Genomic DNA, 144179 nt, shown 5'->3' on the forward strand with positions numbered 1-144179 from the left:
ACACAGGCTGTGAGTTTACTCTGCAACCATATCAAGCTGCTCAGCTGTGGCTGAGGTGTGTATTTTTGGATTAAAACAGTTTAGCAAATCCTGCTGTGCAGTGAAACATGAAAATAGCTATGAGCCACGAAGCAAAGTACATAATGTTAATCCAGGAGAACTGGCAGTGCTGCATTAGTATGAATTTTTTAATTGTTTTTAAGAGTGAAGAATAACCTTCTTGGTCTGACTGCAAATATGTTGAAAATACTGTGCTAAGTGTGCACTTGATGGGACTATCTAGAACACATAATGTTGTATAATGCTTTTTCTTCCCCTGTTCTAATACATGGCAACAAACCTGGCTTTTTTCTGAATACAAAAACCGGTGGAAATATACAATGTTGACTGTTAGCAGAATATTATTTTTAATTGACTCTTGTTCAAAGAAATGTAAATATGCTCTGGACTTCTTGGGCCACCAACGTAGCCAGTAATCACTGTGTCTTTGCTATGGCAAGTAGATATGATGGTTGCTGACACGTACTGTGTACAGAAGGGGGCTGGTCATCCAACCTAGCCTTTTTGCAGAACATGGTGCATCAACTCATGATATTCTTAGTTTCATTTTCTTCAAATAAATTTGGACTTGCATCTTAATAACAAATCCTTTCAAGACATGTATTATGGCTGTCAAAAAGAGGGATACTTAACAATAGTGATTAAATTGTCAGACTGTTTTCACAAGCCTAAGAATTCATATTTTGACAAGAGATTAATGGAAAGTCAAGGAAAAAATAAGGAAGGGAGAAGGGATGAAAAACCTAAAAACCTAATTCTCTCTTCTTGTCCACAACAAAATGAAGTGTTTAGAGTTTGAACCAAGTATTTCCAAAATGAATTATATGTATTGTGTCCTGGAAGCTGAGGGGGATAATGGAGTCACTTTCAATTCAAAGATGAGCTGTTAAAGGTTAGAAGATTTCAGTATAAACTTTGTTTTAAAGCAATAACCAGACCCAGGATATTCTGAAGTGAGGGGATAAATTTGTCTTTACTTAAATGAAAACCTCATTGAGTCTTGTCTTTGAACTATTGGTTGTTTGTTGGAGACCTCTTTAAGAGTCCTAAATGCCTGTTAGGTAACACCTTTACTGAAAAGGTCCCTTCTGTCTTTACTGAAGACTCATTCTTTCTAAAGTTAAGTATTTGGCTTTTGTAGCTGGAACAGTTTTGCACAGTTTGGATTAAGTACATATTTAACAGTGATATTATAAATTTACAAGTAACTTGAGTATCAAGGAAGGGAGGTAGGCTGGATCTTTCTTTTTCTTCCTGACATTTAGGAAAAATGAAGTGAGAAGAGAAAGCTGTAGAGTGGATTTATAAAATTCCATTTGATCGAGATTTGTTCTAATAGGAGGATCACTCTCATGAATAAGATGTGAAGTGGCACTTCTACCTGGTAGATAAGGTGTTGGTTTGGAGTTTTTTAAACATCTGTTAAATTGAGAGCTGGTTTTGACCTGAGTTTTTGGTGAGAGAAATTGGTTGTTACGGTGACTTCATTGTGATATGATGAAATCCCGCCAAATGTTTTTCCCCTTCATTGCTTTTAGTAGACCAAGGTTTGATGAGACCAGGTTCATCGGTAAATACAATTAATCATGGCTTTTTTAAAAAAAAAAAAAAAAAAAAAAAAAGCTCAGCTTGGCTTCCTCATGGCTTCCCTATACAAACAGCAAATTAATAGCATAATTCCTTTGATTTAACTTCATGACTTATTGGTATTCCAGAACTATCAAGACATTTTACCACCAGAAGGGATTTTAAATTTGAAGAAAATCACCTGAATTTAAAGAGAAATGGTGTTACAGTAGTTCTTGGATCAAGATAAACAGTGATTGTTCTTGAACTGATCAAATATAACTCTTGCTTTGATAGAGAAATGTCTGACAGGTCTCTTTGTCAAATGCAAAGTACTGTATGTTCATTAAAATACTTGCTCTAATGCTGTTAAAAGAACTGGTTTTTAAATCAACAAGATTAATTTTTTAATCTGTTTACACTTTGCTTTGATATTTGGTTTTCTGTCTGTGAAATGACAAATACTATCTGATTATTTCACTGTAGTGTACAGCAGTTCTCATGTCTTGACTAATGTTATGTTTTCTAGATTTCATCATCCAATCCTCAGTCCTCTTGAAAGCAGTTTCCAGCTGGAAGTAGATGTGCTTGCACATCTCTTAAAGGCTCAGGCTCAGATCTCAGAGTGGAAGTTCCTTCCATCCCTGGTCAACTTGCACAGTGCTCACACAAAACTACAGACATGGGGCCAAATTTTTGAGAAACAGCGAGAGACCAAGAAGCATCTGTTCGGAGGGCAGTCTCAGAAGGCTGTACAACCTCCACACCTCTTCCTCTGGTTGATGAAGCTCAAAAACATTCTTCTTGCTAAATTTAGCTTTTACTTTCATGAGGCCCTTAGTCGACAAACAACAGCATCTGAAATGAAAACTTTGACTGCTAAAACAAATCCTGATTACTTCGGGAAAATTTCCAGCTTCATCCGGAAGTATGATGCTATCAACGTTTCCTTAATTTTTGACAATCGTGGATCAGAGAGTTTTCAGGGACATGGTTATCATCATCCCCATTCTTACAGGGAAGCCCCCAAGGGAGTGGATCAATACCCTGCAGTGGTGTCTCTGCCCAGCGACAGGCCTGTTATGCACTGGCCCAATGTAATCATGATTATGACTGACAGAACCTCTGACCTCAACAGTTTGGAGAAGGTTGTTCACTTCTACGATGACAAAGTCCAAAGCACGTACTTTCTGACTCGCCCTGAACCTCACTTTACCATTGTAGTTATTTTTGAGTCCAAGAAGTCAGAAAGGGACTATCATTTTATTTCTTTTCTTAATGAAATCTCGCATTCCCTTAAGAACTCCAAAGCTTTTGCGAGCTTGAAGCCTGGATCCAAAGGGTAAAATAGAAACTACTTTGAAGCTCTCAAGGCAGTATGCCAGCCTTGGGGGAGCTGTGGCTTTCAAGGATTACATAAATTAATGATTCTCAGAGTCTAATTAAAAAGAAAACATTATTTTTAATATTTTAAGTTTCTTTTTTTTAACCTGACAGACACTTGACATTTTTGGGCAGTACTCAGTGGGATAACTTAATTGTGGGGTGCTAAATGGCCACAGTAGGATTTTTTTTTTTTTTAATTGGTTTTCAATTTTCAGTATGATTTATTTTTCCAGTCCACAATTTTGTTGCCTGTAGCAGAAAGGAATATATGCACTTTATCTTAGTCTGATCATTGACTGTCTTCTACAGAGTTTATTGAAAATGTGGTGAGGATGGAGGATACTATCTTTTCAGAAAACTGCATTGCCTAATAGGAATGATTTCTGGGAACTAAACACCGATATAAGGGAACATTTAAAAAAGCAAACCTGCAAGGATGCATTTTAAATAAAAATACAAGAATCACAAAAGGCACTCTTGTTAATTATAACATAGTTTTCAAATGGTTTGATCATTGAGGTCTCTTGATGCTCTCTGTTAAGCACCAGTCTCTATTCTGAACACCCTGTGTCATAAAGCTTTGTCGTTGCTCCAGATTGTGGGCTGGGGCAAGAAGAGCTGCATCATGGGCTAGAAGGCCAGTATTCACTGGAGTGTTGTGACATTGTGTGTCCAGTACCAGTCATGGCTCAGATTAACTGCAGGAGACAAGCTGAGGTTCAGCAGGTATTCTGGAAGCAACAGCTCCACGGAAAAAGCAGCAAAGCTCTCTTCAAATTGTGCTTTTGTCTGGCTAACTTAAAAAAAAAAGGAAGGAAAAAAAAGACAGTAGGAAATGCCCTTTGTAAATGAGTTATTTTCTAATTTGCTGTTAGGGTCAACCTGAATTTGTTTTCAGATTTTTATGTAGTTTTTTTCTTTCTGTTCAGTTTTAAATAATTTCACAATTAAGCCAAATCACTTTTGGAATTTGGATTTAAATATATAGCCTATGCAGTTTGTTTACCTCATTCTGAAATGTCTCTGTTACCACTTCTAGGCTGCAGGTTTGGAAACAGTACATTTTCTAGTTACCCTGAAAGTGCTTTATTTTGGAAATCAATTATTTCCAAATACAATAAAAGGGTCAGTTTGGCTGTACCTGTAGCCTTATATTGCATGATTGTTAGCTATGCAGCTGTGCAAGCACTTTCATGGGAATTCAGAAGGATTGATAGAAGTCTGCTATATGATGTATATAAGTGTGGTAAAGTTAGATCCTTAGTTGACACTGCGTAAGGTATAACATCATCAGGTTTGTTTTAAAAGAAAGTTTAAGTCAAAACGTTGATTTCTGTTAAGACTGAAATATAAATGATACCATTGTAGACATGGCTTTTACTCATTCCCTTTTGGTCCCACAAAAGGTTATAGTAACTTGTCTTGCATTTTGCTGTAAGTACTGGTTTTCTTACAGTCATATAAGCATGTTCAGTTCTTCACATGTAAGCTCTGACTTTCCACTTTGTGCCAGAGCCTTCCATGCTTTGCTATAATTATATGTTAGTCTCTTAGGAATATCTATGCTACTGCCTTTCATCTAAAGTCTTAGTATGACTGCAGCATCACTCTCAAAAGTTTGCATCTGCTTTTTGCCATTGGAAAATAACAAAAATTGCAAATACACCAGCAACTGGAGGGCACCTGGTTGTAAGTGTTACACTTTGCAGCTTGAATTGCCCTTTTGACAGAACAAAGTTGCAAATGATAGTATTGAGAGAAGTGTGTGCTTCCCTCTGTGGGTCAGTGACCTTGTAATAACATTGTACTATTGACTGCCTCATTATGAGTAACAGAAAATTGTTGCCAGAACTGATTCCCAGTCTTCAGCAGTGTAATAAAGTGTTGTTACAAACTCTGTCTGCCTCCACAGTATTTCCATGTCATACTGGTTACATGTGGGAAACGGGAGAGGAGGCTGGGGGACAAGACTGCCTGTGATACAGACACCTTCTTGCTCATTTCTGAGTTACAGGGGACATGTTGGAAGAGATGTAAGAGAAATCTGTCACCCTTTGGAGCAGGCCAGCAGCTTGCTGAAACCAGTTTGCTGAAACTTGCTGAAACCAGTTGCTGAAATGGCTGGAGGCTGTTCCCAGTGTTTTTTATGGGGAGAGGAAAAGGAGGTGACTGTTCAGCAGACCTGGTGGTTTACCTCATGGTCCTTGTTTTTGGTGAGTGGTGTCTCTGGGAACGGGGAAGGGGTGCTAGGTGATGTCTGTGCAGGAGGAGGTGAGACTTGCTTTGTCCTTTACTAGGGCTGGGGTGGTTTGCTGCAGTTTCCTTCAGAGCATCTTGGAGAAGCAGCCAGAAGAGCTATCTGGCTCAGGGAGGAGAATTTCTTTTTTAAGGTTGATGAAGAAACAAAGGGAGCTGTAACCATTACTCTCACAGTGAGAAGGGAGGGAATGGGAGATGTGCAGACAAACGGGGGGGAGAGAGTGCTAGAGAGAGAAGCTCTTGTGGAGCTATCTCTGGGTTTCAGAGTCCTGACCCTGAGGCTCCCCTTGTAAGATCTTGGCCTTAATACAAGGTGGAGAGCAGAAAATCCAGAATGTGGGAAGTAGCTTGGATGAAAATTACAGGGGTGAAGCTGAAGAGAGGTTACACCAAAACCAATAGAAAATAGTTCTGCAGAATTGAGGTGTGCTAGGGCCAAAAGTTGTGTGTGGGGTGTGAGTACGTGGGATGAATTAATGTTTATAGATTTGTTAGCCCCATTAAGACTTATGGCACAGTTTCATATTTGATTCTTTGAAGAGTTTGTTATAAATGACAAATGAGGTAATGGGGAGACTGAGTTATCTATGATGTAAATTTAGATAGGCCATTGATGAAAACTGGCTGCATAATTAAGGGAAGAGGGGGAAAACATCTATGTGGAGTAAGTAAAGGTGACCTGAAACTCAGTAACTGGAAAAAAACATACTCATTACTAACTTCAGTACAGGAAAGATTGATCAGTCTCTTTACTATAAGAAAAGAACAACAAATGTACTTTTGCCGAGCTGGGTGATACCCCGTCTGTCAGCTTTTCCTCTCCACCAGTTTAGCTAAGCAAGATTGAGTGTACTAATGTACTTTAAAAGTCTTGTAGAAATGACTGCTTTAAATGCAAGATGTAAAGATGTTTATGATAACATAATGAAGGCCAATGCTTCCAGACATAATATATAAAGGTTTTTAAAACAGGTACTGAGATTTTATGTTCTTGGTGCCACTCAGATTGCTTAGAGTAGTAATGTGGAAGCTTATCTTGTAGCAAATTTTGTACATCTCATCACTTACTTGAGTCCATGAGGATTTTGGCAGAACATTTAATTTAGTTTCCTTTGTCTGGAATGTGAATTTGACAGCAAATGTATTCTCAAGATCTCTTATATATTTTATATTTGTAAGTTGTTTTCTTTTACACGTGGTGGTCAGGTTTTTTTCTTGAAAAAAACATCTTTCCTTTTCTCCCCCCTTTGCATGAAGACAATGCATGGAATGGGAACTGTTAATGTATTTTGTATTGTGCTGCAAAGGATACAATATATGCATAATGCACATAATATTTTTGTTTTAATGATCTAAAAGTACCATAAATTCCTGGTATCTATTTGAAGACTAACACTCATTGTTTATCTAATTAGCTTTTAAAAAAGTCTGCTATAAGTAGAAATAAATTTATGGCACTCTCCCAGTTATTTATTGCTCTGGTCCACTCTTCTTCATATATGAGCCTTTTGAGATGCTTGTGATGTTTCTAGTGGTTGTTCTTTCTTTGATATCCATTATTTGAGGCTTCCTTGTCTGTGTGTCTATGATGCTTGCTGCTGCAGGTCAGCCTGCTGCCTTTTACTGCACTGGGTCCCAATCATCTCACAACCAAACTTTGCTTAAGAAAATCAGCAATGATGTGCTATACTTCATTCCTCAAGTCCTATTTTTTTATCCTGATTTCTACAACCCCTCATCTTGAAGTAAGAAGAGTGTCACACAGCATAGCTGGTCCTGGGTTCGTGGTTAGCTCTGTGATTGTTTCCAGAAGTGTTAGCACCAAGCTAACTAGCTTGGTGAAACTTTGCTGTTTCTGCCCTGTTTTCTCCAGAAGTCCTGTTTTCAGACTCCCAGAGATGCAAAGCAGCCCTGCCAGGGTGGATGCAGCCAAGGCCAAGCACTGCTTATTTGCTTGGGCTCTGCCTGAGCCTCAAGAGCAGTAAGGCAGTGTCCTGCCCATTGGGGACAATTGTGCTGCTCAGCAGGGATGGCCCTCAGACTGCAATTGTGCAAAGGCAGGGGCTGTTTATGGGAAAAGCAGGAGAGGCTCTAGAAAGAGTGCTGACAAAGGACAGGAATAGCATAATGCTTTGCAGAGCAGGCACACAAAATAAGTCAAATGCAAGATGGAATTAGACTTTGATTTCCTTTTCCTGTTAGTGAAAAACTGATTTAAAGATAAAGTCTCCTTTGGAGGATAAAGGTAACGGATAAAAGTAATGGATTCTCTTGCCCTGAAATTAAGTACTCTATCATTTTTCTCCAGGAAACGCCTCTTTTCCTTTCTTATGCATGCATGCTTTTAACATATGGACTGATTTTAGTAATTGCTATGGAGCTTTTCTGGGAGAGTTTGCCTGTTTGAGTTCAGTTCTCTCTTAACTTTCAACCTGATGTTGCAGCTACTGGATTTGTGGTAGAATAACAGACCTCTCCACCTTGCAGCTGGGACCTGACCATGCCCTAGCTGTACATGGCAGTGGTAAGAACAGCGAAGTACAGAAGAGGAGATATGTCAGTACAAGATTGGCTGGGGTGCATGACAGCTCTGGGAAAGACAGGCAGGGAGAAAAGAGGCGTAAAAGGACTGCAATGCAGATAGACTGTGAGCAGAAGGTTTTTCGTTGGCCCCTCTGCATTGCTGGCCTAATTTTGTGGGAATCTATATAAATTTTGTATCCTGCAAAAGCTGTGCTAGACCCCGCCTGTAGTGGCAGCTGCTGGGTTTATGTGACTATTGTAAAATAACTACACTATTTCCAGGAGAACAGTGTTTAGGTACCAACAGTGTTGGTGAAGCAGCTGCTTTTGGACAGATGATTAAGACAGGCTTCACTGTATTCCATTATTAACTGGGATATGCTGCCATGTTGTTATGAGCTAATATCTGAAGCTTCAAAGCAGTGCAACGTTGTGCTTTATTTATGCAGCTCACTGATGATCAGATAAAATATTTAGTGGCACTAAATTTTGGCTCTGGTGTATGCATCATTTACAAAAGAACTGAGAAATTTTTTACTGTGTGCAAGTCAGATTCCTCAGATTAGAGCCATAAAGAGCCAGTGTTGCCATGCTGAGTTGTTAGGATCCCAGACAAGGATCTACCACCTTGAACCAAGACCTTTAAGCTTCCTGTGGGGAGGATGATGTGGTGCTTATTTGTATTGGTCAGAGGCAAAGTGAGGAGGGCCAGTGGGAGATGCTAAGGGAAATTAGGGGCACCTGCATCAAACTGAATTCACAGTCTTTGCTTTTGCCTTGAAGTTAGTCCTCTCTGACAACACAGGCAGAGGAAACGTCTCCCAACATATGGCATAGCCTGATGGTCTCTTAAGCATCTTTATTGATGATCTGGACGAGGGGATCGAGTGCACCCTCAGTCAGTTTGCAGAGGACACCCAGTTGGGTGGGAGTGTTGATCTGCTCGAGGGTAGGGAGGCTCTGCAGAGAGACCTGGACAGGCTGGAGCCATGGGCTGAGCCCAACTGGGGGAGTTTCCATAAGGGCAAATGCCGGGGGCTGCCCTTGGGCCACAACAACCCCCAGCAGCGCTACAGGCTAGGGGAGGAGTGGCTGGAGAGCTGCCAGTCAGAGAGGGACCTGGGGGTGTTGATTGACAGCCAGCTGAACAGGAGCCAGCAGTGTGCCCAGGGGGCCAAGAAGGCCAATGGCATCCTGGCTTGTGTCAGCAATAGCGTGGCCAGCAGGGACAGGGAAGGGATCTGACCCCTGTACTCGGCACTGGTGAGGCCGCCCCTCGATTCCTGTGTTCAGTTTTGGGCCCCTCACTACAAAAAGGACATTGAATGACTCGAGCGTGTCCAGAGAAGGGCAACGGAGCTGGTGCAGGGTCTGGAGCACAGGTCGTACGGGGAGCGGCTGAGGGAACTGGGGGTGTTTAGTCTGGAGAAGAGGAGGCTGAGGGGAGACCTCATCGCCCTCTACAGCTCCCTGAAAGGAGGGTGCAGAGAGCTGGGGATGAGTCTCTTTAACCAAGTAACAAGTGATAGGACAAGAGGGAATGGCCTCAAGTTGCACAGGGAAGGTTTAGACTGGATATTCTGAAGCATTTCTTTCCAGAAGGGGTTGTTAGGTGTTGGAATGGGCTGCCCAGAGCAGTGGTGGAGTCCCCATCCCTGGAGGTGTTTAAGAGTCGGGTCGACATAGCGCTAAGTCATATGGTGTAGTTGGGAACTGTCAGTGTTAGGTTAATAATTGGACTAGATGATTCTGTGAAGCATTTGCTTAGTCAAATGTCAGACCCATGAGAGAACTTTGTAGAGTAGGGCTGGTGGTTGGACTCAATGATTCGATCCAAAGAGTCTTTTCCAACCTGAATGATTCTGTGGTCAGTGGAATCCAAGTTGACGTCTCCTTTCCCTCTTCTCTGCATGTTCAGCAGAGCCTCCAGGTATTTCCCTGCTCTCAGGTGAGAGCTAGGTTTCCTCTCCCTGGGCCTGGGACTTCAAAGTTTTGCTGGAGGGTGCCACAGCCTCAGCTGCATGGCAGGGGTTTACATTAAACACCAGGACATGTATAGGGCCATTCTCTTGGCAAATGGAAGATGAGAGACTAAACAAGCCTGAAGAGAAGAAACTCACCTATTTTCTGTGTGGGTGCAGCTGTCACTGAGCTGCTGTCACTGAGCTACTGTCACCGTGTGAACAGTGGACTGTAGTAAAAGGACCATGGCCTTCAGCAGGATCAGTGGTGGCTGCTGCAGCCTGAGGTTACATGTCCTGCTAGTGCACTTGCTGGGTCTGGTTCTGTGGGGATTGGGAGTGATGCTTCTCTGAGGACTGCCTGGGTCTGCGTGAGACTCTATATCACTTGGAGGTAAAAGTCTAGGAACAGACAAGACTTAGAGTGAAAACCTGGGTTATGAGATGATGCTTTTCATCTGAGGGCTCTACGTTAGATTTGTAGTGGGAGAGCTGAGCTGCTTTTGCTCCCAGCAGTACAGCCAGTCCATGTCCCTACCCTGAAGAGATGCCAGCACTTGTCATAGAGATGGGATGAGGGGTTGGGAGCACTGGCATGTTTAGTCTTCTCTTTTTTATTTAATGCTGCAAATCTGTCTGAACTATTTTTAAAATTGGCTAAGTCCCATTCTAGGTGTGGAAGCCTTTTTGTAGAGCTCCTCTGCAGCTGAAGTGCCTGGAGCTCTGCTGAAAGCAAGATGTGTAAGCCGGCTAAAAGCTGTCCTTCCCTTATCTTTGTGCATCCCTGTCCGGAGAGCAAGACCAAACTACTTTCAACTGTCGCTGTTTTTTGGGAAAAGCTTGTTCCTTATTTGTTGTTACAGAAGTGAAGAATTAGTGTGAAGAATCATGTCCCCACCCTACCCTCCTAAGCAATTTATCTACACCATTTTACCTGCAAATTCAATACACTTAGATGTAGTTGATCATCCATTTCCATGCTGAAGTTATACTCTGCACGCAGGCTGGCTTTGCTTGGAGAACTCCAAAATTTCATATGCTGAGTTTTCCCAACACAGCAGTTGCTTCAAGCTGGTTGACCTGCTGACTACCTGGCAGTGAGAATAGTGGGAGACAAATTTATGAAGTTGCTCTCTATTTGGTATAAAAATAGGTGAGTCTAAATCTTGGACTAGCCTAGTGGGATTTGTGGCACTATCTGATTTTTCTCATTATCCCTGTAAACTGTAACGATACCCCAGATCCACTCATACCTGAACACAAAAACTCTCAATATCTAAATATGCCGTGGGTGCCTCAGGCCCATCTCTACTTGGGAATGATTTATTAAAGCGATGACTTCTAGATCAGAAACGGCTCATTCTAGATGTTTCTAATTGAAATTGTAAGAAAACAGTAAAAAAAATCCCACCACCACCTTACTGATGAGTTTGTAGCTTGTCCAAGAAGGAGGTGCAAGTCCGGAGACCGAACAGCATTTTGCCATATCTATCTTTAAAGCTGTTCACAGAAACGTCTTCAGGGGGCTGATAATAATATATTAAAAGCATAAGGCTCATGCTTCAAAGTGTAATTTGCTCACCAATCACTAGGAACTTATCCATCTGGAAGGTTATTCTGCAACTATGCATTATAGGGACTTTTTTTTTTTTTATGCTTTTCATGGTAGTATTTTCTTAGACACTTATTTTTATATGTTTATATTTTTATATGTTGAAATGAGCCAGATACAACTTTTTCCAAAGCTGCAGAGACTCAGCGACTGCGAAATGTGGGCGTTAAATTCAGCTCGGGTAAGCAAATTGCTGTTTGCAATTTTTATATCATTTCTTAATGCACAAAATCAATATGTTAAACTACGTTTTTGGTTCAGTAAAGCAGAAAAACTGCCGCTAGAGGGTAGTGTTAATACAAAAAGAAAAGAGTGATTTTAGAATCAGTTTCTTTCCAGGATAAAATAGTTTATGCTATTGTACACATTTTATAAACACGGGATATATTTTACTGCTCTGGACAGATTTGTTTGAGTCTTGTTGGCTTTTTCCCCCCATTGAATGATTTATGTAGTTCTGTTTCAGCTGTAAACAGCAATAGTAGATACCTGGTTTCATACCTTAATGCATATATGAATACTGAAAGGATATTGCTTCATCTTCTTTGTGAGGGGCTTTTTTATTGAATTTCAAAATAACCTGTAAAAAAGCCTTTTTTCTGTTGAAAACTAACCGTTCACTTAAAATTGCATTCCATTTTAAAAGAAATTATGGTTTTTGGTTTTTTCTTTCTCTTTCCTCTTTTTTCCTTCTTAAGCAGTGGGAGAACTAAATTATTTTTTACCAAGGCAATGCAGCACGATCAAACGACTGTTAAAGTCCATTTAGGGAGTGTCAGGCTAGGGTTTAAGATGAACGCAAAGTAAAAGGGCTTTGATAGTCTGATGTAGGCAGAGCTACTGTGGTATGTAACTGTATATACATATGGCATAAACATAAGTATATGGTGTATGATGTATGTATATGGTATAACCATATGTTATATTGGGTTTTGTATGTATGTTTTATATATGTACCATACCAGTCAAAGTAAACCATACCAACCCTGAGCAGCGGAGGCTGAGGTGCAGGGACTGGGTGGCTCAGGCACTGGGGCCAATGTTGCTGTGCTGCTTTGGGCCATCTTGAGCCCCACGAGATGCTGCTGGGTGTGCTTGGGTGTGAGGGCTGCAGGTGGGCACCTGTGCAGCCCCATGGCTGCTCTTCCATGTCAAGATTGGGGAGTTTTGCCAGTGTTGCAGTCTGCATCAACCCCAAGGAGAAGCTGCAGGAGGCAGAGAAGGAGTGTGAGAAATGGAGGGAAAATGGGGGAGGCACAAGGGCCAAAGCAGTGGCAGGAACCTTGCCCTCTCCCACCCATCCTCCAAGAGGAGAATAAGCTAATTTCATGGCACTTTCAGCATGATTAATACATGCAGGGTGACCTGCAGCACTTAGCAGGAGCACAGGCTTGCTGTACCCAGGAACTGGGTGGGGACAGGCCCTTGGGCCAAGGGGCTGCCCCTGGAGCCCCCTCACAAACTGCTCCAAATCTGCTGCGTCCTTTTGTGCTGACTGCCAAGCTCATGTGTCACCGATGCTTCACCCTCTGCCCCCAGGCTGGGTTGAAACCCAGTAATGATTGTATTCATTTTTCCTTCTTCTGTGTTGGAAGATAGCTGGATGAAAGGCATTATCTAGCCATGAGTTTTGGGCTTTGATATGATCTGAAAAGTGTTAATGCCTGTTTCTCCTGCTGCTGTTTTACATCACTGTACACAATGACAACTCTGCCAGGGAGGCAGCAACCCGGCCTGAGCTGGTGTATTAAAATGACGATCGCATGGGTTTTGGTGGTGCACAGTAAACACATTCTTTTGCAATGACGATGTTGAAATTGTGGCTCTTCAGGGGACAGGATAGTGCCTTTGAACTGATATTGCGACTGCATGCGTGGGATGCAAATGCAGCATGTAAAGCCACCCCATGGTGCACTGGCTTAATAGAACAGATTTGCAGTGACTCATTCGGAAGATGAAAATTTTCTACTTGCATTTAATCTCACCCTGATAAATCACTCGGGGAAGAAAAAAAAAAAGGCAACAGTAAAATGCATGAAGTTAGTGCTCTGGTGATGAGATGGACTTGGGTTTGGAGAGCCAGCAGTAGCAGGGAGCTTGTCCAGTGATGTGGGCCTGGGAAATGTGGAAGGAGGTTGGATCAAACCACAAATGTGGTTTGGGGTGGGACCAGCTATGGGGCAGAGTTCATTGCCATGGTGGTGGCTTCTCCTCATTGGCATGTTGGCCACTGTGTGTGTGGTTAAAAACTAATGATCTTCACATGGTTACTATGGCAATGATTTAGCATGAGTTGTCATGGCGATGGAGCAGGGGTTTTTTATCACGTTCCTGCAAGAGGGATCTGATAGATGCCATTTTGGGGTGCTCCAACCTTACGCCTTTTTTCTTTTTCCTTGGTAGAAATGCTCACGCTCACTGCAGTTGTGAGCATACCTATCCTTTCAGTACCATCATCTGTTTTTCCATGTCCTGATGCAAAATTTTTCTTTCACATTTAGAAGTTAACAACAGCTCTGGTATGCTGTAAGTTGCTAAGCGTAACCTAATTACGTGCACTTATTATACAAGGTGTGTTAATAAAACATACCTCTGCTAGTGAGGCTGTTTCCAGATCCATCCTTAATTTTGTGCATGCTTTCTCTTCTCTGACTTTAAGAGCGATACACATTCTTTTCCCTTACTCATAAGCTATGCATAAGTTCCTACTTGTCAGAAAGGTTTTCATATAGATCATCAACAGGACAAATACACTATGTAAATTATATTGCTTTCAATAGTTCTTTCCTTAAGACAGCTGGTGTAACTCCTATTGTACCCCTACAGAAACCAAGAGTATACCTATCAGCTATGTTTTTTTCAGTTGTGCAAGGAAGTAAACTCATTAGATTATAGAGCGTATTCAACAATTTGGTTTTGTAAGGATAAAAATCTCATATTAAGCTTGACTCAAGATGATGGCTGTTTTTAAAAAACAAAATATTCTGCTCATAATCTACTTTTTAAAAATCCCTAAACCCTTGATTACATGTAAGTTTCTGTGCTAAACCATACACTTCAAAATGAAGCCTGAAATATAACGTTAGTGGTGTTTTGCAACAAGGCATACATGCTGCTTTCATAAACTGTCACTTGCAGGCACTAAGGAGTCTGGGAAATGGAAAATCTGAATTTGGGGTGTACAGTTTAATAGCACTGATGTTTCATAAGTGTCTTCAATATTTTATTTTGTTCTGTGCTTTTTAGAAGCTAGGTCTTGGGTGTGCCAACAGAAGTGTATTTGTTGCCAGGGAGCATAGGGCCAATACTGGCTCAGAAATGTCTTGGGATTCGGACCTGTATAGTGCTGGGTTGGAATCTGGGATATGCTTGAGGCTCCATAGCTTTGGATTTAGGAAAGTAATTGCAGTGATACTTTTTAAGTCCTTTATGCTTTAAGAGCCTCTGATTGCAGTGTGTTCAGCATATGACTAATGTGAGGAGCTCCCATTGGCCACTTCCTCAGCATTGCTGAGATGTCTACAAATCATAGTTTCAGTTGTTTTTTTCCTTGTTCACAGCTTTATAATTACTCCCATAAATGATGTTAAACTCATTGGCTTAAGAAGCAAAGGTTTCAGAAACTCAGTGGGCTGTGTGATTCCCGTATATTAATTAAAGTACAACAACACAGCCTCTGGGTGAGGTAAACTCTCATCTGCATGTCGATGGGAAGCAGTGAGATACCACCATGTGCTGGTCCTGTTTTTCCAGACTTCCCTGGATACATCTAGGGATCCATGTTGGAGATGAGGTATGGAACTACGTGGATCTGTAGTCAAACCCAGTGCAGCCTTTCTTGGTTGGCTTCTTAACATAGGCTTCTCAGAGCCATTAGTTGGTCCATCGTATTAAAGATCTTGCAGATGTGACTCCTCAGCTGTATCATCTTGTCTTCCTACCATGTGTTACTTTTAATATAAAATATTCTGTTCTTGTAGTTCGTTGAATCTTTAAGTGATGGACTCAAATCCAGAGCCTCCTTAGGTTGTCCCATTGATGTAAAAAAAAAAATAATATCACATGGTGTGAAGCCTGTGTGGTTCCCATCTTGTTCTTCAGATGTTCTATCAGCCCTGGAAGCCATTCAAAACCTCCCCAGATAGTCCCTGTTCTCTAGAATCTGCTCAGTCTACTTTTGTTTGGGTTAATGCAAGCCTGCAGTCATGGGCCGTTTACAAATAAATGAAGTATGACAGACTTCATAGGATCTATATTTGGATATTTATTCAGGCATAAACTGTGATGTGAATCCAGCTGGGTCCCAGATCAGGTGATGCCAGTGAATGAAGATTTGTAAACTGCATTATTGTTCTGCAGGTATATTATTGTGAGTGATTTTTAGCAAGTGACCTCAAGAAGTCTCATAGCACAGTGATTTTTTTTTTTTCTACCTTATCAGTCTTTCTGATAAAAGTAAACTGGCTTTTGAAATCACAAATAACTCTGGTGTTACATTGGTATAGATTAGAAGATTTATGTCCAGACTTCCCTCTCCCTCCCAAATGAAAGACACAATATCTGTCACTGTATCTTGAGAGGTGGATTTAACAGTTTTCAGCTGCTGAGAAACTTTAAAGCTCACTGAAATGAAGGATATTGTTTGAAGTCAAGCTAGTAACTTCTTACAGTGAAGGCTGCTCACAGGATTAGAGGATGTGCAAGCCCACTAATGAGTAAATTTGGCATTTATGAGCACTGAGGGAACTTTTCAATTATGTTTAACTGTACTAGATGCAGTCAAATCCCTCATCTTTTGGGAAAGTATTTACAGGGACAGCATTGGTTCAGAAACTTGTTCTTTTGCTAGAAGGAAGGTTTTTGAAATCGCTGCAAATACTTTAACAGGAAGCTCTGAGGATTGAATGTTTGTCCTAGCTTTTTCTAAGGTGTTCCACAAACTATTATAGTTAGTAGATGAGTGGAGGCAATTTTAAACAGCAGTAAAACTCCTCTGATATGTACATTACTGCTGCTTTACATGGCAAGGAGTGTTAAGGAGATGTTGCAGCACACTACAATGAACTACCAAAAGAAATTGGCATTGTGGCACAATCCTTTTCCTTCTGTGAGCAAAGACAAGCAACAGATAACATGCTCTTGATGCTCTGCCATGAATGCTAAAATGTAAAGGAAGTCAGGGAGTGAGGAGAAGTCAGCATCCAGATGAAAGTGGCTGGGCTGCTCATGAACTAATAATTTCAATGGTGGGAAACACATGTGTTGCATCAAAGAGAATTTCAACTTGTGATGTCATCACCTTCAGCCTTCCTAAATATGTAAATACATGTATAGCCATAAAACACCCGAGGAATGTTATCTCTATTTCATGGGTCTCTTGGCTCAGAAAAGATGTTAGAGAACTTTGCTAAAGCCTTGGGAGTAGGAAAACTCCTGTTCTCCAGGTTTGGGGTAGGGGTGTGAAACCAATTTGTGTGTGTGGGTTCGTGTGCATGTGTAATGGAGACTTGAAAGAGAAACTAAGAGCTATTGATCATATCCTTGCAGGGATCCAAAAGTAATTGGTTGCACAATAAATGGGAGAAGTGAAAAATGGTGTTGTAGCAGTTTAATCAAGCAGCTGCTAAAAAAATAAATATGAGGATTACTTCTCTATAAACCACTCTAAGAGCTCACCAAAGGAAACTTGATATTAACAGATACATTTAAAAGAAAGTATTGTCAAAAAGGTATTTTTTCTGAAAAGTCAGTGGCTGCTGGACATTTACAAACCATGAATGATTAACAGTGGGAGTTTCAAAGATTGTGAGTTTCCATCCCTTCTCATGGTGTTTGCAACCTGAATGAAATGGGTAGGAAGGAGATTTAGGTAGGTAAGAGCTGAGAGTCTCAAGTTTAAGCTAAGACTTGCCACTAATAAAAGTATTACGGAAACTTCAATTTATATGACCTATATTTCACTGGGTATGAGAAACCAGGCCTGCGAGAAACTAAGAAAAACAGCCTAAGAAAGCAAAAGTTGAGGCTGATCGAAGAAATGCTTCAAACACTCACAAGACAAAACTATGAGTCATAGGTGGATAGTGTGGAGGTTGAAGCTGATGAGGCTGCCCCAATACCACAAGATGCAGCTGGAGGAGGGAGCCCTATGGAGACAGGACAGCCCTACTCTGGGGCACCTGGGGGGCAAATTTCAAGGGCCATCTGTCTGGTGAATGAACTTTGCTTCATTACCCACAAAATGCTTATTAAAGTTAACACCCCTCAATATGCTAATGAAAGCTAACGTGATCAGGCTAATTACATCATCCCATGAAACACCTTACCCCTCCCCATACATGGGATATGTAGGTGTGTGGGTCGACCTAGGGGATGGACCCAAGGAAAGTGGGTATAAATCAAGGTGGGGTGGAAGAAAGGGGGGTCCCTGGAGAGAGCAGTGAAGCGAAGATGATGGATGCAAGCAAGAAAGACAGCTGCCTCCTGGAACCCTCGCCAGCAGGATCAGTGCAGGAACCCAGACCAGTTATCTGTATTTCCCCATTCCCTCTATCTCACTCTTTTCTTTTTTCCATTAGGAAATGCAAGGAATATTGTATTGCTCGCCACAACTTGCTATATACTTAGCCAATTATTGTGTGCTCAGTTAGTACATTGTGGGTAGTTGATAAATGCTTGGACTTGGAGACTTGTGGTCCACTCCAACTGGGGATTCATGAATCTGAGTCACTTGTCCCCTCATCTGAGTGGGACATGACATTAAAATTGGCATAGTCAGCAGGATCCCCTTTGGTGTTGGAAGGTCTTATGAGATACTGGTTCTGTATCCCACAAACTTGGACAGGAAGAACTGGGAATTTGCCCCTCAGCTATATGCTAGGAGAGGGTCAGAAGGATACTGATTCTCTATCCGATAAGGACAGCGAGAATCGGGAAGCAACCTCTCAGCTCTAAGCCGGGAGAGGTTCGAGCAGTTGCAAGCCGTGACTGGCCAGGAAATGTTAGTGCTTGACTGCCCCCCTATTTTTGAGAAGCTGAAGGAGTATAAGGCTTGTCCTCCTCCTTTAGTAGAGGTTTGGGCCCACAATAATTTGCATAAAAGCAGTGGCAAGCTATATCAGTGCACTTGCGGGGGTGAAAGGGTCTCAACCAGGCAAAGGAAAAGCTGTAGTGTGTGCTGTATTAGGGGCAGCGCTGACTGCAGCCCCAAAAGATAAACATGTTAAGAAAGAACTAGCAGACGAAATGATCAAATCCTCAAAAGATTTGGTAAAAGCTCTCCAGGATCAGTTGATCAAGGAACATAAAGTTACTGAACAAAAAGCCAAACTCTGGCAAGAGGAAAATGAAGTTCTGAAAAGCCAATTAGCTGATGAGCGTAACACCGCTCGGTGACTGTTACATCATCTGTTAGATGCCTTGGACCGAAGCCGTGTTTCAGTGTCCTCAGATCACTGAGCTGAACTCCCTAAACAAAACACGTGGCTGCTGAAGTTTTCATCTGTCTTTCTCAAATAAAAGTTCTTAGTCTGACAACTTTTCCTTTGCATTCTTAATATTAGGATTTTAATAGCAATATTTGCTCTACTGCACCCTGGCTTGGAATTTGGTGTTTCCCCGTGTGACCCAGGGGTTTCTGTGCATGAGGGGACAGAGACATCCTAAAGGTGTTTGCCAGAACTGACGAGTAATTTTCCTGTAAGTTGTTGTCCCATCAGGAAATGCTGCTTTGTGAAAAACAAAACATTTCTTTGTAACAATATTTCATTCTAGAAAGAGCAGGAAAAAGAATTTTGCTTATGTTAAAGCAGAATTGTTTTGTATAAGATGTTACAATGAAATGTATTTATCCTATAAGGATGAAAAAATTGTGGCAAAGCATTTTAATTTTAAAAAGTCTTTTAGGGACAAGTTACAGAGATTTTGTCCATTTCTATTATACAAAATTCCCACTCAGTGCTTGTCAAGCCACACCTGGAATACTGTGTTCAGTTCTGGTCCCTGCTATACAAAAAAAGATGCGGACAGGCTGGAGAGGGTCCAGAGAAGGGCTACAAAGATGATCAAGGGTCTGGGAAGCCTGTCACATGAGGAAAGGCTGAAAGAATGGGGTTTGTTCAGTCTTGAAAAGAAAAGGCTTAGGGGAGACCTTATCACCATGTCCCAGTATTTCAAGGGTGGCTACAGAGAAGATGGAGACTCCTTTTTTACAAGGAGTTGCGTGGAAAAGATGAGGGGTAATGGGCACCAAGTTACACCTGAGAAGATTCTGACCGGACTCAAGAGGAAAATTTTTCACAATGAGAGCAATCAGTCATTGGAATAATCTCCCCAAGGAAGTGATGGATTCCCCAACACTGGACACTTTTAAGATTTGGCTGGACAGGGTGCTGGGTCATCTTGTCTAGACTGCGCTTTTGCCAAGAAAGGTTGGACCAGATGATTTTTTGAGATCCCTTCCAACCTGGTATTCTATGAAAATATATTTAAATTTGTAGAATTTGCTGTGAAAGGGAAAATTTTGTTACAAGCAGCTTTGTTTTTTGTCTCTGTGCTGCTTTGTTTTATGTCTTGTATTCACAAGGTGTTCAGCTGTGCAATAAATAATGTTTTCTCAGTTTGTGGTTGACTTTTTGATTGCTTGAAATTATTTGCTGTGATATCTTTACAGTCCATCCTTCTGTAAAGTATAACTTAGGTGTACAATACTTCTTAAAGATGTAATGTAAAGTTCATCTTTCATTCTATATATTAGATATTCAGTTGACTCTATACTTGAATACTTGAATCTGCTAAAAGACCATGGGACTCACTGACTTGGTATTTAAGTCTGAAAGAGAGGGTGTCACTTGTGAAATAATGAGTTTAATTTAAACAGAAGCTACTCAGGGGTTGTTGAAGAGTTTGATTTAGGCCTTTTGGATGGTTTTTGCTTTATAAAAATCCAAAGGGTGTATTTTGGAGGACAAGCCAATAGAGTGAGGCCTATGGTTTTATATAGGTTAACTTGGTGGTGGCTGGGCTCTTGCTCGAGGGTGTGTCGAGCACCAGTGCTCCTGCCATGAAATGTGCATTCAGCTCTCCTTAAAAGATAAACTCTACAGAAAACCCATACAAATTGTGAGTAACTGTTATGAATTGAACCATGATATTCAGGTTCCTTGAGGTACAAACTAGAGATTAATATAAATTGCTTTATATTTCATACTCTGAGTAGTTCAGGAATGATACATGAAGAGAGCTGAAGTTTCCAATGGACTCTCTACTTCGGGTTAAACAGGGCAGTTTTACAAATAGTCATCTCAGAGACAGGTTTGTACCAGATCTGGGCATGGGGAAATAATCTGGCGGTGCCTTTCCTTGCCTGTCCATGTCTGGTGTCCCACCTCCTGCTTGGTCACTTCTTGCATGGCCTTGGTGGCCTGCTACAGCATGATCTGTCGCTCCTGTCTTCAACAACAAGGTAACACACACACAAAAAAATTATGATAGAGAGGAAGCTTCTTAGGAATTGAAGCATCCCTTTGCACCTGAATTACCGTGATTTTTCCTCCCTGTTCATTTAAGTGTTGAAACATCAGAGAAACCAGGGCTTGAAGTGTTCTGCAACTTCCCCCAGTCTGTGCTGCTTCCTTTCCGCTGTCCTGGCAGGGAAGAGACCCAGCTGCAAAATACCTCCTGGTATGCTGAGTACACAAGAGTAAGCTGGATTCCGTTCATCACCTCTTTGGCTGAATCTTTTGCTAAAAAATATGTAAAACTCTAAATGAGTGGGTTGCCACAGCTTTTATCAAAGATTTTGTTTCACCTTTCGGAGAAACTAGAATAATCTCCTTGGAAGGAAATGCTGAGACATCAGCAGTAGACCAGAAACCTGGTCAGGAAACTTTGTTTTTGTTGTAACGGTTCCTACAGCATCAGATGCCACAGCAGAAACAGGGAGTGGGAGTCTGGGGCTCATGTGAGAGCTGTCTGATGGAAATGCTTGCTGCCACAGAAAGCTGAACCAGGTATTGCCCAGTGTTGCAGCTTTTGGGCAGTTTTGCCTTTTATTTTACCCCCCCCAGGTGATGGGCAGTGTGGGACATGGAGCAGGTTGAGGGTGGGAGTGGGTAGGAGGGAGGACAGGGATGGGCATCCAGCTGGGAGCCTGCCCAGGTGCCATTCAGTGTGCAGTGGCTTTCTCATATTGTTGTCTCAAACGTCTGTGTCTCATGGAAAGTGAACGATTTTGGCAGCAAGATTACTGTTTGGGGCTACCATGTTAGAAAGCAGATTCTCTCCCACCCTTTCCCAGCCCCTCTTTTTTCCTTGAGAGGAGATGTTGGAGATTAAAGAGGTAAAATCTGAAACCTTGGTGGAATAAACTGGTATATACAAAGAGATGGCTTTCATAGTCTTTGGCTTTACCAGCTGAAAGAAATGTGTTTTGGTTTCAGTGCACCTTGTATGCAGATCCATTTTGGTTCTTTTTATTTTTGAATTGATATTCATACTCATTGAAGTGCTGTATTTTTGTTTATGCAGATATGTGTACATTATCCTGTGAGGTACAGCTTATAACAATCTCTCCCTCTCTCTCTCTAACATTTTATCTGGGGAGAAGCAGAGCTGCTGTAAATAATAGTAGGGCAGGCACTGCAGACAGGTAGCCATTTTGCTGAATGCTGGAGGAGCCATGTGGGGAAGAGTCTTGTCTGGCTAATGCATAACGCATCAGCTTCCCCTTTTGACTGTCCTGTATTTTTGCCACTCTAATGCAGAATCCTCTTCTGACCAGTTGAGCCTCTTGTACCTGGGTTCTTCCCTTGGCTGGCCTCTGCCTCCATTGGAGCGGGACACTGAAGTGCTGAGGCTGAGACAACCAGCCCAAGCCAGAGTTGACCTACAGATGAATCCTGTATATTTTATAACTGAAACCATTGTGCTAGTAGGTATTGTACTGAGTTATAACAACGCACTTATGCTGATGTAAAGAGTGCTAAAGCTTTGAAGTACTGAAGCCTGAACAACAGGTCCCAAGACGAAGCTGCTGACTTAGTCTGTAATCATTAACAAAGTGTGTAAACTCTCCAGTGAAAGATGCAGCCTAGAATATAATCAGTAGTGAGGATGAAATGCTGAGAGAATGTATCCAACTTCCCTAGTTTAGCCTTGTTCAAGCTGAGAACCCACGTAACTGGCCTTGTTAGAAACTCCCTTGGTCTCCCCGCTCCGAGCCCTGGCCAGGCTTTGGGTGGAATCCAACAGGAGAATGAAACCAGAAATCTTCCACTCAAAACAAAGGTGCCAGCTATTCTGGCTGGCCGATCTCTGGTATATAAGGCCGGACCCGCTCACAGCGACTTTGGCAGCCTCACCTATGGGTGGACGCACCGCGTAGGATTTCCCCCTTGCCGGGACAGGCTCCCCAAACCCTCGCTGTAACCGGGGCTGCCCAGCCACTGCGGGGCTGGGTGATGGGAACACATGCAAGTGGTGATGGATCTTTCTTAATCACGGTTCTCTCTCTCATGTAGTAATGATTTGATGCATTACCCTGTATTTTCCTGTTTGTTGCTTTAGGTGCACTATTCTGTCTTTTCTTACTGCATGTTTTCTGTATTACTGTTACTTTATTTGGTTATCACCAGTAAAATACACCTACTCTTTTCACTCTGGTGTCCAAGTTTAATTGGTACCCTTAATAAGCAAAACAGACACCCGCCCCCAAGAACAGAGTGGCTGGAAAGGGCTGCCCAGCATCTCCTCACCAGGGCTTGTGGCTATGCAGACAGCAGATGTAACGAATAACATTTCTGAGAGATCAGGACTGGATTATAAATGCCTAGGGAGAGAAGAGCCCTGATCTCACTTCAGTGCTATCTTGACAGAAGTTATGAACAAACCAGATTATTCCTGACTGCTACTCAGGGTCCTGCAAGCAACACTGAAAAATATTCCTGCATGTAAGCATAACAGCAAAGTGATTTATATTTCCTTTCACGGAATTGCAGCACCTTGTTCTGGGAGGATTTCTGCCACATGCAAATGTGTTTTTCCTGCCTGATGTGATTTTATTTGATAATGGGATCCTTCCTTTAATCAGCTGAGACATGTCTGTTCCCAGCACTTTGAGGAAGTGGGTGCCCTGGATGTAGGGGGGACCTGAGCTGCTGAAGGCACTAGAGATGCTCGTTGGTTTTAGCAAAGAGGGCAAAGAGCCTCAGGGGTGATGTCTGACACTCAGTAGCTTTGTAGGGATGGCACAGGTTACATATTTACCTCCAGTCCTCCTCCAAGAGAGCAAGGTGTGAATTGGTTCCTGCAGCATTTGAATGCTGCTTTATGTGGACCACACCATATGGGATTTGGACTGTATTAAGGGAAATGTATAGATGTGATGTCACTCATGCATATTCTCTTTCAGGTTAACAGAGCGGGAGAATGTCCTGCCGATGTTTCTATGACCAGAGGTTGTAGCGCAGGGACCAGGGTAGTGCTGCCACCCAGCACAGGCACCCTCAAACAGGACTCCTTGCTCAGCTGACATCTGGGATGGCTGGCAGCTGCTGGGAAATTTGTAAGGAGCAGAACTCTATTTTTGTGAGCAGAACACTTTTTTTTTTTTTTTTTTTTTTTTATTGGGAAAAAGTTAAATATCTGCAGAGTTGCCTTCTCATCAATTTTATTTATGAATGAAAGCTACATTAAGCATAACTGAATTATTCTATGACTAGCATTGCTAATAGATGTCTGGGAAAACTGAGTTTACTTTAAAGTAATAATAAATGTACTTGCTATTGGAGATGAAACTGTAGTGCTCACAAAAATTGCATTTAAATACTTGAGCCTGCTGGTACACCTCTGAAGTAAGAAAAAGTGAAGTCAGTGAAAGAGCAAACACCAAAACTGATGACTTGTAAACAGAAAATCAAGGTATTTCTATAGAGGTCAAACCACAGAACCAATATTTCAATGCAGGTACAGAAGAAACTTAGGTTTCTATTGAAAAGCTTGTAAATCAGCCGCTGTTTCACCAAACATATAAATTTTCATGTGCACACCTCATGGATGTACACAGATATGAATGGTATTTAGGCCTACACTACATAAGAAACTATATTATGCCTAAAATTCTAGTATTTGACAAAGTAAGTTCTTTTTTAATACTGGGAGCATTTCGAGGGACTGAGGTGTAATGACAACATCAGGGTAAACATTGCTCTGGGTCTGGCAGGAGAAAGCTGGGCAGGACCCACATTGCTGCCAGCCTGGGGGTGCAGGAGAGAAGTGGTCCTGTGGGTATGTGAAATAGAGGTCCCTCCAATGGGGGTGGGTTGTGTCCCCCATGCCCCTGTCTGCCACTGTGCTCCCCTCTCACCTGCTGTCGGGGCTGTGTGGGGAGGGAGGGCTTACCTCCCCCCAACGGACTGTATTACTGTATTTTCTTAACCAGAAATAAAACACATATCAGGAATTTTGCAACATGCCTGGCTCTATGCTTTCAAGAAATTACATGTGCATATTTATTTACTTATTTATTTATTTTAAATTTGTAATTTTGGAAAGGGAATGGAGGAGAGTTCAGAATTAACTATGTGATTTGGAAGCCCCAGCCTAGCCATATTTTAATCCCCAACTGTAACCTTGTACGATTTTGTTCGGACTAACTTTAATTTAGCCATAAAATAAGACTTGTGATGTGTGTGACAAATTAAAAAAAGGTCTTGACACTAGGTCTGAAATTAAGTTTTGACACATTCTTGGAGTTCAGGAAAAAATATTTAAAGAGCTGAGAAAACTGTTCAAGTGAAATTCAGCTTAAACCTAAAGGTATTGGTGGATAACCCTGTTGTGTTCACCTTGGTGCTGGTTGCCAAGGGTGCTGATGTACTACTGTAATGGCTGTCTCTGAAAACATTGTAGACAGGAAAAAACAAAATGTGTTGCACTGAGTTGTTTTATAGTACTTAGCAGTCCTTGGTCAAAGTTATGAAGAATTTTAGGTATTTTCCACCTTTAGCACATTTAAGTTCACTCTTCATGGCTCTGGTAACAATCTCCACATTAATGCTATTTCATTGCAATCAGGAAGTCACTGTCAGAAAAACAACCATTTCAATGACTGTCTTATTTCCCTTCAGAGCAGTGCTGGTCCCCATGATTTGTCCCTCCCAGAGGCTAATTAATTCAAATTAATGTAAACCACCATTTTATGTTGTTTGGGCAGTGTTTATAGATGTCAGTGTACACTACTGAAAATGCATGTGGCAGATATTAAGGGAGGAATCGATCTGCTCCACGGAAATAAGAACAGGCAGGGTTTGGTTTTGGTTTACCCGTGCTACTGTACTGAGTGCAGCTACTATTGATTTCAATCTTGCGTCTGACTTCCTTTGTACAGCATAACTTCATATTTTACAGCTGAATTTGTTTCACCTTGTACTTCACACTTACTCCATTGCTATGCTACTTGAAAAGAAAAATAAATCAATGCAGTTTGTTAATTAAAAAAAAGGAAAAAGGACCAACCTCTAACCCCAGACCAAAAAGCCTCCCTTGTGAGTCAGTGGTGGCCAGTGTGGCCTGACCCTGCTGGGAGATGACTGCAACATAATTGGGGATGCACTGTCCTTGTGCAGCCATGGGGCACAGGCTCAGCTGGCTGCAGTTAGGCATAAAAACTGTATTCCTGCATTTTTTTATTTGTATGTATGCATTGAGAAAGGTGAGAGAAAACCCGCTGACTTGTCTAAATCAGATGGACCTTGTTTATGTTCTTGAACACTATTTAATTCCTCAGTCAGCATCACATTCTGCACATCACCTTCCAGCCTGTGGGCCTGCAAGCTCTTGCTATATTTGTCATGGGAGTGAGAAGGTAAGGAAATACATCACACTCTTCTCCCTTAAGTCCAGCTTAGTGCCAACACACGTTTTTTTTTTCTCCTGTCTGCCTGGGATGGTGCATCAGATGGCTTGGCCCTTGACCTGCTGTTTTCTATTTTTCCTTTCCACCAGTTTTGGCCTTGTTGATCAGTAGGATAGCTGGATGAGAGGAACTGAAATACTGTGCTAGGGTTACAGTAGCACTGCTGGGGCCAGGGGGAGAGAGGGGTGGTCAGAGGGAGGTGGGGTATCCAGCAGGGCTGTATGCTGGGGGGCCTGGGGGTGGACAGTGTGAGCCAGGCTGAGGCCAAGGCCGCTGCAGTCCGGGCAGGCTGTGGCAGAGAGTAAGTGGCACATCCGAGTCAAAAGGATCCCAGCATTGCAGCCCCCTGGCAAGAAAACTTGCTCATGCTGGGTCTGCTGGAGCCATAGTGCTGGCAGGGACTGGTACTGTCAGCAGCATGATCTGCAAATACCCTTGAGTGAAACAGAAAGCAAGGGAGAAGCTGCAATTACGATGGTATGTCTAAACTAGTGGTAGGTTTGTTTTTTTTTAACCGTAATTAAACTGTTTTAGCTAACTGGATTTTAAGATGCTAAATTGTTGATCTATTTGGGCTTTCATATATATATATATATATATATATATATTTTTTTTTTTTTTTTTTTTTTTTTCCCCTTGAAGAGCCAAGTTAATGAAAAAAGCAATATTCCGGCCTACAAGAACGATACTTCCATCCTGTACCATCACTAGTTAATACTTTGGTTTCAGTTGTACCAGTACTATCCAGACTAACATCAAGGCTAGTCCTGCGGAGTAGCAGTGGCTGAGCAGAGTGACTGTGGATCATTCTGGGCAGGGTAAGTTCCCTCGAGACGCAGAGTAAGCAAAAAACCATGTGTCTTTACCAAAGGGAACTTAAAACCTGGGCTGAACCTTCATGGTTTCCTTATGCTGGCTGAGGAGGTGTTTGTGCAGTGCTGTGTCCTGGAGCTGCACAGGGCTTGAAACAGCAATTTTCAGCAGTGGCCTGAGAACCGAACGCCCTGCTGCCACTGCTGCTCATTGTCCACACAGTTAATACACTTGTCTAAGCAAAACAACTCATCATCCCTTTGCTTTTCTGAGTGCCAGTAAATTCAGCGGTTCCCTAGTCACCTGCCAAAACCTTTGGCTGTCTCTGCAACAGCTGAGGTTTTTTCCACTACAAAACCTAGAAGTCAGCGCAGTGCAACAGCAAAACGTCACATTACACAACAGGAGGAGATGCTTCTTCTTGTGTTTTCTTATTTATTTTGAAACAGATTAAAAGCCACCACTTCTCCTCAGCAGCGTAGGGAATGACTGTGGAAATTGGGTTATAAGTCGTCTGGGCTGTGCAGAACCTTGAATGAGGAATGACCTTTGCTGTTCCCTCCTGAATTTCTTAAGTCAGCTTTTGTGCAGTAGGGGACAAGAAGAAATACCCAAAGTAGGTCACTGGACACTGGTACAAAGGCTGCCACCACAGACTGATCAATGAGTCCACTAACGAACAGTTGTGTTACGGCAGCTTTCCCAGTGCCAAGAATGAAAGCCCTACTCTGAGTGGAGGTGGCTGGCGTGCCCATCCTCCCATACCACCCCACACTGCCTGACATATATCTTCTTCTTCCCCTCTGGCAGGTGGTGATCCTCAACCACAACCAGAGATGACTTTAAAACCAACCCCTTCAGCTGTGGTTCATGCCCCTAAATTTTTTTTTAAGCAATGATTGGAAATGCATTTCCAAGTAGCTCTTCTCACCTTCAGTGCATATAAGTTGGGCAGCACAGTGGGCACAGCCCAAGCCCAGGAATTGTTCTTGACAGCATCTGATCCGTGGCTGACGGTCCCTCCTGCAGCCATCAGCCTGACACTGACAGCCCCTGGTTCCTGGAGCCAGCTCCGGAGGCGCGTGTATGGCCACCCCCACTCATGCGTGGTCGCTAAAGATAACTTTCACCTGTGGCACTCTGCATCCCACCCTTGTTCTGCTGTAAGAAATGCCCCCAGGTAGGCTTTTTTTTTTTTTTTCCCTTTTCACTCTGGGACAGTGTTTTTAAAATTTGGAAGCTGGATTCTTTTTTTCACCATTTCTCCCGTGGGGAACATGAGGGTTGTGTCAGTGTTGGCTGAATGTGTGTCAGGGGCATCCTGCAGCTGGCCGGAGCGGGGTTGGCCACCCTTGATGGGTGCTAAGGCAGAACTGCGTGAGGGTGGTGGCTCTTTGTGGGGGGGTCTTCAGGTATGGAGGGACCTGGGTGAGCTTATGGGGATGGTGCTCTTTAAGTCAGGTAGCAGCCTGTTGGGTACAAACATGTCTTTAGGCCAAGATGGTGATGGGACCTGATGCAGGGTGAGGTGTGGGTGGCTGGGGGATGCTGATTGTTTTCCCTTTATGTGGAAGGTGAAGGTAGATTGTTAGATGATACAGCTGTTTACCCAGCAAAACTACACACACAGACAGAACAATCTTCTTTATTATAAAGATACACTATGAGGAACAAACCTGAATGTATACTGAAGCTTGTAATGGTACATGCCAAAAATGTACAGTACTATACATAAAAGTGCATTGTCACAACAGATTAACAGTACATTTCTCTTCCAGAACCGTGAAATTTCCATGTTTTTATTTGTTCTTTGAGAGTGGAAGGAATGCAATGGGAATGCAGCCATACACAAACAGGGAAGGATGCAATGGAAATGCAACAGTACAAGAGCAAGGCTAAAGCTCCTCTAAAATTTAAAGGCACTTTCACATGTACATACTACAGATGTACATTGACACAATTAGGTAACAGTCAACAAGCAGGAAGCTACCAGTACTGCAATTTATCAACCTTGACAGTAAGGGACAATACTGATTGGATTAGGTGTGTAGGAGTTACCCTTTAGTACGTCTGTAGTTGTAGCAGTCCTTCCTGTTACATATCCACTTACTATACTTTTAAGTATCTATAATAACCATCAAACTACACATTTAACTGTGTGAATGCACTAAGTGGATGCATTCACTAAAGCACTGTTTCTAATATTTTCTTTTGCTAAACAATTTCTAATATAAGCATTATGGAGTCCAGTACAGTTATTTAAACATACAAAATTCCCTATGCAATTTAAAGATACAGGTATCCATCTCAATTATGTCAGGTGGGTTAATTTAAGAATGCTAGACTAAAACTGCATGTAGATGAAAGCTGAAATTCCAGTTTGTTCCACTGATTCTAGTAAATTGGGGAACTACTTGAAAATGTCTTCTGGTCCCAACCAAGTGAACAGACCCTATAGACCAGCGCTGGGCTGCAGCTAGGGCTGGCCTGGCTTAGGCTCTTGCCCTGATATTAGGACTAGGCAGTAGAGTTGAGAGGGCTGGAGGTTCACTGACCAATGCTGCACAATCCGCTGTGGTGGATTAGGAATTTGCCTCTAACCTCGATGCCTGTGAAGTCTGTGGCAGGGTTGAAAAGGGTTTGCAAATACCAGGAGTAGTTTGGTTCTCAGAGGCAGTTCATGGGGTACTTCACACCTGGGGCTTTGCAGTATCTATCTACAGGGTGTAAACCAGAGCAGGAATAAATTGCTCCTAAGTAACAACAGGAAATTGCTCCTGTCACCTCAGTAATCATGCCTATCAAATTTTATCACTACTCTTCTCCTCCCAAACTCGATTGTTTATGTATAGCGAGTGCTAAACTTCAAGCTTTCCAACTGTGAGACCTTAAAGAATATGTGGAAAGACAGATCTTGCTTAAAGCCAGTTGTACTGTACCACAACAGATATTTTTTTCCCCCCATCTTCTTCACTGAAATTTATTTTATGGATTGGATGCCAGAAAATATATTCACAGAAATAATGTTATGGCTTACTCTTGCAATGTGCAAAACAGCTGTACATTTAGTTCACGCCTAAGAAAGTTTAACAACAGAGCGCTAAGCAAAGTTGACAGTTGTCACTCACACAGACATAAGAAAGGTACTGATTTCTGTCATTTAAAAGAACAAAGGGAAAAAGGGGCAAAGCAGTTATGGAAAACTTTTGTCAGCTTTGAATCTAGGTGGTAGAAATGCAGCCATCTGTCCCGTGAGTGACCCCTGCATCGCTGGCAGGAGGTAGTCCCTCTTCAGTGAGCCCCTGTCTTGCTGCCGTCAGCATAACCGAGGATGTGCGCAGTGTTTGCGCTGTGCAAGGCAGCCAGCGGAGCGAGGTCAGCTCCAAACTCCAACTATTATGACTCAAATCGTGTCTTTAATTGGACGCTGAGCAATAAAGTCAACAGGATACTTTGCTGAATTACTGTGTAGTTGATCCTTTTAATCGCCTATCAGCTTGCCTAATGGACCAACAGGTTCACGTACTCCCCAGAGCCTGGCTCGCTCAACTATGAACTCTAAATGAATTTAGCTTTTGTGAAAAATGTGGTATTGGGGAACGAAGGGCTAGCTTCATGGGAAAAGGTACACTATTACAGAGGGCAGCAAAAGGAGTTTCTAGATACTGTTCTGGAGATGTGCTTTGGCTGTGACCTGGAATGCTGCTTTTCATTGGTGAGAGCAGTGTGATCTCCAGATCCATCCAACACTTGTCTCTAGTGAGACTGCCAACAAGAAAGCTAAAACTCAGTGCCAATTATGAGTTGTGAGGGTTTGGTGAGGTTTTTTTTGGTGTGTCTTAAATAAGAAATGTGGATTGAGATGACTTAGACATTCCACACAGACACTTAATCCTCACATGCTAGATTTCTTTTCTTACTAACCTGCTTGAGATTTGGTTTGGTGACCCAGAAATGAGAGGTCCCTCCTCCCCTGACCCACCCCCCCTAGTTTTGTGCAGGGTCTGTTATTATATAGCTACAGTAAGACTGTGAAGTATGGTACAACGTGGCAAGCTGTGATCTGTGTTGTTTTTATTACAAATGGTGCAGCATCAAGTTTTCAAGTAAGTCTATATTTGTTTTTTAAAACGATGCACAACTGTCCAGTTTTTCTTTTAATTGAAACCATACAAAATACAAATGCCCATGTTAATGTAGCTACTTTCAGACAATACATTCAAAACCACTGAAAAACAAAGCCTCTCCAGTTACAAACATGAATAAACGATGTTACTGAGCCCTGACTTCTATCATTAATCCATCCCTTTCCCTAGCATATCCCAGCCTGGCACTGTGGGTGGCTGAGCTGTCTACATTGTGCAAGATTTGTCGGCTGGACCCTGGGAAGGAGGGGAAGGCCCTATGCTAGGATTTGTTTTTGGAAGAACAATAGGTTTTGGCCTAAGAGCAGGAGGTTTCAGCTGCACTCCCATTCTAGGGGCCACCATGGGCTTGAAAGTACTCATGGTGTCACTGGAAGAACTAGTGCTACGGCGGATCTGAGGCTCAGAGCTCCTTAAAACGACGCTGTGGAGAGGGCTGAGTGACTCTGTGGAGGTGGCAGGGGTGGGGGTGTTTTTCATTTGTTCCAAGGTGTCCAACACGACATCGGGGGCGTGCTTCGCTGAGCTCTGCCGCTCCAGCTCACGGAGCTCGTTCAGCGCCGTGTTCATTGTCTCCTCGATGTCCTGGGTCAGAGCACAGAGAAAGTGGCATGTCATTCGACTCACTACTGAATGCAAAGCACCAGAGTAGTAAGGAGAGGGGGTGAGAAATACATGAAGTGATTTGCCAACCATCCTCTCTTTAACAAATATTATATTGCTAAAACCAATTTCCACCAGATTTATTTGAAAGACAGTACGATTGACAACATGGCAGCTTTGGCTGGACATTACAAATATTTAACCTGTTTGTGTGAAAGAATTAAAAGAAAATCAATTAAACCAAAACTCGCAACCCATTTTATTAAGTGACTGTCAGGACAATGTATATTTGCATAGCATTGTTTTTAAACGTGAAGATTTCTGTCATCTCTTGGGTACTAACAGCTGTAAAGATTTTAGTCCATTTGCTAACTGTTAGCTAGCTTATCTAGTACCTCAGATGTTCAGGATCTGTATCCCCTCACATGGATTATAAAACCTGGTTTTGTAGTGAAATAAAGCTTGTGTGTCTATCAGCTCTTCTCTCCTCTTGTTTCTCTGAGTTAGATCTTAAGCAGAAAAAACTGTAAGATATTCAGCAATCTTACCTAAAAAATTATTTTTTTCATTAGGATTTCTGGCGCAAATGCTAAAAGAATGCACCAAGACATTAATTTACTACTTTTCAGTGATACTGAGATACAACTAAGGTTAGAATATCTGGTTATTCCCTGCTTGCACACAGTGACTTTCACATAGTTTAATCAAAATTTGGGTTCTTTTATTGTGGAATGAACACTAGTCTAGGCATTAAAGAAAAAAGTAGCTTAAGCCAATCAGCACTGTATGTGGTTCCAGGAAGGTAAACAAATAATAGAGTAAAATAAAACAGTAATGACATTTATACTTTCTAACTCTAATACATGGTTCAGCTTTCTGACCAAGCATGACAGTCCCTTCTATCCCTTGTTGGAAGCAAAGTTTGAAAGCAAGCATTACCAGTACATTAAATTTTAAAACATGAGTGTTAGTGTTACTGTAAAATAGTTTTGCAATCATACTATGCCCTCAGGGTGCCTCTAGTAATCATGTTATTCTACCTAGACAAAATCTGAGTTTTGAAGATGGTGGTATCTATTTGCTCAAGAGCTGTTACCAGCTCTGTACAACAGACCAATTTGATGATCGGGGTGCTCCCTATTCCATCCTCACCTCTTCACTGCCAGGAATGAGACAGGTGAGAGTTCACACAGGGATGAGATGGCCCATGATTTATGCAGGTGCAACATCTTGCACGTTATGTTCTTAGGCACAACTACAAGCATCAAATCAACATACGGTATGAACTATATATGAACTACATGAAAGCTATGTAAAATATACAAGACCCTGGAATGTAAATATGTGCTTTGAATGGCAATGGTCGCTACTAGCCAGTCAGAGCACTCTTCTGCATACTGTAATACTGAGAAATAATTGAACACTAATCACACGCAAGTTAGAATAGGCCAGCCTTCATCAGAGCACAGCGATTTATGTAGCTGTTGTAATTATACACTATCCTAGCGTTCTGTGTGGCAGAGGCAATTTCATTACAGTATAATGGGAAATGATTTCTTTTTATTGCTTCTGCAATGTCTATTTCCCCTTGTGCTTCTTCTATCCAGGATCCCTTAATGTATCTTCTTTCACACACACTCTGTTTAGAAAGCTGAGTAGGATATTCTCCTGCACACCCACTCCTACTAGTGCATGTGCTCTGCTACGCTGTTCACCAAGACTTGCTCCTCAGAAAATCAGAGAGCGACATAAAATTAAAAAGACACAAACCTGAGCTATTGACTCTGGGTCCAGTGGTTTATGGTCATTGAAACCTGTGTACTGACCAGATGATGTAGATCTTCTAATTGGAGGGCTATCAATCTTCTTTAGAGAATCGTGCCTACTGATGTTAGTGAGACTGCCATGTCCAGGTCTACGTCGCCTTTCAGGGCTGTCAGCATTGAAGTTGCGATTTTGAAGGAGGGCTCTGGGACTGCAGTGAGTTGCCAGGTTGGGGGAACCTAGCTCCATGGACGAGTTGGAGAGAGGGTGAGGTGGGTGTACAGGGCAGTGACCGTCACTGCTCCTGCCGGGGCGTCGTAAAGGAGGTGGAGGTTCTGATCTCTTTCTTTGCCTGCACCAATGAAGAAGTGGTTATGGGACAAATTGTAGTGACCCACCATAAGCACATGGAAAATTAATTGTTGTGTTACCTAAGCTGTGAGCAGTACTACTGAAAACATGTAATGCTAAGCTTACCTTCCTAAATACACGTCAGAGTGACGGTCAGTGGGAGAGTTCATGTCCTTTGATGATGACTTATCCTCAGTTATGGGTCCGCTGCTGGCCTCACTGTCTGCTTTTTGGCTCAGTGTATCTGAGAAAGTATCATCCCTGAACAGAACACACATGGTGAGATGAGAAGTCAGCCAGTTAAATGTGACAAAGAGCATCCTGGCACTCCTAGATTTTAATCCCAAGAAAATCAGGCATGTTATAATGCACTGCAGCTCCTCCATGTCTCCAAAAATTACTTATAATCCTTCTGTTTACTGAACTCTTTATATTTCGAGTGTAACCTTTCTGTAAAGAAGAATTTTGTCACCCTCGGCAAAGCACATGCTTAATACTGTAAAACAGAAGTTCAGAGCTGCATTTCTCCAGAATGAAGAATCCAGCTGAATTTAAACGTCAGCAATTGCTACAAAGAGATAGTAAAATTAAAATAGATGCAGCAGCATCTGTCTCTTGATATACTGGGAACATATCCATAAACAAAGTATCTTAGCCTAGTAGTGACTTTTGATTAAGAGCTGTCAATTCAGGGCAATAAAGACAGAGGCATCCTGCACAGAAGGCAAATGTTTAATCTATCTGAGCTTTCAAATTGCTGTCCCACTTGGAAATCACTTTGTTAATTGCTTCAGCATGCTTTACACCCCACCAAGAACCTAGTCACACCAGACACTGCTTACATATCCTGCACCACTATGTACTGGTGAGGGACAAGGCCATCGATTCCATTGTGCCTTCCTTCCCACCAGTCTTCAGATGCTCGGTGATAGAGCAGAAGGGAAGCTCCTTTCTTGAAAGAGAGTTCTCGTGTAGATCTTCCAGCGTAGTCAAACTTGGCTATAGCTTCTATGGGCTCGCACTCTGGGTAGGGAGGGAAGAAGAACAGATACCAGATTCCACACTGGCTTTCCTGCTCATTTTGGTTTCATAAAACCCATTTATTGCATTTTCTCAGTGCTCATTCTTCTTGAGCAGAGCTGACAGAGATCAGCTGAGCTAAGGCAGACTTCAGGCTGTGGTTATAATATATCTCTTACAAAGAAACATAATGAATCTGTGCCCCAGGTGTGAAACATCTGAGTTGCTTTGCAAGCTGCAGAAAACATAACAGCATATTCAAACATTAACAACAGCTGCTGCTGGGAGAAAGGCCTCTGCCTCCTGCTGCAAAGGGCTCCTTCATGGCTGGGGAGTGGGATGGAGGCCAGGCAATGAAGACCTCTGAAAACAAGATGAACAAACTCAGATGAATAATCAAGAGGCCCAAGGAAGTGTGATAAAGGAAAAGTAACTGTGAGTGCCTTTAATATCTGCAGTGGCAAAGGAAGGAAGACAGGATTTCCCTGTGCACGAGTAGGGCTACTCTGCCCAGGTGGGCTATGAGATTTCTTTCATGTGACGAGTATGCAGACCTAGTGAAAACCTAGGGTTTTACACAACACTGAAGCCTAGTGCTTTAATCTGCTTCCTTAACACTCTTTTTGAGTGAGGCAGACCGCTCCAGACTGCCTAAGGATGAGTCCTCCACAGGGAGGAGTCCCTGTGTGGCCTGAAGTTGCCTAAGGCAGCTCTGCCTGCTCCAGCATCCTGCATTCCTCTGGTTTCTGCAGGGGAGGTTGGTTGTTTTCTGAAATCAAACACTGGTTACAGCAGTCCTGGCTAATCTGTCAGTATGCTAGTAAATTCAGCCTTACACGGCTAATGCACTCTATCCTGTAACCTACGCCTGTGTTGGAAACCTACTGATGTCAGTGAAGGGCCCCTGCTCAATGTCTGCCTGCAGGTATCTTCAGAGCCGTGCCCAGACATCAGCGAAACAGCTGTGATTTTAGCAACCTCCAGTTTCTTCTGCACAAAACCAAAAGCACCTGAGCTCAAATAGATTAAAATTTGTCATCACAGACTCAAAACATAAAGAAAAACGTACAAAATACGGGTTTAAAAATCACACTTTGCAGATTCCAATAACTCAGAGTCCCTCAAATGACAAATTTCTCTACATAATTAGAGAAATATTTAGATGGAAATTAACATCTGGGCTAATGACTAGCATAGCAACTTTCCGTCTGGTGCAAATTAGAATTGCTGAGGTTGTAATTCCCCAAAGAACCAGGCTGGTAATGAAAGCCACTGTGCCTTTATGACAACATTTTGCACAGGAATGTCTTTTTAAAATTAACTTCATCCTGCAGCATGAAAACATAATGATAGCACCTTTATTGAGATTAGAGTTTGCAGTTCGTTTTTTTAATAACTTGCCCAGCCTGCAGAAGGGTGTCTTGTGGTTTGCTGCTTCTGCAGTCATGCTAAGAACTCTTGTCAGTAGTGAACTGCAGGGTGTTTAGGAGTTAAGAACTCGGAAACCTTCCAGAGATGGCACACAGTGGTATGGGGAATTCACTGTTACACATGCAGAAGTAATGTACACTGGGAGAAATGACCTTGGTTATATAAATGCAGTATATAGCAATAACAATATTAATTCCTTAAAATGTACCCAACTGAATGGCTTGCTGGCAGGCATTCCCTGATAGGTGGGTGGGAGGGGTGATAGGTTTCTTGGGTTTATGTTTTTAAGGAAAGAAAATGTAAAGATGACATAGAAACAATCAGTCCGGAAAACTGGGAAACCTTTAAACCTGCTGGTACGTATATTCTAATATACGATCTTGCTTTCATTTCTAGATGTTGTCCACAGTCTTTCTAACAGAAAGTACAGATGTGACAAAGAGACTATAGGCATGGAAAGGCACTATTGCCAAATTAAAAGAAATAAAACTAACCACATCTTTATCTTGCATCATGTTTAAGAGGGCAGTACTAAGCTGAAAGGCAATAACGCAACACTGACAAAAGAACGCTGTTTTTACACATATCATGTACGTTGCTTGTGGAATTTGTTATAAGAAGATATTACTGGGATCAGGTGGGACTGAGCAGACGGCTGTATGAACACACTGGTCTCAGACTGCAGGTAAGTTATGGGTTATGGAAGAGTGGGTCAAAAATTCAGAAGCAAAAGCTCCCCGGTTTCAGAGAGCCAGTCAGTCACTAACACGTAATACTTTAAAATGCAAAAAACCCCAACCAAACAAAAAAGCTTTACAGCAAGTAAGAAAATCCCAAATTTTCTCTACGGAATTTCCTTTGACATTCTCTGACTGTAATTGATAATGGTCATGGATACTGGATTGATTGATAAACCCCTACACTGAATAGCTATGGATATATAGCCTGTTTCTCTGCTAATTTTAACAGACCATATAGTGTCCCACATTTGAGTATACAGATCTTTTTATTTATAAATGAATGGATTAAACTAGAAATAGTTCTATCTCAGTGAAATTACACTAATCTAAGCGTGGTGCACAATGGGAGTCTGTTTTTTGTCTCCTTCCAACGCCTGCGACTCACATACTTTCTCAGAGGTCTGAAGGAAGTTGCCCCACTGGCCCAGCTGTGTGAATTGATAATGTAACCATAATGGATGTGACTTCTGAGACATGTTTGTTAGATTGCCTGGGTAACAAAACCCACCTCCTCAGAGAGGAGTGCCCACTAGACCTGACACAGTTTTTTTAATAGAACCAAAAGTAAATTCAGACAAGTTTCATTATTTTGAAGGAGTGTTTTATTTGCTTTAATGTTACTTTCATATGGAGAGAACTTTCCTGTAGCAAACAGTACTGAGACTGTACTTAAATAGTAATTCACCTTGTTACCGGTCAAGCCTTAATAGTTAAAACCAAAGCACCATGACAGTCACTCTTAGAAATAAATGCATTTTGAAAAGTTAAACCATCTAACATCAAGGTTACTGAATGACAGACAAGCATTTCCAAAAAAGCAAAGCTGATGAAAGCTGTATTTGGGATCTGTAACTCAAATTCTGTGTGGTACTGAATGTTTAACAGTAAAACTGACAGCTCAGAAGGAAATGGTAATTGCACTGCTCTGTCCATACCTGGGGGCATTTGCCTAAAATATCAAGAAGTATTTGATGACATATAGGATCTCACCAGCTATCATCTGTAGTGACTCAGGAGATGCTATGGAAGTGAAAAATTAGGACAAACTGAAGAACTGTGGGAAAAACTTCCACTTCTTGGAAGAGCAGAAAGGGCAGAAGAAACATAAGTGCTAATTTTAGTTTTGGGATTGGGATGCCAGATGTAGTATTAACCTCCCCACAGAGGTGATGGCACTGAAGTGCCACTGCGCTGCCCTCTACGCCAAGAGGGGAGACCATTCACTTTGCGGGGTGTGTGTGTGTGTGTGTGTGTATGTGTCTGTGTCTGTGTCTGCTTTTGCTCTGCTCTTCAGTTCTCCCTTATGTACCCTGGCTGTCCGGGATAGAGTATGTCCTTGAACTCTGTGGGAAGATGCTATCTCCCAATGTCTTTATCATCTTTTGCACCCCATCAGAGAACAGCAACTTTGCAATCTCAAAGTCCTGTCCTCTGGACAGTAGTTCTCTGACTAGGGAATAGCAAAAGCAAAGAAATGTTGCAAGGTGTTGACAGAATCTGGCAAAATGTAGATCACAGCATGCACTACTGAAAAGCAGGATAATTACTATGTGTTGGGGACAGAACAATAACTTACAGTCTTACATGTCCCTGTAATTTTTGTTTCCTGTCGAACTACCGTCTCAGTTTTTACCCTATGTTTATGAGATATCTATGAACAGTATGATGTTAATTGTATGTATGTTTTCCCAGGAGAAACCCATCTGTTTAACTTCCTCAGGAAATTCTCTCTTACTTCCTTGGAAAACAAACCTAGTCACCCTTTTCCACATGCCTCCAACAAGAATAAAAAAATCTTCAGCAAATTGAAGGTAAAGGAAAACACTAAAAAGTGCTTCAGCAAAACATGAACAATATCTTTTGAATCTTTACTGCAGAGGCATTTGCAGGTAAATGTTCTTCTGCAGCAAAATTACAGATAGATATTTTTTGTATCTTAGCTTGACTACAAATATTCTGAACTTCACAAATTAAATTTCATTTCCAGATTTAGGAGAAAGAAGCAATTTATATGTTTTACTTATTAGGGATACTTTCTGCACATCTAAAAAAGACTGAAAACACTACAGTAAAATGCATCTCCTTCTTCTCTCTTCCCTTTCCAGTATCAACAAGTCAATCTAAGCAGTTACAAAAGTATTTATATGTTGTCCTGGTTTTGGCTGGAATAGTACCACATCCCTTATCAATACAGCAGCAATGTTGTGCCTCCGTTTCTCTTTCTCCACATAGAGCTAGCAGCGATGCATCCAGCTTATAATGAATGAATCAATCACATTAAACACCCCAAATACTCCAGTCCCTTTAGTAAAGCTTTCTTTCTGTCCATCACAGGTCAGTCAGTGACTCTCATGAAGTTCAATATACAAACTGAAAAATTCTCACCTATTCTCACATTTGGTGTCAAGAACATTTTTTAAAAGGCATTGTCCAAAGGGCAAACACATGACTGTATGTGCAGAAATGGTGAATACATTTAATTTTAAGCCTGTAACCTACATTAGAAAAATGTGCTATTATAACAGAAAGCCGTATCCATTGAAAAAAATGGGTTTGGGCTTGCAGGCTGGGAACCAAAAACCAACAATGTTTTGTATGTGATCCAGGCTTGCTAACCTTTATCTCTGCATCAGAATTTCCCTAGATTACAAATATTTTTTGTGCTAACAATTATTTAGCGGTAAACACAAATGTCCACTTCCTTTCAGTACTGAATTAATTAAGAAGGCGCAATGGAGCAACTAGAATTAAGTTGCTGGCCAATCTGGTGAACAAAAAACCCATGTCTTGACCGGTTAAATCTTTTAAAAGAACTTGACTAGTTGACAGCTATTCTCTTCAGGGTTTGTCTTCACCAGTGACACAGTCGTAACACAGGTAGCACCACAACACAAATGTAAAACTGTTATAATAACAACACAGTGGTGGTGTAGTGCCCATGATTACCAAGGCACTATGAGATGCTCTGGTCCAGTTCCTCTGGATCCTGCTTATGTTTTAACCTCTCCTAGGCATGGTTTTAAAGTAACTGCTTTTGATTGCTGCTGAAAAGCTGCACTTCTTTTCCATGCCCACTTGGGCCTTTATCTCTCAGTTTGGTCATGGGACCCCAAAGTTGGCCCCAATATATCAAAGTCATGTGTCACCTGCATTTCACTATTTCTGCTCTAAATGAGAGATGGACAGACTTCTTCAGCTTCTACTCTTGCTTAGTGCATCCAATGGAAGAATGAGCTCTTATAAAGTATAGCTATACTGCCTTGGGAGTTCACACCTAATTAGTGAAGCTGTGTTGTAGAAAGACAGTGGGTTTAGCTATACAGAGCTGGTCAAGAGGAATCCATGCACACAGGCTGTCTTGTAAAGCTGTCAGTATTCCCTACTGCGGGTGCAAGCACAGGTACACACCACAGGCAGAAGATTAACATTGACTTCTCTCCTATCCTCAGTTTTTCCCCACTCTGTGATGCCTGCCCACCCAACTGTCCCTATTCTACAAACAGCTGCATGGATAGAGTCTGCCTGTCCTTCCTCACTTCGGCAAAAGGCAATAGACAGGCAATCTGTCACTGACAGCTTGTCTACGTGACAAAGCAGACGGGTACAGTTAGAGTGGAACTATTGTTTACATTGTTCTGTGTGCAATGGGACCAGTGTAGCCAGGTTTCCTACAGATACACCTTCCTGTTCCCCTTCCCTGTGGCAATTGTCCCAGCTCCTAACCAGTATCCCTTATGACATCCTTTATTTAAGAAAATTAATAAATCCTGTGCTGTAGTTCTTTTCCTCTCCTTTTCCCCTCTTTGACTCTTCCTCTTTCTCCTTCCATACATGCTCTGAGATGGACAATGGGCAGCTTTTGTTTCTGCTGGTGCCTAAGTGCATTGTTGTGGTTGCTCTGTCTGGGTTGCCTGATATGCAGTGAGCTTACACTGCAGGTCTTCTCTACAGGGAGTGTTATTCTGAGTCCTTCACCTCTAACTGGCTACTAACTGTCAGGAAAATTGTAGTTCTTTAACAATGTTGACACCTCCTTCCATCTGTTACACTTGCTTGAAACTGGGTAGAAGTTACTTGGAAGCACATCTGAAGGACAGTCCAACTGAAATACCTCACAGTCCAATACACCTTCAGGAAACCTGGCTAAAAAGAACTGATATAATAGAAATGTACCAAATTTTTCATGGATATCTACTGTACCCAGAACTGTCAGAGTATATGTGATTAATATTTATAGCAAAAGACTATTGTTCAGAAGTTTCACTGTGGGGGATACAAACATGTTTTTCAGTAGTTATAAATCCTTTAGGTGGAACAGCTTCTAAATTTGTATCAAAATAGAGCCCACTGAATGGCAAATATCCCTTAGCTGAAATATTTAAAGAGACACTTTTGATTAGTTTTTGCAGACAACAGATAAAGAGTCACTAAAAATGTAACATTATATCAGAAAATAATATGTGCTGACTGAAATAGTTTCTTTCTTGCCCTTCCTGTGACTGGGCAAATCAGGAGAAAACAAGGAAACAGCTGGTCAAACACAGATGAATCAGAGCAAAAAAGCACACAAACAGAGATTAAAGATGCCGGCTTTGCTGCAGAACACCAGGACTGAAATACCCTTCTTTCAAATATGACATAATTAGGAAAGAAAGAAGGTCTCCCGCATAAAACACCTGTAAAATTACTCCCATCAAAGGCACAGTAATGCAACAGACATACCGTCCTCACTGGTATGGGGCTCTGTACTAGCATCCTGGTCCACTTCCTCTAATGTACCATGTTCACTGTAGGGGCTGTCACTGAACGAAAACAAAAGGTTGAGCAGAGAGAGAAACCACACATCTCAAAAATATGTCAACTGCGTGAGATGATTTTAAATTATTTATAATGTTATAAAGTTATGTGCAACATAATTGTCATGATGTGCTATGAATACATAATTACTGAAGAAGCCCACACAACTCACCTTCAGTTATTAAGAAGTTTCCAGAACCTCTGACTTCTTTCATTTATAAAAAGTGTGTGTGTTGCTAAGAGAGGAAAGGAGCAGGGGGGAGGCACCATAAGCTGAAATTTGTTAAGGTGGTTCACAGCCAGAGAGCCAGTTTCCTACCTGTCTGTGTGCTCTGCACAGTACACCTGGAACACTGGCTGTATCTGGCTGAACACAATGGTAGCCTCCAACACAAAATGTTGTAGGGAACCTCACTGTAGTTGCCTTTGCTTCATGTTTTTTTTATAGCTAACATTTAACTATGTGAACCTAAACGCTCTTCTCATTTATCTTCATACTTCTATTGTGTGCAAAAGTAATTCTGTATCACAGGAGTTATCCAGACAAACAGACTAATGATTTTAAGGAGATAGAAGGGTAATATTCTGACTTACCAGTAGTCATCTCCAGCCATGCATTTTTCATACACCGGGCCATCAAGTTCTTTAGCATCTGGAAAAATAGCCTCATGATGGATGATGATAGTTTTGATTATCTCATTCACATGTGCCTGACAAGACACCTGGTCTTGTATGTCTGGAACAGGCATCAGGGTTGGCCCAAAACAAATGGCCAGGTTGTATGGATCCATCATGTTTTCATCACTGTACTGTGAAAGGCTGTTGTAAATAAAATGAAGAAAAATTTACTTTTCCACTGAGAGTAACCTTATTCTGAAAACTGAAGGAACTTTATTTTCCATTACAACTTAGAGATTTCCTGCCCTCCTTGACACTTAATCCCACATAAAGTAACAAAACAAAAAAAGGGGGTTTCTTCATTAGGCTATATACACATTATAAAGTGAGTTTATAGAACATATATGTATGTATATATAGTGATCCCAAACTATTGTGTTTAGTATACACTGATCTAATGGGCTAATGTAAAATGCACCAACTGCTGCTGCTTCTATCTCATCAGTGCTTATCCTTGGAGGCCCAAGTGGACTGGATGCAAAGTGGGTATACATGCCTATCATTCTCACCAGACCTTGATGCATCTCTCCCATCAACTGGCTATATAACTTAGGCAGACTGAATTGACTCCTGGAGGCGACTCAGTTCCTGGATCTTGCAAAGACTCTTGTGACTTCTGGTCTCTGTTTTTACCGTACAACCTAAAATCCCTGAGCAGCTTCCCTTCTGTCCACATACTCCCACAGGAGTTTCACTTTGGAAGCATCCAAACAAAAGGCATGAACATCTGTTGATGTTCAACATCTTCAACAGGGGGTATTGATCGACAGCCGGCTGAGCAGGAGCCAGCAGTGTTCCCAGGTGGCCAAGAAGGCCAATGGCATCCTGGCTTGTGTCAGCAATAGCGTGGCCAGCAGGGACAGGGAAGGGATCTGACCCCTGTACTCGGCACTGGTGAGGCCGCCCCTCGATTCCTGTGTTCAGTTTTGGGCCCCTCACTACAAAAAGGACATTGAATGACTCGAGCGTGTCCAGAGAAGGGCAACGAAGCTGATGCAGGGTCTGGAGCACAGGTCGTACGGGGAGCGGCTGAGGGAACTGGGGGTGTTTAGTCTGGAGAAGAGGAGGCTGAGGGGAGACCTCATCGCCCCCTACAGCTCCCTGAAAGGAGGGTGCAGAGAGCTGGGGATGAGTCACTTTAACCAAGTAACAAGCGACAGGACAAGAGGTAATGGCCTCAAGTTGTGCCAGGGAAGGTTTAGACTAGATGTCAGGAAGTATTTCTTTCCAGAAGGGGTTGTTAGGCATTGGAATGGGCTGCCCAGGGCAGTGGTGGAGTCCCCATCCCTGGGGGTGTTTAAGAGTAGGGTCGACACAGTGCTTAAGGATATGGTGTAGTTGGGAACTGTCAGTGCTAGGTGAATGGTTGGACTGGATGATCTTCAAGGTCCCTTCCAACCTAGTTGATTCTGTGAGTCTGTGATTCATGAAAGACCCAGACAACAGGATGAAGGGCACACTCAGCGAACTTGCAGATGATGTCTCACTATGTGAGGGTAGTAGATATGCTAAAGGTCAAAGTTACCATTTAAAAGGACCTTTACAAGATGGAGGAATGGATAAATGGGGATTTCATCAAGTTCAACAAGGATGAACGCACAGTCCTGTCTGTGAGATGGAATAATCCCATGTATTGTTACAGTCTGAAGCTGATTGTTGGAGAGCAGCTCCCAAGGAAAAGCACTTCTTGGACAGGAAGTTGGACATGATTCAGCAGTGGGTCCTCCTGCAAAGCAGGATAGTTGTATATGTGGCTCTATTAGGAAGAGCAGAGCCAGCAGGTCAAGGGTATTGATTATTCCTCTTCCACTTAGTGCTCATGAAGCTGCACATGAGGTATGGTGTCTAGTTTTGACAGACTGACAAACTGGAGCAAGTCCAGAAAAGGACTACTGAGCTGGCTGGGGAGCTGGAGCATACGGGTTTTAAAGTAAAGTGGAGAGAACTGGGTTTGTTCAGCCTTTAGAAGAGAAGGCTAGCAGAGAATCTAGCTGCACTCTTCTTCTATCAAAATTATCAAAATAGAGAGAATCAGACACAGGTACACAGCAACGGGATGAGAAGCAACAGTCACAATTCACAGCAAGGGATATTCCAAATGGAAGCAGGAAAAAAATTCTTCAGTGTAAGGTTCACCAAGCACTGGGTCTGACTGGAAAAAAACCTTTGAGGTTCTTGACTGGACAAAGCCTTGAGCAACTTGATCTAACTTTAGACACTTTAAGCAGGAGGCTAGACAGATGAGGTCTGCCATGACGTTTCATGACTTCACTTGGCCAAGCAGGCATAATTGCATATGCAAAAATCAAAACTGGATTTGCAGAAAGTCAAACTATGGCGATCTTTTCCCTGTGGATGTACCAGGAGCACTCTGGAGGCAATAAGGGATTTAGCCTGTTTTCTAAATTGCATTCCTGTGGAGAGCACAGTGTAGCTGACACGACCATGTAACAAGTACAAGTGCGTATAACTCCAGTCAATCTGTATGTCTGAGAAGAAGCTGTGATATAAGCCTTTGAGACATTCAGTGTCACTTTCGAGGGATGAATTAATGTTTCAAATGAATGATTATTTTCATTAAAGATTTCTGCCCTTCTTTTAAATATTACTTGAAAGTGGCTCAGAAACTACTAGAAGAAAGGAAATAGGAACAGCTGTGACTACAACCATGTACACATAACCTGGCTGCAAAGACCCTGTTTCTATAGGAACAGGATGGATGAAATGGGGAAGGTCACAAAGACGGAATGAATCAGCAGAGGGCAAATTTAGCAAAAAAAGAGGAAAAAAGCAATATGAAAACAGATATAACAGGAAACAGACAATATGGCAGCAGAAACAGAAAAGCTAGAATCAGGGTAAAGTGCACAAGAAGCAAAATTTGCAGGAAAAATACTGAGGTCAGCAAAACTGGAGAGGGCTGTGAAGGATTGGAAGGAGAAATACAGTGCAATTGCCTAAGCTGTCTTTTATTTTCTCTTTGAGAATGAAGAAGTTTTTCTGAGATGATGAAGACATGAACACCACTTTCCCTTTCTCATACAACACTCCTTCCAGCAGCTACCTGTCTTTCACAATGTGAGGACTAATGTACTTTATATGAAAGCATACACAGGGGATGTATGTTCTCTATACTGGTAGCCCTATTACCAGAAAATAGAAGCAGGAACACAAAGTCTCACCCTGGCAGTGCCTAGCATCTAATAGTGACTGTGCTGCTTGAATATACTACATATTTTTCCCATCAGGAGATTAAAATCAACTTGAGATAAGGAAAAAAATATCTTCACTTTTAAATTACATAAAAGATTTTAAATGTAATTACAGTTTGTTATTTTTCATCAGCTTATTTTGTTATTAGCTTTAATGCTGTAGCTTGCATTTCTCATTTCAGACAAAACTTTAATCTGTCTTATTACAACCTTGCTGAGTTTTGGACAAATGGAATTCTAATTTTAATGAAAAATGGTCTTTTCCTTCTGTTTTCATTGTCAATTAGATCATCTTTTGTGTTAAATGGAGCTTAAATATAAATTCTACATAGACTATGAGGAAACTCAAAGAACTTCAATACCAGCAAAGGAAGGCAGATAAAGATACAGTGCTCAGGGAATTATAAAGCACTTACTGGTTGAGGAAGGCAAAGAGGTATCTCATCACTATAAGGACCGATCTGGGCAAAGTAAGGAGTAGTTTGCGGATGTGAAGAGCCCTCTCATAGAGATTGTCTATTCCTGCAAACAGAAGAAAGTATTTTAAGTTGTCTTTCATATGATGGTCTAAAATAGCATTTGGTCAGTTTACTCAGTTTAGTTTGACTCTTTACCATCACATGTCCCTAGCCACTATTTTCTCATTTTGTCCTATTGCAAAAATAAAATCTAAAAGTCCTTCTTCCTCTCATTAAAACCATAAAATTTAAAAGTAACTTCTTTAAATACAAGAAGTTACAAATCTGTCTAAGTCAAAACTTGGCCACTTGCTAAGGTAGACAGCCCACAAACCCACAATATCAGTACATTAATATAACCTAAGGGAACCAAGGAGAGATGTTTGCCATCAGTTTCAAATATGGATTCACTCTCTTCATTTGAATGTTTACATCAAATGTAATATTTCAATCACCAAGCTTCTCTAATGAGCTTCCTTAATCCAATGTCCAGCTATAACTGTCTTAATGGCAAAGCAGGAGAAAGGCCTTATGTTTTATGGTGTGTAAGCAACAAACACAAAGATCATATGTATCTTCCCAAATGAATTTACAGCAGTCCACCCAAATTCTTCTGAAGCAGGCAAAACAAGGTCAGCTTAATAAAAGCATCAGTTCCTGATGTCTTATAAAAAGGATGCAATATGTTCTATGTTGGCCAAAAGGATTATGTGGCTGCAAGGGGGGTAATGATGGGAAAAAAGCACAAATTGTTTTTCAACACAAGTAATATCTCAGTTTTTTACTCAGCGTGTTTTCTGTGTAAATGATACTGCTAGAAACAACCTAAAATTTCAGTAATGCTTTTTATGTCAGCCAAGAAAGAATGCTGCAATTGACAACATCTAGGGGAAATCTTAGCAGATTACATGAGAAATACTGTCCAGTGGTAGTGAAATGGATATTTGAAAATTTGGAAATATGAAACAGGAGCTGATTCCAATAGCTGAAAAGCCATTTGTACCACAGAACATGATATTTAAGAGTACACATTTAAAATAATTACTTACATTAAAATGTGCTAACTGTAAACAGAGTTCCTAGTGTTTATTTGTGCTCTTTGGTATGGCTATTTGTACTAATCAGCATTTATTTGTAGATGCAAAATGTATTTTGACTTATGTTTCTTAGAAGAACAATCGGTGTCTAGTAATAAGTATTTTGGTACCAAGAACTAAGCATAAACAGAGCACGTTGGCAGCAAGATTTCTGTTTACCACACAGAAGTGCTATAGTTCATTAGGAAATGCCAGTGCGGTAAACTGAAGGGAACGCTTATTCCCTGTTCCCACATCTGTATTTACAGGAGATTGCACTGGCTCAGTACCACTAGTGTGATGTGGAACAAAAGATTCTGGGATGGGGTTAAACTCAGCATCTTGAGAACTTCTGCAGGAGAACAGCCCTCCACTGCTTGCATGAGTCCATTTGGATTGTGGTATCTATTGTGGGAGCAGCAAAGCAAAACCCTGCAGGGGGTAGAAACCTATTCTCTAGCAGAGAGGCTGGAGGCTGGTACAGTGTCCCTAGTGAGATGTTGCAGAGCTGGTGGGGAAAAGGACTGCTGAAAAGCTGTATGATTTATAACATAATGAGTCACACTGAGCCCAAACTCTAGCTGAAAATTAGTTCAAGCCATTACACTTTCTCAAGTGGAGTATGGGACTTGAAATTTATTTTGATGTTTCTGTTAAACGTGGACTGCATGAATCAAGGAGTATTTCTGGTTACTGATTAAGAACTGGAGTCCATGGCAGGGGTGTGCTAAGCCTGGGAGCTGCTTGCACAGCGAGGATCTGCATAGTAACCGCAGTTCTCCTCTCCCTTTCTAGTGCATAGCACATCTTGGAGACGTCAATGCTATGTGCCTCACTTCTGCACTGTAGTGAAACACTGCTGTTCTGCACAGCCCACAGACACCACTTTCAGTGCAAGGCCTTTCTCCACCTGCCTGAACTAAGCCATTCCCAGTTCCACCTGCCTGAACTAAACCATTCCCAGTGGAAGGAGCCTGCCTGTATCTTCAGTTCCTGTTCTTCCAACAAAACCAGCTGCTGTTTCAGCGAGGGCACCTTATGAGTCTCCAGCTCGGCTGACCTTCCCACTGACAAGCCTATCTGTGAGTCTCTGCACACAGAGCTGTAGGTCTGGGTGATTTTGAGCCTGTGTGCATGTGTGCAGGTGGATATTCTATAGTGTGGGGCTGAGTGAGGAACATCCAAAGGCACTTCGGTTACATCTTTCAACACCCCCACCTCAGCAGCACTGCTGAGCCGTGCTGTGGCACAGCTCCTCTCCAGCCTTTCTGCCTTGTGTGTTGGATGTGGGAAGGTGGAGGGAAGTTGGGATGCAGCACCAGGACCTACCTTCTGCATTACAGCCTTTCCTGGATAATGCCTTGTGCTGCAGACCTGCCTCTTCCAGACAGTTCTGGAGACCAGCCCTTGGACCAGGTTCAGTCATCACTGAACTCAATTCAGACCCAAGAAATTCACTGGCTGGACTCCCAGGTGGGTCCAGCAGCTTCTTCCAGAAATGTGCTGCCTATCTGGATGCAATAGCTCTGACTAAACTAGTGTGCTAAACCAGGATGGAGCACAGTCTTGAACACCAGCAGGCAGCTACCACACAGTAGTTAACACACTCTCCGATGTGCTCATGGTCTGTGCCAACAACAACTCTTCCAAGCAGTTCCTAGACATGGTTCACAGGATGCATGAGCCAGAAACTGGTCTCAGTAGGCAGCACGGACACAGCAGAATAGGTATAGAGAGCTTGCCTTTATGGCCATGTGATGAGCTATTGAAACTGCCCTACTAGTAGCATGATCAGTACTAAGTACTAGCAGGTCACCTGAAGCAGTTACAAGCTATACATGCTGGAATGAGCTGTGTGTATTTCCAATACCTTTCTGGTAACCCAGTGCCAGTTTCCATGAAAACTCCTTTACTGAAAATCCAAACTACTGCCAAGTGGTAAATTCATGTGCTTTCCACATTGTCTCAAAAGGCCTGTTTTTCTTTCTCAGCACTGATTTGGTTTAAAGGAGATAGGTAATTATGTTACGTATCTGAGTGCTGCTTTTAAATGAGGAGCCAAATTTCATAGTTGCTTGTGTATATGCAGTGTGTGAGTGTTCGGGTAGTAGGAAAGAAGAAATGAATACAGAGCAATCTTTCTGCATTGGGGCAGAAAGAATTTGCAGCTCTGCTGATTCCCATGCAGAGGGAAGAGAAAGCATTGCTTTGCCTCCATTGGCTTTGCTGAAGAGAGCCTTGGGGCAGAACAGCCATCCAAGCTACAAGCTGCAAGGAACCACCAGCAATCCCAAGGCTGCAAAAAGCTGGCTGTCTTCCCTCTTAAATCACTTCTGTTGAAGACCCTCTTTTCATTACACTGATTTTTGAGAACTGTAATTAGCCCTACCTCAGCGCCCCATGAGGTATTACCCTTTCCTCAGCTAAGAAAATTGAAGTGCTGATATTACATGACTTGTCCTAATAATGCAATTAGCTGCCAAGAGAAAGAGAAATCAGGGGATTTAAAAACTGGTTCATTACTGTAATGATATGATGAGACTTGTATTCCCAAACACAAGCAACAGGACAAGCCTCTGGCAAGGCCAAGCACACTGAGAATGAACGTGGTTTATCTGACTGTGGAGCGAGAGAGGGAATGGAGATGTTTGAAGGACACATGAATATCAACCACAAACCAGGACTATCATCAGGTACATATCGTAAATAGAAATGGTTATTACTCTCTAGTTCCCAGTTCTCAGAGCAGAGCAAACCATTTGGAGCTGTGGTCTGATGCACCTGCCTTCCAGGCCCGTCTCAGCCATGGGGGTCAAACCCACAAGCAGGAGAGTTTCCTGCCAGCCAGATGAGAAAGTGTTTGGTGTGAGAACACTGTACTCCTGTCAAAGTGGAGCTACAAGGCAGCTCAGAGCAGTGGAGACATTTGTGGGGTGAAACAAGAGAAGGGGAAAAGAACAGCTTCTGGGGCTTCATGATTATAGTACCCTGAGGAAGAGCTGGGCACCTGCACCCAGAACTGTTATTGTATTTTTATCAGACAATAATAGAGCAAAGCACTCTAGTAATATAAGGCGCTTGGTTTTCTGTGTATCCATAAAATTATCTAGGCATCTAAGCATCAGAGGTGTTTGAGATCTAAGGAACCTCTACCAGCTACTACAAAAAATTAAAAACAGAGAGCTCAGAGGACTCTTCAGAGGTCCTTTAAGTCTACAATCTTTGACTTTACCTTAATCACCTCTGAGAGATGTCTGTCCAACCTGTTCATAAATTCCTCCAGAGAGGCAGATCACAACCTCCACAAGAAGATCTGCTGAGGTGCAATCTTTCATTGCTCTTAGAAAAGATTTATTTATTGATCTCTCATGGACTTCCTCTGCAAATATTCCTTGTCCTTGAACTGGATGAATGAATCCAGATGAGACTAATGTCATTACATAAATACTTATCAGCTAGCTGCCTCTTTGTCAGCCATGGCCTAAGGACCAGTTCTCAACAGCATGAGATAGGCATAAATCCTAGCTACTCAAGCCTTAAAAGGTGTGATCTGATCTTTAGCCTCCAAGAACACTGGAACCTGTTCTGGAGAGGCAGTGTCACCTTTGCTTACTGCAGAGACATACAGAACTGATGAATGTCCATATTTGCATAATGTATTTTAAGCACCTGGTGACTCACAATGGGATTTTTGCAAAGGTAGACTCTAAAGTGAAATAGGTCAAAAGTGAACAATCTGTCTCAGAAGAGTAAAGGAAACCTGAGAGGGGAGGAAACACGATTACTAACAAAAGCCCCCAAATACAAATAAAAACCCCATAAATTATAACTGAAGAGAGGGATGCATTCATCCTAAAGAACATTAAGAAAATATAAACTGAAGTTTAATTAAGCAACAAACCTGAAGTAGTGGAGCAGTAAAAGGCAATAAATATTCAAATATATAAATGCAGCGCTTTGGTGATGGAGAACAAAAGACTTTTGCAAGAGAGCAATTTCTGGTGGTTTTGAAATATTTTGGGCCAACTGGACAGCTACATGCCTTTAACACTCAGGTTTAGTTAAAAATGCTACAAAAGCACTGTTTTTTTCCTTGTCTTGGTTCTATACATGGCCTCTCCTGCACTGGTGATGTGATATAGTTATCCAATGAGGAGCAGATTCAACCTGGGAGCAGTCAGAGCTCAGAAACGTAAATTCTGGATTATGTATGTTCTACCACTCTCTGTTAACAGACAACCTCCATGGGCCAAACTCAGTAGTAACAAAAGAACTGCAAACATTTGCCAAAGGGAAGATGTTACTGATCAGAACATGTAGAAGGAGAAACCTGTTGTCAGCAGTAAATGAGTTGTGCTACACTAACAGCCAGTGATGCGCAAGCCAAGCATATTTCACAGGCAAGGGTAGCACAACGGTGGAGGAAGAAAGCAAAGAATGGTAATGTAAGTTATCTCTCTCCTTTAGGACCACTGTTTTGAAGGATTAAATCCAATGTGGTATCTCTATGTGGGCGTCACTAGCTACTTCCACTTGGTGTGGTACCTACTAGTAACAGAGTGAATGCCTAATGTATATTTTACACACTTGCTGAACATCAAATGGGACTGAGTTACACTTGCAGATGTAATTTTTACGGTCAATTTGCAGCTGAAAAGTAATCTACATGAATATGTATTAGTGCTGAAGTTAACAATTTGTGCCTCTTTTCACTTTGGTAGATGAGTGCAATCTAACTTGAAGATATATATATATATTAACTCAGCAATGCCACTTACAGCTCTTCCAGATCTATTTAAGAAGCCATTACAGGAGGACAAACACAACGGTCTCCACTGTCACTTAGGGAAGGAAACAGTTGTCATTTTATTGAAACTTTTTCAGGAAGAGTTGACAATTCAGAATATAGTTTTTTTACTTTTTAAGTAATGAGCAATAGTCTGGAAAAGCAATAAAATAATTTCCTCTCATAACATTTATGACTTTAGGTAAATGGGCACTGCTGGCAGGAAGGGACTGAAATGATGAAAGTCAGAAGGAAAAAAGATGTAAGTTTTCATCTATCTTGGCATCTTAATATATCAAATTTAAGGCAAGGGAGATGAAACCATAAAGAATTATAATGACCTGAGCAGAAGCTAAGCAGTCTGGGTAAGTTGAGATGTATCTCCTGCCACATTGCACAGCTATCTATGTAAAAGTGAACTGTAATTCATGTGTATGAGAACTCACATCAGGAGAGGAACTGCAGTTGCCCAGCAGCAAAGGCAAACTATGGCCAGCCCTAAGTACAGCTTCAGTACCCTCTGCCTCCATGTAACTCTTGTTACAAATATTTTGCTTGTGTTTGGCCCAACCTGTTTCTACAAAGGGGCAGAAAAGAAGTGCAGTGCAACTCTCCTCCCTTCCCCAACACCTTATTTTACCCTCTGGATTACCGAGTGTTGCTGGGAGCAGTAACAGCCATTCCTTTTGCTGAGAATGCAGAATTATGGCCCATAATCAGATGGATTTTTACGTTCTGTTCTACCTTTCATGCCTACTCTGGAGAAGTAATAATTTGCCCCAAATTTTATCTAAAACAGTTCATAAGCCCAAACAGAATAACATTGTTCTCATGAGTTTAATTAATACAAATTGCCCTAAAAGTCAGTAATTTTGCACTGTTTCCACTGTATTTGCAAAAGGGGAAGCATTGAATCACAATGCTCTATTTTATTTGGAAATATATGCATAAATGCAAAGGAATTCCTCAGTGGCTGTACTGAGGAAAGGTTCATTTTGCAGCTGTAGCCTCAGCTATGCTTGACATCCATAACTAAATACTTCAGTTTCAAGGGGTTTTTCACTGGCAACATTACATTTCCATATAAAATGTGTGACATTCTGCCTTGTTACAGTTTTATATGAACATTAACTTTATGAATTTGCTTTTCCCCTCCCCCCTTTTATAACAATTTCTGCCCATCATTAAAACCCCCACATTTATCTTGAAAAACTATTAAAACAATGTTTATTCCTTTCCTCACTGTTTATCAGACAGTGAATGCAATATGAATTAAGGGTATTTAAACCCTCTTAATTAAACATGCAAAAGCTTTCTAGACTTCATATATCAACTGTGATCTAAAGAAGTTACAGTAATGTGTGTTCTCACAAGAGGAAAGGGAGTAAAGCCCTTCTCCCTTAACATGAAGACCAACATACTTAATATTGTAAGGCCACATGAGCACGGAAAAAGAAACTAAAGCAACTATGACAGGTTCAAAGTCTGAAGTGGGAGAAAAATCTTGCCTAGACTGTCTTCCTTTTTGCAAGATACACAAAGCGCTAAGGTTAAAATGTAGCAATGGAAAGGGTCTTTGAGACTGACAGGTTTTGATAGCATGTGCCATATAGGTGCTATTTAAACTGAACTGTGACAGGTAGTATATTCTGAAATGCTTGTTGCTTGCTTTTGTTTTTTTTTTTAAAGAAAAGCATCTTATTCCCTGGAAATGGTGGGCCACTTAAAACACATAGACTAGGTACACAGCTCTAAAGACACTCCACCTCAGGCTTCTCAGATAATCAGAAGATGCAGACACACAACCTACTGTTCCCAGTGTGTGGTTCTGGGGCTGGCTGTGGTTGCAAGGCACGAGAGCTGTTTTTTTCTCTCCTTACACCACATTCAAACACTCCAATGTGACAACACAAAGTAAACTCACCCCAATGTGCTTAAAGAGAAAACCCCTTTTGACCTGCCATGTTTCAAACCCAACTATTCTCCCTCTGCTGAAGGAAAGCATTGACATGCCATTTCAGAGTGTCCCTAACAATAATCTTGTGGAAACCAAACCAAGCAACAAAATAAATCATCATCTCTGGCTTCCTTCAAAACCTGCCAGAAACAGATCTGGGACTCTTACAACACATTATCAGGAAGAAAATACCTTCTTCTGTAACAGCAACAGCAGAATTCAAACCTAGCAGAACTACTCAGTCATTACACCTCGTTTTGACATGATACTCCAGACTTATGACAGCTTCAAAGAACAGCCAGTCTACACCAGGATCAGATGGCAATTCCTCTTTCTCAATAACTGTCCCATTTGAAAATGTGGCTGCTAAAAGCAGTAACTTTATTCCAGGCTATTGGTTGTTACTGATTTCAGCTCTGCTGGATGATACTATTATTTAAAAAAAACTCTTGCAAAAAAATAATCCACTGCCTAGTTTGAACATGCAATAGTTGGACATCCTCTAAGGAAACCAAGGCGTAACGCTAGGGATCTAGTATTCATTGCCATTTTTATTCAAGTTCTTAATAACAGAAGACCATTTTAGGATAACTGAACTGGATCCCTCTCAGACAGTGATGCTCTGAGAGGTTGGTGGATCTCTCCTTCTGTGCAGGTGTCATGCACATATACTCAGTCCACTGAACTTCTAGCCCTCCTTCCAAATAAATACCCTACCCTGTCTTCAGAAGCTTCAATGGAGAATGGAAACACTTTGGAATCATTCAGGTTCCTCTTCTTGGAACAAATTTAAAAGGTCCTTTTGGGCAAATATTCTTACATCTCCTAAGCACTCACTAGTATAATCTGTAAACTGAATACTCAACTCATTCTTGGTATTTTACAATTCTATTTAAAGCTCTTCAACACAGTAGAGTGCAATACCACCTCCATGTGTAAGAACCATCATTTATATTTTTCTTAATGATTAGTCAAAATAATAATGTCATAAAGAGATCCAATGGGCAGAATCTGACAGCAGAAATTTTGAAAAAGAAAACTGGTACAAATGTTTAACGATGAAAGTGATTAATCATTTGAATAGCTTATGCAAGAATGTGGTAGATTTTCTGTCAACTGAAGCCACTACATCAATAAATTTTTCCAGCAGACACGCTTTAATTCATCCACAAGTTATGGAAATCAGCGCAGGATTATTAGGTAAAGTTCCATCATCCCTGTCATCCAGAAAAACACACAGTCAAAACAATCCCTTTTTAGATTTCAATTTCTATGACTCGCAGACATTTTCTGGGCTGTGGCACTGTAGTTAGCTGAATCTAAACTCAGGCAGAACCAAGATTATGCCTCCTAAAGAGACAGTGTCCCCCTCAGCATCAGGAATCAGACTAAATTGTGGTTTTGAGGTCCTTCAGGACTCCTCAGTAACACTGAGTCTGTAAGTAGCAACTGATGAGAAAACCCCACAAAAAATGAAACATAAAACACTGCACATAGACTTGGTCACAGTGATCCATGCATTTGTAACCTCCAGGCTGAATTACTGCAATCCTCCCTGTGTGGGAAGGAAAACCACACATGTTGGGTTCCCCCAGCAGCAAGCAGAAAAGGGGGGACATCTAATGGCCGGCCCAGGACACTCTGCACTCATCTGCGGTCCTGCCTGTTAGGCTGAGATCCCTTTGCCAAAATAACACATTTTGGAGAGAGCCTGCCCTAATTAATATCCCAAAGGACTGGCCCTCATTACCTGTGAAACTGTCTCTTTCTCCATCTGGCTGAAGCAAGCAAGTTATAAAGGAAGGATTGAAAGGAGGAAATTCCTCCATAAAGCTAGCACCTCCGACCACTCCAATGGACCCACAGGGAACAGTAAGCCTACTGATAGTTGGCTTGGCCTCACCCCTCCTCAACATCTGCAGGGATATGTGAACTGGAAGGGGTTTTGTGCATGCCAGAGCAATTCACTCATCCACTGAGAACTTCCCAAATTACTACAACCTCTTTATGTCCAGCTGCGAACACCAGGAGTGCACAGACCCATGCAATGCTCCTCCAAGGCATCCCATTACAACCTGTGTGTTGAAAGGCAGACAGGGCTCTTCCACAGACAACATTCAGCTGCTCCCCTCCATTCCTGCACTGAAGGGTTTTCCAAACAGTTGGATCAGGGGTTTTAAGCTGAGCACAATAAAGGTCCTGAACTACACAATGTCAAACCGTTAGTTACTTATTCGCCAGTGCTGACTCCAAGCTGCAGGGCATGAAAACCTTTGCAGAAAGTAATGTACCCTGTTTGCACCGTCATGACTTCATCCTCTTCCATCTGCCCCAATGCACAGAGGAAAATAATAATGCATTTAAATTTAACTCTCTCTTGTACACCAAAAGATATTCTTCCTGCCCTATTAAACAAAGAGCTGTACTGTACACTAATCCCACTGGAAAAAGGGAACAACCACAGCTGTGAGTATGACTAATAACTGACCCAGACTGTTACAGATGGCAAACAAATTGTCTCAGAAAAATCTGTGAAGTTAGCTCTTTTTCAGGCTGCTACTGTATATATGAAAGTAAAATTCTATTGAGAAAGAAACAGAGAGTTCTACTTACTGATACAAGAAATAAGATCATTAAATCTTTCCTTAGGAAAGACAGGATTTTCCAGCCCTCGGAAATAGAGCTTCAGTACTCCAGCAACTGAGTTAATGTCATGGTTACTTTGGTCATCTGCCAAAGGATTTTCACCTTAAAAAGTAAATAAAGTGAATGAAACACACATGCAGCAGCATTTTTGCATGCATCATTCTTATAAGTGAGTGACATTTTCTGGGTTTTTTGTTTTCAGTATGTGGGAGGTGGCAATACAAGCATTCAAGTAAGATAATAAACACCGATTTAGAAATCCCAGGCTGTGATTAAACTAAAACCAGCAGTCTAAATAAAGCTTCCTTTAAATTACACAACCTACTGATCTCTTAGGTCCTGAACTTCCAACTAGGTATTTATGGACATGTTGTGATTTACAGTTAGTAAAATAAAAAAGCCAAATTTTCTTAATTGAATAGAGTTTCTCAGACTATTCCTTGGGAGCTTACATAAGGCAAATTGAGGTAGTTGAATTGGAAATTTGTCTTCATTCTGAAAACTTAAAACATTTAGGAATATGTGCAACGATTTTGTGAAAACACTGTATAGTAACTGAAACCCTAACTAAAACCTCAGCCATGAGTGAACCACGTGTAATTTTAAAGACTTAATCTTTATTTTGAACCACTTTAAAATGTATGTATCCTCCAGAATAACACTACCTAGGATAAGCAGTTAACAATAAGGCAGCTAGAGAATAGGAGGATGTGGCTTCACTTAGCAAGTAAAACCAGCTACTTCATGTATCTTGTCAAAGATGAGATCAGTTTTAACAAGGTATGTAACTAATCCTGGGGAGAAAAAATCCTGTGCATATTTTTTCATGCTTTTAGTCACAAATCTTATTGCTCCAAGAGTTTTCTCATTAGCAGATGATCTGAAAAAGTTTTTTTTGGAAATTAAAAAAAAAACAAACCAGTTTTAAGACCCAAGAATAGAGAATGTAATATGTAAAAAAATTTGTAACTAGTATTGTTTTCACACAATTAGGGTATTGCTGGATCCTGGCTCTCCTAGCAGAGCAATCCTAGGCTGGGTATTGCATGCCGCTCATGTTTAAAAAGCTGTTTTCACTTCCTGGTATCTCTCCCATGATTCCTCATCTGAGGCTGAAGTTTCTTTCAGGAATGAAAACAATGGTTGAAAATGGAACAACCCTTTCACAGCCTGTATGCTCATTGATCGTGATGCCACTTTGGCAGAGGGACCAGAAAGTTGAGCACTTGTATTCCAGAAGATCAAGTAACAGGGTTCTCAAATTGCATTAAGTAGTCTCTTGAATCTAATTAAAACCCATAATCTTTTCTTTCTGAGGATCTTTAAAATAAAATCTAGACAGACTATTATTTGCAGTTTATCATTAACAAAAGACTGAAGTTTACAGTTGATTCAGGAGTCATATGCCTTGTCTAAACAAAATGAAAAACAATCTCAAGCTCCTAGGACATAACAGGGGAAAAACATGTACATGTAATCATAATACTTCATCTTAAGCATATGACTGTGCAGTACACAAAGAGTATACAAACTGCTTAACCCAAGAAAGTAATTACAATTTAAAAGATTTTAAAACGTCAGATATTAGGGTGCTCCAATAAATGAAAATGCAATTACCTCTCTCAAATGAATTTTTAATATCATTGACTTCCACCTGGGAACCAGACACTCTAAAAATTCCCTGATGCTGAAGACCTGCAGCAAAGATGGGAGACAGTGGTGAGAAATGAATCTAGTTTTTAAAATACTTCTAAACTCTATTTTAAAAACAAAGCTGTGGTGGTAAATGCATTATGCAGAAGATACACAAAAAAGTCAGCACAATAATGAAATGACATAGTATGTTTCAGAGTTTACCGTATAAATTGATAAATCTGATACAGCTTTCCACTATGAGAGGAATGACTTGTCCTGAATCCTGGAAAAACAAGAGCATAAAGAGTGAACTGCAGATTGAAAAGAGGAAACCTCCGGACTCTGGACTGAATGTGAAAATGCATTTTCTTGGTCAATCCAGATGGACATACAGTGCTGGCAAAAAAACACATAAGAAAAGAATATTTCTAACAGAGTTCTCTCCCCATTTAGGGAGGGAGGGAAAGGAACAGGTCAAAAGAAAGGATTATGCTTCTTCAGTAAAATAACTGGATCATGAAATTCAGACTTCATTCTCTACCTCTGCCACTGTATCTGGCTAACACTGTATGTGACATCTAAGCTCATGCATATTTTAGGGTTTTGAAGCAAAATGAGTTAAAGCAGTGAATTTTCCTTTTAAAAAGTTTGCTATTAAGAACAATCATTCATGATGAAGATGATCCCTCTGCATCCATTTAACTTACCTTTCTTTTCCTGATGGAGAAAATCCTACATGGACCTAATTACATAGGACCTAACTCCCTGAGGTGAGGGTTTTTTGGTGACAAATGTTGATCGCAGAGTTGTCAAGGCCTTTACTGGACCTGCTGGATTATCAGAAATGTTCTTGGAGAAGAGCCACCAAATGGCATTGCATGAGGTACCAGGTGTCTCTCTCCTGACCTGAGAGCACTCCTATGTGCTCTGCTGATTTTGCGTGTCCTGACATAGAGCAAGTTGATGGCCTGGCACGTTGTTTCAGGTTGCTCTAACTAGCTGCAATACACTGGGTGGTTAACTGCAGCCACTTTGAGCTGAGCATGTGGTTCAGCTGCCTCTTCTGTAGCCACAAACGTATTGGGAAAGGGAGGTCACAGCCTACACCTCCTTGCCTGCAACTAGCACAGCTCAGGAATAAAGCTCCTGGTCTCAGCCACGATACAGCAGCAGGTCTATAGCCACATCTTCAGTAAAGTAGAGGTGTTTTAATAAATGAGAATAAACGCTTGTGATGGGAGGGAGAGAAGATGATTATACACTAATTTTCAGTGAGTTATTTGGTTTTTTCTTTTAAACTGCTGATTTTCCAAAAGAACTGTCACAGTCCTTTATCTGTGTGTTTTGGCACTTTAAAAAATGGATGTTCTCCCCCAAGCACATTAAGGACTACAAGTCATCAAATATCTATTAAAGACACAAATCATATGATTAAAAATGATTTGGAAAAGTTGGTGCTTACGCTGAAAAAAATTACTGTTTCATAAATAATAGTTACCTTTGAAATTCTTGTCTTGAAAGCTGTAATTTTTCTTTCCATATGAATTTCAAATATGTGAGCACTCAGAGAACTAACTAATTCATTTGAAAGTTTAATATAAAACCAGTCTGTACTATAAACCCATTAATTCAAAAGCACCCTGTAACTCAGAATACATGTTTCCTGTGACAAACTAGTCCTTAATTTTCATACTAAATAACACTAATGGGAATTTTATGAATTAAGTCCAAGTAGAAAAAAAGTCAACTACTAAAAAAAGTTTGAAAAATAACACAGAGTGAAGCAATGAAACAATGCACTTACTGCAGTAACCTAACCCCTGATCTTTTGTGTACTCCATGATGTTTTAGTGGGACTTAAAAAGACTGTACCACTAATTATGCTACTTAAATTGTGGTTTATCTGTCTTTTAATTTAAAGCCTAGCAAAGACTGGCTAGCCAAGAATCAGTAATGTCTGGATGAGCTTTTTTCTGTTTGAGCTGTGTTAAGATTCAATAACAGCTGAATAAAAAAACCCCCATGGAACAGGTCAGCTGCTAAACCCAGGAATACTGTCATCTTCACCAACACTGAGCAGCCTGGCTCTCAAAAAAAGCAGAGTATTAGAAAACATGCACAACATGCACCCGTATCTCCTGTTAGTATACTGGTTCATGCAAAGAATCTAAAGCCTCAGAAAAGATAGTGTTTGCAGTAAGAAATTTAAAAAAAAAAAATTACTTTCATACCTGGTTTTGGAGAATCCGTTCAGAACCACACACAACTTTGTAGTTAAGTAATTCCCTGAAATAATCTAAACTAGCACCTTTGGATTTTGGATCTGACAGGGAGATAATTTGAAGTAACAATCTGCGTTGATCAAATGTCAAGAACAGTGACCCCACCGTTGCTGTGAATTTAATCTGATGTGTGTACTCAGTGAATGTATGTTTGGGACTAATTACCATTTCTTATGATGCAAAAATGTAAAAAGCCTTTTGGTGCAACACTGTTTTTCACTAGGTGTAAGCCTTTTGTGCCTGTCAAAATGACTCACTCCTATCAGGAATGACATGGTCTTTGGGCATGGATGTTTTCCTTAGGTTAGCTGCCACACTGGCAAATCTGTCACAAGGCTACCAGACTTCTTTTCCTTTTTTTTTTTGGAAAGACTAACTATGTAGGACTCTCCACTTGCAAAAGTAAGCCTGTCACCCACCTTGTCATGTAACTAACCCTCTTTTCTGTGAGGGAATATAATGGATTATCATTTCTCCTGATTTGCTCTGTGCTTCTCTAATCCAGGGGCTTTTGTTGTGGGAGTTCCTGCTTCTTTGCTTACTTTCATCCTTGAGAAAGAAACTGTTCATGATATTAATCTCTTGCATCATGTGATAATTTCCTGAAAGTCTTTGCACCTCACAGCCTGCATGAAAATATTAGTTGTACTGAAGGTGGCTGAATGCTTGATTCAAAGACAGGTAAACTGGTATGGTGCCACGGAGCACAAAATTTTGTTCTGCAAAATATTTGCCACTCGGTATGTTGCAGAGGAAGGAAAACAAAATCCCTGTAACATTCAAGCCCAGTTCACAGAGCTTGCAGTTAGGAATGTAATTCACTGCATTTATAAATATTTTGTTACATATTTTCTGAAGACTTCTTTCCCTTAGATCTGTCAGCTAGTATCCAGAGGCACTAATTGACTGTGATGGGCAGGTACTTATTAATGAATAAGGAAAAATCCATCATTTAAGACTACAAGCACTACAGAATTGTGCTCTGGTTCAGTTTTGCCTGCTGTACTCATACACTCATTTCTTAATGCAAACTTCTCCCTCCAGGTCTTTGAAAAAACTAATTTTGAGCCAGGCGTGAATGCAACCCGAGAGTGAGGCAGAGATGCTTCTCTTGTCACCAGAACGATACCTGATGTCTTGTGTGAGAGTTCCTTCGGCCTCGGCTAGAAGCATTATTAGAAATAAAAGTATGAAAAAGAAGAAGATAGTAAATACAGCAAAGATACAAGATTCAGAATAGCGGTGAACACAATTTCACACAATATAATAAATTCCTAAAGTCATAGGAAATCAAAAGCTGGATATCAAACCCAGGGTAGTACTGCTTCTCCACAGATTTGACTACTGAATGTAATGAAAATGGCAAGCAGGAAATAGTGCTGAGTCGTGGGATACACCACTATATCCTATCCTCTACATGATGCTAAGTTTCCTAATAAAACCAGGCTGCCAATACTGTCCGTACTTGATTAACAAAATCGTAGGGAGGCTAACGTGAGAAATTAATCCCCCTCTTTCTCTCTGACTTCAGGAAATATTATATTGATCAACTGGGAAAGAAAAGAGCCCCAGGACAGACTTAAACATAATGATCTGCCTCAGCTCATGTGAGGTAGTGACCATTATAGTAAGAAGTGTTGAGATCAGCCACTGGGGTGGCTGGTGCCAGTACCTTGATGAATGACTCCAAATCACCATTAAACAACTTAGCACTACACTGTGATCGGGGTCTGGGCTTCCTGTGTTTCTGGGGCTTAGGGGGAAGATTTGGAGGCCTAAGGGAAGGGAATATGATTACTGAGCAACGTAGAATTAAGTCACACAATAAAATGAAACGTCTGTAAGCTCATGGCAAAACAACAGAACATTGTAAAGGGAGAAATAAACACAGTACTTATCAAATAAAGACTTTCCATCAAATTTAAGTGTAACAGGGATTAAAAAGTGAAGAAGTCTCCCATTAAAAAACACATTACTTATGGATAAATATTGACATTCTTATGGATAAATATTGACACCTTTATTTTACATATACATTTATTCAAAACACAGAACAATCAGAATGGCCTTTTTTGTTGTGGTCATGCATGAAATGTGCAGCAACCACTGGAATTCATCCTGCCAGCTGCAGTAGAACACAGGTCACTGGAAGCACCTCTTATCAAGCAGAAAAGTTGCTTTGTGCTGGAGAAGCTTCAAATGCAAATTAAAGCTGCTCAGCACACTCCTAAGGTGCTTCAAAACCAAGTTGAATGCATTTTCAACTAGAGCTGGGAAGGTTAAACAGCTTTAGCCTTCCTCATCCAACCACCAAAATCTTCACACAAGAAAAGAAACACCTTGCAAATTAGCTAAAGGAATTAATATCATCGACGCGAAACAAATAAACAAAAGCAGCATAATGAAAAAAAAAAAGGAAGAACACAGAGAACTTTGGTCTGCACAATGTTTAGCTAGTGTGTTACACATGATGACTACAACCAAAAGAGATTTCAGGAAATAAATATTGTTCTCTAGGTCACAATATATTCCGTGAATGTCAGGGCATGCTACATGCCAACAGCTTTCCTAGTTCCCCCACACCAGCACTCTAATGTTTCTATAGGTTTTTCAGGAATTAGCAAAAAATCTAATGTTTTGGAAACAGTGAGAAACAACAATGCATAGAACACTAAGTGGTGGGACTTCGGTCTGTCTGGGTACTACCTGCTATTTTAAACTCATCTTTAAAGATATCTTCTTTGCTTCTACATTTAATTTTGACCTTGAAGAACATTTTTGTTTGCATTTCTTACAGCCTGGAAACTTAACTGAACCCTGGGGCAATAGGCAGGTCTCAGCTGGAACAGGGGAACTGGTGCTGAGGAATGGACAGTCAAGCCCCACTCTCTGAATTTAAGTGACCAGCTGTAAGAAAATAGGTAAGATGGCTTCAGTCTGCTCCCCCACTTTACTAAGGTACAATCATTGCCTAAATCCATCATATTCTTTCAGCTGCTTACACAGGAGGGAATTGAGGATGATGTGAGCCTGATGAGTCACCTGCTTTGGAGTCAAGAAAGAATGTTTTTCTCATTAGACATAATCTTGCTGACCTCCATGCATTTCTGGTAGCACTGGGGGGCAGAGTTAAAGGCCCAGACCTCAGAATTAATGTCAGCAACCAGGAAGAATGCTCTGATTTATTACTGCTTTTCAACTGGGGTTGTATAAGGAAAGAAGGTGAATAAATCCATTTACAGAGTTAAAATGGACCACGGAGTGGTCAGTGAAAGGTTGGTTTGAAGTCTGCAGAGATGTTCCCAGGAATATGGGTGCCAGGCAAAAGAAATGATACAAAACCAAGTGATCCAGCAAAGGCAAAGGCAGATCCAAATTGCTGATCTGGGAGGGAAGACTTTTTTTTTTTTTTTTTTTTTTTTGAGTGGTGGTCCAGGAAGTAAAATGGAGAAAGAGAAGACATTGAGCAAGTATGTATGGCATGGAAAGGGAAGGGAAGAGTGAGACCAGGAAAGCTGGGCTGGATGTTCCTGCCGTCACCAGGATGGGAAGGGTGGCACCCATAGCGGCGATACACACAAGTGGCAGCTGCAAATACGAACAGTTGCCATTGCCTCCCACAGTTGGATACCCTGGGGGCTGCAGAGCTCCTTTGTGTTTATGTCTGGAGGCATCATTGCAGGTGTGGCATTACACAACTGAAAAGGTATGTACTCCACAAAGAGGGGAGACCTAACTGCATCCCTTCTCTTCAGTGAACATACAGACCCATTTAAGTATCAAACACATGGATGCTGGGGGAGACAGATATTCCTGTCCAGAGCTAGGTGATCAAAGATGCAGCCTGTCTTCTAAATTCATCTCTGTATCAGGTTCTTCTGAACTGTATATTCTGACCAAGTGAATTACAAACCATGAGAGGCAAAGTATCTTTAGCAACTGAAAAAGAATTATTTTCTAGCACCAAAAAGCCCCCTGCTACTTCCAAATCTGATATGTGATTCACAGATATTTTTAAGGGTCTTCCAGCTTGTCCTATCCTTGACACTGACCTAAGCAGCTCTCAAGAATGAGGAAGATGAACAGCCTGGTCCTTTACCCATCAGCATGCAGAAACAGAAACGCTAAATGTTAAAACACACAGGGCCTGTACACAATTTATGTAACAATGTCATATAACCTTGAAAACTTGTTATAAAATTTGTAATTTCTAACATTTTATTACATTTGTAAGTCTAAATCAAATAAAATCAAAATATCTTACCTTGTTGTCATGTATTCAGCCCTGTGACCTAGAAAAGTTTAATAAACAGGAAACAATCACTTACAGGTTTTAGGTAATTTTTTTTGTATCTAAATTACACTTGGCAAATCACTTTTAACCTTTACTTTCATGTTACCAGCAAAAGATATACAATTATACAACAAACAGGGCAGTGCAGTTATCTACCATCTCCACGGTTACATTTAAAACACAAACACAACTCACGTTATGGAACAATTTTTTAAGAAGCCTGTCTGTAGATTAAAGAATCACTAGATACTGTAAATAATTTGAAGTAAAACTCCAAACAATGTATCTTGTTTGTGCTCATGTGTTTTAGTGGCTAAATCAATATGGAAATAGAGCTGCACGAAGATTAGATTATATCTCCCCTTGTGCCTAAACCCTCTTCAGTGCTGACAATATACAGTTCTAGACACCAATGTCTTGCTATTGAAAGAATCCTTCCTCTCTTTTGTCTGTGTATTGCAAGAAAAAAATACAATGCTACCACTGGGAAAGACCACAGCGAAATGCGGAGAATTTGCAGAAAGGTTTCTGGGTAACCTCTGCAGAAGAACAGACCAGTAAGTCAGGTATGTGCACCATGTCAACTCATGATAATGCAAAGCAAAATAATGAAAGAGTATGAAGGTCATGGTATGATAAATTCCAACCAGCTCAGTTTTCCAAAAGGGAGATTGTACCCTATTAATTTATTAGAATTCTTTGTATATGTCAATAAAATACTGGATAAAGGAGAATCAGTTGAATTAATTTACTTAAACATTCAAAGGCCCCTGATAAGTTTCTTCACAAGAGATGACTAAAGCAACAAAGCAGCCATGGATTGAGTGGCAAAATATTCTCATTGATCAAAAACTAGTGAAGAAAAGGGAAACTGAGTGGAATTAAATGGTCTTTTTTCATCATGACAAAAGTGTAACGGTCATCTACTCAAGCCTCCCCATTAGGACCATTTATGTAATACATAATGCATTTATGAATGTCTTGGGGAGATCACAGTACCTAAGGAGGCAGAATATTGTGCAGATGACTGAAATACTTTTGTATCAAGTCCTAACAAAACTGTGAAACCCTTCAGCAGAGGAACAGGACACAAATGAAATCCAGTATTAACAGGTTCAAGTAAGATATTAGGGAAGAAAGAATTAAATACCTATGCAGGTAACTAAACTACAGATAATTATACTGACTCTGAAAATCACTGAGCATCACTTAGGCTAGGTATAAGTACACCCCTCAAATTAAAAGTGACACCAAAAGAAAACCAGTGATATGCAAAACCTAATATTATGTGTCAATGACCAGGTGCACCTGAAACACTGCACAGTACTGAAAACCCTAATCTGAAAATATACTTTGCAATACCAGAAGAGTGGGGATCCTCAAAAGGTGGTACAAAGAACAAGCTCTGGGAAAAATCTCTGGCATTAATAAGGCATGTAAAGATTGTTGGCATCTATTTTAGAGAACTGAAAAAGAGGGATGAAAGAAGAGTATGTAAAATAACCTGTGACAGAAAAAGGGTAAGCCAGGGACTTCTCCCTACACATGTAACCAAGTTCATTGAGACCAAGAATCCCAATAATAAATCCTATTAAAACAAAAGATGTTATAAATCCTGAGTCTGGGCAATTTTAAACACATCTCAGATATTTAACAGATTAGGGAAAAAACTACCTGGGACACAGGGGCAATATTTTTTACAACCGCTTATTCTCTTTCTTGCGTTGTTCATTCAATAGATGAGCCTTGGGTCAGAATTAATATGCATGTCAGTGTGCTTCCTATGTTTAGTAACAATGTCATTTGAGTATTTCTCATTTATTCTTCCAAATTTGTAGATGCAGACTCAGCACAGAGCACATCATCTATCTCCCTTGTGCAGATCATGGATATGTATCTGCTGTGTCCATAAACAGCAACAGACTGTAGTAGGCAGGTGATGAACCGGGACAGAAGTCAAACGCTGTCAGTGTTGTGGACACCAGACTGGAATCTGGATTTATTCAGCCTACATCCTTACACTGTACAGGTTTGAATAAAAGCAAGAGATGGTGCCAAGGGAAAACTTGCAGTTGAGACAAACCTCTCCCTCTTCCCCCATTCTCCTCCGCATTACTTAACACAGCACCCTGTATTATTTGTCTTCTGTGTTGCTGAAATTGATGCTGCCAGAAAAGGCAGCTTGAGTGGATCAGGGGAGAAGTTCACTTCCTACAAAATCTTTTCTATACTAACTACAGCACAAATGTTCTTGATTCCGTTGTAATTCTACCCTTTCAACAATCTCCATCCAAGAAAAGCACAGAATCCAGGTCCTCCTGCCCAGGCATGTGCACTGTAATGAAGCACATGCCTCAACAGAAGGGGGTACTTGGGAACTTTTTAACCTGCAAGAATGATGCCTTTTTCTCCCAAGTATCAGCTTTGAATGGGATGTATACATTTGGGGTACTATTTGTATGTACTACGCTATGATGATGCAAAAACTATATGCAAAAACACTGTGGGCCACACAGATTAACTATTTGGGGATTACAGCTGGTGGGTCGAAGGGAACTCCTCAGACAAAATGGTCCAAGCATGTCTGAGCATGGCAGAAAGGCCCAGAGCCTGATAGCAATTTATCACTTAGGTCACACTGCTGAGTTTGGATTTCCTTTCATACAGTTCTTTCCTTGTTTCTTTCCAACATGCATTAGTAAAAGATTCTGTTGCCTTTTATAGTTCTCCCTTCAGTGGACGATCATGCATTTTACTGGGCTTCCAAATAACAAACATTCACTTTCTTTTTTTCAAATACATTTTCTGTGAACTTTTGGAGGAAGATTTTCCTCTTTTTTTGACTAACATCAGGTGCACATTGTTCTGTGTGAATAAACTGTTCAATGCAAGCATTCTAGAAAAAATCGTATTAAATGAAAACTTCCATGAGAAAGAACATAATGTAGTTAGTTGTCTAAAACCAGCTACCATCTTCTACAGTCCAGCCTTGCAAGAAAACGCTGTTTATTTCCTACTGCAATCTCAGTCACTCCCTGGACAGGGGCTTTGTTTGGGTCATAGACACTGAACTGTTAACAGCTCTTAAGGCATCTCCACAACTGGATTTGTGGATTTGGGCAATCATATTAAAACCAAGAAGAGATCTGATTAGGAACCGATATTTGGCAGTAAAAAGAAAATAAATTGACACATCCTTTAGAGACACTCTTCTGAGAACAAGTTTCCTTTCTTGAGTCTGAACTCTGAATCATAGTCTTTAATCTTCAGGAGAGGATTTGTACTCTTTGCAGTGCAATTCACTTCCTCTCAAGTCTGTAACACTCCATGTGGCTAGTCATCAAGGCTTGCAGTGTGATTTTCTTTTTCCCATTGATGCATGAAGAAGTGCCTGTTGGGAGAGCTGGTAAGAGGTGGGCTGGAGCTGTGCATAGTGCCTGATTCACTACTGCCCTAATTCAGCTTTACTTCATTTGATCACGGACACCTGCTGTCTTGGTTTATATTTTAAGATGCATTTTTAAAAACTGTGGACTGTTCAGGACAACAGATAATTTTCCGATATCATAATTTGTAATGCAATAATTTTATATGCAATAATGACAATCAGCAGGTATAGAGCTATTCATTAAGTTCTCACTCATTCCAGTTCACAATATGCAAATACTTTGTAGAAACTCAACATTAAACTAAGTCTATAAGAATCTTGCTACTGACATCAGTGGGGTCAGGATTTCACCTTTTACCTTTCATGAATGCTCCACTGAGTTTTTAGGCTGCAAGAAGGACATTCATGTCCATGTATCAGAAATATTGCACTAGTGAGTCCATTGTAAGAGATGAATCTTGGATAATTTTGTATGATTAAAAAATATCACTTTCTCTCAACTCTTAGAAAAACCTCAAGTCAACAGAAATCATTAGGAAGTAGAAACAGTACATTCAAAACAGCTCTTAAATCACTCTCCACTGACTGTGTCAGCTCTCCTTTCAGACATGAGATTTTTCATTCAACAGTTCCATTTCCAAATATAGTCACTTGTCTAAATGTCTGCACAGGGGAAATAAATATCCGTTGAAGAAATAAAATCAATTTATAGTGCATACTCTTGCCACTGCACCAAAACTATGAGTGGTAAAAATCAAATCTATGCTTACCGGACAGCTAAGCTTTAAGTTTTGTAATTTTTTCCTGCATATCTTTTGGCATTTTAGTGGGTTCATTGTATAGTCTGAAAATCACTTTTCAGTTTATTGTGTGATATTTACCTTCTCCGAGTGTCCTCTGCAGTAAGTCATGTTTTGCTTGAAGTTTTGTGATGAGGTTACTACCTTCCAGATATTCTCTGAATTTCTGTAGAGATGCAGATCAATCTATTACTATGTATAGCACATAAACTCCAGGAACTTCTGCGTAATTTTTACTTCAGGTGTTTGGTCTGTATCACATGAATGAGGAAGCAAGCAACATACCATGAAATAGAATTGCTCTGTTTCCTGCTGGTTAGCTCTTCTTTTTGCAATGCTAGGCTTGCTCAGGTATGTCTCAGAGACTGTTGACTTCACAGACTCCGTTGAGCGACTGTGCTGGAAACACTCTGACACATCATAGTCTTCAATGGTGACCATATCTTGTATTGTCTGCAGGGTAGCCTCGGTTGTTTTCTTAACCTGGTGTTTAAAAAGCACAATTTGCCAAATGAAAGATAAATATATATATCAGAACAGTTTAGAGGGGAAGCTCTTTACTCAAAATAATTCTCTGTCACACTCCCCCAAACAAACTGGTGTGTTTAGGTTACTGTATCAGATAACTATGTAACAGAAAAATGACATGATTGGGTTTCCTATCTAGTTCTCTGCTTTACCATGGTCCAATCCACAAACATGGACGTACTCATTTGTTGCTGTATAGCACCCTCAAGCATTTGTTTTCTGAAATTAGAATAGAAACGTGACATGATTTGATTATGGTCCCTAATCTGAAATGCAATACAGATGATACGCTGCTCTGAAGGGTCAACTCTCATAAGTGTGGTCAACGTGATAAGATTGAATATGTACACCCAAGGATCTGGCTGCCAGAACAACATAGTCTTCCAAGATAAAAATCTGTTACACTATTCTTCAGAGTGCTATGGTAAGGAGCACAGTGATGTTTAGACTGCAGAAGTAGAATACACAGATGAAGGAGGGGGCTGGAGAAATAATGATTTACACCAGCCCCACAGTACTTCCTATGAGCGACGGAGCACCATTGCTTATAGTGAAAACCAGGGCATGGAGGCTGTGGAACAGGGGAGGCAGTGTTTCCACAATGCAGTAAAGTAACAGGCAAGATTCACAAAGATGTGATTTACCTCCCAGTTCTGCTTCAGAAGTCTCTAGTAGAGTCCGCTTAACCAAATCATGCACATTCTACACTCATCTCCAGTGTAGGCAAATATCTCTTCCGTGCCTGACAACATGATGTCTCCCCCTATGCCCTTGTGCTTCTCTTTACTGAAAGAAATAATCTTTCTTCTTCCTTTTTTGTCTTTGTTATCTTGAGATACTTTCTAAATTCAAGCGGGTTTTTTTAAAGACTACTGTACATGTTTCTTCGACATTAACAGTTTGTTCTAGGCATTCAGGCACATAATATAGAAGAGAAAAGATGGAACCCTGAAAACTTATCAGTAAAGTACACCAAGAAATTAAATTATCCCTATGTTTTAAATTAGGAACAGATTCTCTTTTAAACTGAGGGCCTTTAACACTGCCTTAAATGATATAAAAGTGCAATTTATACCCACTGGGAGGCCTCTCTCTGATGCCAGAGTAGGGGAAAAAGAACAGCATAGCTTTTCTGTATTTTACAAAAAAACACATTTTATTTTACCAGGTGAACTATTCCCATTGCAGGCATTCAGTACTTGTGTTTATAAATAGCTGTAGCTGAGAGCGTAAGAGATTTTGACTCAGCTACCATGAAAGACCATCTAAAATCCTTTCTACTACAGAGGTAGGAATTTAGGGACTGGAGAGAGGGTGGTTGCACAATAAACAGAATCACAGAATCATCTAGGTTGGAAAGGACCTTGAAGATCATCTAGTCCAACTGTTAACCTAACACTGACAGTTCCCAACTACACCATATCGCTCAGCGCTAAATCGACCTGACTCTTAAACACCTCCAGGGATGGGGACTCCACCACTTCCCTGGGCAGCCCATTCCAACGCCCAACAACAAGTTCTGTAAAGAAATGCTTCCTAATATCTAGTCTAAACCTTCCCTGTGCAACTTGAAGCCATTACCTCTTGTCCTATCACTTATTACTTGGTTAAAGAGGCTCATCCCCAGATCTCTGCAACCTCCTTCCTTTCAGGTAGCTGTAGAGGGCGATGAGGTCTCCCCTCAGCCTCCTCTTCTCCAGACTAAACACCCCCAGTTCCCTCAGCCGCTCCCATTACGACCTGTGCTCCAGACCCTGCACCAGCTCCGTTGCCCTTCTCTGGACACGCTCGAGTCATTCAATGGCCTTTTTGTAGTGAGGGGCCCAAAACTGAACACAGGAATCGAGGGGCGGCCTCACCAGTGCCGAGGACAGGGGTAAGATCCCTTCCCTGTCCCTGCTGGCCACGCTATTGCTGACACAAGCCAGGATGCCATTGGCCTTCTTGGCCCCCTGGGCACACTGGTGGCTCCTGTTCAGTCGGCTGTCGATCACACCCCCCAGGTCCCTCCCTCTCTGACTGGCAGAGAAATTAGCCTTTGTGGACATAGATCTTACCTCCTCATTTTCAATTTTGAGTGTGGCCAATCGTGACTGTAGTTGCTGATACCTAAGCATAAGCTCTGCTTGCACAGGTTGCTGGGCAGTGACCTGACAAACCTAACAAAGAATCAGAAAGAGCTGTAAGATGCAAGGAATTAAAGAAAACAGTTAACAGTCTTTGGTTGCTCTCCTTAAAACTAGGTGAACTCCTGCCAAAGCTATTAAAACTTAATAAAAAGCAGACAATAAAATTAGTCCATCTAAATTTAAAGTATTTATGTGTTACAAGGTGTGGAACCCTGTACCGCCTCTTATGACTACAGAGCACAGCCTTGCTGTATTGGCTGCTTTGCGTTGCTTCTCTATCACACAGAAATGCAACCCTGGAGTTACCTTCAGATAAAATATGTACACAGGTGATTCTGCATTTTGCTTTGCTACCTCCCTTTGGTCTATCAGAACAGGGCACAGCTGGGGTACCCTGTATGCTTGAAATCTCCAGATGATAAAATGGGGAGGAAGAAGGGGAAAAGGCTGCATTTCAGCATGCATAATTTGGAGCAGCTCTACAGCTGCTCTCAAATAGCACCCACAAGGTCTGTCATGGGTGAGGCAAGTAGTGAAGATATAAAGCCAGTTCTTATACCTGTGCTGGGCTGAGCACAGGCTGGCCAGCAAATTCACAACAGTGTCATTGTGGGTAATAAAGAGTATAATAACACACAACATTTTTTTTCTTGAGAACTCTGAAGAAACTCAGAACAGTGCTGCCAGTTTTGCAAAATGTTATTGCTGATCCACTTGCTTTTGGGTAACAATTAACAGTTTTTACCAATCTCTTTGTAAAAGGGAATAAATTCTTTGTCTTGGTATATAGGAACAGAAACATCCACTGTGGGGATACTGGTCAGTATACTGACCTCATCACCCATATGAGACTGGAACTCAAATTTCATTGGTGGACAAAAAGCGGTGGGGTACATCTCCATGAATCTCTGCTTGTCACTTCGTGGCTCCAAACTGTCAACTGCATTTTCAATGATGTCTAAGCCCTCATGCCTGGAAGTTTCAAGGTTATACTCTGCAGAAAGATACGTTCTTAGGGCTCTGTTCAGACTAGCATGGTATCCAAGGTCACAACACTAAAAACACAATAAAAGGAAAAGAAAACAAATTAAAAAGGCGGAACACCAGCCAAAATCAGAACCCACAAATTATCTGTCCTGAAACTCTTCCGTCTTTCAAGTATTTAACAAATTATCTTCTAAATTAAAATACAATACTGGAGTCAAGACAAGATGCATTTAGTATCCTCATTCTGTTGCAGAGATTAAAGGACGATCTTAGAAAAGAGATCAAGTGTATGTGTATGGCAGTATCTTTGCATTTGTTTATCAGATACAGATATGCAGTCACTATATTTACACAGAAAAAGGCTGGAACTCCACACACAAATGGGCTTTTTAGTATTACTGTCATATGTAAGCCTCGGATCATCTATTTAAACCCACCCTGACATAAGTCTCCCCTCTAAGTCAATACCAGCACCAAAATGCAAATGAAGAAATTCCTGCTCACCATGTCTGTGCCCAAACAAAAAAACCCCACAACTGCCTCTAGCATTGGTGATGCATCTAAGACACTTTTTGATGCAACAAGAATGGTTTAACAACCCTTCCCCTGATAGTGAAAACGTATTTACTGTAAACACCTTATTTCCCATGCTTAGACAGAGCCAGCAATGTACATCATGTTACTAAATGCAGAAAGTCGTAATTCATGTCTTTTTTTTCTAGGGGTGAGAATAACACTGGAATGTAATTGAAACCTAATTGGTAGAACATAAAGTTGCATTTGTTCTTGAATTTTAAACATCCTCAGTTTGTATTATTCATGACTGGTTAATATTTTAGAGGAACAGCTGAATATATTTTTAAAATGTTATAGCAGTAACATATCAAGTGATCATTTCCTTATTTTTTTCCCCACATTACACAATATACAATATCCTCAGCTTCTGCTCAGTGAGCTTCCAGGTAATGGCAGATGTATCACAAACCTCTCTGTCACTCCAATAGTGGCACATCAGTCTGCTAACAGTTGCATACAAAGCAGCGTTCTTTACCCAAACAGGAGAGATTGGTCCCAGTCAGACACTGATGCCTGGCTAGGGCAGTCAGGGAGCACACTGCTTTAGGGCATCCCTCAGGCCTCCACCACCCGTCCTGGGTGCCCACCCGAAGTTTAAAATCATCCTTCCCTGCAGGACTTGCAAGTAAGCAATGCAGTTGGGTGAAGAAGCAATTTGAAGGTTTACTGTAAACTATGTTTATATGCGTACCTCCCTCATAGCTGTTACAAACCCTTAGAACTCACAGGATCATGCTCCCTTCCCTTTCCTATTACGCTTTTGAAAAAGGAGAGAAAAAGAGAGGGAGAGAGACAGACAGATGCACACACTGCATGGGAAAGTGTTTTCAATGTTCACCATACCTAAACCTGTGTGTAGAAGAGAAAGTCCTAACGCTTTGTTTTAGTAACGATGTTTGTTTGTAACAAGTGTTTGCACTTAGTGATCCAACTGCTCTCTGAAATCTAACAACAGAGGCTGTTTTATTCACAACAAAAAAGACTAAGCTTTCAGTCCTAGTGAGTACACCAGGTACTTACTGCAGATGGGACAGTGACTCTCCAAAAACCAGTTGCTGAACCATTTAAGGAAAAAGGAAAAAAGATGTCATGTTCAATCAAACACACCTAGGTTAACCTCTCTCTTTTGCATTTATAGAATGGAAAATTGTGTTATACTTACTAAAACAGCCACTCAACTTTTATACTAAAGCACATCCATATTTCAAAGACTAAAAAATACTGTTTCTAAAAGGAAAAGTCTCTTGGTGTTTTTCTCTTGTTCTGTGTCAAATCAGATCTCATATTTAATTCACTGTCTTGGATGAAAAAGACAGACTGAAAGTGCTGATAAGAAAGTGGATCGGGACAGCTGTTTTATTTATGTGCATTAGTTTCAGAGAGACCTCATGGAAGATTAAACAGAGAGGAAATGAGAAATAGAGGGCAATGCCAGGTTTAGCATGGCCAGCTATACATGTGTTATAAAACTACAGGCATCTAGAGCTTGAATTTCAGCTCTAGAGGATTAATCTGAGTATTAATAGAAAGCTTATTGATTTTCAATTAGAGTTGTGGTGGTTTCTGAAGCAGCTTTTTTGCAAGTTGGAACATCCTTTATGCTGTGACAGTACTAAGGACTTTATTGTTTAACCCTTAATCTACTTAGAAACTATTGCCGTGGTCATCTTTTGGAGGTGATGGAAGCTTAAGAGGGTAACAAGTATGGCTTTCCAGCCAAGAAGGATTCTTCAAGTGAAGCAGAATATCCTGCCAGACTAAGGCATTTACTTGCAATGCCAATGCCAGCAGAGCAAACAGGAACTAAATCCAGAACCTGAACTAATGTCTTATCGCCAATGGCTCTTTGAATGGAATTTAAAATGCCTGAATTTGGAATTTTGCTTCAATGATTTAAGTAAAAACAGAATTTGTATAAGTAAAGTTATTTTTTAAAAAGCAAAATAAACACTTATTAGACATCACAACTCTTACTTCTGCCAGACTCTAGTTCACTTTCTCCAAAATTTGGAGACAAAGATAATTTTAACTGGGGAATGGCTCTGTTACAATATCAACTCATGGCTACTTGGAAAGAAGAGTACCTTTTTAATCTGCTAGTACTAGTGATGGTTCAGAGAGTTGTATATAATGGAGATGGCACTTCTGGTATTTGTTCATTACTAAGACTAAAACTTTAAGGTACTGTCACTAAACTGCTGCCCCACCAAATCCTGTTTGACAAGGCTTGGAATAAAAATCACCAACCTTTCTTGGTGTTGCAAAAAAGTACATATGTACTCACATGCACACTCATACACATGCATGTACACACGGTTTTCAGGAAAAATCTGTAGAGTTGTAGAAAGATGTGTAAAGTTCAAGCAAGCAACTACACTGTTAGTCAAAATATATATGAATCTTTGAGGTTCACTATCAGCACACCAAGGCTACAGCCTGGATGATATCAATCTATGGGCTGGAGAGATGAGATGTCAGTTCATATAGTAAGACACGAAGATGAGAAATGAGAGAATGAAGTAATAGACTATGAGTTTTATTGCATTTCTGGATTCATAAAGACTTGGCTGGGCAAAGTGGAGGGAGATGAGTGATGCATTTGGGATATGTGTGAAAAATTAATTTTGTAATTTGCATTTCATTCTTATTTGGAATTAAATCTGAAGGAGTCTCAAGAGCATTTACTGTCTTTATTGTACCCCAGAGTATATTTAGGCTTGAACAAAACAAACTGCAGTGCTTAGCACAGAGCTTCAACCAAAGAAGCAAGCTGCTCTTCATTTCATTTCAGGAATAATAATAAAAAATTCTAATGCCAGTGGAAGAGGAATTCATTACAAAAGGCTTAACCTCTGAATAAGTCACTTTCTAACCATCCTGCAACACAGACATCAATATTCAAATCAAAGGGATCTGGCTGTACATATCATATTTATGAGAACTTATGTAACAAAGCTTGTGAGCTGCACACACTCTACCCTAGTTTTAAACTTGGTTCTATGAATGATTAAGAACCTTTACAGAATATATTACATTCATAATAGCTAAATGTTCCCTAACTTCTTAACCATCCAAAGCATGCAGACTGCAATTAGAGATTCGGAAACACTACTCTAAGAAAGACCAACACATGAATATTTTATTTATTCCAGCAGCAGAACTACAGTCAAATTGTTCTGATCACTATTTCCTAGCATTTATCTTCAGACCATATGACTGCATGATGTCTGAAAAAAGGTCCCTACCTTCCTCGAAAATCCAGATAAATCTAATAAACTCAATTATACGGAAATCTTCAAGTGTATGAGTAGTAGTAGCCATATGGACAGATGTTGGTACTAACAGTCAGATTAGCAGGGATGTGTATGCTGTTGCTCCTCTGAAACCCACAATCTTAAAAAAAAAGTTTCTGCATACTAGGTAAATCTTATTTAATTTAGCTAAAAAGTAATCGTTACAACTTTTTACATGATACAAATAAAGAAAAAAGCTAATCCTGTCCTCCACTTGAACTAGATCCTACTATATAGTCAGCAGACAAGAATTATTCAACAGAAAATTCAAATTCCTCTAGTACAATACACAAAGGACAGAAATACACTATGCAGATCAAATCCTGTTTATCACCCTACTTCTTTGAAAATGTTGGTCCGAACCCTCAGCTCACTAAACGCATTAAAATATCCAGCTAAGACTGCAGCAATATTTTTATCTTGCTTTTATCTCAAGAGCTTAAGATGAACAGCACATCATCATTTTAAGTCAGAAGCCCTGATCTTTGTTAATGAAATGAAGGTGTTGAATAGTTCAGACCAAGTTCAGCTGAGGAACTGCAATTTAGGATTTTCCATATGACCCTCATAAATGGAAAATGCATTGGAATCCAAACAAAAAAAGGAACCTTTTTTTTTTAAAAAAAAAAATTTTTTTTTTTTTGGTAAAAAAAAATAAGTCCCACAACCCTCCCCAACCTTGTTATTAAAAATTTATTGAACAGCTCACTGCATTCCTTCATATATTTATCCCACTTTTAATCAGATACACTTTTCAGTAATGTAGGAAAACTTTCAGTTTCATTTATGGGCAACACCAACAGCTCTGGGACACCTAAACCCCTTCCATGTTAACTGGAATTCAGACACAGAGGAGAGGTAATCCCCTTCTGTACAGGTAAAGAGAGAGTTCAGGGAACCACAGAAAGTCATGCAGGCAGATGGGGACAATATAGACAGGGCAAAGAATGAAATTGCCACCACTGCTCTGAAAACTCTGAATTGTACCATGACATTAATAGATTTACAGAATGAGATAGTCTGGACTGTTGCAACATACGGCCAGTGGGAAGCATGTTTCACATTCCAATGATATAACCCCCAAATCGTGCCAAGACTCTTGCATTTACAAAAAGCATTTCCTTTGTCAAGTAGCAAATACTCTTGTCTAGATACCAATGCTTTCACAGCATATTCTTATTAAATACAAATGTCTGAAAGACACTTCATTTAAACAAACTCAGAACTGGATTAAATTGTATCTGAAACAAATTCTGGTTGCACATGTTTACAGCCTACTCTACAAAACAGTGATGCAAAGGGCAGCTAGACTTTCCATTTAAATTCCTTAGGGAAGAGTAATTTCTACAGACATTTTGTTAAAAGAATGCTATTGTCTACATTGGTCCACAGCTTGGAAAAGTACCACAGAAAGTAGGTTATCATTTTCCTGCATTACTAAATACTGTAGAATGGATACTTCTGTTAAAAACTAGCAGTTAGAAATCTCTAGCCTTCATGGTCGTGTAAATATATTTACATACACTAACTCCAAAGAGTGTTGTCATTGTATATGTATGCACAGAGAGCTTCACTTCTCCTCCCCTTGAATTCTTTGTGAAGCTCTAGGCCTGTGGTTCCACCCCTCAGCTGTCACTGCTATGGCAACCTCTGTGGACATCAATGAAATGGGTAAGAATCAGGTGCATTTTCCAACTTGAGAAAGTTTTGACCAAGTAAAAACACACACTGGAGACATTCACTGGGAAATGTGAGCTCAGAAAGAGAAGGCTGGAGAAACAAAATCAGCATCTTCCCAACCTCCGAAGGGTGGGGGTGCTAGGAACAGAGGGAAAGGGACCTTTCCTTCCTTCCAGCAGCCAGGAAGAACTCATAAAGTTCACATCAGACATGACCTAACTAGAAGCTAAAATCCATCATACTTTAAGTAGTATCAGGAAAATCATCCATTAGGTAGGGACAACTTCTCACTTGGGTGGTACCCTAGCAGATATGCTGCTTATTCTTAGTTTTCCACCCTGATCAACTTACTTATTGGGATCCTGATAAATGTTTTCATTGCCTTGGGAGGTCAGGTGGGTGGAGCAGGACATGAAGGTGCATGGGTGTAGATTAGACAGGGACAATATATACCAGAATAAACCAGAAGAAACCAGAAAAGAGAAGACATGCAACAGTGAGAGAAGAAAGTTGATCCGGAAAAGGAAAAAGTTATAACAAAATCAGGCAATATTTTATAAATTACAGAAAAACAGAAATGTCAAAGAAAATAAACTTTTAAAAACATACAATAAAACACATACATGCAGATATTTTAGACCATTCATCTCAAGGCATTTTTCTATCAAGCTTTGCTTCTCCAGACAGTAGAAATGAGAAATATTTGTCAAATGCTGCATTAAGTTATACTATATTACAAACCAAAGCTTAGCTGGCTTATCTTTGTGATGAACATCCCACCAGAAATGACTGTATGTGAATGGTATTTACTACTGTAAATAACAAATGTTATTGTTGCAGCAAAAAGCATTTCATATGGGCCACAGAGATGTACTCACTGACTTATTTAAAGCTACATTGCTAGTGAATGAATATTCCTGAATTTGAGTTTGCAAATTTTCTTTATCAAATATGTGGTCAGCTTATGAAGAGAGTGGGACATGACAAGAGTGTGGGATCCTCCCTCCATATCATCTAAAAATGTCAATAATACAGGTTATGGAGACCAAATCCTAGTACAAGTCAACATCAGTGTGCAAGCTCATTCTCCTAGGATGTTCTCACAGGAATAACTAATGAAAATCAGTAACAATTCTGTTGACAGTACAGAGTACAGGATTGATTTTGTCTGTTCTGCAAACTACATGAAGTAAGAATAAAAAGCAGTGTATATTTGATTCAATGACTAAATGAATGAAACTAAATGATTTTGAAACATGGAGGAAATGTCTTCTTTAGAGTTAAAATACCATTATTAGATGCTCACTTAAGAAGCTTATCTTGTAAAAAACATTTGTACCCCAGAAATCCTTTTATAGCACAAAATTGAAATGTCTGCCTTTTTTGTGTTATTCCTGTCATATTTTCTCTTGCCACATGGGGAGAAAACATAATGTTCTAACTTTAAAAGAATGGGTTCAGCATCTTATTGGTACTTTATTTTGTGAAATATAAAGCTGAATGGAAAAATCTGCTGATTATACCATACAATATTATAAATGATAAGCATACTCTAGGCAACTCATATTACTAATGTATTCCTTTGAATGAACAGAATAAACAAAAAACCAAATGTGCCAATACTTACATCGATTAAATCCGAAAGGTCATGAATATAATACTTGAAAACAGAAGCATTGGTTGCTTCGAGGGTGAGCAGGTATTCATTACGGGCCTTAATAGATTTCAGTTTGTTTTCAGAATATTTTGCTTGACGCTAGGAAAAAGATAGTATATTTGTATTTAATGTATAATGAATTACTTCATTTTTGGTATGTAGCAAAAATGGTAACAGTTCAAGCATACATTCCTACTAACAAGAATGAATCTTAGCTGCCAGCTTGTTATGCATATAACAAATGTAATGCAAGGTGATAACTTAGTGTTTTGTTTCAAACGGGACAAACCATATAGTAAGAATTAAACCACATAGTAAGAATTATACTGGGAATAAAGTATTCCATTCTCTGAACTGCAATTAAGTCAAGTTATCTATAACCCACTACTAGTTTATATGTGTATCTTGTTTAATTTTCTTTCCCAGCTGGACTTTTCTGTCTAAAATAATGCCAAAGAATGTCAGAAATGCACTGAATTTACTTCAAATGAAGCTAAATAAAAGGACTATTTACTTTTTCCTTCATTTTTTCAATCTTTTTCACAGAGCTCCGTCTCTGGTGCCTTTCTTCTAGTCGAATATGAAAAACAGGGTCTCCTGACCTCCCAATCTGTTTTTCTTCTTGCTTCTCTGCCTCCTTCAGTTTGCTTTCTGCACTGATGCTCTCTGCATGATACATGTGGTATGTTTTCATGACCTGCAGAAAACAGAGTCAAAGGAGAGTTAGGACAAAATGAAAATACAAAGGTACCTACAGAAAAATCACAGGGTCTTTGAGTAAAACATTCTCTTATAAACATGGAGCTTGGATAAATTTCTTTGCCGACAGAGACTGAGGATTTCTGTTTGCATTTTAATTTTATGTTTATGTATCTAAAATTCTAAATGTTCATAGTGCTTTACCAAGCACTATGAATAAAGAGAAAGGTGATGGAGAACTAGTCATAATGTAAGCATGTGAGACCATCCCTCATCCTGTCTCATTTCTCCTCAGAAGGGCCTTGCATCACTGAAATGTCGTAATAGGCAATGGGGCAGTAAGCTATAAAATATTTCTCAAAAGTTTTGTAGAAATTTTTGGGGGGAGATTTTTTTCTTTGCTCTGACAGGAAAAAGCAAACTCTTTCTTCTTAAACTGCAGGATTCCTGTCCTTTAATTAAAACACAAACTAATGAGCAATAAAACTAAATTTATGTCAGTGCCATATCTATCTGACTCCTTCAGCGCTGACTTAAAGCTTGGCTGTTGACATTGAATGTTTGAAAGCAGAAGGACCCATTCACCACTGAGGAAAGAGGAAGAAAGAGGCAACAGGAAGGTTCTGTCTGGGAGCACATCTCCAGACAGCTGGACATCTGTCCACAGCCTGGGAAGAAGTAGCTACCAACTGTGCAGCGAGCAGACTGGGTGCAACCTAGCACCAGATGAGAGCTGGAGAAGGAGCCGCCTGATAAATGAGTTGTGAAGATGCTTTCCCCATAGTCCCCCAGTTAATACCTTTATCTTCCCCCTCCACACACACTGGCTCTGCAGTCAAGAGAGCTTGGGCTGCCAGCCTGCAAATACATGCTTGCACAGAGCACAAAGAGGGAGAAAGACTGATTCAGCCCATTCCTCCCTTTCTTCTTCAAGCAAGAAAAGCCTCAGCTTGAATATTGCATAGTGGGCAGCAAGCAACCAAAAACCACCTGCCTCTGCTGGGGAGGGCTGTCTCTGCCCACCTCCAGCACAGAAAGGCACTTTCCACCTTTCTCAGCCTTTTTTTTTCCCCCCTTCCTTTTGTTTATTGTCTTAAGTTTCAAGCAAGGAACGAAGCATGAAGGCCTCCTCTCTTCTTCATAGGGTGCCAGACTGCTTTCCCTGGTAGATGTTATCTTTGGGCTGAGGCCATGCAAGGCATTCACCTCCTCCAAAGGACACAGCCAAGGAGGAATCGGATGGGTTGTGTGCGTGTGACCCAGAGAGGAGACAAAATAGTCTGGGGGGCTGTCATGAAATATTTCCTAGAGAGAAGAGTACTTTTTGTAACTGAGTAGTTAGGCCAGCCTAAGGAGCATCCATAGAGTGGCAACACTGGGGACATTAAAGCTGGAGAGTGCAAATTTGCTGCAGCATGGCTTTGTGTGGATCGATACTAATGAACTGCATGCCCTGTCAGGTGATGGCTGAAATGAAAGAATGAAGCTTTCAGAGAACTGCAATTCTGCATAATCACATTATGCATAATCTTATACACCATAAGTATGTATGCCACTATTTAATACTGATGCCATGCTGTTGATACAACTGAAATAGGATTGATATTAAAAATGAAACAGGCAACTTTTCACTAACTTCCTGTAGCAAGGTAAATCAGTTGGAGACACACATCAAAAAGAGTGGCCTTGTTATTTTTTTTTTAAAAAACATGTGTTTACAGCTCTGTTAAAAAAAACCAAACTGCCTGGAGCAGTGTTCAGTGTTATTGCCACTGCTGCAACCTGAGAAGCACAGAAAGTGATATGGCTCTATTAAAAATTATGGGAAAACAACATTAAAAGTAAGGTTGTGCCCTTCTCTTTTGGCCTTTTTAGTCATTTTTTTTTAGTGCTTCTTTACAGAATCCTACAGGCATTTGCTTTTTTAATCTTTTGTGCTGTGTCAGCTCCAGAGGCTTTTCAGTTGGTGGGACAAGTCGAATTCATGTGTCTTACCACTTACGAAAGTTATTTACTTTGGTGTTCAGTTTTTCTGCGTGCAAAGAGGGCATAGTAATATCTCAGAGCTTCCTAACAGCACATCTCAAAGCATCTGACTTAAGTGGTGAAGGTGATTTGTTCTGCTTGACAAAAGCAGTAAGCACTGAGGTTTTTGAAGCATTTTTTCTGTGTGCCATGTAGCCCAGTGGATTAGGCATAAATGTCCTTCTGCAGCGGCTGTGACATTTCAGTCTTCCTCCCTGCTGAGTGAAGGACTACAAGTGTATCACTACCAGCTTTCACCAAGAAGCTCAGATGCCTCCATGCTGACTCTGCTAACCTCACATTGCTGAAGAGTATTTCTTCCTCTCATTGACTGCTTACAGCACATGCTGCCAATTCCAGTGTCTCACTGTACACCAACTGCATGTCAAGTGTTGTGTGAGGATGACATGGAGCTCACAGTCTCTATAGAGAACCAAGAAGTCTACTTGAAATCCATGTTCTTGCAACAAACTGCACTAAGTTCTTAGTACAAATGATTCCTAAGGTAACTAAAACTGAAGCAGCAGCCCTCCCCTTGGCAGTATACTCAGGGCTGGACAGTCCTACCCAAGCCATGCTGGTTTAGAAATCAATACAAACTATGTACAGAGCAGTGATCAGCCTATGCATTTGTCTCCTGTCCAGTTTGTTATGTTGACAGCACTGCTTATCTCATGCACTAGTGACATCATTATTTTTCAAGCCTCTGGGGGGGAAAGCTGACAGCTCCAGCCTTTTTTCATGATTCGTCAATGTTTTTTAAGAGCCAATATTGCAGCAGCTAAACTTAACCTGAAAAAGCATTATATAGACATGTATGGAAATAAATGTGAACAAGGGATTTGAGATTAGGGATCTGGCTTCCATGTATTTCAGTGCCCACTTCCTCAACAAATTAGCTTAGAATTTGCATGCTAAATTGCATATATGACTCTTGCCCTTAACATTATACCATCTTTTCTCCATGGAGTTTTTAAGACTTTTAGATACTGTAGAAGACAGAAACAGGCTTGCCTAATTCTTGTAGATTAACTGTATGAAGATTTACTGTATGAAGAGTACTGTGTGAAGAGTTGAGACCCACAGATCTCTGATCTGTGAATATGTAACAGATCCATAGATCTGTAATTCAAATGACAAATCATCTGATGAAATAAGCAATACTGCTTCTCAAATGTCCACCAAACTGTTGAACAATCGACTGTCCTGTGAGAGTATCCATCACTGAACTGACTTTAATTAGTCCCCAAAGTGCTTATTGATCAGTCATCACATATGCACTGAAAAGGGAGAGCAAGGTCGTAATTTTGCAGATGCTGAACTGTCATCATGACATGCTGCACTTCTCCACTGTAGTGAAAAAAGCATTGTTAAATGCATACTAGTCCCTTTCTAAAATGAAATGGTAGGTTTATCTCCTATTAATTTAGCAGGTTTATTCTGCAGATCCAGTGATGTATAAATATAGATTTCTGTCAGATAACTAAGTCAGACTACAAGCAGATGAAAAAGCCTGTGCTACCCAAACTGTGTGCTCTCCCACTTGTAGGTGACAGACTGTTCACTTAGTGATATAAATGTCTCGTTTTGTGTGCCAAATTTTCAGCATCACTCATAAGAGCTCAGCAAGTAGGCTTCGGGCAGAAGATAGCACTTATCATGGGGAAGAGCACATCAGAGTAAACCCTTAGATAATTATTTTATTTAAACCCACAATTGTTATCTGGGAAAATCCATCAACAAGATGTTAATTAGTGCTGTATTTCTGTAGGCTACAAGAGAAGAATGTTCTCATAGTAAGATGCTGGCTTTCTTTTTCTACAAGCATACTTTTCTAGAAAGCTTCTTAGTCCAACGTATTAAGACTGAATGCTACGAAGTTAAAATATATTGAAATTACCATGTGTTACCATGTGCTTAATTTTTATAATAAAACTGAGTAATTAAGAGCTTTTTCATAGTGTTTCTCAGGAAATTGGCATTTAACAGAACAGCAGTTCATCCCTGTTGCAATTACTGTGTCTGAACTGTTTCATAATTGTCTGCTAAGTCATGAGTTCTTATCAGAAGGTGCAGTTGCAAGAGATTCATTAAATCAGGTTAGGTACTACTTTCCCCAAAAAATAAGTAAAATCTTATGCCAACTTTACCACATCAATGGCTTCTAGCAGCTAAATAGGCTCAGTATTAGGTGTTTTCAGCACCCTGTTCACTTCCAAACCAACCTCTGTGGTTCCAGGAATTGTCACTGATATATTACTACCAATACAGAATTACTGATTTCACCTTCTCAGATCTCTGGTGTGCTACAGTAAATCGGATTTAAGTTTTCTATAGAGAATTCAGATTCTGTTTTATTTCAGCAAAGAAAAAAGAAAATTTGGCAGCAACTACCCTGAGAAATTAAACAGCCAAGATTTTTAAAGAGTGAGATAAAGCAATGGAAAATGCAAGCAGCACAGCAGTTCTGTCTTATTTAATATGAAATTGTTTGCTTTGGACTGTCCCTACTTTTTTATTTTTCTGAAAGCCTTCCATTTGCATTGCTTGTGAAAAGTGTGATGTCAGTTGGAGTAATTTGAAACACCTAGTGGGAGACATGAAGATGTATTTTTATGATGTGCATTGGTTTTCTACACCATTTTCCCCCATCCTTATTACCAGAACAGCTCTGTATTTTTAGCAAACTTGTCACCAAACTGATCCCTCTCTGACTCTTTTAGAGGTCATTTATGAATATGCCCTCACCCTTACATAAATCCAGTGGAGACCTCCCTCCATTGCAAGAAAAGACTGCCTACCTTCTGTTTCCTACCATTCCCAATCATTCAGACATTAACTGTCATATTCCAGTATTTGATCTGATAATACAAGATATTTTAGCTTTCCAGTAAAATGGAAGAAAGAGTTTGACTGGGGAGCTCTCTCTGTTGGAAAGATGATCTATTGTAAAATCAATAATCCGTTCCCTCTTTTAAGCAACATGTAAGAAGGTTTCTAAATCTCTTAGTTCACAAAAAACACCAACCCAAATCTCCTGCAGTTTTCAGTTTGACCAACTTTTTTACCCTGTAATTGTCAGAAATCTCTGTTTTGCGACCCCCACATAACCAAATGGGCTCCTCTCTCCCCATCCCCACTCACTCAAAAGGTAGGCCTTGTTCTAGTTTCGACAGTTTATATACTTAGGTAAAACATGGGACCAATTACCAGTCTACATTGCCTGAAAGTGTATTTGGGAGAGGAGTAAGAGAGGAATGCAGCAGCTGGGATGCTGCAGACCTGAAGACACTGACTGGCTGGCACAGCCAGGGAGAAGCCATACATAATTAAAAGTACTCGCCACTCATAATTTACTGAACTTGCAAAGATACGGACTGAAGCTTAGCTATTCAGTTCTTTTTAGTATGATGTTTTGAGTCATAATTTAAGAACCAGTGCATAAAATACTGAAAAATGAAAATATAGTTTAAAAATGCATTTTCACTAGTCATTTGAGTAACATGTAGAAAACATATGATTATGTAATGTAACATTTAAGAAAACCTTCTCTATGTGAAAAAGATGGAAACTGAAAAAGTAAAGTTGCCTTTACAAACTCCTGATTATTCCAGCAAAGTAAGCCTACTTTGCTCACAGGTTCTTAGAACATCTTCTGAAGCCTCAGTTCACCTGCTTCTCTTCTTATTTTTTCAACAATTCTGTACATGATGTGTAATTTTAATGAGGATTATACAACCCAAAGTCAACTCAAGGTAAGCTACTCCCAGGGAGTAAATGAAGACCTATGGTACAAATCTCGTATTTCCATGTTAATTCCTAGTAATGAAAAAAAGGAAAAAAAATTAATTCCATAAAGTGAAAGCAAGGAGAAAGGTCTCTTATTGGTGTGAATTTTTAAAGAACAGTAGGCATTTAATACTCCAAAGTGACTTTTTTTTTGGACATTTCATTGCAGTTCTGAGCTTTTAAAAATCAGTCAAAATGTTTGCTAGTCTCTCTCTCTCTCTCAAAAAAAGGCAGAGGTTCAAACTTCCACAAGTTAATAAATATCTTTGAGCAGGAAGTTTTTTAATTTGAAAATCTTCATAATGCACTCTTAGTGGAAGGTGGTGTGTTTCTTCAATTCCTCAGTGATCTCTTTATTTTTTTCTCTTAGAACAGTTTATTCTTTGCAAAATCTATGGCACTGCTTATTGATTTGTTTGATATAAAAAACGTCAAACCCAATGGACACAACTCCCTAACTACATCGGGTTTTAGATCTGGCCCTATGAACAGGTTAAAAAGGATTTTCTGAGGCAGAAGTGCAAGACTAGATTTCCAGAGCTGGGTCCCAAAGTCACCTTTTTTTCTGGCACCTTGATGACAGAGAAGACTAGGATGCCTGATACAGTGTTGTCACCTGAAGAAAAGTCAGTTGTTATTCTGATACTTAGTAGGCTGTGTTAGAACTCAGCCATTAAAAATATTTGGACCAAATCGGTAGCAATTCCTTTAAACATCCGATTTATTCTTCATCGTTCTAGATAAACTATGTTTGAGATACCTGGTGTTTGAGAAGTCTGAAAGCAGGTGTTATGAAGCCTCAGGTCTGTCTGGCGTGCTGGAGATGGGTGGGTACAGCCTCTCATCATTTAGGTTTGAATAAAACATTTAATCCAGCCCCTGACCACATAGCATTAGAGAAATCCTGGCAAGTAATATCTTAAACCTTGTCAGCAGAGCAAACAACATGTTGGCTTGAAAGAGTTAGTGTGGAGCAGCAGAACTACTGTGTGTGCCTGAATACTTCTGCCTAAGGAACCCATTCCTCATCTAAGGAGTATCAAGGAGTATAATTAAATTATAATTTCTTTTCATTGTATACACCTGTGTCTCAGCACAAACACTTCTTACTATTTCAGCTTTTAATGGTTTTAATTATCTTCTCTCATTCTCTTTAATACACTTTTACACACAACTGTTTGTTTTTTATTTCTGGAGGGTGACCTTAATTTACAAACCTTTCTTATAAGATAAAGAATGATGATAAGTAAACGGATTATTCCCTTCTTCACACACACCCTCGGTTCATTAAAAGCCCCAGTACTTTCCTTTCACTCAAAGGCTTTAGAGGTATTTATTTAAACTCCAATAAGGCTTCTCATTTTAACTATTTCTTAAAAAAAACCCAGAACTAAGTAATAGGGAGAGACTTCAATATTAGTATATTATTCACTGATTTGAAAATAATTTGCTTTCTTTTGGACACAAAGATATATCTCACAATAGTAAAAATGAATTTTTGTCTTCTTTCCATAAATCATGGGGCAAAGAGGAAGATGGCTTCTCCTTCTTGTAAGTGACTGAGAAACATACCTCCCAGACTTTAAAATTGTAGGTATTTGTTTTGGTAAGGCCACTGTGATTTTACTCTGTAAACAGTAAATGTCACACAGAATTAAAAGCTATGTGTGAGGTTTCCATGTGTCTAGATATCTTTCTACCTTTATGTATTGTCCTGGTTTCAGTCAGAATAGAGATAACTTTCTTTGGGCTGAGAGGGAGCACAGCTAGAGGCCTGAGCCTAGATCAGTCATTGGAGAATTCCATATCAGGTGATGTCATGCTCAGTATATAAAGGAAGAACATGCTCTCTCACTTCTGTTTTCCAGTCCCAGTGTGGTGGGATCTTTGGTGTGGTCAGGATCATTGCTGGAGATGGGCTGTGTACAGGCTGCCGGGTGGTGAGCAACTGCAGTGTATATTACCCATTTGGATTTCCTATTCTTACTGTAGTTTTGTTACTATTACTAATTTTTTTTGATTCAACCTACAGATTTTCTTCTTTTGTCCTTCCCCTATTTCACTGGTGGAAGGCTGAGGGTAGGAGTGAGGGTAAGAAACTGGCTGCGTGGTGATTGGCTACTGGCTGAGTTCAAACCAGAACAGTCTATTTTGGTGCTCAACGTGGGGCTTGAGGTTTGAGATAATAACAGATCGACAGATCAGGTCATGTCTGTTGCTTGGCTCCTTAAGATTTTATCACCATTATTTGCTGTACATAGTCCCCACCACCATAACTCAAAAATTTTGTTTTTGCTGTACTATGTAATGCTGATCTATGACATGATGCAGTTGTTGGTCCAGGGGTTATTTACAGTTGTGTTTGAGAATTACAGAAATTTCAAATATCCTTGGAATGTTGACATTAACATGGTTGTCATACTGCTAGGAACCAGTGTGTTCTGCATGTGGTTCAGGTTTTCTTCAGAGTTAAGAAACTATTGAAGCGTATCACCTTGAGATCTATCTCAAGGTTGGAGAATTATGAGTGGCTGGAGGTGTGGAGTAGCATGGGCAATTACCTAGAACAGTGGGCACCTCCAGTGTATTGGAACTTCACTCCTGAACAGGTACAGAATCCTGAAAAACTAGTAAAATATTTGGAAAAACTATGTTGTCACCTGGGTAACTGCAGAGAGGCACAGCTCACTGCAACATGCTGGGGCCCAGCCCATGCTCACCAAGTGCTATTAAACACTGTTCAGCACCCTCAAAAAGAAGGTCTCTGGATCTGGTTACAAAACAACAGACATTGCAGCCACTCCAAAGTCCACAACAGAAACTACAGCCACTACAACTGCAAGGACAGGCACTGCAGCTGAACCAGAGAACCAATCCATGATGGTGTCATTTGCTCCCATACATAAGCAGAAATACACAAGAAAATCCCCTCGTGGCATACAGGGTGATGATGAACCAGACCCATCACAATAACAGGAGGAGGAGGCAGAAGCAGTGATAGTCACCAAATCTTTATCCCTGAGCGAGTTGTAAGACATGCAAAAAGGGTGAACAATATCTGGCTCGCTGGGCCCATGACTCCTCAGGCCATCAGGGAAGAGATGCAACATACAGATGGGCTCGTGACCGAGGGGTGGACTTAACCATGGATGCTATTGCACGGGTAATCCATGAATGTGAGATGTGTGCTACAACAGAGCAAGTCAAATGGTTAAAGCCTATTTGGTATGGAGGACGATGGTTAAAATATAAATATGGGGAGGCCTGGCAGATTGATTGTATCAGCTTCCACAAACTTGGCAAGGCAAACACTATGTGCTTACAATGGTGGAAGCAGCCACTGGATGGTTGGAAACTTATGCTGTGCCCCATGCCACTGCCTGGAACACCGGTTTAGGCCTTGAGAAGAAAGTTTTGTGGTGGCATGGCATGCCAGAAAGAATGGAGACACATAATGGGACACATTTCTGAAACAACCTCATAGATGCTTGGGCCAAAGAACATGGTATTGAGTGGATATATCACATTCCCTACCATGCACCAGCCTCTGGGAAAATTGAGTGATACAATGGGTTCCTAAAAAACTACACTGAGAGCAATGGGTCGTGGATCTTTCAAACACTGGGACGTGCATTTAGCAAAAGCCACCTGGTTGGTCAATACCAGAGGATCTGTCAAGCAAACTGGCCTTGCTCAATTAAACCTCCTACATAATGTAGATGGGGATAAAGCCCCCATCGTGCACATTAAAAATATGCTGGGGAAGATAATCTGGGTTATTCCTGCACTGGGTAAAGGTAAACCCATGCATGGGATTACTTTTGCCCAAGGATCTGGGTGCACTTGGTGGGTAATGCAGAAGGATGGAGAAGTCCAACGTGTGCCTCAAGAGGAGTTGATTTTAGGTGAAAACAGCCAATGAACTGGACTGTCACATAACCCTGTTAGTGCAGTTGGTGCCCCGCAACATCCTCCTGCCACATCCAAAGCCTCCTGCTCCATCAACTGAGCCAACTCCACCTCATTCCTCCAGCCTTAAAGACTCTCAGAAGGAACAGAAAGGACAGAAGGAACCCAAAGTTATGGACTAAATGAACTTGGAAGACATTCTGGAAGGATGGCCCATAGACTGAATTATATCTGTGAGACCCGGGAAAAGGGATGGGGATTCCTTAGAATATATTTGGAACCTGAGCATAATATAAACGGTATGGAAAAATGGGTGGAGACTGTCCTGGTTTTGGCCAGGATAGTGTTAACTTTCCTTGGGCTGAGAGGGAGAACAGCTCCCTCTGTCCAGATTGATTACTGGAGTATTCCATATCATGTGACATCATGCTCAGTATATAAAGGAGATACATGCTTTCTCATTTCCATTTTCCGGCTGGCATGGCAGGATCTGTGGTGTGGTTGGGATTGCTGCTGGGAGTGGGCTGTGTACTGGTTGCCGAGTGGTGAGCAACTGTATTGTACATTAGCCCTTTGGACTTCTTATTGTTACTGTTGTTTTATTACTATTAACTACATTTTTTTGATTCAACCTATGAATTTTCTTCTTTTGTCCCTCCCCTGTTTCACCAGGGATGGGGCGGGGCGGGGAGGGGAGGAAGCGACTGGCTGCGAGGTGATTGGCTACTGGCTGAGTTCAAACCACTACATGTACTCAAGCACATACATTACAGAGATATGCTGATGATCATTCTAAAGATGCAGTCAATGGAACTGATGTTATTCTTCACCATATTGTCACTTTACTAAGAATGGGTTGTATCTGGCTAAACATGGGCATCTACAGCTGACCAATTCCTTTGCAATCAATGAAAAGCTGTTCAATGGAGTTAATGATTGCATCTGATCAGACAAAGGGGTCTGATCTCCCCATATTAGTTTTCTAGTGAATATAACTGGAATCTAGATGGCGAGCTATTTGTACTTACACTGAAGATGCCTGAAAAATAGGTGAAGTAAATTCCATCACAAGAAACTATTCTGCAGCGGTAATCTAATTCAAATTCTGCACATGCTCTGTATTCTACTAACTTCAAAAAACTATCTATTTTACAAACCCCTTAAATTCAGAGAAAGGAATTAGCATTCACTGGAAGCCCAAGCCCATGTAACTTAATATCTGAACAAATCTGTAGCCATCAGTGGGAAGCCATAGCACTAGAGCAAAGAAAAAGAGTGAAAATACCAAAATCCAGTCCTGCAGATTTTCACTGGTGATTAAGCAAAATATTTCAGCACATGCTTCACTGTTTTCCTACCTTGGGAGCACTGGCACTAATCCCATGCCTCACTAGGCACTGGGCTTATGCAACTGTTTAACTGAAACAAGACTGTATCTTCAGGTCTTACTCACCACTGAAGGCTCATTTGTGCAATAGCTTCTATAGTCACTGACCCCCTGTAGCTGTGTGAAATGTCTGCAGCTATCACTACTTTGCAGAAGCTGATCCCAGCATACTTCACTGACTACAGGCCTGAGCCAACAAGGTTTTGTGGTATTGCAACCTACAAAATTAGTAGTGATTTCAGAAAAAAAAATCCTGAAGAAAAGCCCTCAATACAAAATATAAAAGCGTTAGGTAGGTTTTAGGAATCTGTGTCCATAGATACAATCCAAAAGAACCCAGGACAGTGAGACGGGTCTAAATTTCTTTGGATCTTCTTTTTGTCACCTAAGTTCTTGAATTTAAATGTTCTTCAACCCATCCACTGATGGGTGCACAATTTTACCTAGGTCAAAAGAAAACCAGATAAGATGCACAGAAGTAATATTGACTAATCTCTCAAAACTGGTCTCTGATATCTTCCTAAACTTCCTTAAAACCACAAACTGTTTCTTGATATAGATATTGTGGGTTTTCTTCCCTGGTGTCCCAAATCTTGGGGCTAGGGAAGGGAGCCCTCTAAAGACTGTTATGCAGGGTACTGGAGCACAGATGTTTCAGTTCTTCCAGACAGAAGGGAGAATTCAGATGTCCAACTTCCTCAACCATAAGAAATCAACAGACTTTTGTAAGAGGTGGATGTCACCAGTTCCTCTTCATTGTAAAGCTATGTTTAAAACCAAAAGTAATTCTTGTTTTCTTCTTTGTCAGCACATATTCCCCCCCCAAACATTTTGGGGAATGTTTTTTAGGTAAACAAGACATCATCCTCTAGTAACAAGTTGTGTAGATGAGTTTCAAAGAGGAAAAAAAGTTCAGACTCACATTCTCTCAGATTTTCTAGTGGGTTAGCAACAGCTTGCCAGAATGCTTAGAGTGTTTATTTCTTGACCTCTCTGAATGGTATAGAAAGCCTACATAATCCTCTGTTTTTCTTCTTATTATTTACTTATCCCAGCCAGGGAGAGGGGAGGTCACATAAGTAACATTTACTGATTTTTACTGAGTATAGTCCATGAGTCAAATCAAGCAGACAGCAGCATGGACAAAAACAAGACAGAAAATGAAGAAGCGTTGCTCTTGTAAGCTCTAAGTAGAAATGCTTCATTAATAATCAACAAAACTTATAACATACTGGCTTAGCATAGTCTAGGGGGAAAACTGGTTGAAAGTAAGGAGTAATCCTGAAAGCATATGTATTGCAAACAAGTGAGTAGAGTCTTTCCAAAAGAGATAGTTTAGACTTGTGTAAAAAGACAAAAGTAAGCATCTCCACTGGGGGGTAACTTGCCAGATAAAAGAACACTTAAAGCTTATAGAAGTAGTTTGATACGGAATTTGTATAAGATAAGCTAAGTAAGTACTTACTGTGTAAAGCTCATTAAGTACTTTCATTAAGTCTTCATGAAGCTGAAACGCAATCTCTTTGCTCTGTAATTAAAAAGAAATCATTAGAAAAAGGCATGTAGAAACTGCAGCATACATTTGCTTCTTGATATTTCTACTCATTGTTCATCCTAGACAGTGAACACAGCATTGCTCATAAAGACACTGTTCCAACAGAATTACACTGCACTAAAAATAATGATTCAGGGATGCAGAGGTAGACAGATAACATCTGGACAGAAGACTTCTAAAAGGAAACCTAGAAGTAATTTGAGAAATTCTCCCATGAAGCATCAGGAAATTTGGTGCCAACAGAAAGGGTGAAGTTCAGGATTAATGTTATAAGCCTTTTCAATGGAACAAACTGTGCACTGTTTTATGACTGCAATGATATATACAAAAACTAAACCACGTGGAATGTGATATTCTAGAGGGACATCCTGCCCAATTTTTACATCTAGAATAGTCTTTGTTTCTCAGCACATGCAACTATCTAAATATTTGTGAAAGAAATAATTATGGCTCCTCTTTGAAACAGATACCCAACTGCATAATATTCCACAGAGTGGGCTGCTGAAACAGCTTTGTTTAGCTTTTCTGGACTGTGTCTTTACTTTCATTCTGACCCAGAAAAAAAGAGAAATGCTTAGCAGTAGTTATTAACGAAAGCAAGTATGTCAAAATAAGAGTATTTAATTGGAGTCTCATTCAAATATATTCCTTTGTTAGTTGTCCACAGCAGTTCAATCAGATGAAAATTGTGGCAACTGTGCAAGAGTTGAAGGCATTTGTACCACAGACTTTGGAAAACAGCTATAGAATAGAGCTACGGGACTTGGCAAACTGCCTGACTACATTTCTTCTGCAGTACTTAACACTGTAACATTCATGCTGAAAATGTCAGCCTTTTTTTTCCTGTGAATAAACTGATAATTAGCCCAGCTTCTACAAACTCCAACTTCATGATAGATAATGGTCTTAGCTATGAGAAGTACTTTGTATTTGTACAGAAGCCAAAGGAAAATCCTCAGGGACAACTCATCTCCAAAGCCGCTGACACACACTTGGCTATCACTAAAACACCTGCAGGAGTAATGGTTTCTGAATGAGAATTTCTAGTGCAATGCCCACGTATGAGTGGGAACCACACCACACATCCCACCCACTGCGTCTTCCAGAAGGATGAAACAGACACATACAGTATCTGGAACAGAAAATTTTGAATTTTTTCTCCTATTCCTACTGTCATACTTCTTACTCTAGGTAAGGAACCTGCTGTATCACTTAACAGTAATCACTCCCTTATATGCAAGATGATTTTTAACTGACAAGAAGCTAGAAATACAAATTAAAAAACACTTAAGTGAAATTCTTGTATTCCCAAGAGCATTAGCTGTAGTAGCTAAGGCACAGTGAGACAGATGCTCTGAAGCCGAGTCAAACAGAACTACTATGAAACTTTCCTAATTGCTTATACTTTTCAAAGTCTGGTGTTTTTCATGAGGTATGCTCTACTACTGAACTATCTAGAACATAAGGCTTACTTGTTCCATTTCTTTGCAAATAACAGATTATTTTCACCTAATATTAAGGAAAAAGATTGATATGCATAACAGTGCACAGAGTGCTTGTAAGGAATTGGAAAAGGATTGCAGATTTGCAAGCTGCTGTAGGGAAACACAGTAAAAGCTTTAGCAAAAATTCTGAATTGCTTTTCATTGCTTTACATTGGCACCCTGCCTTTAAAAGTCAGCAGCACAGCACTGACACAGCTTGCACATCTCATAGCTCCAAGAAGTGGAGGCCACCTGTTTTATCTTGGATAGCTGCTTCTATAGTGCTGAATATGAGCGGTCTGTTTTTAAATTACTTTAGCAGAAAGAAGGACAAAACATACAAATAAGATGGTTGACATTGACAGGAAGACGAAAGCGTACACTTGTGGGAAAAAACTGTAGATGAACTCCAGCTTCAAGCAATTTATATGTTTCAACTGTTGATCACTACCATCTCAAAACTGGTGGCAAACCAAGCTCTAAACACAGCAATACCAATTCTAAGGCAGCATGCCTTCAGCTAGCAGTGCAAAAATTTGTTTGAGGTGAGACAGAAAACCCCAAATCAATTTTCTCTTTATCATTTGCAGATTTTATTATAAGTAAAGCACACAACAGCTTATTGAAAGACACACCCTCCTTTTCTGCTCTTCAGTTAAACCTTAATGTGAATAGACACCAGATGAGTTGAGGATTTGGGGAATGATCACTATTTACAAGGACCCCTTTCTTTTTCCTCCTGTAGAGCTTTGTCCAGCACTGAAGCACAAGTAGTCCAGCCCTCCAGATTAACTCACCACCATGCATATATGATCTTCCCCAGGCAACAACACACTGATCAATGGTAAATTTTAAAGTAAATGGAAGATAATCACAGCAGAGAAAAGATGGAGATGGTTATAGGAAAGGACACTAGGCTTTAAAATGGGAAGCAAAAAGAGAGGGAGGGAGGTGATCAGTAAAAAGAGTAAAAATTAGATAGAGACAGCCTGGCAATGCCACATGATCACAGATGAGTCATCCTTCCACCAGGTCATCTGGGGACTCCAACCTGCAGAGGGTGCCTGTAGTGATGGATAACATGTCAGTTGCTGCCTCTTTCTTATGAAAGATTTTGTAGCAATTGTCCAATAAAAATCAGGAAATTTGGTTAACCTTAGCAGTATAAAAGGGATTTATTTTCAAGAACCAACACATTTTACATTATCATTTAAGAACAAGAAATACTGACTCGTGTCAAACAATACAGCTTTTAGTGTGTACTATAGCACGTTAAGAGCACCAGATAAGAAGTGCATTTATTTTCAGTGGTTAATGGCTCTCCTATTTCTCTTTTAGGCTACCTATTCCCTGCAGTAGTTCAGCACATTTGAATGGTGTGCTCCTCTAGAAGCCTATCCTCAGGGTAGCCAAACAACAGAATGTAAGACGCATCACACATTTTCCTGGAGCTGAGTTGATATCTCTAATAAGGCCATTAAAACCTGACAATCACTAAGGTGCTTCTTTATTCCCTGTGTCCTAGAGAAATGTATCAGCATCTATTAACCAAAAGAACAAAGAACATAATAAAAAAGTTAGAGCACATGCAAACTCTTGCTAAAAATATTATATATGCTACTAATCTGGTTCAAAGCATTAAGAGACAGTAGTGGATTTTTCACACCCATGCAACAGACAAGTAAGTGTACCTAAACTACCCTTTCCGTATGGGCTCAGCATTCAACACATCAGTGGCCCTACTGATGTTATAGAGATTTATATTTATAGATTAATCTTTGAGAAACTTAAAATTTTATTTCACATTAATCCCCCTTCATTGAAGTCTATAACAATTTTTTCATCCATTTCAGTTATAGCATAATTGAGCACCTAAACTTTACTCTTTTTTTTTTTTTTTTTTTAAACTGAAATTTAAGAGTCAGTTCAGTTCTTCCTGGAACTCTTTAGTGTCTGTATTTAGCACACACAGTGCTACTCTCAGTTACATCATTTAGGGAAAATATTTTGTGACTATTGCTTTTAAATGAGTCTGCTGCTGGTCCCTGGGGGAAGTGAAGTGCAAACTCTTCTTTTAAGGAGCTTTCATGAGCTGCAGTGACACTGACATAACCAACTCATAGTAAAATTTTGTCCCAGATTTGCCAGTCTATAGCAACAAATAGCTTTACTATCCTTTTAAACCTTTAAATGTTAAAGAAAACAATGAAAAAAAATCTCTGTATGTGCCACAATCTTTATAACATCAAATAGATTTGGCAGGCAGTCATATTCCTTGTTAATAGCAAGATTATGGAACTAAAATATTTATTGTGCTTGGCTTCTCCAGCATCTTTTACTGTAAACACTGGAAGATATGTTCATCTTGGCTCGTTATGATTTCTGTCCAAAGAAAATACATGTTTATAAATTATAAATATACAAATCTGCTTAAGGATTTTGTGGGTATGTGTTTATACAGTTGATTATTAATGCTGGGGTAACCAGAATCACTACATGAAATGTTCTGCATAATACTTTTCCTTTCTGCTTGACATTTTTCCTTATTACTTTATTCTTTAATTGTTCCCATGAGGCCATCTACCCTATCTGCCTGAAGAAACATGCAAGAATGCAAGGTTTGAACTCTGCTACTTTATGTTTGTAATTTTATATGCAGCATGAAGGCCAGGCATGAACAGCAATCTGTACTGCTTTTATATGCAACTAAAAAGAAGAGCTTAAGTGTCTACCTGGAACTATGAGGCCTGACATAATATCATCAGATAAATGCCACAAGATCTATGAACTAGATCCTACCTTTGTCCTGCGTTTAGTACATTTAAACAGATGCTGGCCCATCAGAACATCTAAGGTAGAACCAAATAGGGATCATTTCACCAAAGCAATTCAGATGTTGAGACAGATGCATAGATGCATCCAAAAGGAAGAACGAGCAGTGAGGAAGAACAGACAGTGAGACAAGGGCAAGGTACAAAGACCAAGGCGCAGCACCCCTCATCAGTACATTTCATATAGACCAACACTGGGTACTGCATACACATTTTACAGAAGGACTAGAGAAAGGAGTTGCTACAGACTTGTGATTTTGTGCTGCATCCCACATAGGAGACATCAGCAGGAGAGGAAACAAAACAATACTCTATTGGTAAGCATGGCCAGGAAATACGAATGTTGTTTGATCTTTTCATTACTGTAATTCAAGCTGGAACCAATCTTAGGACAGCATACAAACAGTAACCCTCTAGAAAATGCTGCGCTCACTTCATGGAAAAGTTTAATTTGAGGACCTACATGCCCACCAGAGAGATGGAAAAAAAGGAGATGGAAAAAGATGGAAAATAGCTGCAAGGACTACCACTGAGAAGCAGAATGGGCAGTCTCATCCTCTCGGGAGGAGACAGGGGGAGATAAAAGAGGGACAGAAAGAGCCAAGAAGTGACTTCACTGTTGTCTCCCTGTGTCTTGCTTGTGAGCAATGGGGCAATCCACTCTGAAACCTTTCCCCTTCTGCAACAGGGAGATTGGTGGTTCACAGCAGAACAATGGAGATCTCTGGTTATGGACTTGGTGTAGTTACTTTCCAGACTTGGAAGTGGAGCTAAAGCACCTCTGAAGATGCAGAAGTTGCTGCTGCAAGACTAAGGGAGAACTAAAACAAGATGATAATAGTGATGCATAACACTATTAGGTTAATAAACTGGAAGATATATAATTAAATCATATAATTATTGAATATAGAGAAGTTTGATTAACTGGTATTTGGAAATTACTTAGACATTAAGTGCTCCTTAATGTCTAAGTAATGCTGTGAGAGCCAATGGAGTACAGATATGTTAGATGGGTGTATTTCCTGCACTTGACCGTGAACTGCAGTAAGATATTAAGCATGCACTTGTTAGCCTTTATTTTTGAAATCTTCATATTACAACTGATCGTATTATTTACATTTATTACTTGAGAGAGGACACATATTTCACAGAACAGAATGATGAGACTCCAATGCAGAAGTATCTGCAGGATATGGTTTGTCTCTACTTTAATCTTAAATCTGTGAACAGTGAACAAATCCCACACACTTTCATAGGGATGACACCCATTGAGACTGATTATACATTTCTCCAACAGAATTTTATTCCAAATCCAATCTTTTTAAAAGTAACCTACAGAAAGTGACAAAAATAGTTAACTATTCTATTTGATGTTTAGAGATCTTCATCAAATTCCATGCCATTTTCTTTATGGAGAATACAATTTTGATGGAGGAGAGTGCTGGATGTCACTTTTCTCATTCTAAGTGCACCTTCTCTTTGCTCCTGTGACCTCCCTCCTGCAAGGGGGACTGCAGCACAGGACGTGTATTTTGCATCTAATCTCTTTCTGTTGCCTAGTGGACATCCATTAAACAGTTCTGCGACAGTTTGCGACATACCCCGAGTTAGACTGATCATTCACATCTGACAGAAATTATCACAGAATCATAGAATGGTTTGGGTTGGGAGGGATCTTTAAAGACCATTATGGTTGAAGCTGCCCATTTGGTCCAAACATAGACAGAGACATCTTATGTTCTTCATCAATAAAGCAAGACAATTTGCTAACAGCTTCATCTCCTGCGCAGGTCTTGGTTTTCTCTCTGTCCAACATGTTCACCTCATAACTCCCTTCTCTTTTCACAGAGGAGAAACTGGAGATTCATCATCATTCAAGGTATAATCAGTTCTGCAGCTGGGAACTAACAGCAAATAAATCACCAGTACTCTGTAGCAAGCACCCCAGCAAGAACTGTGCACACTGGGACTCAGTGGAAATACCAACCTTCTCCAACAAGTATTGATCCCTGACAGACTGTCCTAAAACTGTGCACCCAGAATCGATACTGATGAACAACCACTGTCATATTGAGGCCACATGCCCACTTACACCATGCTGAGGTGCCGCGTGTCTTCTTGCCACCCTCCCCCTCATATTGCCAGCCTGGCTTAGATCCCTTTACACAGCCTTTGGTGAGCTCACTCTGCCCATGCTTCACCTCAGCTAACAGCTGTTTGATGTGACACTATCACACTGTGTCAGCTGGCAAACCCTGCTAAAGGTACCATAGGGCTGTTGAGGATCTGGGCTTCATTGATGTGAGCTCCAGGTTATGCACAGCAGGACTCACTCCATTTCCTTTCTCTCCTTTCCCCTGTAGAAGATCCAAGTTAGGAATAAAAAAGCAAGAGCAGCTGCTTGCTCTTTTTCAAGAAAGCTATGTTAGAAAGAGAAAATTTGAAATGTTGCACATTCCTGGGCACAACATAGAGGAAAAAGATGAGTCTGTCATGAAGACGGGACAATATGCCTCCTGTTAATGCACTGAAAATGTCCATGTATTTTACTCCTTCTGAAACATAAACTGCAGCAATCTCCATTAGTAAGTTATGAGTGAATAAAGAAGAACACACATGTCTCCATAGAAAACTTTATCTAGATAATTTTGTACAGTCCATCTGGAGATAAGGGAAGGAAAGGCAAGATTTCCAGTGTAAAAGGACTGAACTATGTTGAAAGCAAACAGGTTAGTCTTATAATACATACCCAGTGAAGAAGAGATTTCTGAGATATGACACGAACAACTGAAAAGCTACTCCAGATTGAATACTGAAAAATTTCTACTGGTCCAAGCAAGTCTGAAATATCTTCACATAGACAGTACTGAAGCATGCTCAAATTGCTTTTCCTATTTTTTCAGCTTCTATAATAATCTTCCATGTTAGTAAGTTTAGTGGTTGTGAACTATAGTTTTATGCATCAGACATATTATATGAACAGACCATTACTGAGAAACTATAAATTTCAACTCTCTGTTACAGGTTTTAATGCACACCAAGACATTTGATTCATGTTTTTACTTTTTTTATCCTCCAAGTACAACCTGTGTGCTCCCTAAATGATTCTTCTCCCTATCCCAATGCTATATGTCTATGATTGTGGTCAGCTATATGTGAAATCAGTTCCCTATTTTGAAAACATTAATCTGGTACCCTTGCCATCATTCAGTCATACATTTTAAATTCTTTATTCATTTTGAACTCTTTTTTTTTTGTTTGTTTTTGCCTACCAGCATCACACAGTGACTGATGGGTATGCATTTATAATCTATTTTTATTTCAGAACATTATAACAACAGTGACTACAAACACATTGTGTAGATCTTGAATTAAGGCTGTCTACAGTGCTTGCTTAGCACTAGAGGGATTTATACATTGTATGTGTTATGAAAACACATAATGGGCACGTACAAGGACAAACATTTACAGATACAATGCTTAAATGATTTAATAGAAGTAGTTATGTTATCAAAAGTGTATGTTCATATTTAATATTGGGAAGGAAACACTTCTGGGAGAATTGCAGCATATGCTACTATCTTTATGCCAAGGCACTACAAGGCACACCCTTACTTTGGCTTGAATCTGTTTCTCTCATGATAGAGTTACAATGAAATACTGGTTTTACAAATAATTAATTAATACAGCATTACTATTTTGGAAGTCCTAAGTGAACGCTGTTTCCTTTCTGCATGGGTAGACAAGCATGCTTTTGAGAGAAGAACAGGTTTTTTCCCTTCCTTTTTGATATTTGCGATTCAGCTCTTAAGGTCACTAGCATATACAGCAGGTTCCCAGGCACTTCAGCACTAAGGATTTGCTCTGTGAGAACAGTCATGAAGAATTTATATGTGTGCTAAAACAGATTTTAGGCTACGTGTTATGAATCTTCTCCTCAAATGCTACCTATTAGGACACTTTTGCCTCTCTCATACATCTTACAAGCTCAGCTGGAGGACTGCAGGAGAGGTATTACCTTCTTGAACATTCTGGTGGAGTCTTCACTTATCTGCATGAACCGCATGATCACGTTGTTCAGGTAGATATCGCTCAATGTTGCATGGTCTTTGCTTTCTCTTCTCACTTGGTTCAGGAGTAAGTACCAGCAATTCACTGGCGACAAGAGGTTCTGGTCTTTCCTAAGAAGGAGGTACACACATGTATTATGTACAGAAATTAAAAAGTTATATTATTAACACAAACATCTCTCTGACATTTGCAGTCATAACTTGTTATGTAACAAGTGTGTGTGGCTGCTTCTGAACAGTAAGTCAATTCATTCTTGGAATAACTTGGGTTAGGGAAGCTTCAGATCACTTTCAAGACACATTCTACAAATCCCATGAGGCATGGATATAAAAATATAGAAAAAAGGATTCAGTACACTTCAAGTCACCTGAGAGTATAAAAAAAATCTTGCCACAAAGCTTACAGATGGAATACATGTAAATATTCAAAATCAATAAAGGTCACTGCTGAAAGAGTAACAGTAATTAATTTTTGACATTAGAAATAAACAAGAACTGCAAGAATAACCCAAATTCTTCATGAGCAAAATCGCATGTTTCACTGCAATGGATTTGTATAACTGCTATAAAAGTAGAAGGAAACATCACAAGCATACATATTCTGTGATCAGCATTCATAAACTCACAACACTCATAAATACACTGCTACTGTCAGTCCCAGATGGTTCAATTACAAATCAAACAGCATGACTGGACTTTTTCCACAGTGGTCCAGTTCTGAATTTCCTTGATAGACTTTTTGCATTGTAGGCCCACTCCAAGCTTTTAGTATTGCAAAAAGTGAAATCACAGATGAGTTCTCATTTCTTTTACACAAAGCAAAATAAAAATACATGTCGTTCAACAACTGTTTCACGGACAACAAAAAACTATTTATACAATTTGCCTTATGATTTTACAGAAATTTTAATTTCAAGTTTGCTTTGCAACTAAGTGCTCTAGAAACTTGCTGCTCTTTTTTTTCTTTTTTTTTTCCACTTTTTTGTGCAGAGATTCTCCTATAGTTAAACGGGTCAAGCCCATGAAAATAAAACAGCCAGAGGCGGTGATGAATTGAGGGATAAACTCCTTCAACTCTGTAAATTGTTCTAATAATTAACTATTCTCACTGTTAGAAATATACCTTTTAACTCCTCATCTAATTATCTACCTTTAGCTTTCACCCTCAGAATCAAAACAACAATGAATGATTAACAGCCAAAAGCCTTTTCTTAATCATTTGCTATGAATCAGAAGGGAGTTAAGGAAACTTCCCCATTTTGTTTGAGATGGACATCTTAACAGTGTTACTAACAGCAAGGAGCTTCAGGGTGTTGTCAGCCAAAATGAGCAGCTCTGAAGGTCCCTGCTGACATTACTTGGTTCTCACTGTTTCTGCATGCCCCAAAGCCAACACCTCACACCTTCCTGACTGTTCTGGGGGAATGGTGGGAAGAGCACAGTTAGTGACTTCTGCTGCAACCTCTTCTCAAAGCAGAGAATTGCAGAACAAAGCCAAAGGCAGGACTCCAGTCACAACCCTTGTGCACATCTGCCAGTCTGGATTTAGCATGTTTAAGAATGAGGAAAGATTTCTATGCACAAGGCAAAAAGATTATGCTACAAGCTGAATAAAAGCCAGGACGCTCTCTGAAGTGGTGACATATGCACACATTGGTTATTTCAGAGAATCACTGAATCACTTAACTGAATATTAAGAAATATATATTACTGCTCTTTGAACTCTGCAAGCTGTATTTGGATTAACCTTTTCTTTGCCAGATGTATCTGGAAAATACTTTTGTACTGAAATAAAAGCTTTATCTGTGTATCTCTAGCACAGCACTGGCTGGACAGTCAAAAAAGGCACTTATTTTCGGTTTTACAAACATAAAATATTGTTTTATGCACCTAAGCATAACAGGGCCAGGCAAATGCACTCATTAATCAACTCAAATCAAGAAAATAACCAGATGAGACTATGCCAGCAAGTAATGCATTTGAAATACTTTAGAAACCATGTTGTATGCATGTTTTGCCAGATACTACCTGACCACTTTTGTTTTGCACACAAATAACTATGCCGTGAAAGGGATATATTAAATTATAAGCAAGGCATAACATTCACATCATCTTCATTTCCAGGAAGAAGAAGGGTCAAAAGGCAGCACAAGTTCACATGCAACAACAAATAAAACCAGTTTTCTTTCTTAATGCCTTTTTTGCCAAAATTCTTGTCCTCTTTTTTGTAATGGTGATTGACCTTTATTTAGACACTTTCAAATCCTATCAACTCCACTGCAACAAATCAGCACACAGCTTTGAAGCCCTTTTGGGGCTCTGCATCTCTTCTAGATACTGGCGGTATTTTGGGTGGTTTAAATTCCATGTGGTAGATTAGGGATAAGATTTGTACAACTTACCTTTTAAGAAACTGAAACTACTTGTCAGAAGCTTATATTAATAATTGCAGAGGACCAAATCAACAAAACAGTATTTAGGCACGTGTTTACCTTCAACTGCAATGAGAATTGCTACGCTGCTAAACAGGGGTGGGAATTTTAAACGTGCCTTTGAAGCTGGGCTCAACCTAGCAGTACTCAAACCCAACAGAAGCAAAGAGTGGTATAGCCCTCCAGCACTGGCTAACATGGGGGCAAGGGGGAAGAAAATCTCTCTTACTTGTACTGCTGATGATCCTTTGTACTTCTTGTTTTTGCCATAAACCTCTCTGCCAGTTTTTCCAGATTTCTGGAATACTCCATCTCTATTTCCGATTTCTTGCGGAAGAAATCCTGCAGATCCTGAAGAAGCTGCACTCTCATTTCAGTCTGTTGCTCCAGGCATTTCTGCTGCTCGATGAGTTGAGCTCGGATCTCTAATGAAAGAAACACATATCCACTCAGGTCAGTGAAAGCAAATGAGAATCGAGTGTTACCAACCAAAATTACAAACACTCCAGCGTACTTCAGCCTTAGAGATACACCAGCTTGGATCTGTATTTCAGGTCCTGTGGTGGGATGCAACAGTGGCAGCTCTCACTTCTGCCACCATATGCTTATGCCTCAGCATTCTCTCACTCACTGTTAGTCTCACAAAGAGAGACTGTTAGTCAGGGGCTCAGGACTGCTGGGCTCATGTGAGCAGAAGACCTGCCTCCTCCTTCCTCTCTCATCCTCTTCCTGGCCTCTGGCATTAGCACACCTGTCTTGGAGTGATCTCCTTGCAGGAGGTGGTATGCAACCATTTGAGCAGCAGCTCCTTCTGCTGTCCTAAAAAAATGACGGGATAAACATGAAGCCTTTGGGTCAGGATCAGCCTGCTCACTGTCAGGTGGACCATACTGCTTGATATCATGTACACCATGGAAACAACCTTGTGATAAACTCTGGATGTATTATCCACCATAACTGTGCACAGATGAGCTTGTGTATTTGTCTTACCTCTGCCAGGGCGGAAACTAGTGTACTGTACATGCATTCACCACTATTTTACAGCAAATACAGAGAAAAAAGTGTACCTATATTTAGAAATAGCTATTTGAAAATTTGCAGAAGGTTCCAGAGTCTGTAGTGTATTTATTAACTTGAAACAAAATCCGTCAATTTAGAAGAGACTATATGCTCATGGTTATAATCTACAGTAACATGGGAAGACTTCTACATGTCTTCCCACTATCTGTTATATGCACAATTGCTATGTGGTAGGGTTTTTTTGTTTTGTTTTAGGGTTTTTTTTAAGCACTTTTATTTCTTGAGTGCTAAGCAGTTGATCACATTCTGGAAACACTTAGTCTAAAAACATCCCTCTGGTTCTTTAGAGAGACTGGTTCATTAGAGTTTTTGTCAGTTGCTGAGGCACAGTGTAATCCAATATTGTGGAGTAAACACAGGAGTAAACATTTTGTGACCATAATATATGTTTATATTTTTTAAACAGTTTAATGCTATAACAAGGACTTCTCAATAGCAAAACAACATGTCAGAAGCAATGTCCAGGTAAATACAAAATTTTTGTGAACTACTTGATTCCTAACCATGCTGTGGGCAAGATGATGTTGGAAATCTTAAATGCCTCACTGGTTTGAAAGAGAAAAGCATTGTAAAAACCACTACTAACATCACAGGGAACTGCAAATGAGTAAGTAGTAATAATACTGCAAAAAAATACCTGATGCAACTAGGAACTAATGCATCCTTAGTGATCATAAAGCAGGTATGAAGGCAGAGATCCACTCTGATGGGATTCAAATGTGTATAACTGAAACCAAGTAGTGTGAGCACAGAAAACTGTTAAGCCAATATATTTACTGGAGGAGGAAGACTCTGAAGTATTTTCTTCCAGATCTCTTTTGAGCTACCAGCTGCTGTGTTAATCATTAATGAGACCATCCATTTTTACAGTCTGGGAGGTGAACCAAAAAATTCATGGTTTAGTTTTCATTTCATTTCAAACCAGTTTGTTGGAAAAGGATCATGCCTCCAGCAAGGATAAGCCACTGCAGTACAACACTGTATCAATGACATTCATGTACATAGAGGAGAAAATCACATCAGAGCTGGAAGACTATTAACAGAAACAAAAACCCAAGACTGCTTTTATTGGTTGTCCATTATTTTTAATATTGCAATCACGGAAAATTCCTGCATATAGGAAACCAGTTGTACAGATTCACTGATCAGAAGCAGCAGTTTTGCCCATAAGTTGAAGTTTTCATAGAAAGCTAGAGCCACAGAGTGGTTTGGGTTGGAAGGGACCTTAAAGATCATCCAGTTCCAATGCCCCCGCCACAGGCAGGGACACCTTCCACTAGACCAGGTTGCTCAAAGCCCCGTCCAACCTGGCCTTGAACACTGCCAGGGAGGGGGCATCCACAACTTCTCTGGGTAACCTGCTCCAGTGTCTCATCATATTCATAGTAAAGAATTTCTTCCTTATATCTAACCTAAATCTACCCTCTTCCAGTTTAAAGCCATTCCCCACCTTGTCTTATCCCTACATGCCCCCGTAAAAAGTCTCTCTCTGGCTTTCTTGTAGGCTCCATTTAAGTACTGGAAGGCCACTATAAAGTCTCCCCAGAGCGTTCTCTTCTCTAGGCTGAACAACCCCAACTCTCTCAAGCCTGTCCTCATAAGGAAAGTGCTCCAGTCCTCCGATTATCTCTGTGGCCTCCTCTGGACCAACTCCAGCAGGTCCATGTCTTTCTTACGCTCTGGGGGCCCCAGAGCTGGACACAGTACTACAGGTGGGGGTCTCAGGAAAGTGGAGTAGAGGGAGAGAATCACCTCCCTCGACTTCCTGGCAACACTTCTTTTGATACAGTCCAGGATGCAATTGGCTTTGTGGGGTTTTCATCCACCAAATCCTCCTCTGCAGGGCCGCTCTCAATGTCTCATCGCTGAGCCTGTATTTGTGCATAGGATTGCCTCAACCCATGTGCAGGACCTTGCACTTGGCTTTGTTGAACGTTTGCACGTGAGGTTTGCACAGGCCCAGATCTCCAGCCTGTCAAGGTCCCTCTGGATGGCGTCCCTTCCCTCCAGTGTGTTGACCGCACCATACGACTTGATTAAATACAAATCCATGTACATGGTCCCTGTACTTTGGCCTTCTCCCTTTCCCACTACAGATTTTCTACTGGTTACTTTAAAAGCAGAGCTCTGTACAGAGCCACTATGTTCTCGTTATTTTGTAGGTCAGTGGATCTTGCTGCTATAATTCTCCCTTTTTAGGCAGGCTTTTACCATAGCAACAGGAAAGAGAAAGACTTTAGAAACAGGAATATATGAATAGAGATACAAGAAACAAGTATTAACTTTCTGATGCTGTCTGGATTTCCAGTGGACAGTAGTGGCTTCCTTCAAACTTGTATATTAGAAAACAAAATTGGTGCATGATCTCTGAAAGCTGATGGTGGCTGGAGACGTCCAAACTCTAAGCAAGGTAAGTAAAGTAAGGTAAGTTATGGGTACAGGGGACCTGCACCTTTATGAAGGAAGTTCCACAATTTCTGGCTATTTTTGTCTCGACAAAGAGAAAAAACTTGCTGGCTCCAAAAGGCTGAGCCTCTGGCTTCCCACTGGAGGAGAAAACGGGGAGATCCACATCCCACTTGTGCCATCTGACCAGTCTGTCCAGAAGAGACTTCAGTGTAGCAGCTCTTCTTCTTTCATGTCTTTCATGTCCTTCTGCTCTTGCACTTTTTAATTCTTTCACTAATAATGTGTGTAATGCCATATGGCAGGCTGAGTAGATTGCAATGAATAAGAAATCAGATCAGCAAATGCTGTGATTTTCACTTTCTGATACGAGAAAGCTGTGGATTTAAAAAAAAACCCCCAACCTAACAAAAACCACCCAACAAACACTGACATAACAGCCAGCCAGCCTGAGTGGCTGTTCATAACAAAGTCCCAACTGTCCAAGTACTATTAACTAACATCGGCTACCCATTACCGGAATGGGTAGACTATGTTAGTTATGGAAAAAGGCACCGAGGCAACGTCGTCTTTAAGCAATTCACATGTGTGATTTCCCTAGGGCTACATAGAGAGGCTATGGGCTACATAGAGAAAATTGTTGCACTGTATTCAGAGAAGTAAATACACAATATGCTGAGAAGGTGCCAAGTTAAAAACTAGCAGAGCCCAAGCTCCATAGATACAGCGACAGGTGCAGCAGGCAACAGGAGGGTGCCTGTCTTTATTTTGCTGGCAGATTTAAATTCAAAGTCGAACTGATACCAGCTGTAATGGACAACGACGTTGTCCTATTTTGCTCTTTGGGGTGGCTGATGTCAAATGATTGTCAGGCTATTTTGTGACAGGAAAGCACATGTTTAAACCCTGGATGAATTAACACCTCTGTACAGCAGCTTTGAGCCATCCTCACTGGCCCTCTGGTCAAGGGCTGGTTCAAAAGGAATCCCACACATTTACACTGCAGCTTGAACAGTCTGAATTCACATCAAGCGTAAAAAAAAAACACCCCTACCCTTTGTCCAGGATTTGCACATACAACCAAAGCAGGGAAGCAGCTCGTGTAATTAAATCAATAACCTCTGAGTAAAGTTTTATTTCTAAAGATTTTAATCCTAAAATTATTTCAATTATGCCCCCATTGACACCATCCTCTAAAATTAATGCCTTAAGTACAAAATCAGGTTTTGTTTGTGGCAGCCTTCAAGATATAACTCTAACCTTTCAAAAAAATGTTTATTTTCTTCAGACAAGAGGTTAAATCAGTGCACTATGAAAAAACAAAAAGAGACAAGATTATAGCTGTTTTGAGAGTTAAGTACTGAGTGGATGAAGCTGAACTACTGACATAATCCAAATCATAATCAGAAATAAACTCATCAAGGTAACCTCTTTGCACACAATACAGTATTACAAATAATGTCTTATCTAACACTGCATTAATACACCCTGGAGAAGGTATGTTCAACCAGATATAGGCCAGTGACACACATGAAAGCACCCATGGTGAGATATACTGCAATGTGACATACAAGGATGGTGCTGACCACACACCAGCAAGGAATAAAACTCGTCATCTTCACTTCCAAACACACCAAAGCATCAGGCTCCATCAAACATCCCAAAAAGCTATGGGAGAGCCCCTCCTGACCTCAGAAGCCAAACACCTCATAAATACACAGTATTAATCAAATTAACCCACTGCCAGATCAACACTTTGCATGGACTGTCACCCCGCCACAGCACTCCCCACTGCAATGCCCACATCCCCGCCCTATGATGCTGCAGTGCTCTCGCTGCACTGCAATAGGCTGTGCCTAGACCTGTCAGTCCTTGGTGACCTTCCATACCACCATGAACCCTCATTACCAACTCTCAACAAAAGTAACTCTAATGAACACTTTGTGGTGCTGTTACACACCTGCTCAAAGCTGCTTCCCACCTGAGCTACCCCTAGAGCTGTCCCATTTAAGTAGAATTAACTTCTGTGCTTACAGAGCAGTCTTGCCAAAGCTTTTGGTATCTGCTGAAAGCTTTGGAAGGTGCCACTGGGCCAGACACCTCTCCCTGGTCACCCACTCAGCTGCACTAAAAGCCTCCCACCAGCTCCTTCAACCCTGCCTGGCAAAGAGCATGATTAAGTCATGATTACAATACCCAAACTACGCAGACACATTAATCCAGTAATGTTACAGGATAATAATACAAACTGTCTCAGGGTCCCATCCTGTGAACCATTACAAAAGCAAGTAGCTTGTCAGAACTATTTGAGAGTACAAATAGGCTCTCCAAAGGCATAGTTATGTTTGCAGGTTTTATCTGATTGGGTAACTTCAGATAAAGCTGTATCACCTCCCATTTTTCCTTAAATACCTTCCTCACAAAAAATTAAGATTTTAGATTAGTTTTAAAACACTCAGAAGTGTCTCATCAAATGCACTAAGGACAATACATGGTATCTCAGACTTTGTATTTCCAAACCATTAAAACTCAGTCACTTTTTCACACCAGTGAGCTATCAACACACATATCCCTCATTCTCACATTTATGATATCCAGATCATATTTCATAGGAAAAGGTTCAGACTTTAAATTCAGCCTAGATACCATCTGGCGACCAACATGCACTTGTAATTAAGCAGACATCGGAGCATTAATCATCTTGCAATTCTTCCTTGAAGACACTTGTGTCTTACATGACTCGAACTGCACCTCAGTTATGTAGCGTAAGAATGGTTCATGTCTGAGTCTGCTGCTAGAAGCTAGGGTGCTACACCAGGGGACTGATCTTTCCAGTCTCATCCCAGCCTTCTGCCTTTGTAAAGGACCTGCTTTTGGCTTCTCTGTCATGATGGGCAGAGCTTTGGTCCAGCTGAATGCAGTTGGGCAACATCTGCACTTTAGGTTTTGTTTCAGGAAAGCGCTTAGCTCCAGTCCACCGAGGATGCTGACAGCAGAGAAACTGCAGCAGGAACCACTAAGAGGGGCTTGGAGATGCCCTTGTGTACAGTTAGTAGTCCTTAATGCCATGTCACCGCTAGGATCAGCAGTCCCACGCCTCCCAGGGACATTATCCTGCCTCTCAACAGACAAGATAAAGATGATGAGAGTTATCAGCCTTGTGGTGGGTTCTCTGGACCAGCTGCTGATACTCCTCTCTGAGTTACACAGCCTAAAAGGTACCAGTGCTGGACAAGCTTTTATTTCAGAGAGCCATGGCTAGAAAGCTATTTAAGAGCTTCTATGACAAATGGCAAGAGGGAAGCTCTGTGGTCAGCAAGGAGTATGGCTCACACTCTCTTCCAGGTTCTTGCTGCCATTTTCCTTGACCACAAGCAGGAAATTCCACTTCAAAAGCCAGGAAATCCCACCAGCCTGACAGCTGAGGAGAGATGTTGGGGTGAGGATCTTGCAGGTTGCTGCAGAAATGTTTTTAAATAGATCATGACCTGTCCCCACAACATTAGCTTTCTATGACAGACTAGGAAATAATTTCCCTGTGTTTAACCTGCAAGTAAGAAGTGTGGCTGCATAGACAGTGATGCCCTTGAGCTTCGGAAGGCAGGACTTCTGTGGATTTTGTTCTGCCCCCCATCCAATTTCACTTAGAACACTGAGCATACAGCCTTACACAGGTTCCCACTTAAAGTGAAACCTATGCAATGCATACCCCAGCTCTAAATTTACTGTTTGACTTCGTAACATTTCCCAGATAATTAATTTCAGACTTTTTGTTTGTTTGAGGGTTTTGGGGGATGTGGCTGAGGTTGCCTTAGACAGAACATATCTCCAGGCCGTAGTAGCCTGTGAATATGGATTGGGAGTGAAAATCATGCCTGGTATCTGAAGGGCTGTACAAAGGGTCAGGAATCTGAAGCCCCTGTTGACATCTGTCAACCCCTTTAAAAACGGTAAACCTCATTCATTCAAGCACTCTGGCACACTTAAAAAACAGTCCTCATGCAGCCATTAGCAGGAAAACTGGTATAGGAGCCATTTGCAGGATGAAGACTGGTCACTTCAGTTATGGTGCTGAAACAAAGAGAGCAGAGAAAGAATGAATTCTCTCCTGTTACAAACTTATTTCTACACATTCAAGCAAACACACTCCTACCTACTGCAGCTACAGACTGAGCAACAATATGCCCCCAACCAGCACTGTGTTACTGGTGGATCCCAGTGGACAGGATCCAAAACGAGTGGCTGCATTAGGGCACTTTCTATCTTCCAGTTCCCCTTGAAATGGGAAGACATGTCTGGAAGAGCCAAGAAAACCTCTATACGTAGCTGCAGAACCTTTTCTTCTTGTTGTTTTTGGACTAATGCCCTCCTGCTATTCACAGCCACAGCTGCTGGTCACTTGGCTGCCTACAGTCCGAGCCTGAATGAAGGGCTGCACGCCAGCTCGTAACTTGGCAGGACACTTTTTGCCACAGTGCTACTGCCAAGCATCCGTGGATTTAAGCAGGCAGTCTGCCTTCACCACATTTTGAGTGCCAGCGCTTTTGCGGCAACTGCTCCTTTGCACCCATAAGTAAGTGCTGGCACTACATCCTACCAAACCTTAAGCATGTCATACTTTGTCCTTCTGGTCACAGGAGCTGGGACTCTGAGAACAAAACCACCTATTTCTCATAGGATAGGAAACTTTGTTTTGCTCAGCAGTTAAATCCCAGCTCTTCCCAAAAATGCAACAACCAGAAGAGAAGAGCAAAGCACAAGATGCCTCCCCTGCCTCAATGGTCTGATACAAGGTCTTTCACCAGTGTGATCCAGCCCTCACCTCCCACTGCAGGAGCAGATGCTCTCCTACAATCCAACTGCCCCACCTCCAGGTGAGCAAATCAACTCTGCAAACAACCAGCACACAGAAGAAGAGAATCCACATCAAATAAGCCCCATTTAAGAAGAACAAAACAAAGCAGAAACAACCCCAACTATGGCATTCATGGCAAAGGTCTGTAGCCTGGGAGAGGAAAGAGAAGAGAGAGAGACAGACAAGGAGTCTGTGCACATCTTTGTCTTCCAAGTAGACAGGTGATCATGCAGTAGGGGTCTAAAAACCCATTTAGGTCATTTCAACTGTCAAGGTCTATGTGACAACTTACTCTGAAGCTTCCGAATGTCTTCAACCATTCAGGTTTTTTTATGCTTGTTAAAGATACCATGAGCTTTTCCTTGCAGACTTAAATTTTGGGCACATGAGAAAATTAAAAAGAAACTCAATATGCCCAAATCTTTCTCCTCACCAATGAGCTACCTGCCAGCAGAACAGAAAAATGACTCATGGCTCTTCTCTGAGTAGTTCTTTGCTGCAGTGTCTGGAATGCTGGATTGACATGAGCACTCTACAAGAAAAAAAACTCCTTCCTGGCCACAGATTTCTATAAATCTATTATTTAATTTGGTTATTATAGACTGCTGTGATTGCTCTAATCCATAGATGAAATGTATCCTTCCTTCTGGTTATTTCCTCTGTATAGAAAATTCTTCCTTTACAGAACACAGGCTGTCTCTTAACTATTCAACAGAATTCACCCAGTACATGCTCTATGCTATATTATTGTTACATACTTCCTCTTATGCATTTAGATCATAAATGCTACATTTTGACTAGCACCTAAGGAAATGTTATTTCAGCTATGCCACTTCATAAAATAGAACAAAAGAACCCCTTTATTTCTACAGCAATGAAAGCAGTTTTAGCATCAACTGACGGTCAAGCTCAGAAAATTCATGTCGGCAAAAGATCAAGGCTTATAAGCTAAATTCTGACCTCACCAAAGAGATTTGTCACTAATGTTACTCCTACTCGGATCGCTATCTTTACTTAAACTTACAGAAGCTTACACTCAATTCAGCTGACATACTGCTATCAAAGCAGGCAGTCTTTTTGCCTGTTACATCCAGACTACACAACTCTCCTAGGTCAACACATCTCAGTATCATAGCTTCTACAGACAGAAGGACTAACCCATAGAGGGAAAAGAAATCTTTCCTGTCATTTATGCTCCATGGGTATTGTCAGAGCAGGGGAGAGAACTGCAGGTGTAGCTCAGACCACTCATGCCATTACAGATAAGTCTCAGTTTCTTTCAAAATCTTCTCAAAAGTTGGTAGCTACAGCCAAGATAATTTCCCAGCAACAGCTTACACTGGTGAGTGAAATACTATGTTCTCACCAGGCTCGGCAGGAGCATGCATGGACTCTTTGGAGAGGCTGCTTGTTTTGCATTGATGGCAGTGTGCAGGTGGGCTGGGTGGCAACAGCAGGCTGGGGAGCAGCACAGCTTGGCACACACGTGACATCGCCACAAGACTGGGACTGTGAGAGAAATTCAGCTTTACGAACAGAATGATCTTTGGGGACCAGCAGAGAAGCTGTTCTGAAGTGCACACACCACTGCTGGACAGATGGGGTGTTTTTACCGCTCTTGAAATGCTGTATCTGTTCTGCAAATTAAATCAAACTACAAGGCATCATTTTTCTGGGTGACAGTCAATTCATTTGCTCTTCACAGACGAACTGCTGTCAGGTTTTATCTTTCTGTATGTATAAAACTTATCTGCTGTGTTTTTATTTCAAGTCATCTGGAACTTCAAAAAAAAAAAATCTCCTTATTTTTGGAGAAATTATCTACCTGTAAATTCATTGTTTCAATGAAGAACTCATAATATTTGCTTTTTAAAAATCAGTATAATAATTTCTCCTTGGCTTGTGCTTTGTTACTTTCTTTTAAAGCCAGAACAGACTTGAGGACATAGTTACTAAGTTTCCTACTGCTCAGGGAACTGTTTATAGAGCTAATAACCTGTACAACTAAATAAGCAACATAACATGAATCGTCACCAAGTCTCTGCCAATGGAAAATGACCATGGGAGTGAAAAAAAGTCAAGAAATGTATCTTTCTTTTTTGCATTCTCCAAAACAGTCTGATTTCAATTAAACTTCCAGGCCCAGTGGCCCACTTCTGAGGGTATTTGTGGGCCCACAGCCCTAAGCTTCTCAGCTACTAGATAGGGTGGCCAACTGGCCAGAGTATCCTTAAGGTGGTGTGGAGTGCTGACATCCAAAGGGCCCCTCTGAGATGAGTGATACTCATTGAACTACAGCAACAAAAGATAAGAAATGGAGAAAAGGAGCAGCAGCTTAAAGTTGATAATAAAATCCACACTGGATGTACGCAGGTTTACAGACCATGGGATCACCATTGTTGACTTTGTACTAAAATGCAGACAAGCTTGTTAAACAAACCCATTCTTGCCATGGAGGACTTCTGGATAATCTTTTGCTTACCACAGGCAACCGTATTTGTTCACTGCACCATTAGTTTTCACAATTTCCCTTGTAAGCAGTAGCAAAAAGGACGGAATTGTAAGGCAGATGGAAGACGCGGTAGTCCTTTCCTTTCCCATTTTAATTTGCACTTTGGAGATGGTGTTCTGCGTGTGCAAGAGCTGCTGAAGCACTGGGGAACCTTGAATCCTGCCTGACACTGCTTAATTATCCTAACTTGGCAGATTTAAGTCCACTTTTTTCACTCCTCTCTAGCACTCAGAAATTATTGCACTGTTTTATTAACTCATGACTCTTCTAATTAAATTTAAATGGTTAAAAATATCTAAAACTGATTTTAGACTTCCATAAGCGCTATGATTTATCAGAATAATATCCAAGTGCCAGTTAGAAAATAAGATCTGTAGTGAAAGCAAGTTCCAGTTATGCTGGAAATAATTCAATGCAACTCCACTCCTTCAGCACCCTGATTTTAGATGCCCTTCTGTTCCCTGTTTCTCCAGACTCTAAGAGTTTATTTTCTTGAAAGATGTAACATGGCAATTCAAAGAACATTTCACACCATTCTGCCCTAGCTAAGACTAAGCAGAAACAAGTAGTCAACTACTAGGTGCTGCACCAGTACTTCAGAAAGCAGCATATATATGTTCTTGCTGTAGAGTCTGGGCACTGAGCACAAAATATTTGGTAGCTGTAGCATCTGCTCTCAAAAGGTTCTTCTAAGTTTCTTCAAAGTGCAGAACATAATATAAAGGCAAGTATGCAGCAGAAAAAAAATCAGTTTGTCACAAGCTGAACAGTAATGAAAACCTCATGATCTTAATCAGCTTCCTTACTTGTAAGCTGGGTGAAGCCAGGTTAAGTCCCTGCCCTGGCTGCCACAAGGCTGAGGATGGAGCTGACTGGGCAGTGCAGCAGTGTCCGCTCTGTGACAGAGACTGTATCACCCATCTGCTGATGCCTCCCTAAAATGACGCCAGGCTTGGTGCTGGCACACATCCTTTACCTCCAGAGAAGCAGAAACCTCCCTACCACACAGACATGAACACCATGTCATTTTGTTAAGCTCTGCCACAATAAAACCCTTCCTTCTTAATATCTCAGGTGGACAGCTAACATGTCTGAAGGCTTTTTCTAGAAATTAAATGTTGAGAGATGTGTCTTTTCTTGACAAAAAATCAATTATTCTGAACCTCTGGCAGGTGACACAGCTGTTAAGTTATGCTGGTAGCACTGCAAGGGCTGGAACTCCTGAGCAGCAGGAAGAGTGGGAAAGCCATGAAATCTGCACATCAATCAGATACGGCCTCTCCTGTATGTTGATGACTATCACTACAATAAGACATAGAAATTAATAGCTAGAGAATATGCCCTCCCTACATCCTATGAAAATGATTCTTTGTGCATGGCACATCTTTAAGAGATCAGTAAAACATTTTTAGTATGATACACACTCCACTGCATGCCATAAATAAGAGCATGCATTTGACCCAGCCATGGCTTTCAGTGACAGCTTTTTAAGTCCCAAGGTGAAGTCACAGTCCACTTAAGGACAAAAAGGAAACCACAATTTGTGCTCTGTGTGCCAGGATTTTACCCACATCCTTTTTAGCCCAACCTGCCTGACATGCAGCAAAATACTTTCACTATTGCTCATTTATCTTTGACACAATTAACTCCTTAAAAACTACAAATTTAACATACTGAGAACTTCTGTGTTTTTCTTCTAACACAACTTCATATTTTTTTGCTGCAACAGATCCATGATGCTCCTCTTCTTGAGACAATGCCACTGTGATGACTTCAACGCCAGTTGTAAAACTTTATGTCCACGTCCCATACTAACTAGTCACCTGAGTACATCCTTGTAGTTGAATAAGGTCCTGTCTATTCTAGCCAACCAAGTGGGGCAAACCATGTCTTGGGCAACATGCCAGAGCTGCACAGTCTAGTTTAGTTGCTGGCACACCAACTGGACACTGGCTGTGCAGGCCTTAGGGGACAGCACAGACCAAAGCCTGTCCCCATTACTCTGCAACGGCAGCAGAGGACTGGAGTTCCTCCCTCACCCACTCAGTGCTGAGCAAAGGATGGTGTCTACCGTCCAATAAATCTTTGAACTAAGTCATATCACAATGCTTCATACTCCTTGTATAGATTTATCTGTACAAATGCAAGCCTTGCTGGGGAATATGTCTGTCAGACCAGACAGACTTCAATCTGCTTCATTTTTCAGTAGAGATGTGGCCCGAGTCTGTGAAAGGAAAGTCCCAGGGTGTGATTATCAGTCCTCTGAGCATGACTATGATATTACCCAGAAATATATTTCAGTGTCTTGACTCAATTTCACATAGTAAATAATACTGAATTTGACTCAATAGATGATTTAAGAAACATGACAACATCGAATTCCAGGAATGAAAAAAATAAGTTTTGTATGCCAAACTTTGAGCAGAATAAGTTAATATTTTTCCTAATTAAACAAAACAATAATCCCTGTCATGATAGAAGAACTTGTCTGTGGGAATCCTAAAAAATGTAAAATGATAACCACCATGTCAGTTGATTATAACTACCAAACAAATAGTAGTAACAGCCAGGTATTTTTTTTATGTCACTGAATTAGTAAGACAACATAAATTCTGCCAAACTTCAAATACCTTTGTCTATGTACTGCTCTGATTTGGTAAAAGATGCAGTTTCTAAGTGAGAAAATACAATGCCTACCTCAAAGGAAGGTTTTCTGACAAGTTGGAACTCAATTAGGCAGAGCCCCAAATTCCACTAAATGGGAAAAAACAAATCCTTCAGTGTCACAGAGCAGATTCTCTGTTCCACCTTCCTGCTATGGGGAAGTATAAATTGGATTGTGTACCACATTTAATTAAATTTATCTTCATTTGTTACACTAGGAGGAGAAGAAAGCCCCCCCCTGAGGTTCCTGCTAATGGGAATGGAAAAAAAAACCCACTGTGAGACTGTTTGTAGGTAACCATTGCTCACTTGCTCAACAGTAAGATGAAGAATTGTATCTGCTAGTAAGTGAATTTTGGGCTAAAATAATTTGCATATTTCCAGCTCCCCTGGACACAATCTTCAATCTGTTAGAAGTTTAACAACAACAACAAAAAAATCACTCACATTTCTTTTTTATGAGATGAAAGGTCAGAACTAGCAAAATTTAAAGTTGATTATTTGTAGTATCCACTCTCTGCATTGTCTTCCTGCATTAATTCACTGGTTTGTCTATTCTGAAAATGTCTGTCTCTAAGAGACATATGGGTGGTTAGGGTTTCCAGCAGGGCTCTGATGACTGCTCTATGGAAGCAAAGACACCAAGAACAGCTGTAGGAAACAGACGTGCCACTTAGGGCACTTTCAGCAAAAGGCCAAGAGATGAATCCTTCACCTGCTTCTTAGTTCAGGATCCTTTTATAAAAAAAAGGCTGTAAAAATCCTATTATTGCCTATGTTTTTAGCCTAGCTCTACTTGGAAGTAGACATTCTGGTAGCAAAAGCCCTGCTGGAGTGATTAAAGGAGAAGGGTTGCAATGGGCAGGGCAGAAGCAGTAGCTCCAAGGCTGTTTCTGGGGCTAAACTGAAAGTGGACCTGAGCCACTTAATTTTCATATGTATAAAGTGCCTGCTCTGAGAAGCACCTCAACAGCCATAGCAGCTGGATGGCAAAGTGGTAACCTGCACAAATTAGCTATTCATTATTCCGGGAAAAGAATGTAGTTCAGTAATTCACAGAAAGCAGTTCACAATTTAGTGAAGAAATCAAAGACATGACTCCTGTGATGGAGAAACCTCCATTCTGTAAGAAGCCCATCCTCCAGACATGAGCAAAAACTAGGGGAACTTTTGTTAAAAACAAGTGCAGTAAACATGGATACCAACTGGGGAAAAAAGCAAGGGTACTTGGAAGGACAAACTAGACATACCAGCAAGTGATATGAGTCTCATAGGCTTCTGGTAATTTGCCAAAGGAGGCTTTATCCGCAGTAAAAGGATGACAGGAATACTCCTGATACTGGTTTTACAACAGCACTATATTTCCAAATGTTTACCTTAGTCCTGCTCTTTTTTTTTTTTTGAAACAAAGATGAGCTAGAGTCAGTCAGGAGTACTAAGAAAAGAGCTGAAACAAAAGGATTTTTTTCCGGTTGACGTAGTGCTTAGGGATACGGTGTAGTTGAGAACTGTCAGTGTGAGGTTACTGGTTGGACTGGATGATTTTGAAGGTCTTTTTCAACCTAGACAATTCTGTCATTCTGTGACTAAGGACCAAAAAAATCATGAGGTGTGGGGAGTACACACCCACCCAGCCTGGATGAACCCAGAGGTGCAGTAGCCAAACTGCTGACAAGAACATATGTCCCCTCCCTGAAAGGGGCTGCTGTGACCAAAGGGCTGGAGAGCATCTCCTGGAAAGGGGCAGAAGGAACAGAAAGAAATGCCAGCATACTCTAGGCAAGCAAATCACTACTTCTGCATCAAATAAGTTACCAAAGCTCTCCTTAGAAATACGTATAAAAGTAGGAAGAGAACGAAGGAGAAACCATGGCAGTTCCTGGAAAATAAAACTGTATGATGGCAAGCTATTGGAGTTACCTGAGTTTATCAACAGACAGTGGATAACTTAAAACCAGCTGACCTTCAGTTTCAAGTTACCTACAGTTCTTAGCCTCAAACTGCTCTATTCCTGTTCCATTTAAAATTTATCAACAAACCTTAACAGGGCACAAAAAAATAGATAATCTGGATAAAAAGAACTTAATCTTTCCAGTTTCCACAAAACCTGCATTTTGGCCGCAGCTTCCTTCCTGCACCTAGTCTGTCCAAGTACAGTGAGCGTGTTTACTGAAGAATCAATCCTGTCCTCTCTACCTAGATATACATTTTCACTTTAGCATTAATTTACTGCTATACCACTTTAGTGGTAATCTGTCATAATCCAGCCATGTAAAAATCACAAAGAAATGAAGACTATATTCGCATGAAGTTTAAGTCATCCTAGTTGACTCCATATATGCACCACAGACATTTGCCCAGTCTAAAACTGTAGATTATTCATGTCCAAAGTGGGCATTACCTGAAAGACCTCCTCTGTGGCTTCTCTATCCAACTGCCACTATTTCACAACTAGCTGTACCCTCCTCAGGACAGTCATCTATAACGCAGTTTCTACTTCCAATATACTGTATGAGTGTGCAGTGCTGAACCAAGTGTCAAGCCCAGATGTGACTGTATAACAAAACACATATCAAACACTAACAGTGAAGCCATGGTGGTCTGTAGTTGACTCACCGCTATACAGGCGGCATGATCTGTTTGTGAGCATGTGTACAAATACCATTCAGAAAGGTATGAGACTATTACTGTAAATTTTGTTCCACCTTTGCATGGGGCTGGAAACTGTATGATCCTGGTGTTCCACACTGTATTTCTAAATACTACTGTACTACAAATAGTGAGGTCCAAATGTCTGAAGTCCAAAGGCAAGTTACAAATTCAAAACCAAGTAGTCTCATTAGAGAGTTTGGAGATATGTTTTAACTTGTTTACACAGACCTTCAGGTTATGAGGAACAAGAGTAAGATAGCCAGGAGATGCAAAAGAGGGTTTTGAATATAATTTGCTTTTACCGACTTTGAAGGAACAAACTGCTGAGAGGAGGAACAAAATGAATCTTTTATCTAGAATGGAAAGCAAAGAAAATATGTTCTCCATAATTAAGCATCCTGCAAGTCAAGTCTTCTGACACACTATTTCAGGTAACAGTTCTTTCCTTGTCTGTAAAACCCAGTTTCATCCCAAATTAGCATTGGTTTTGACCCATGAGAAAACAAATGAACCACATACATGAAGAAAATCTGGTCACAAAACTCAACAGAACTGTAACACCTAGATCCTGCTGCAGATGAGCCTAGCTAACCTAACCAGGAACGTCCTCTCCCTACCTCCAAACAACAGTAAATTTGCTTGGAGAACAAACAATCATTCTTAAACTGTTTGCAAATATAACCAAAATCTACTGAAAAGTTACAGCTAAATGTTTGGGTTTTTTTCCCCCCTAGAGCCAGATTTACAAAATTGAGAGACAGGAGCCGGTAAAAACCTCCCTTGGACTGGGAGGTCATTGTACATGGCACCCAGCCAGGCTGCTGAGCTCGGCCTCCTCCTCTCACTGAGCTGAGCAAGTTTTTCCCACTTTCACAGAAAGACTCCTCTAACCACAAAGGTATACAGCACTCTTGAACGAGACATTCATATCAGAAAATACAGTAACTCTAACAGAAAAAGCTGGTTGGTTGTAAGCCAGCTTGCCAGGAAAAAGTTTTCCAACAGACCTACAAGCAGTTCACACTTGAGCCAGACAAGCTGCTCAGAGTGGGTGGAAAAGCCACCCAGAATTAGGGTAGTCTCTGACTTAAGCAGTATGAGGAGATGATGACTAGAGACCTATCTCATATCCTTTGAGTGAAAAGCACATCTGCAACAGTTTAATTCTTCTGAATAATTGTTTCTTGAATCATCATTAAGGCTAGATGTAAAAACTGCATTTTGATAGAAACATACCAGATTTCAGTTTCAGGGTAGGGCGCTTACAACTTTGAAAAAGGATCCTTCCTCTCAAGAAACCTCCTCAGTGCAACCCTATCAAGGGTGCCTGTTCCCCTCAACCTGTCCCTGTCCCTTGGTGTTTTGCTGGGAACACTGAGCCGGACAGCCTGCCTCCTCCCTGGCACCACCTGCACCAGGCTCACTCCCACAGACAGTACCATTACCAGCGTTGCAGATCCTCCGGGTCTGTGGCAAAAAAGGAAAGACATTTTCAAAGCATATCTCAACCCATAAGGATGCATCAATAGCTTAAGCAGAGCTGATTAGAAAACCCCCACAATCTAAACAAATCAAGAAAGCCCTTAAGCATTCCTATTCAACAAAGGAGAACAAACATATTTCAATTCTAAAGCACCTAATGATTTTAATTAAAACTTTCCACCTCTGCAAAGTTTCAGTCTCTTGATTTATTAAAAGCTTGTAACTAAGATGCAAACAAAAGTTTAAAACATTCCCATTTCCTGCAGGAGGGAAATTATGATGATTTCTTTTTAATATATCATCAGTCAATATGATTTAGACAGAAATGGTATAATTTAAATCTCCAAGTAAAAAGACCTAAACAACTGTTGCTAAAGGAAATTTAAGGGAAGAAATAAAAGTTTTTACCGACATAACAACAGAGGATCCAAGAGAAGCAGCAACTTCGCAGAGGCTGTATCTGGCAGGGGGATACCTGACAAACCTGTCAGCATTCTCATGAGTCCCAAACTTTTTCCAATTTGCACCTTCAGATCTATGCATTGGTTTGCTCAAATATAGGGAAAAGTGCTGTACTTGTTCCTCATGCTGTCACTCAGCACATACTCCACCAACTCAGCACTGTGGCACGTCTCTGACACTCAAGTTTTATTAGAAACCTGCACTCGTTCACATCTTAGCCATGCAAGAGAACATACTGTCTGGCTGGCTTGCTTGTATAATGCCAAATATATCTGCCTCTGATGAGGGTTGGATTCACCACCACCTATGTTCTTCCTCTGAACTCCTCTGTGCATGGGTGACTTCAGTACGGTGATCCCAAGTAAATGAATCCAAAACTGCCTTGGTATCAGTTTTAGGTCTCCTTTCAAAACCAGTTTTTTTGACACCTTCCCTGTATTCCCCTGCCCTAGACAGACATCCCAACAGCTTCTTACATCACTCAAGAGCCTCTGTTGATGCTCTCAGAATGTGGGGAGGGAGGGATAGCAAGAACCTTAAGTGCTTAGGAGCAAAAGGAAATCCTTTCATTATCTTTTTACACAGGCACTAGACAGACATTTACAACACACTGATTTGCAGGATGCTCCTCTCTGTTTACCAAGATGTTTTACTTAGCAAGCATATGCTCCCTCTGTATTCCCCATATGTTTTGGGTATTTTTTAAAATAAATTTGGAGGAGCGGAATCATTTGCTCCATTGCAGGCAGCTTATATGAGAAACATTTGAAAGAGCAAAGACGATAGAAGAACCTACTTGATGAATACATGAGGTTTTAGATCTTTCAGTTCAAAAACTCTTCTGCAAAAATATAGAACAAGGTTTTGTGTCATTAAGGACATTCCTTATTAAAACCTGTAGACATAAACATCTGAAGAGGAATATGCTACTTAAGAAAAACTATAGTAAAGGTCAGCTCAGCTCAGAAAGCCATACCTTTCCTGCATAAAAAGCCATAATATTGCACCCTCTTTAATACGAGACATCTTTTGCTAAGATCTGGTCAAGGAAGCCATTTACAGCTCACAACAGCAGCTGTATTGATCAAACAAATGGATGTGCAGTTGTGCTCATTCTTGTGCGGTACATAATGGTAACCTTTCTACAACCATGTCCATCTAAATCTCAAATCACTGTTTGACAAATGCTGCACATACTGGAAAAACATGGGGTTTGTGCAGCATGAAGTATCTCATGCCAGAATCTATGCAGTCAGGACAGGAGCTGCCTGGCTGAGGGTGAACACTGTACAAACACAACACCTGGGAAACAGGGATTTTTATTCTCAGCTTTTGCTAAATTCTCGAGTGAGCTAAGGAGAAGGTGTTTCACTTTCTTCTGTGACCAAATTTGCAGTGGTCCTGTAACTTATCCATCCTTTTCAAGAATTTTTTGTATTGTCAATTTTTAGAGTTTGTCAAAAAAAAAAAAAAAAAAAAAAAGTTGTTTGTTTGGTGTTTTTCAATAAAGGGAAGGGCATTTCAGTACAAAGTTGGATTGTTACAAAGCAGGAAACCACATACCTTCATGCTGTTTGGAGTTTTTTTTAAGAAGTGCTTTTAAATGAAGGAGTATTATACCAAGATGAAGCTGTCTAGGAGTGGTCATTGTGAATAAAAGCAAAAACCTTGAGTTTGGCAGGACTGTATTTGTCCACGCTTTCTCTACCATGAGCCACTTATCACTGCCTAAAATCCAGCTGACCTCAGACAACAGCCGGGAGGCAAACCCAAACTCTGACACTCAGACAAAGCAACAGAGGGGGAGGATGAGTCCACCTTTGTGTTCTGAAAGCAAGGCGTAAGCAATTCTCTGAGGAAAAAGGAAATCCAGCAAAATAAAAACCCAGCAGCTATCCTACCTTCTGCAGGTACTATCAAAACCAGAATTGTTAGTCATATATCAAATCTGGTGTTACGAGAGAGGAGAAACCTTACTGCCTGTATCTGCAGTTGCTGTTAAACAATCTCTGACTCCGCCCTTTGCACGCCACAGAGGTGCAACTTAAGCTGACATAAACTGGACCTAGAGCTGCGCATCTGTGCTAACATGTGTTATGCCTGTTCGGGGTGTTGATCTTGCTAAAAGTTAACATGGTAAAAAATATTATCCTTCATATCAGCTCTCACTGCAACCAGTGTGAGAGAAAGGAGAAAGCAAGAACATATGACAGAAGCTAAGAAGGTTACTGCAAACCCGAGTGATGATGGGACCCAAAGTGCAGATGGACTGAAGCTTCAGCTGATCTCTGTTAGCTGATTATCTGTGGGATGCTCAGGAAATACATGATCTCACCTTCCCTCCTCTCCCTAGTTGCTCACCCCCTCTCTTTCCTTCTAGTCCCTCCAGAGACAAGATGCATATGGCTGCATGATCTATCAGACCAAGGCCTGAATCCAACCCAGAAAACTAAAGCGTGTGAGGAAATTGAGAGTAAGGTTTGTTTTCCATCCACACTTGTAATAGGGTTGCATTATCACTCTGGCCTAGGAGAGCTCATCTTCCACCCTGCTTCTCCTTCAGCCACCAATTCAGAGCAGTAGCCAAGTGCCATGTGATGGCCTGCTCCCTGGGAGAGCTGCTCCTCTCTCCATTGCTGACAGAGCAAACCCAGAGAAACCAGTCCCTTTCCAAAAAGATTTGATGACTATAAATCACTAGTCTCTGTATAATCAATTTTTGCATCAGTGAACAGATCTGTAGCATCTGAAACGGCAAGCAGCAGCCCCCATGCCAGTGAGTCAGGGAGAGGCAGAAAGAATAACTGCACACAGGTGCAGCAGCACATGGACAAAAAAAAAAATCTTTTAAATTATTCAGATGTGCTGAATACATGTCAGATGTGCTGACATATGTCAGAAAAAATGGGTCAAGAAAAGCCTGCTTTGCCCTGCATGATACACCGTCATCTAATAGTAAGCTCTACCATTTCTCACAGTGCCTGGCACAGGCTCTGTCTTATCTGTCAGCTGTGCATTAGGCACCCCGGTGAAGTACTTGCAAGATAACAATTCCCTAAAAATGATGCTCTGATGCCTTGGCAAGAGTAATGGCACTAATATCAAGGGCTCACTGTCTTCCAGTCCAAATCCTACAGCACAGGGGTGATTTCTGTTACTGTCAGCCATAAAGTACAATGGATATTGTCAAGCACTTGAGTAAAAATGCATGCGTAAAGCATTAACAAGAAGGATGATATAGCTTCCTCCTTGATAAATGACTCTCTTGCTTAAAGTCTGCACCAGATACAACCACATATTTCACCTCGTTTCCTGTGTAAAAATTTCCTTTTGGTCTTGTGGATCAGACCATCACTTAAAGCATCCACATCACTACTGGGTTTGCAGTGGTATGGAGTGGCAATCCACAGGATGCTGTGCATCAGGAAGGCAAGCACCTGTATTAGATATCTAAGATAAATACAGCAATACCCATGTTCAGGAACCCAATTGTTCCTCATTTAGTCAACTGCAAAAGGAGTCCTCCTGCAGAGAATTCAGAGCAGGTACAACACACCTCCTGTTTTGTACAGGTCACTGGTCCCAAGGGTTCTGGACACCTGTGACAAGAGACAGGTCAACCAGTGCTGAGAGTACACGGGAATGTGAAGCAGTTGAATCATGGAGGAAGCTGGAGAGGAAACATTCTGTCATATAATTGCTTCTTCATGCGTGCATTAAACCTGAGGCATAGAGGTGTCAGGATGTTATTCTTTTGTGAGGAAAAGGAAATACCTTATCCTGTAGGTCTGGTTATTTTTATTAAGGAGGGAGAAAAGACTCCTATGATAGGAGTTTGCTCTCTGAAATGGCAAGTCCCAGAGAGGTAGAACATCTATCTATGGCATTGCTCAGTACTTCTCCCTTTTGTGAAGGGCTGGATACAACATTAGCCCAATGCCTAAGTGCATGAAAGGGACAGATTTGCCAAGCAGGAGCTTGGCCAGGTCACCAGCTGGCTAATACACATATGCTAGACAGGGACACTGCTCTTTTCTGAAGGAGTGGAAACATGCCTCCTTGCTGTGAGCCACAGCAGACTGACTTGAGTCAACCTCTCCTGCACCAGTGGGATGCCTTTTGTAACTACAGCAACACTTCCCTGATTGCTACTAGTCTTTCCAACATGGTTTTTTTTTTTTCTGTTAGGAAGATACAATGAAATACATTTGATGTCCCAAGGCAACTGCTTAAGTAAGAGCTCCACAGAATATGATACCCAGCACATATTACAGATCAGATCATAAGCACTTAGTAAGGACCTCTAAGTCCAGATGTTGGAATGCTAACACAAAAGAAATTACAAATGCCTACAAACATACTAGTCAGGAAAGAGTGCAATTATGGCAATTTAAGGAACAAATCCAAATATCTCTTTGTTCAAAGGGACTTAAAACTATAAAGCAAATCTATCAGAAAGGAAATGCTATGGTAAAAAACCCCATACACAAGAACAGAAGAAGGATTTGTCTCAGGAGGAAGGAATTATAATTACCATAAATGTCACATCATATACAACAGATAACTTCCACAAACAAATGCTTTTGAGAGAATTCTACAAGGAACTGAATCCTATGTTAATGTTTTCCAGGTGTAAGATGATAGCTTCAAAACCACAGTAATGACAAGGCCATAACTATGGCAGAATGAGAAGCTCTAATGGGGCAATAATCTTCCCAGAATTGCCTCTGGAAGAGCTCTGCTGGCCTGGCTTGATTTCCAATCTTAAAGGCATACCACCAACTTCAACTCAGCCAATCTCTAAGCCATCAGAAGGATTCATCCAGGCTAACATCTGAGACTTTAACTTCATGGTTTTTGGGTTTTTTTTGCTAACATGTTAAAAACATCCTCTCCAACAAAAAATGAGAAAGCTTCCAGGGAATCAATGATATAGAAGAAAGGAGAAAAAGTAACTAGGTGTGAAATGCACAGGGATCAAAAGCCAAGAGAATGAAAAGCATTTCTCCCTCTGACCTTTTGAGCGAAGTGTTCACCCTCAAGGAGCACTGTCTGCTGGTCCTCAAAGCAGAGCGTGTGATGGACCCCCGGCTCAGAGCAGCCCTATTCCACACAGCCAACTGCCAGTGGGTGTTACACTGCTGTTCCCACCTCAGTGTTACTCTTCCTATCCCTCATGTCCTCTTATTTTTGTGCTTCAAAGACACAGTTGTCTATCTTTCTTGAAAGCTCATTTTCAGTCCCTTATGCCTCCTTCCTCCTCAATTTTCCTACTCAGCTTTCTCAGGCTAATAGGGATGGAGAGAGTATGGGAGAAGGCTTATACATCTCACCTCTTCCTGCGTTCTGCTAGGGAGTAAATAAAGAGATGATAGGGTCTCTCTCCTCTTGCTGCCATCACATGCTGAGAAGGAAAGTGTGCTTTTGCCACTCCACATACACTGCAGTACAGGAGGAAAGGCGTTGAGATTATCAGAGTACCTTCTTTCCTTCTCCTGACCTTAATGAAGTCAGGCACAAGGGACCTAAGAGCTACAGAGATTATCATACATCGCATCGTCAGAATTCACAATCAATTCTCCTTCTTCAGCTGCTCTCCCTCATCATGACTCTATTCTAGTCTCCTGCAGTTAACATGAGCCTCCAAGCTACAGGTGCTCAACTGCCATGACTCACAAAGGCAGCCCTTATTAAAACAACATACAATTAATACCACAGTTAACCATTGTCTTTATCAAAGCACTGGAAAAGCAAAACAGCTATTGATACACTGGTGCAGTGCCTGGGCAAGTAAGACAGGCATGGGCAGGAGGACTTAGGTCTGAGGTCCCACTGGAGGAAACAAGGGCACAGCACTGAAGAAACAGCTGAGTAGCAGGACAAAGAGCTGTGAGGGAGAGCAGATTTCTAACACCAAAACCACCTCCTCCAGCTGGCTATAGGCTCGATCACACAGCACACTGACAGATACAACGCCTGGCATTGATGGTAAAGGAAATCCAGGAGGAGTGAACAATAAGGGTATAGAGAGAATATAAGACGCATTTAACCACATACTAGTACTTCTGAAATAGCTCATATAAAAGCTCTGCTGTGGGTTTGCATAGTAATAACTTCCTTCTGCTTCCTAAGGAAAACATTTTGTTCTAGGTGTCAAGAAGCTCTACAATTCAAATATGCAGACATCTGTAGGATGAAGAGAGGAAACTGTGTGCAACTCTGCCTTCAGTGTGCAAAACAAACATCTGCATAGACACAAGCATTTGTTGTCCAAGTTCAAAAGCAGGACAGCCTTACAGCTGTCTACATCTACTTTCAGCAGCTGGGGCTACAAGAAAGACAGACAGACAGAAAAGACACAACTAGACTATAGTCATGTAAAAATATCTGAAGAATGAAAAGCTGCTGTAAATTGCCTGGCCACATTTCAACCGATCTACATTTACAGTATCATTTGCTCATAATTTGTATACTTTACTCATCTTTGAAGGCTCCAAAATGAAGTTGTAGCTATTCTGTATTATCTTGGCTGCAAGTCTAAAATTCTAACTCTAAAAATTCAAATGTCGCTTTTAAATAGTAAGAAGTTGCTTTATCATTTTCTGCTTCCTGTCTGAAAAATGCTATCTGATCCTGAAAATAGTTGATGCATACATTGGTGAGATGAAAAGCAGCAGTTAAAGCCAATTTGGGTTTATAAATAAAATTTATTATTAAACTGTCCTCCTGAAATTTTTCAATTTGTTAAAAGAAACTCAGCTAGTGACTGAATTTTATAGAGTGGAGAAAGTACTGTGAAAAAACCCTAAGAAAGTTCAAATCCTCAAAGCAATCAAGTCTTTTGTGACTCTCGAGTAAAAAGTACCTCTAAAATGTAGGGTGACACTCTCATTGCATCACAAAAAGGAAAAACATTTGCTTCAAAAGTAAAAGGACATTTTTCTGATTACAAACCTGCCTGGTGACGTGTGCTATAGCAGTTAGCATGGCTGCAAGGTTAAGCTCCTAGGTGTCTCTTAATAAGAGTGTCGTCAGACAAATAAGCTTCCTTTTCACTTACTTCCAAGTCCATTAAATCTTTACATCCTAAAGCACATCTGTATTTTTTCAGTGATCAGGGTATCTGAGATATTACCATACAACTCCATTTTAGAAAGTGTGATTTTTTTTAAGTGATCCACAAGCTTAATGCTAGTCAAAGCTCATCAGGAGTGTTGGAGCAACAGACAAAAGCCAAGGTGTTTGAAAAGACACTGGAATACATTTTTTCTTAGACCTCACTAAACATAACACAGGAGAAGGCCAATTCAGTCAAAGCTTTTAAAATTACATTATCAAAATATTCTGTTCAGATTTAAAATATTTTAAATTTCATGTTGAATTTTGACCAACTGTACAAGGATCTTGTTCAATATACTACCAGGAAGAATTGCCTAATCTTCCTGCAATGTGGATATTCATTTCTGCAGATGCTGATATGATGAACAAGAAAGAGAAAACATCCAAGATTCTGGACTCCTTTTTAGTAAAACTAGGATGAAGCCCTGATCCAATTTTTAGAGGCATCAAGTTTAATAAGTTCAATGGTTTTTGTTACATCATCTACAGTAGCATATGCGACATCCAAATCTATCAGTCTTGCACATCTTTATGGGGATATTTGCCTTCACCTGCACCTACACAGAGCAAGGCAGCACTGCTCTAAACCTTAATAATTTCAAAAGAAGAAGAGTCACGTTCACTCCAACTTCTCTTAAAAGGAAGGTGACCTGGATTTCCAGAAAGAGAATCAATCAGATAAATACCTTTCACCATATAGCATAGACACAAGACATGAAGATTTACCTATAAATTTCCCCTTCCAAAACTAGTAATGTTGTTCATCATTTGACTGAGACACTTTCTGCCCTTTAGTCGTCTTCTCCACAGAAAAGGTGAAAGCTTTTCCATAATTCTTCTAGATATAAATGTTGTGAAGTGTCTGTTAATTCTCTATGGTGAAAGCTATTGTAATAGTGCTCTGACAGATATCTTCAGGAAAGGAAAAGCCAGAAAGCATTATCAACAGTTCAGAAGCATAGGAGTTTTACGGATTTACAGTGTGTACAAATTAGATGCTTCAATATCTTTAGCCAAAATGCTTTCACATACCTAATATATAGGGTGCTGAAAACAACAGTGGCAGAAGTAAGACTGTTAACATGGAGTATGGATTCTGATTTAGCTCATCATCAGCACATACCAGTTCCTAGGAGGCTGGCTAGGAGAAAGTATCACTGGAACCATATCTAAGAGGCTGAAGAACACCTATTTCACTATCAGTCAGTTGAGAAGAATTAAACGGCTAACCCTATCAGAAAAGAGGAGATAATGGACAGTACAAATGCTTTTCACACAGGCTTGAGAGCAGCGGTCTGGTGCTTAAGCTTTTGTCAGGTTCCAGGGTACAGCAGGTCTGGCTGGAATTTTGTGACTTCTGTTTCTTTGATTTTGCTATACTTGAGTCACACCGATGAAGTTCCAGAAGCTTTTCACCTCTGCAATGCAAAATAGAACCACCTAAACATAAAATGTTACCTCTGGAATTCTGTTTTAACTGTAGCAGAAATTTTGGAAGAAGCAAAGTCACACAACACTGACTGCTACAGCTGGCTCAAGTGTCCTGAGTGGTCAAGTCACCCATTGGCTCTTGTATGGTTGCAGGGAAGTGCTGTGGGCTAGGCTGCTGTGAAACAAGTCGGTTTTAGGTCTGTTTCCAGGAAGTAAACATTATAGAAGACATCTGACAACCCTCAGAAGCAGAGACAGGATTTTAATCAAAAACCTTCAGGCCTTTCACCCCCAAAGAGTCCAATCTCTGCATTACCAGCATTTTACTAATAGCATTTCTACTGGAGGATGAGCAAATAATTTTGGTGGAACAATACAATTGAGCGTAAAAACATAAAATCTACTCTTCAGATCAAGAAAACCAGGAATAGGTAAAGGCAAACTTGCTGAAAGCCACCAATCTGGAGTGTGGTTTTTGCTGGTGTGTAACTTATGTTTTACAATAAACCACTTACAAAATAGAGATCTATTTTTATGTCACTACTCTTGCAATGACACTGTAACGGTTACATCAGAAACACAGGGTTCAGCACAGAAGAGAACTAGCTTTTCAATGAATTAACGTTCTAGCCAAAACTAAACCACCACATTTCCTAGCAATCATTCAATATTCATATGCATTGTTAATATATTGCACCTGGAAGCAACAATCTTGGAAGTAAAATTGCATTTTTTCCAGTCAAGTGAAAATAAGGTACAGTCACTGCTACGATAACAGGTCTAATCATATCCTTGGGCTGTCTCCATTCTTCGTATGTCGACTGTGCATAATTCATAGGATATGCCATATGCTGTCTGAAGCAAGTGTCCCTATAAGTGTTTGTGGTTCTACTTAAAGGCATGTCTTCATAAATCACATTGTGATATATTTGACATTCTAAAAAACAAACGAGGGGAAACAATTCAGTGAAACATAATCTGCTTAAAGTTTACCACTTAGCCATTTGTCGAACATTCAAGTGATTAGCTCACCAAAGTACATGATTTTTTCAGCATGCACAGACTGCTTCTGCTGGCACCAGTTTCAAAGGTAAGAAACAATTTAGCTGGCTCTTAAAATAAGGACTTGGTACAGCAACTCCTTACAGACACAGATAGTCTCTGCTGACTTCCCAGAGCCTAAACACACAAATTAGAATTAGTCACTTGAGCAAAGAATGGCAGGATTAGATTTTCTGCTGGTCACAGCCTTGCAGTAGAGAACCCTCACTGTACAACTCAGGTTTCCTGTTTCCTGACAGACCTCACAGCTTCGATGGCTTTTCTGACTCCCAGCTGGCCTCCCTGCAGCTTCTCCAATATTTTTAGGCAAGCAAAGTTCAAAAGATAAGCAGCTGTGGAGCAAAGACAAGAGTACTGGTCAAAATAACCGGATGACAAACAACAGGATCTCCCAAGAGAGTGACATTGTTTGAAGAGGGGAAGCAAATGGTGAAAAGTATAGGCAAGGGCAGAGGAAAGGAAAAAAACAAAAGCGGAAGTGATGAAACCTCTTTGCTTCTGTCTCCTGATAGCTAATGAAAGATGAGCTAATTAGCACATCCCTCAGCTGGAATGGGACTAAATCCTCCCTCCTGCAGACAGATATGCATACTGTAAAAGCTCACAGAAGCATCCTGTCTTTCAGACTGCTGACCCTCTGACCCGTGTGGCTGAGATCTGCCCACCAGTTCAAAAGGTGCTGGAGAGAGAGGTGCAGGCAGCCAGGTGGACCGACACAGCAGGATCTTGTGGTACATGTTTCCTTGGGAAAACAGGTTAAAACATCTGAAGGATAAAGGAATGTAAACATGTTCCTCTTACAGCAAGAGAAAATAAATTATCTTCTGAGGTACTTAAGAGAGAAATGGGAACTGGCTAGAAAAGAAAGGCAAAGTGGCATGCTGATGGGTAGCTTCGCATATTTAAGAACTCAAAATTTTAAGACAGCTTCTCAAAATGCCAGCATGTTGGTAAAATCCCAATACATTGAGGAAGTCAGAAAAGCAATTATGAAGTTAAACTCTGAAGTGATGCACATTTTCTAAACCTTAATTTATATCTGATGTTCATAGCAGTAGTGTTACCAAAACCCACTGGCAGTTTCCACAACAAAAACTTTCATGCATAATATAAAAATTTCTTACACAGCCATGACCCTGTGAAGAGTCATACATTTCCAGCATAAATAATACAAGTAGTCATATTGGTACTGGCAGGACTACAGGCACTTACAGTGAAACATAAGCTCACTCTTCAGATAGTCAATGACTCAGAAAAGTCTGACCCCCACAAAACCAAGACCATGCTCCCCAGTCAGTGCAAGAAGAGGATGCTCCAGACTGCAAACAGGGATATTTGGGTTTTAACTGAACCATGTATCAATATGAGGCAATGAGAGAAAAAAAGGACCAGATGTCCAAGTACCCCAGGCAGCACTATGTTTACATTTTTTATATAAAAAGTCAAGTAAATAAAACAAGAATAATTAAAATAGTAAAGGTTTCTTTCCTTGAAAGTTTACTTTTAAGAAAATGAAACTTTTCCAGGCATTTGGATTTAGTTAATCTCAGATAGATCACTAAGCCTCTCAGTTTTCATGTATGCAGAAACACTTGTAAGATCCAATACAAGCGTATCAGAGACACAACACAGTCTTGAAAAAGGCACCACTGACAGTTCGGTATAAATCCAGTGCACAGTTTCTTCAATATTTCAAGGATGGTTACAGTTTTTGCTGTGTTTTGATGCTTTTTTTTTTTTTTTTTTAAGAGCTATGAATTATTATTAGATTAAAATTTTTAAGTTCAGAAAACAATTAAAACATAAGCCAAAACAAAGATACAAGAATGAAGAGCCCACAGTTCACTTAAGATCCAGTTTTGCACCAATGAAACCAAAGCAAGTTCTACTGCTGACTGCTGAAGGAGGCATCAGGTCCTCACTTGTGGTTCTTCACCTTCAGGCCTTGTAGAGACTTCATAAGGTCTAGTAACACCCAGAACTAGGTCTTGCCTCTGGCCATCAACACTACAAGTGTCATTACCTTTCCTTTTCCTAGACAAAAAGTAATACAGAGATTCAGGATCATAGATGTGAATGCAACAGTTAATATCAACCAACAGCATGCTCTTTGAAACTTGCTAAAAGACAGAATACAGTTACACTTGAACATTTGCCTGCAAATAACATCTTTGATATGAGCACTTGAGGAGTGCACTGATACTGATGGCATCTTGACTTTACTTTTTAAATGAGATTTATGAATATCATTTAATATCCTAACTCTTTCCACATTAAAGGACTACAAACTTTTTACTTTTTTTTTTTTTTTTTTTTTTTTTGAGCGTAAAAGATTTGGTGGGATATTTCTGTTCAAGGTTAATGTTCTTCAATATCAACCGTATATTTAAATAAGCTAAGTGTATTAAATTTATTTCCATGGCACAAAAGAAGATAGCTGTTATCTTAATTTTTTTGAAGTGCATGGTTTAATAATTAGATACATTTATTTTATTCCTTAAGCATAAAAGCACCCAGAAACCCCAGCTAAGAAGGAACCCCATTGTGCTAAATGATGTGCAAATACAGAATAACCCACAACATTCCCCCAAAGTTTACCAACAGCAGGATGACAAAGAAAGTACCATCCCTCCTTTATATTGTTCAAGACACGCAGGGAAGCTGAGAAAGGAATCCAGGCATGCAGAGATATTTAACTATAACACGGTATCTGCCTCCATCCATGGTCATAATCAAACTGAGGTCTTCCCTCAGTGCTCTAGTAAATCTCACAAGGTACGATCTCCTTCACCCCTTTTCCCCTTGTACTGGCAGCCCACTTTTTTTTTTTTTGGTAATAGTAGCCCACTAATGAGTCATTTGTCATTCTGGGGTCACCAGTAGTTCAACTCAAAGTGGCCAAGTGTCTCATTAAATTCTTCCCTACTTACCACTGACATATCATACATTTCATTGTGATTTTGTCATGTTCTGTTCTAGCTGCAAGTGCTTCAACTTCTGTTCTGAGGGGCTTATTTTAATGGTTACTAACATCCATTTTACTTGAGATAATGGAAGCAGTTTACCTGTAGAGGTAGGTCTTAAAAAAATTCCAGTAGATGTAGAGAGATCACTCTTTGCTTTTTCAGAGAAAGAAGTATCACATATTTTGCAAAGTAGCTATAAAGAAAACCACATTGTGTTGTCTGAGTCCAGTACACTTATTATAAATGCCATGATAGGACCATATTCTGCCCCTGAAGTAACAAACATATCAATATATCAGCCATGATTCAAAAGATATAAGCTGTGAAATAGAAATGATATACAATTAAGCTATGAATACTAAGAAAGCCGCTATGCAAAAAGATTGTTAAGGCATTGCAGCATAAACCAGTTGAGACTCCATAACTCAGCACTGTCTAATAGAGCAGTTATTGTATGTCTTAATGCCAAAATTCAATAGGGCTGTGGGAAGAGCAAACATGGAAGCAAGACAATGGGTTCCCAGATTAGAATGTTTAAGCATACTCCTGAAATACACGGGCCAAGATGTAAGCTTCAAGAAATTGGTTTCCTCTGTCTCCAATTGGTGCAAATCTTGATTTAGAAGTGCTGATACAGTCAGACTAAAGACCTACCCGACAGGATAAACAGCATCTTTGCTGCAAAGGCTGGATGAGTTGCCAGGGGTTTCCCAAAGCGTCAGCGCTCCCAGAAACAAAGTAGAAAAGAGAGAAGCTCCAAAGAAGGATTTGAGCTCATCCATTGTTGGCTAAACATTTAGTAAACATGCACTGCATTTGAACTATTTCACTGTTTTCAAAGCTAAAACTTATTTTGTACAGGTTTTGTTCTAAATCCAGCATGTCCTTGCTCCAAAAAAGAACAAAATTACACAATCTAAGGAATAAATTAGTCTTGGTGAGGAAACCACAACATATAATTGGAGGACTGAAACTCAGAGTACCTTTTAAGAGAGGGAAAGTTGCAGGCTTCCTCCCCAAAATGGGAGGGTTTGAGGTCTCCTGCTCAGAAAGGACATAACTGGAAATCCCAGGAAGGCACAGGGAGGCTGCTGCCTGCCCAGCAGTCAAGGCACTGGCTACAGCAAGGTTTTTCAGGATGTGTATTCTGCACTGCACCATACAATATCATCTGAAGAAAGCAAAATGAGCTTACAAACTGAATGAACTCTGCTATAAATAGGTGTGAAGGTAACCTGACTAGCAAGATTTCAGTGGAAGCCCATGTGGTGAAATGCAGTTGAGATACAGCTTATAAATCCGAATAAATGCAATCTTCCAAAGTCAAAACCATCCCTGCTGTCACCAGAATTGGGTGATTCATCACTAATTAATTCAGTTAAGTCATTTATAATGTTTATAAATAATCCAGTAAGGTGACTTGCCAGTCCAGTCCTTTTTAAATGCAGAATTACCATGTTTTCCTCATTAAGAATCAAGGCAGTAAAGAATCAAATACTTAAAAGGCAAAGTTAACGAACCAAACTAATTATTTCCATCTTGAGATTCTCTGAATCTTATAACCCTGACAAAGAAATTAATGGCTTATGAGCAAATGAGTGAAATGAAAGATTTATTTTCCTATGTTCTATGAGAAGACTGTCATCTTGCAGAACATACTTCCACCATCACCATCAGTAAAAATAAAAAAATGCCTCTTAAGGCACAAGCATTTCCTCCTATTATTGAGAGCAAACATCATATTCTTACTCAATTCTGCATTCTTTTCACGAGTATTTTGTTATGAAGCTAAAATATTAAATAGTACAGGATGCATTTCTCAGCAAATGCTATGGTATTTATTTGCTTAGAATGGGCAGGGATACCATTATTAAAGGCATATTATAGGCATTTATAGAAGTCTCATAAAAAGTTATTTCCTACTCTTGTGTTTTCCAGTTCCTCTATGAATACCCAAGGTGAACCAAACAATTAATCCCCTTTATCCAGACCCCAAAGCTCTGCAAATTACATTAAAGGTATTGAAAAATTCAGATTTTTTTGTTTTGTTTTACATAAAACAAAATTTAAGGTCAAATCAATTTGTTCTTTCATATGGTACGAAAGTTCAGTATTAAAAATATTTTTGTTTCCAGAACAAAATCAATTATTTCCTTGAAATCTTTCCAATCATTCATTAAGATTGAATTAAGGTGGTGCATATATAAAAGCATCATTAACTGAGAAGTTTCAGCCTTAGTTTCAGCTTAAGCTAAGTTCAGCACAAAGGCAGCTAGGGATGCGATATAACACAACTAGGATGGTGCCAGCAGCATCTGAAAGCCACAGAATTATGAGTTCTAAGGCAAACCTTAAAATATTAGGGATAGTTTGCTAATTTAAAACTAAGACATCCCTTGTAAACAGCTCTGAACTATACTGGCATATTTTTTGTACCACAGATGAATGATTTAGGAGTATAAGCATGAAATCCAGTGGAAAATGCCATAAAACCTTTGGTATTTTCCCTGCAACAGTAGGCATCATCAGGCATAGTTCTTAAAACAGGTACTTTTTTCTCTTTAGTGCTACACCTCATCCTGACACTAGGCAAGTAATAAAACACCAAGACATTTGATCTGGTCCATTCTATAGAAATGCATCTTGCTTTCCCTTGTTGTTTTCTTCTTCTTAAAACCACCATCCCAAGGAAAGCAAATCTATTTTGACCTTCTAGGAACACAGCATGGGCAGTCACAGTTTCCACACAGATCTTCACACCCTCTGCCATCCTCTTTGCCACCTCACCATTGCTCCTGCACGGGCTGGCCTTGCCTGGACGAGTCCCACTGCACAAAGCACCATCACTGGAGGTGCACTCTCCCTGTGACTGCCGTGGGTTTGGCTGGGCTGCAGCCAGCATAGCCACTTGGTGATGGCTCCACAGGAACTGCAAAACCCTGTCAGCTCACCCTGGCATATATGTGGGGATCAGGAAGACAGCAGCAGAAGTGCATTGGCATTCAAATAGCACGGTCTGCAACCTCACACCCTGTTTACTAACAGCAGCATAGGTCATCTTGAAGACCCTCTTAGCAAAAGCTTAAATATAGATGTTACTACAGTGAGATCTTTTATTCCAGAATTTAAAGGAGGGCCCCACCCCGGAACAAACCTAAATGACTTTTCTACCCATTTGTTTTATGCAGAGATCATCAGGTCACAGACCAGTGATGTCAGTTCCAACACTAACAGCTGCCACATCTTTTCAATACTGCTAAGTTTCATCAATACAAGCCAGTCCGATTGATCCAGGCTGCAGCCCAAACTCATTTGGAAATGTTACATAAGAACTGAGCTGCTGTCCCTGCTGCTTCATTTTTGTTTATCCACACAAATTAAAAAGTGTGGTCATGCGTAAGTTAATCAATAGCAGAAAGTGGCTATCCCCACTTCTCATGCTGGATGGCCTCTCTATTGCTCTCAATTTAAAAAGCATCAATAAAAAGGTCACAAAACAGAAGATGTGTCAGATGAGTGGAGGACATGACTGGCTGGAGAGCAAATCAGGGTGTGACGTCCATCAGTGTACATTTCCCAGAACCTAAGTATAACATTGGCAGAAGTTACAGATAAACCCCAAGCCAGCAATATACATTCAGACTTATAATGCAAAAGAGCAAAGTCCTGGACACAGCAAAATAAACCTAAAAAAAAAGGAGGCAACTAAGAGGTATGAAGAAGTAGATGCAAAGGTACTCTCTTTCAAGAAAGAACTCTAAGAAAAAAAAAAAAAGAGGAAAATCTCTGACAGTGCCACCAAGGATGTCATACCCACTATGTAAGTGCTTCTAGAGAAACAGGGCATTTGGATCCAGCAGTCAGTCTTTCAAAAACCACGGAAAAATTGTCCCACGATTTGCCAATTAAGTATTTTGAATTTCCAATATACTTTTTACTTAATATTCATAAGAGTATTGTGAAATACTTCCTCTCAATTTACAAGCTAAGAATAAGCCAAATACAAAACACACATCCTTCAGCATATCTCCAAGCTTTGCATTTAACTCTGTGTCATGGTAGCCAAAACAGAAACTTGTCAATGTTACCTATGTAAAAGCAGCGGCTGCAGGAGGTGGCCATTTATACATCAAAAAAGTAAAGAAACTTGTCAGACTGCCTAATATGCATTAAGTGTGTCCATCACAACTGCTTTTCACAGCTATTTGGCATCCTGACAGCTTACTCTGAGGTTTGAGATCATTACAATGCGAGCCCCATCCTAGTCTTACGTAATACTGTCTGTGTCTGTGTAACTTTTTTCAGCAATGAAGAATTACTTCATTGTAAAGCATGGTGCTCTTCAGCCATGTAAAAAATGTTGAAGGGGGGGGGGGAATGGATTGCTCAGTCCAAAGCCCAGTTAATCGAGATGGAATGTCTCCTGGTGCTCACATCTGACTTTAGGATTTTTCAGGATTTCACTGGTCTCCCTGGTGATAGTTACTACGAACATTTTCAGTGTGTGCCATGAGAAATACTTGAAAAGAAATTTTCAGTGCTTTCACACAGTCCTTCTAACCTTAGCTGTATTAACTTTTATCAGTGTTGTTACCCCTAAAAAGTAAGTTGTAAAATTCTTCTCATTTTCCTTTTAATTCCCTTGGAAATCCAAGCCCGAGCACTGGATAGGGTTTGCCTGTGCCTGCCACAATGAGTCATTTTAAAACCTTCCAAGATTAAAAGATTTCTTCTTCAAAACTTGCCCCTCCAAGTACTGAGCTTGAGAAGGTAAAGGTGTCTTGTCCTTTTAAAAGGCTCAGACCAGGTCAAACACATCGAGGTGTGATGCAAACTAAAGAAAAGCCATGGGGCTACGTTCATCAGTTTCAAACACTGGGCCATAAGAATCTCATTGCATTTTACATATCTGAACAAGTTGAGTTACACTGTTTGAGAGTCGATTCTTTCTCTTTTTTACTAATTTGGAAATACCAGCATTTTATGTGTTTTAAATCATACACGCCTCCAACCCACAAAATACTTCTTTATAAACCTTAGAAGACAAAACTGTTATGTTTAATGTTTGTTCCATAACACCAAGGCAGTAAGGTCCTGTTGTCAAAGCACTGCAGTGTGCCTGATTATGTATGTTTTGAGCAGTTAAACCTGCTTGAATTGATACATCAGAACCAAACACCACAGTTCAATATAACAACTTCTCCTGCATTTTTGTTTTGTTTTGTTTTCAGGATATTTCAAAGCAAGTTCAAATTTAATATTTGAAAAACACACAAAAACTACACTAATTTTATGCTTCTTGGTGTGGTAGTAAAGGAAAATTAGTTGGTTATTAAAAAGAGTCAACAATTCCAACCAAATCAAAATTGGTTGAAACATCAGAAATTGCCACAATTTGGAATACACCAAAGATGAACTTTCAGAGGGCTTGGAAAACACAATTAAAGCCATAATTTTCAGAAAACACTAGGGTACAATTCCTCCAGCAGCCACAGAAATGCATCCAGATGTATTAGATGTATTAAACATCTGCTTAAAAGCTTTCTGCAAAATTAAGTCAAAACCAAGTTTTATTGAATGACAAAGATCAAGTTTTTCTTATAAAAGATTATTTTACACACACAAGACTTTGATATTTTGTTGGAAGTCAGCCTGAAAGAACAAAACACTTCAAGCTGAAAATATCTAGATTCAAAATGGAACTGTAATTCTCAGAGATGTAATTCAAGTACTTTATACTTTCCACTACCATCTAATGGACAACTTCAACTGGACTACACTCCCTTAAAAGGAGAGGGGAAAAAATTCTTATCATTAGAAAATTCAACTGACAGAGGACTTGAGACAAAATACTTCCATATTACAATTCCCACAGGAAAAAATGGCAACTTGAATGCCACTTTTAATCACTGACTGAAATATAGGGAAGATACTAGGGCTGTCCTCAACTGTCTAATGGAAAGCATACCATGAAGACAGACCATACTGTTCTCAGAGGTGCAGAGTGACAGGGGGAGAGCCAGTAGACACAAACTGCATGACAAATTAGCTGAAAGAAAAAAGTTTTCTCCATGATGATGATCAAACAATGGAACAGGTAGAGAAATCTCCGTCCTTGGACACATGCAAAGCTTAAGTGGAAATGGCCCTGGGCAACGTCATCTAAGGGGCTGCTTGAAGCAGGCTGAACTAGATGGCCTCCAGACACACCTTCCAACGTAAATTATACCACGATTCTATACAGACACTGAAAAGATAATCTACATGTTCACCAGCAAAGTGAATACACCTATTCTTCTCCACATACAACTAAATAATTTTGCTACACAGTTACAGTTAAAGAAAACTTTACTGGACTAAAGTCTTCCTTGCATTCTAGACAGTCCCCTAGACAAGTAAGAATTTTTGATCAAATGAACAGAATCATATGCTAAACTCATTTGGAAACAATAAAAATAACTCTCAAAATAAAAAAAAACCCTCAGTGTTTGTTGTACACACAATTTGCCTGGATCAGGAAGGCATCTAGTTCTCCCTGAGAGAATACAGAGTTCTGTAAAAGCAGTGTCTGTTAACTACTCTTATCTGACATGTACTGGGGTACATTAAAAAGTTCTTTTGGACATTTTTAATATGACAATGTCAATAGCCCATGACTGATGCTGCTTCATGTATTACCTTTTGGAAGAAGTATCATCCAAAAAGGTAATTACGCATGATCAGATCAGCCTAACAAAACTCAGGGAAAAAATATTTGCCTTTCTTCATATAATTTAATGTCAGTGCAGGAATGTAGGACAGTTTCAGCATACAGGAATAAAATTCTTCAGGAATAAAAATGTCAATGCATCCATGTTTAAGTGATATATAGTCTAAGTTTTACTATTCCATTATGTAATTGACATACTGGAAATACCAGCAAAATTACTTAATGAAGGCCAATTTAAAAACCAAAAAAAGTTAAAAAGAAAGCCCAACTGCTGCCTGAAAATATATCCTAAGAGGTCCAGAAGCAGTTCCTTCATATTTCTATTACAAAGCAATATTTTCAGATAATTTGGTGAAATGCTAACAACTATCAAAGTTATTTTAAGCAACGTGTCAAGCAAATGGCTTTCCTAAAATACAGAAAGACAGAGAAAAACTGATCTCATGAAAAAAAAAATTAAATTTAGCCTTTGAATTAGTGACATTTTTCACAGTATAAGGCTTTCCAGAATTGCGAATACTTGTTTTCATCCTTGAACTGAATATTCTTTTCTTAATAAGGACTTAAACACAGCAAGACAGAAGTATATCCTACTCTTAGGGCATACAGGCATTTTCTTCAACTGTCAGTCAAAAGATATTCCTACCTGCTTAATGTTGAATTAAGAGTTTCTTGAGAAAGAAATTTCCATCAGCCCATCATTTTTACCTGGAAATTGCAATGCTTCATGTCCACAGGCCGCAGGAACCAAGGTTATCCATATGAAACTCAATCTTATAAATGCTACATAAGAATAGAAGAACAGTCACAACAACTCAGTCCAAAAGTCTGTGCAGCCCTGTACATTAATCTCCAACAAAAGCCAGGGTAAGCAGAAAAACAGTAAATGCAGACTGGCTCCTACATATGGTTCCAACCTCTGACCACTGCTGGCTGAAGAACTTGCAAGTTGGCAGTTGCTTCCCAGGTTACAGATCACCACCCTTCACAATGGACACCTCTAACAGGCTAATAATTCTCTAATTCCTTCTCAATAGTATGCATGCTCTGTACTCACAATCTCCAGGAACAACGTGTTCCAGAATATCACCACTTCAGTCATTCCTAGTCATCTTCTCCATGACCTTCATTATTTTGCTGATTTCAGTTACACACAACTTCCCCTTTCCCTCCCCAATCATTTTTTCCCAAGTTATCTGGAATCATCTTTGCATCAAAGTAGTTCCATACTTCTAATTGCCTTCTGTACAATTTTAGTGATGCTACCTTCTTTCTGAGATGGAGAAACTACAATCATATACAGCATTTGAGAAATTCTGCACCATGGATTTATATAGCAGACACTTTCTGCTATGTAGCATACTATTAACTTGGAACACTTAAAGACAACACATTAAACCCTAGCCATGGTTTAAAAGCTTAATCCATGGTTTAATCCATAGTCTATTATGTATTTTACCTTTTCGGTTGCTCCTTTTAATATGCCTTTGATTGTTTCCTCAGTTTTATCTATTTCCTTTCTGAAACGTTATGAGGGAAATGAGGGTTTTTTGGGGGGGACTTTTCATTTTTAACGAGAAAACTGAATTAAAATAGATTACATTGTCTATTATACATCACTTCAGTATATAAATTGTGAATGAAATTCAAGGACAAAGTCAGAATTTTTCTTGTGGATTCTCCAAGAAAGTAATTTATACTTGAGCATTATTTCCACATCATACTTTTTGTGACTTCTCCCTCGTGTATGTAGAAGCAGCTGAAGTCTCTGATCATTATTGTTTTTTATCATCACAGTAATACTTGTCTTCCTCTGTATTCTGCATCATTAACACCACCTTGCGTTATAACTGCCAGTGTATTTCCAGGATCATTCCTATATATTAGTTAAATTTCTATCCACACTGACCGAGATCCTTGTTGATACTTTTGGCTTATTAACGCTATCCAGTTTCACTTTCCTTAAAGCACAGAGCCATTATCCTAACCGTGTAACCTACTCTTATTCTGACACATAACCCAATAAAACAACTTCTGGGATATTCACTGTGGAAGTATCCTAACTGAAATCCAGACACTCCAATCCATCTGTATTAGCCTGTAAGGGTTTGACATTTGTACAGAAGCACTTGCAGACTGGGTCATAGTTTGATTAACTGTTTTTATGTGCTCTGAAAAAAATCTTCACTGTTTTTTTTTTTGTTACAACCTGGTAAGACTTCTACCTATTCTCAGAGAATTTCTTATACTTTCTACTATAGGAGAGACATCCCAAAGCACACATTCATTTGCATTCATTTTTCCAAGTCTCTAGGTTGGGAGACGAATGGAAAGAGAAGCAAGAATTACTTGCTACAACACAGCATCATGCAAATGCAGTCCTGCTGCTTCCAGACCCTAGAGTGATTTCTGCCTTCTACTGTGATACAGATGGGACTTTGCAGGTTATATCTGAAGCTCAGGAACTGCTCCCTGCATTGAGATACACACACCTCAGGCACTCACTTCAAGAGAGGATCCAAACTTCTAACTTTTCCCTGAAAGAAAGACAGACAAAAGATGATGATATTCAAAAGAAGATTGGTCACCAA

The 144179-nt window shown here is 40.3% G+C and overlaps 2 protein-coding genes across 4 annotated transcripts in view; one reads left to right on the top strand and one right to left on the bottom strand.

The window, feature by feature from the left end:
• The window catches only part of C1H12orf66 (chromosome 1 C12orf66 homolog), a 10189-nt gene extending 5280 nt beyond the window's left edge, over positions 1-4909 (top strand). For both annotated transcript variants that reach the window (XM_026868360.1, XM_026868361.1), the window contains one exon: positions 2156-4909. In XM_026868360.1, the coding sequence (XP_026724161.1) occupies positions 2156-2972 (817 nt within the window). In that variant the 3' untranslated portion in view covers positions 2973-4909. The remainder of the gene's footprint in view (positions 1-2155) is intronic.
• A 23812-nt stretch (positions 4910-28721) lies between these two features.
• On the bottom strand, positions 28722-104609 carry SRGAP1 (SLIT-ROBO Rho GTPase activating protein 1). Of its 2 annotated transcripts, none has more exons than XM_026863704.1 (21): positions 104418-104609; positions 101705-101867; positions 93282-93344; positions 80522-80704; positions 79978-80106; positions 72648-72869; positions 71743-71844; positions 69443-69640; positions 69239-69323; positions 64940-64967; positions 61805-61838; positions 58616-58676; positions 58376-58453; positions 56726-56860; positions 46252-46357; positions 42540-42764; positions 41871-41950; positions 34800-34980; positions 34084-34218; positions 33613-33958; positions 28722-31824 (listed from the first exon to the last, which is right to left on the bottom strand). In XM_026863704.1, exons 1-21 carry the CDS (start codon positions 104558-104560, stop codon positions 31447-31449), a joined length of 3075 nt encoding a protein of 1024 aa, XP_026719505.1. In that variant the 5' UTR covers positions 104561-104609; the 3' UTR covers positions 28722-31446. The 2 variants fall into 2 exon arrangements, with proteins under 2 accessions (XP_026719505.1, XP_026719494.1); XM_026863693.1 differs by lacking the exon at positions 61805-61838 and adding an exon at positions 62348-62450.
• Positions 104610-144179: the final 39570 nt, after the last annotated feature.

This window comes from Athene cunicularia (assembly GCF_003259725.1).
Source record: "Athene cunicularia isolate RWA chromosome 1 unlocalized genomic scaffold, athCun1 chr1_part2, whole genome shotgun sequence".
Taxonomy (NCBI): domain Eukaryota; kingdom Metazoa; phylum Chordata; class Aves; order Strigiformes; family Strigidae; genus Athene; species Athene cunicularia.

Coding starts and splice junctions, on each gene's coding strand:
- SRGAP1 (XM_026863693.1), bottom strand. CDS start 104,560: ATGAGAGTGCAGCTTCTTCAGGATCTGCAGGATTTCTTCCGCAAGAAA. Junction 80,107..80,521: donor TTGAAAAAATGAAGGAAAAA/GTAAATAGTCCT, acceptor TCTTTTTCCTAG/CGTCAAGCAAAATATTCTGA. Junction 34,219..34,799: donor TACATAGTGGTGCAGGATAT/GTAAGCAGTGTC, acceptor TGTTCTGTTCAG/GGATGATACTTTCTCAGATA.